We start from the raw sequence: 124,801 nt of genomic DNA, 5'->3' as shown, positions 1-124,801 counted from the left end.
AGCGCTCTGCACACAGTAAGTGGTCAAGCAACATTAATTGATTTAGGCCACTTCAGGCTCCACTCTCTCAGAAGGAGGTGATGCTGGGCTCAAGAATCCTGGCTCAGGCCAAGCTCTAAGCTACAATAACGCAGCCAATGGAAATGAAATGCTGTTGGAAATTAAGCAGTAGCATGGCCTAGTGGAAATAGCACAGGCCTGGGAGTCAGAGGGCCTGGGTTCTAATCCCGGCTCGGCCAACTGCTTCCCGTGTGACCTTGGACAAGTCGCTAAACTTCTCTGTGCCTCAGTTCTCTTGTTCTTCCTCCTACTTAAACTGTGAGACCATGAGGGATGGGTACTGTGTCCAATCTACCTAACTTCTATCCAACCCAGCACTTAGAACAGTGTTTGACAAAAAGTAAGCACTTAAATACCATTGAAAAATACAAATCAAATAAAATAATTCATTAATTACAGTTTAGTCCTATTTATCCATCAATGGCATTTATTGTGTGCCAACTATAAATAGAACAGAGCAATATATAAGTACTTGAAAGTACTTAAATAAGAGAGTACATAAAATAATGTGCACAAAAGTGCAGAAGGTGGATGTGAGTAGTGGACACAGAAATGCTGAGACAGTATTTGGACAGGAAGTGGGAAGTGGGGAGAAGATGGCCTAGTCCTCTAAGCATTTGTTTCAAGTGAAATTTTAAAAACTACAACTCTATCAAACTAAAACCTGTAGCACACAGAATTTTTCTCCTGGCTTCACATTTAGTGAAAATCTATTTCAGATCACAGTATTGTTTCAGGGACTCGAATCTAGGAAATTCACCCCACTCTTTGCCAAAGTCTGACCGTGAAGGTATTTGATTTAACTCTGCTTTGGGGAAAATCAGCTCTTCATTTCAGCTCTTCATAAATGAAAAGTTATTTCATTTATCTCTAAGCAACCTGCAACACTTGGCTATCCCAACAACTAATTTTTCAAATTTCAAAAACTTTTCAACAGTACGCTTCGGGTTTCAACCACCCTGGGGAAACAGAGAATATTAGTTAATGTCTTACTATTAGACTTGCAAGCTTTTTGTTTCACGGGATGGAAATTGGGGTCACTTAACTGTAAAACCCCAAAGTATGACCAAAGTTAACCATCCAGTATTTAGGAAAATTTGTAATTAAAAGCTCCTGCCAGGTCCCAGTTAAGATTTCTTTGAAAGCGCAGCAACCTTGGCTGAAACAAAATTCCCCAACAAGATACTGACCAATGTTGGAATTTAATCAATCCCATCAATTAGAAAGGGTAACAGAAAATGCCAGAGTCGAGGTTTAAACAATTAACGTTTAAATCCAAAGAGGTTCCAAACCACAAGGGCCAAGATCGGTGATCTGGTTGGTAGACATGCAACACCATATGTCTTGACATGAAGCTGCGTGAAGGCTTTACTTGGGGAAGTGGCCGGCTAAAGAGTCTAATTTAAAATCATTCCCAAGTTAAACTTGCCCTACCTTCTTCCCTTTGTATAATTTAAACAAAAATAATCCGGGGAAACTGAACCCAAAGGACCATGCCCAGAAAAACAGACTGACTTTTTCTAGCTTCTTCCTCAGGAGAACCCAAACTTGCCCCTGCGGGGAGGAGGTGAGGGGGTGGCTTTCTCACAAATTGGCAGAGGAGCCAACCTCTCCCTAGAAGGTTCCAGAGCTTCTGTTGGGAGAAGTGGAATTTGGCACCTGCCCCCTTCCCTGCAATTCTTGCACCAGGCCTTGCTGTCTCACACTTACCCCACTCATACACTCTACCAGCTCTCGTGTTCCAGCCGATGGTTCATAGAAAAGTAAATCCCTCCCCACCCCAAACAGGGCTGAAATTAAGCATTCCACAATAAATGGATCTCTGTCCATAATTAGCATCAGATTCCCAAAACACTGAGAAGATTCCCAAGCAGATAACGAAAATAACCATTGAACTGGCGATGCGGCTTAATTTAGAAATGGATGGTGCCGTCAATGAGTTAACTGCATCTCTTTCCGAGGACTTGTCCAACGAAGACCTCACCACCCGCTGGCAATCCAATGCATCATTACGAGACGCTGAAAGGGATCAAGAAATTATGATTCGTCTGCCAGATAAAATCTTGGGATTAAAATATCTTGGATCAATTTTCAAGCGGATGCATTTATAAAAATGGCTGAGGATAACCTGAACACAGAGAGGAGCTCAAAGGTGCCCAAAGCTGTTCCAAAGGAGTTTGCCTCCTACAAGGAGCTTTAAAAAGAAAAAGGAGGCCTTAAATTGGGCAAAATCTTCACTAAATTTGGAAAAAAAACAAAACCATTACCAGTCAGCAGCTCAAGCTTCTGCAGCCTCCTGCAAAGACTAATAATCACAGTATGCCTCATTTATTCAAATTTGGGATGCTATGCTTTGGAACACTTTCATAAAGATTAAACAATAGTTTGAGACATGTATCCTTAGAGGATATAGCATGTAAAGACATTTCATATTATCACTTATTTCTGAAGAGATCCTCATTTGGAACATGTAAACATATGGGAAAATGCACCCAAAGTAGCCACGCTTTCAGGTACATTTTATAACAGGGTAGGAATATACTATAATGTCCCTAATCGGATCCCCCCTCACGCCCTAAAATTAATCTTTCTAAGCCACCATCCAATACTCAGGCTGTCATTCACGAGAGGCAGCATGGCCTAGTGGATAGAGTATGGGCCTGGAAGTCAGAAGGACCTGGGTTCTGATCCCAGCTCCACCACTTGACTGCTCTGTGACCTTGGACAAGTCACTTCACTTCTCTGGGCCTCGGTTACCTCATCTGAAAAAAATGGGGATTGAGACTCTGAACCCTAAAATGGGACAAGGACTGTGTCCAACCTGATTAGTTTGTATCTACCCCCAGTGCTCAGTACGATGCCTGGCTCATATAAGAGCTTCAGACACCATGAAAAAAGACACATTCAAAAGTGTCCGATTACAACCAATTGCTTCATCAATTAATGATATTCATTGAGCGCTTATTGTACGCCGGAAACTCTACCAAGTGCTGGGAAGAGTACAATACAATGGAGTCGGTAAACAAAATCCCTGCCCACAAGGAGTCTACAGTCTAGAAGGGGAGACAAGACATTAAAATACAAATAACTGGCAAACAAGGGGTGGGCAGTTGACATTATTTCTGTGAGGCTGACCAGAAGCATCTGGGCAGCTGCACAAAAGCATAAACTCTCATGTGACTATTATTAACCGCATACTCTATCCTTCCCTGAATGCTGTTTAATCTTGAACGGAAGAAGTACATCTCCAGAGGCAGAAAAAGACAAGTGGTGTTCTTCTTAAAATGGTTCTTTATTCATAAACTTGATGCAAGTTTACAAATTTACTGTACATTGCCAAATAATTCTGTAATGAAAAAAAATGAAATCCAAAAAAAGCATGCCAAATGTGCAGCTGTCAACCTGCTAGCCCATCAGAATATTAAAGAATTCAATAATGTATTCAAGATTTTAGCCTCAGATTTTAAGGAACTTTAATGCTTAAAAGAGCTCGGCCTTTTCGCTTAAGGATGCTAGCTGAGCAACTGGCTACAAGGACCTTATACAAATACAACCAGATACGCAAGAAGGCTGGAAAGTCTATATAGTACTCCCATTAAAAAAAAAAAATTTAGACAAAAGACAAATATACAGTAAAACCTCTATTCAACAAGCCTGAAAGGAATAATTAATAGGGCCTTGGTTACTGGAAGCCCTTCCTACAGAGGTCTTGTAAAGGAATATCGACGTAAATTACAGAGTCGCTGGGATCAGTGTAACTTTTCATCGGGTGTAGTTTTCTGTAATAAGGAAGTTCCGTTAAGTAGAGGTTTTACTGTACCGAGAATCATGCCAAGACTCCTGAACGTGGTTTATAAAGCTAAACACTGGATCTAAAAAGCAAAAGTCTGATCAGAAAAAAACACACTCAGACTCTAACAAGTGTGGAAAAATGAAGGCATGCTCTTGGGCTTCTTTTAAAAAGTGCTTTAATCCCTGGTACACACCCTTAACTCAAACCTAGGGTACAAAAGATCTATTACTAACAAAATAGAATCGAGACACGTAAGGCAATGAAATGAAGCATTTACTGACCCAGATTCATTTTCTACGAATGAAAGAGTTCACGTCAGAATTTCCGTAAGTCTTTCAGTATCAAAACCACCGTCACAACTATGGCAACATTACTTTCAATAATCTCCGAAGTGATGTCCGTCTGCTTTATTGTACTGTAGCTTTTGCTCAAGGATTTTTGACTCTGTGTGTCAATCACTTTATAAGTTCATTAGTTTACCAATGATTGCAACAACCCGTTAATAAAATGGAACACCAAAAACGGCCTTTTTTTAGTATTTTAAATAAACTTCAAGCTTTATACTGTGGCTCCTCTTTGTAAGGTAAAATCGAACCGACAAGTAGCAGGTACAGCCCAGCAAGACTCTGATGCCCCAGTGGAAATGACTAGTTACAAGTTTTAATTGGCACAGCCTTGCTCTGCTGAAAAATGCAACATAATCGAATCAAAGTATCTTTCCAAGAAACAGTTCATACCCTCACGGAGCCATAAAAAAAGTTTAATGACAACATACATGTGGTTTTCCTATATCATTAATTTGGCAATACTACAAATGTTCTTTTTTTATTTTAAACCAGAAAAAAACTACTGCAATTTACAAGTCTTGAAATTTCCCCTAAAACAGTATTAAACAATGATTAAACTTTTACTGGCTTTAATGAAACCATATATTGAAAGTTTCCAGAGTCCTCATCCTAAAAAAGGTGATGGAGAGGTACACAAAAAAGTATTGTGATTTACTTTAGTAACTTGAAGCGGGATTACCTGCTTTAAACATTTCACACTTTTAACAAACAAAAGGGACACAGGAGGGAGTGGCCTAGGATGCTTATTTACCCGACGATAAGAGTCAAGGCCAAAACTGCTCAGTCCAAGATACCTATGAAGAGCGGAATGAAAAGGCTGTAACTTATATCAGATGTCAGTTGACAGATTATCCACTAACATATCTAATAGCTAAAGTCTTCAGTACTGCTGTTATAGGGGCACTCATAGCTTGTGTCTGTGTTGGAAATAATTGTGATCTAGCAACATCGGTCCAGGTATACAACTGTCCAGAATTTTAACCATCTTCTTTCGGAGGAGTGTACCAGCCTACAAAAAGAATGACACTTGTTTAAGAAAGACGATCTCAGAACACCCTCAGGTTTTTCCCCCGCCTTATTCCTGATCCGACATTCCAGTATTAAAATCGACTGCTAAGTTTAGGGAAACAAAACTATCCATCATTTAAGATAGTGTTCAAGCTCACGAAGGCCTACTGTTGACTGGGAACGGACTTCAAATTGTAACTGAAAAGAACAGCCCATGCAGCAGAAAAAATGGCAATGTGCAATACAAGAATACTCCATTTCAATTCCCTTTCACCAAAATTTATCTTATATAATCAAACACACCAACATTTCTATTCGGTATACGGCGGTATCCACTATTATCTCGCAGCAGGAGCCTCAGATATCCAACTGAAATCGGATAATTTGAAACATTTTAATTTCACTCAGTTTTCCCACAATGTGGAGACGAGTCTTGACAAAAACCACACTAAAGAAAACTCATGTTCTACCATATGCATCTTAACCGGTGCTGCTGCACGTGCCCAACTGTCTCTTCTGACGTAGCATCATGCTCTAGGCAGACAGGCGTGGGGTCCAGTAGAAGGCTCCCTAACTTTGCGACGACGTCCCACCCGAGACCGACTGTGAAAACACATGCTACTGAAGAACTGGGCATGCTACTTACTTTGGAATTTATAGTCCCTTCCATTCATTTTAATGGTTCTTAAACTTAATACCTTAAGACTTAAAGTGTGCTGTTGTTTAACACTATTTTGAGAGGTTGTAAATATTCCAAATGCAAGGTTCACTGAAATGACTGCGCTGCCCAGAAGCAAATGACTTTTAAAGGCCAGGGTTTAAGTACCGAGAAAAGGTCTCTTTTGTTTGTTTTTTGGGTTTTTTGGGTACAATGCCCATAAAATACTAGGAGCATCTGGCTACATTCTGGTCTTCTTAGACTTCCCCAGAGACTCAGGGTATTTTTTTTAAAACGGTCATTTCCAAAGAATGCCAACAAAACAACACACTGGCTGTGTCCCGTGCAAGTATGACAGCAGGTTGAAAAGTTATTCTTCTGTTTCGATGGCATTAATGCTCTCCTACTTGCTACCAAAGCTGGAGGGTCCTGAGAGCAAAGCTTTTTGCTGCAATTCAGTGTGGAAGGGGTGAAGGACATTAGGTTGTGACTGTGCCCTGACGACTGCTTCCTGTTTCATTTGATCAGCAAATGCCGCCTAGGAATCCCGGATACCCTCTGTGTCTGCCAGCCTGACTGAACTCCGAGGAGATCACTGAACCCCCCGCTCTTCCCAGGGCATCAGTGCTGCAGCCCAGCAGGACTGTGGAAATTCAGAGACGTCTGAAATGCAGCTTATCCATCAGGTGGACTGGCTAAATGTCATGGCTCCCAGGCAAGAATAATGGCATTTAGCTCCAAAAATACTGGTTCTTCCTCTACAGCTCCATTTTTTTTTTAAAAAAAATGGTATTTGTTAAGTGTTTACTATGTGCCAGGTACCATATTAAGCGCTGCAGGGAAGCAACATGGCCTATTAGCAAGAGCACGGGCTTGGGAGTCAGAAGTCGTGGATTCTAATCCTGGCTCTGCCAATCGTCTGCTGTGACCTTGGGCAAGTCACTTCTCTGTGTCTCAGTTACCTCATCTGTGAAATGGGGACTGAGACTGTGAGCCCCATGTGGGTCAAGGACTGTGTCCAACCTGATTGCCTTGTATCTATCCCAGTGCATAGAACAGTGCTTGGCACAAAGTAAGTAAGTATTACACAAGTTAATCAGATTGGACACAGTCCATGTCCCACCTGGGGCTCACACGCTTAATCCCCATTTTACAGATGAGGTAACTGAGGCACAAGGAAGTGACGTGACTTGCCCAAAGTCACACTGCAGATGAGTGGCGGAGCTGGAATTAGAACCAAAGTTCTCTGACTCCCAGGTCCATGCTCTATCCACTAGGTCAAGCTGCCTCACCCATGCTCCTTAAGATTAGGCTTCCACTTCACGTTGGCTTCATCCCATGCAGACGCAGGCCCAAACCCGAGTTTCTACAGAAAATAATTTAATTTCAAAAATACTCTCATGCAGCCACAGCTGTATAATTAATTCATTTTTAGTCAATTCCGGTGGGCCCACCTCTGGCAGCAGGTTAGGCTATAAAACCCTGGCTTCCGGCCTCAAAAACTGAAGACCCCCTCAATTTGTATTTTAAATTTTGTTACCACTTTAAACACTTGAAACTCCACTGATAACAATACAATGTTAGCTTTTCTAAAATCATTATAAATATTTTTAGTGTATTGTTAAATTATCCAGAGGAACATTGACTATCTGGCTCATTTATGGTGGCTACCTGAACAAAATGTATATTTTGTAATGCCAGGCAAGAAAATATAACAATTAAAATCGCTCACTTCCTGATTAAAGTCATTTTTAAATGTCCCTGTACAACTGTTTTATCTTTTATATTTGCAAACTTTAAAAACTGTACTTAAAAATAATGCAAGGATTGCTAGAGTGGTTATAATGTACATATAATAGAAAATCCAACATACCGTTTTTCTCATGTATCTGTACTAGAGATTTATAGGACTGCTGTGCTCTTGCTAGATTATATTGATTCTGAAAGTTTAAAAAAATGTAAAATATTAGCAATCAAAAACTGTTCTCTGAACATCAATGATTAAACTGACAAGAGACCGCTCTGCTCACAGCAGTACCTGAAATTGTGATAAAATGGATTTATTCCTCAGTGAGTTGAATTACAATCACCTTAATCCAAAGAAAAACACTGCTATTACCTGAGGCGGTTTTTACCCTCGCTAAAGTGGGACAGACGTCACCATGGTGGCCTCTGCTGCCATTTCTCAAATATCATCGACCGGCCACTACAGCTGCTAAAAGAAGGTGCAGCTAGTCGAGGTGTTCGTTCATTCAATCGTATGTGCAGAGCACTGTACTAAGCGCTTCTCAAGCAAGAAAGATATGGCAATTTTTTCCCCCACAGGTGAAATTGCCTCCACCCTAATTCTGCCCTGGTAAAGATAAATAAAAGTAGCTTAGTACTGCAAACTGTCCTCATTATCGTTGAGTGCCATATTTTGCAGGGTTGAAGCTTTCAAAAACGTATTCAAACGTCCAAGGAAGCAAAAAGGTACAAAAAGTTTCAATTGTCATAGGATGGAAAAATAAGTCTTGCTAGGGGGAGGCATGGCATATCTATCTAACGTTCTTCCTGGGTCCCTGCCGCTCACTTCCAGGTGGTTTTTTTCTGTTTTTTAAATGGCATTTGTTAAGCCCTTACTAGGTACTAAGCGCTGGGGCAGACACAGGATAATCACGTTGGACAGAGTCCATTCCCACATGGGGTTGACAGCTTTAATCTCCATTTTACAGATGTGGTAACAGGCACAGAGAAGTGAAGTTCTTGCCCAAGGTCACACAGCAGATAAGTGGAGGACCCGCAATAAGAACCCAAGTCCTCTGACTCCCAGGCTCGGGCTCTTTCCATTAAGCCCCGCTGCTGATTCCTAGGGTCCTGGTGCCACTGATTTGTGCCTCACTGCCTCTGAGGGCATCTGGGCATTGGCAGGCTTGCGAATGAGTCCCGAGAGGTGCAGCCACAATTCCCTTTGGGTGTCAGATGTGCCATTTTCTCCAGCCCCCACCTTGGCTGAATATCAGAAGTGCTCAACCTGCCCAACCCTGTCTCAAGGCAGTTTATTAAGGCAAACATTGGTAAAGAGGTGAAACAAAGTGCAAGGTGTGTGTTAAAACCATTATTCCCGCTACACCCCATCCTCCTGTTAAAAAAAATTTAAACAGAACAAGAACTTTGTTTTGAGTTTCCGGTACAAAATGACTCTTCAGCTCTAGGTTAAGCTCCACTGAAGTCTAGACACTGAAAAGAAGATAATGCTTAATGATTGGAGTGACCTCACCTTCTCCTAGTATTTTATTTAATCTTGTCTTTTGAGGAAGCATATAGGCAATGGCAGGCTGTGCTCTCTTTAATCCCCTTATATTTTAGCATGCGTTCACTATGTAAGTCCATTTTGAAAACTGGAAGTTAAAAACAGTCCTATTCTGTTTTTAACTTCAAAGCCCCCATCCCCCGAACACTAATGGCCCGCCCCCCTCTCTTCTGTCTCCTAGCAGGTCCACCGTGGAAGTGGGTGGTGGTGGAAAGAGTCCGGGCTTGGAAGTCAGAGATCATGGGTTCTAATCATGGGTCAGCTGTGTGACCTTGGGCAAGTTGCTTAACTTCTCTGTGCCTCAGTTCCCCCATCTGTAAAATGGGGCTGAAGACCGTGAGCCCCACATGGGACAACCTTTTTACCTTGTATCTACCCTAGCGCTTAGAGCAGTGCTTGGCACATAGCATGTAACAAATACCAACATTATTATTATTATTAGTTTTCCACTGCCTTCCAAAAATCTTACATATAAAGAGCATTATCATCAATTAATGGCAAACCACTCTATAAATATGAAATCCACAAAAGTAAATGCAGATATCAAACAGTGGAGGGGTCAGAGGGGTTGGGGTGGGTGGGGGGGAGAGTTAGCTTACCTTATTAGCGCCAAACTGCACTCTGGCTTTTCCTTTGACTAAAGTGGCATTGATTTGCATGATGACTGATTCTATTGAATAGGCACTACTCCAGCCCTAAAGGAAGAAGGAAACACTTCTACAGAACATGTGGTGGTATGCTGAAGTTCAACTGAAATCCAGTGTGACACAAATAAGACAATGCTCCTACTCTACGGCAAGATAACACCTGATTATTTGAAGCAATTTTTGGATTAGTTTAAGTCCCACAAACAAGTGTGTTAGCTTGACAGACAGCCCTTAATATGTTAGGAAGTTTGGAGGGAAAAGGAAAAAGCCAAGTTGGATACATTTCCAGAATCTGGCAAGACAAAAAACAAAAGACATTATAAGTAGCCAACATTTATAGTGTTACAATTAGAAAAACAAAACCATTGTCTTCAATGATTACCTCGGTCCTTAATAGGTGTTTCAACTCAATGTCTCATTTCTTGCTACCTTATAGATTATTTCAGTTCATATATTTGCTTAGTTTCAAAAAAAAACACACCACAAAAAACCACCAACAACAAAAAAGGCTGCCATGCCGCAGATATGCAACTTTTCTATTTGGAACACAAATTCAATTCTGAGAGGAAAAAGTTCATATAAAGAAAAAATATTCACCTGTTTTGTGAGAAGTTCCATGCACAATGCACCTCCACCCAGAACATACCTTGAAGACAAGAGAAAACGCCATGCCTCATTATGGATTTTTTTTTTAAACGGTACTTGCTAAGCACTTACTATGTGCCAAGAATTATACTAAATACCAGGGTAGATAAAAGACGATAATAATAATGGTGTTTGTCAAGCGCTTACTATGTGCCATAAGGACAAGGTAATCACGTTGTCCCACATGGGGCTCAGAGTCTTAATTCCCATTTCACAGAGGAGGTAACTGAGGCACAGAAAAGTTAAGTGGTCACACAGCAGACAAGTGGCGGAGCCAGGATTAGAACCCACGTCCTCTGACTCCCAAGCCCTTGCTCTTGCCACTAAGCCACGCTGCTTCTCTTCAGGCTAAAACACATTTTCTATCCCAAGTGGGGCTCCCAACTCAAGTAGGAAGGAGTAGGATTTAATCCCCACTTTACAGATGAGGTAACTGAGGCAAATAGAAGCTGTGTGGGTTGCCCAAGGTCATACAGAAGGCGTGTGGTGGAGCTGGGATTAACACCCAGGTCTTCTGCCTCCCAGGCCTGTGCTTATTCCATGAGGCCAAGCTGTTTCTCGAAATTATTCCAGTTGCTAGTAATTATTCGAGTTGTTGGTATTCCTCTACTAGTATTCCTGTCAGTCCCATCTTCACAGCTTGCTAAAATCTGCACTTTCCTCTCCTTCCAAACTGCTTCCACATTAATACGGTCATTCAAAATACCCCATCTGGATGACTGCATCAGCCTCCTTGCTGACCTCGCAACCTCCTGTTCCTCCCCACTCCAGTCGACACTTCACTCTGCTGCCCGGATCACTTTTCTACAAAAATGTCCAGGACACGTTACCCCACTTCTCAAAAACTCCAGCGGTTGCCCATCCGCGATCACATCAAATAAAAACTCCTCACCCTTGCCTTTAAAGCATTCCATCACCTTGCCCCCTCCCACCTCACCTCTCTCCTACTACAACCCAGCCGCATGCTTCACTCCTCTAATGCAAACCTTCTCACTGTGCCTCATTCTCACCTGCATCTTGCCGCCAACCCCTCACCCACATTCTTGCCTCTAGCCTGGAATGCCCTTCCTCCTCAAATCTCCCCCGTCTTCAAAGCCTTCTAGAAAGCACATCTTCTCCGGAGGCCTTTCCTGACTCAGACCACCCCCCTTTCTTCTTCTCCTACTCTCTTCTGTGTCGCCCTGACTTGCTCCCTTTGTTCTTCCCCCTTCCCAGACCCACAGCATTTAATTACCCATCTGTAATTTATATTAATGTTCGTCTCTCCCCGCCCTAGACTGTAAGCTTGTTGTGGGCATGGAATGTGTCTGTTCGTTGTATTGTACTCTCCCAAGCACTTAGTACAGTGTTCTGCACACAGTAAGTGCTCATTAAATACGACAATGAATGAATTAAAAAAAAAATTCAAAAAAATCACTTCATGAATGCTTCCAGCACTCCAGCCCTGGCTGCCACAAACTAAAACCTAAAATAAGACAAAAGAAAATCCAGGTGGCTGCAAAATGGTCTGCTGAAAAAATCCCCTTCATTATTTCCTCCAGCTTCTGCCCTTTAGGAGTTCGGACAGGAAGGGGAGCAAGAGCTGGAAGGTGTTACAGGATCTATCTTAGGCTCTTTTTTTTCTTTTAGCAGAGAAGAGACTTGAATGATTTTGAAAGCAGATGGGAAGGAGGCAGAGATTGACTGGCAAAAGACAAGAGTAAGGAGAGTAGGAGAGAGTGGGAGTGACATGGGATGGATTCTGAGGCACCGGGTGAGGAGGCATTTTTAGAGAGCAGGAAGGGGGCCTCCAGATATCGCTGAAGAAGGAAGAGATAGAGGAGGTAGTATGAGGAGGGGGTGGAAGGACTTGGAAAATTGTGCTCAAACATCTCCAGGCAACTGATATCTCACATTTATTTTCCTCTTGCCCCATCTGGTTTTTATTCCAGCTAGTTCCAACTATTTACACACTCTCAATTCCACGTGTTGACCAGATCCTGATCTTACCCCAACAGGTTTCATGACCCGTGGCAGATCTCCCTTTAGGAACAGTTGTTCAGGCCCAAGATGAGGACAAATCGATTTGCAATAGGGACAATATATACCTCGTGATGCTCAGAAATGTTTCACTGGTTAATAAGAATCTGGAATACGTCTCCGTGTTTCACGAGGAAAGGTGTAAATTAAATTCTAGGTATATGAGGGCATGTGATTCACTAGGCAGCACTATTCTCTTCTATCACTTCAAAAACAAGGCTTCTGTGTTCCAGTTAGAGACCCTGGCTTTGGAAGGAGATGCAAAACTCTCAACTGTGAGACAAATGGGACATGAGAAGCAAAGTTTTCCTTAATGCTCTTTTTAGGCAACATTTACTCAAGGAAAACTGCTCAGTGTTACAACCCATCATTCAATTAGTCAATCAACACTATTTACTGAGCAGTTGCTCTGCAGATTACTGTACTAGGCACTTGGGAAGAGTAATAGTAATAATGATAATTACAGTATTAGTTAAGCACTTACTATGTGCGAGGCACTATTCTAAGCCCTGGGGTGTATACAAGGTAATCAGGTTGTACCATGTGTGGCTCACAGTCTTAATCCCCATTTTACAGATGAGGAAACTGAGGCACAGAGAAGTTAAGTGACTTGCCCAAGGTCACCCAGCAGACAAGTGGCAGACACAGGATTAGAACCCATGTCCTCTGACTCCCAAGCCCGGGCTCTTTCCACAGCCGAGTTGGGAGACAAGTTCCCTACCCAAAAGGAGTTTACAATGCTTAATGCCCTAATTTACAAAAAGCCAAGACCACCACACACATGCCACCAAACCCATCCCAACCCACCCATGAGGATAGGACAGGCGTGTGTGCCCGCATGCACACGTGAGAGAGTGCACGCGACGATGCGCACGTGCACCCAGAAGGTTTGCATCTGCCCCTTCTATCCCATAAACCTATCAGGATTTAATAATGTTGTGCCGAGCACTGTTCTAAGCGCTGGGGTAGACACCAGGGAATCAGGTTGTCCCACGTGGGGCTCACAGTCTTAATCCCCATTTTACAGATGAGGTAACTGAGGCACCGAGAAGTGAAGTGACTTGCCCAAAGTCACACAGCTGACAAATGGCCGAGCCGGGATTTGAACCCATGACCTCTGACTCCAAAGCCCGTGCTCTTTCCACTGAGCCATGAGGATTTGGGGTTGGGATGGGGGGGGGGTGAGAAAAGGCAATGTCATGCCTCTTCCGATGTCTCGAAGACACGCAGGCTCCTCTCTAACGCCCACAGCCAGGCCCACTTAAAGGGCAGCATCCCCTTCAACAGCCGGCCACGCTGGACGCCAGGATTCAGCCAACTGAAGGTTCAGGGCAGCAGATTTCCAAGCATTTAGCTCCACAGTGAGCCCAACCCAGTTCCTCCATTAGCCACCTTCTTTTCACATCAGAGAAATCTAAGATAGCCACTGTACAGGCTATACACAGGGTGTGTGTACGTGTTTGTTTTTTGGCTGGGGAGGGGGGAGAGAGGAAGGCCTGCAATTAGGGGCTATTTGATTCTACATTTTGACTCTTCTGACCAAAGGAGTATCATTTAGAATACTGACTCATTAAATTTATGCTACTAATAGACAGCCAGTGCAGTTTCCAAAAATCCCTAACTTCTTCCACGGTTTATGAAGTGTGAGAATCAGAAACTCAGCACAGCTCAAACCAAGGGGAAAACTGAGTCACTATCTGGTTGATCTGCTTCATGCCGACAGCCAAAAAAATAATCTGTGTCCCCGAATCCGCTCTGAGCTGTCTGCACGGAGCAAATGAACTAGGTAAATGCTTCGTCCTCCACTTGGCTGTGCACACGATGAGGTTGGCTCTCTAGCAGGTACTGAAGGGGATGAATTGCAGAATGAAGGTCTTTCTGAAGACTTTTTGAATTACACTCAGTTTAGTTATGGTTTTTGTTTTCACTATACAGTTTCACTCGAAGATAATGGCAGAATTAGGTAGTTCTGCATCGGACGTGGTGTAGGAAGAAACATTTATCCTCAGGGGAATGGCACTAGACACAGAATGAGCCCTACGGTTTTCCTTAACTGGGGCTTCTCCATCGTCGTCAATGGTATTTATCGAGCACTTACTCTGTACTAAACTCTTGGAAGACGAGAATGCAACCTCTCGTTACAGGAGGAGCAGCGTGGCTCAGTGGAAAGAGCACGGGCTTGGGAGTCAGAGGTCATGAGTTCGAATCCCAGCTCTGCCACTTGTCAGCTGTGTGACTGTGGGCAAGTCACTTAACTTCTCGGTGCCTCAGTTACCTCATCTGTAAAATGGGGATTAAGACTGTGAGCCCCACGTGGGACAACCTGATTCCCCTGTGTCTACCCCAGCGCTTAGAACAGTGCTTGGCACATAGTAAGCGCTTAACAAATACCAACATAATAACATAATAAGGAGGAGAAAAGCTTTGAAGTGAGTTCTGTTGGACAGAAGTAATGTGGCTTGTTAGGTTGGGGAAAAGAGAGTTCCAGAGCTGGGAGATGACACGAGTGAAGAGTCAGAGAAGTGCAATGGAGAACATAATATGGGAGAGAGGTACCACAGGGAGATCTAATGAAAAATCTTGGAATTTTGATCAAGTGGAAGTTAAATATGGGCAACGATGGGGATCTTCTAGGGAATTTTGAGGACGATTAGGTTTCTTTGGATGTTTGAACATTCCATTTGGGGGTACAACAAATTCTAGAGAATTTAGTCAGTTGTCCTACTTAGAGATTCATGGTAATTTTGCAAAACTGGCTACATCTATTTCAACTATATTATAATATTTCTAGGAAGCCACAAGGGTGCTTTGCAAAGGAACTGGGATCCGTATCCTTTAAGCACTTGATGTTCACTCCACAACACTTATGTACCTGTCAACCACTGTTTCCATGCTGATCCAAGCACTTACACTAACTCGCCTTGACTACTGCATCTGCCTCTTCGCTGACCTCCCGCTCTCCTGTCTCTCCGCACTCCAACCCAAACTTCAATCTGCTGTGCAATTCATTTTAATCAACAAAAACCTTCGATTCATGTCTCCCCACTTCTCAAAAACCCCCCAAGGCTGCCCATCCACCTCCACATCAAAGAGAAACTCTTTGCCATTGGTTTTAAAGCACTCAATCAGCTTGCTCCATCCTGCCTCACTCATCTCCTTCTACAGCCCAGCCCACGGGTTCCGCTCCTCTTGCCAGCAAGCTTACTCGCTGTGCCCCATTCTCACCTAGAACAGTGCTTGGCACATGGTAAGCAATTAAATACCATCATTATTATCATCTATCTCACCACCAACCCCTTTCCTCCCCATGGCCTGGAACTCCATCCCCCTCCAAATACGCCAGACCACCACTCTCTTCACCTTCAAAGCATTACTACGGTCACATCTCCTCCAAGAGACCTTCCCTGATTAATGCCTCTTTTCCCCAGCTCGCTAACCCTTCTGCGTCGTCTGTGCACTTCAAATCCGTAACCTTTGGACACTTGATATTTGCCCCACTCCCCCCAACCCCACAGAACCTATGTACACATCTTTAAATTATAAATGACATTCATATTAACGTCAGTCTCCCCCTCTTGACTCTATGCTTGTTATGGGCAGGGGACATGTCTGCTAATTCTGTTGAATTGTACTCTCCCTGCGCTTGGTACAATGCTCTGCACATAAGGGCTCAATACGATTGATTATCTGAAATTTATTCATTTATTTATATTGACTGTCTCCTCCCCAGATGGTGAGCTCCTTGTGGTCAGAGAATGGCTACCAATTCTGATATAGCATAGTACAGTGCTCTGCATACAGTAAGCACCTCAGTAAATATCAGTGATTGAAATTTGAATTATTTGCTGAATGCTGCCTTATTTCCTTCATTCTACACAACCAGGATCAGAGGGAAATAAAAAAAACAAACCAACAACAATTTTGTGTTCTGAAATTTCCACCTCCAGATGGAATCACTTTGGTTTCTTGTGGTTTTCCAGGACATGCTATGGAAGGAGTAACTGCAAATCGTGGAATGTCACCAGAATAAGGAGCTCAGCTGCAGGTTTTTCACAAAATAATTTTGAATAATCTTTGCAAGAATGACACAGAAGGTACTCAAGAAGCCAACACAACCATGTGTTATTACACTGCAAAAGCTTCCCCAAGCAGATAATATGCTCGAGTACATCTTATACAATATTTCTAGCAGAGACAATGATAGATTGAGAGCCCAATGTGGGACAGGGACCGTGTCCAACCTAATTCACTTGTATCTACCCCAGCACTTCGAACAGTGTTTGACACATAGTCAGCATTTAACAAATACCATTAAAAAAGTTTGCAACAGGCCAAACGAGTGTTTTTTTTTAAATCACCAAATCTGCGTATTTAGAATAACCTCTCTTGAAGCTCTTTAACTTGTCCCTCCTCACACTACTGGGGACCGAGGAGCAAAAACGGCTCATTTTAAGACACTCTTGCCAACACCATAGTGGGTATTTATGGCCTCCAAGTCAGATTTTATGGTTGGATCTCAGTTTAACACTTCTGGCTGCAAATCAGAAAGGGAATCTTGGAAACTGTATTATTATGTATTTCACCCAACCTCCTTCAACAAAGAAGCAATAGTAGTTTCAATAATATCGTTTGACAATTGCCACTGGACCCTGTCATCCTTCAAGGACTACCACACCCCTTTTTAAAAAATGATTTTCGTTAAGCGCTTACTACGTGCCAGGCACTGTACGTAGCTCTGGGCTAGATATAAGATAATCGGGTTGGACACAGTCTGTGTCCCCCATAGTGCTCAGTTTTCAACACCATTTAACAGATGAGGTAACTGAGGCTCAGAAAAGTTAAATGACTTGCCCAAGGTCACACAGCAGACAAGTGGCAGAGCTGGCATAACAATCCAAGTCCTCTGACTCCCGGGCCCGTGCTCTTTCCACTAGGCCATGATACTTTTCTGAAGTAGGGAATTAATTCCTTATTCTCATTCGATTCCCTTAAGACAGCACTCAAAAGAATCGGCTATGTCAGATTCCACCGGCACTTTTACTCTCTCCTCCCCAACCCTTGCACAGCCAATAGACTGTTCTGAGCTTTCTCCTCTAATATTTCACAAGATAAATGAATGTCTGAATACATCCTTGCATTTCTGTATCAATAACCCCCAGTTTTAAAAGAATGTGAAGGACAAGTATTATTAAAATGAAGTGGTTTGGCCATTTCTGTAAATAACATTTTCTCAGAAAAAGATTTTCTTTGAAAACCTACCCTCCTGAGAGGACAGGAGACACCACCCTCACAAAAGGAGGGTCAAAGGGGAAGTTATCCTGAAATGAAAACAAATACAATTTTAGAGTGATATCATGCCATTCATTCTCTGGGAGAATATAGTACTTTAATTATGTAATATATTAATATTTATAAGACTAAGAAAAACGTATTTTCTTAGAAAATGGTCTAAAAATTCAGAGGGTGGACTAACAACAGAGCAAAAGGAAAAAAAAAAACCAAAAAAAGACACAACCAAAGAAGGCACAGGGAGAGAGATTTTCATGAACTAGGGGAAAGGATATACCACAGAGTCACATAACTGAAACTCCCTCCCTCCTCGAGAAATCTTCTCAAAGTCGGTAACATAAGATTTAACATTTAAAACATCCGGCTTTGAGAAACATCTCAGGGTGCCTCTCCTTACCTTAAAAGAGAAATTGAGCAAAATGTATTCTATGCCTTCTTTTTCTTTTAAAACCTGAAGATCGCTATGTAATGGACTGTCAGGATCAACCCTAGGAGAGAGAGAACATGGCATTCCACATTAAAAAAAGAGTTAAACATTCTTTGGTAGCAGCCTTGGAAATAACCATTTATTTACTCATCCTAGTCACCTAACCACAAGGCCAGAGGAGGAAGGAGGTCTGGCAGGTAGGCAGCTTCCCCAGGGCTTGGCTGAACAATCCTGGAATCTCAACTGTGACCTGAAACTCTAGAATCTGGGGGAAGCAGCACTGTTATTCATCAGCTTAACCACGTCTCAGCTGTGGAACAACAGGTCCAGGCTGAGTGAAGCAGTGTGGCCTGGGGGATAAAGCATAGGCCTTGGAGTCAAGGGACCTGGGTTCTAAAACCAGCTCTGCTATGTGACCTTGGGCAAGTCACATCACTTCTCTGTGCCTCAAGTCACCTCATCAGTGAAGAGCGGATTAAGGCCGGCAGCCCCATTTGGGACGTGGACTGTGTCCAACCTGATTAGTTTCTATCTACCCCAGCACTTAGCAATACTAATAATTACGGTACTTGATAAGTGCTTACTATGCGCAAGCTCTGTTCTAAACGCCGGGATACAAGGTAATTGGGTGGGACACAGTTCCAACCCCACAGAGGTTTCACAGTCTTCATCCCCATTTCACAGAGGAGGTAACTGAGGCCCAGAGAAGCGAAGTGACTTACCCGAGGCCACAGACAGACACGGAGCGGAGCTGGGGTTAGAACCCAGGTCCTTCTGACTCCCAGGGCTGTGCTCTATCCACTAAGCCACAGTACCTGGCACATAATAAATGCTTAACAAATATTAAGGGAAAAAAAAAAAAAGACAACTGTCGTCTCACGAGACCCCGCCTACGCCCCCAAGACTGAACACTTTTTGGTGGTAACAGCAGCAGATAGACCGTTGTTAGAGGGCAGTTTCTCCAATACGACCAACCTGTTATTGATGGGCTACACTCGCTGGTTCGGTTAAGTGCAGATGATTAAAATTCAATGACTAACCATTGCAGGTTTCACACACTGCAACTGAGAAAAGACCTCAGCTCCCTCATTTTCCCGCCCGTTATATCTGAAGGCTTAAGAGTGAAAAGTCTGAGACATTTTAATTGAAAGACAAGTAATTACATTCCTCTGCAGAGTATAATTTCATACTTCATTGGAAGTCCATAAAAATAATTTGAAGCTATTAGCATTTCACAACACTTGGGCCATTACTGTCTATTCAGACTAATAAAATGGCACAGATTAAGCCATGCAATGGGTTAGAGCAGTAGGTCTTATATGGGATGTTATGGCACCACTGACGCCACAAAGGGGTACTGGAATGCCACAATTCCAAGCCCCTGACCCTTGAAACACACTTCCTGCTGAAAGCCTATCCATGATGTACAGATTCAGAGGCGCCCTTGTTTTTTTTAAGGTATCTGTTAAGTGCTTATTATGTGCCAGGCACTGTACTAAACACTGGGGTGGATACCAGCAAACTGGGCTGGACACAGTCCCTGTCCCTCATGGGGCTCCCAATCTTAATCCCCACTTTACAGATGAGGAGACAGAAGTGAAGTGACTTGTCCAAGGTCATGCAGCAGACAAGTGGAGGAGTCAGCATTAGAACCCAGGTCCTTCTGATTCCCAGGCCCAGCCTCCATCCACTAGGCCAAGAGAGCTGTTCTCATGATAGCTGTTCTATCACGAGCTGCCTCTCTTGAACTCTAAGAGCAGGGATGAATTCAAGGGCCATCGCTTTGAGATCTCTCAGCATTTCCCCACCTGGGGCATTCCCATGGTTATCTCCTCCTCTCTGATTCAAAGGAGCAAGGGTGTTCCACATGCTGTCCCACAACAGCTACAAGACATGCCATCAATGACAAACGGGGCAGCAGGGTCGGATTTAAAAGATTCTTTGATGAAAAGCAGAGCGGCCCAGGGATATCACACGAACGAACTTTGGCCAAGTTGTTCAATCACAGACTCACGGACTCTATGTGGCTCACCAGGTTGCTTGTGAAGCCTGGGAACCTCAAAAGTGGCCTTCTCCCTCTAGGATATGCATTTCCTTCCTTCTCATTCATTCATTCAATCCTAAACTCTTCTGAGCTGGGCAATGAGGAGAGGACCAACACTGGAAATGGAACCCGTGCCCTGAGAACATGCTTTCCACTGCATTTGTAGCTCCACTGTGAGAATGGGGTTTAGGGATGTGTTTGTAGGCCCATTCTAAAAAATAATAATGATAATGTTGGTATTTGTTAAGTGCTTACTATGTGCAGAGCACTGTTCTAAGCGCTGGGGTAGATACAGGGTAATCAGGTTGTCCCACATGAGGCTCACAGTCTTAATCCCCATTTTACAGATGAGGGAATTGAGGCACAGAGAAGTAAAGTGACTTGTCCACGGTCACACAGCTGATAAGTGGCAGAGCTGGGATAAATGGAGCCAGGAGAACTAGAGAGTGTGTGTTCAGTTGACGGGGCTGGTGGCTACCATGAGCAGAAATAGAGGAAAGTTCATTCAATTTCATTCATTCAATAGTATTTATTGAGTGCTTATTATGTGCAAAGCACTGTACTAAGCGCCTGGAATGTACAAATCGGCAACAGAGACACTCCCTGCCCTTTGACTGGCTTACAGTCTAATCGGGGGAGACGGACGGACAAGAACAATGGCAATAAATACAGTCAAGGGGAAGAACATCTCATAAAATCAATGGCAAATAAGTAGAATCAGGGTGATGTACATCTCATTAAACAAAATAAACAGGGTGAAGATATATATACAGTTGAGCAGACGAGTACAGTGCTGAGGGGGTGGGATGGGAGGGGGGAGGAGCAGAGGGAAATGGGGGGAAAAGAGGGTTTAGCTGTGGAGGTGAAAGGGGGGGTAGAGGGAGCAGAGGGAAAAAGGGGGGAGCTCAGTCTGGAAGGCCTCTTGGAGGAGGTGAGCTTTAAGTAGGGATTTGAAGAGGGGAAGAGAATTAGATTGTCGGAGGTGAGGAGGGAGGGCATTCCAGGACCACGGGAGGACGTGGCCCAGGGGTCGACGGCGGGATAGTCAAGACCGAGGGACGGTGAGGAGGTAGGCGGCAGAGGAGCAGAGCGTGTGGGGTGGGCAGTAGAAAGAGAAAGTAGAAAGAGAAGTAGAAAGTTACCAAAACGGGGGGGGGGAACCTAGTACCCAACACTTCCTCACACCCTTCAGCTGACTCCTAAGATGGAAACAACAAGGATTATCCTTCCTCTTCCTCCTGGTTAGGCCTCCAGAGCCTTCAGGTTGAAAGTGTCTGGATATAGTCTAAACCAGCCTAATCTTATGCCTTCTCACACTATGAGAAACAGTGTGACCTAGTAGTAAGAGCATAGGCCTGTGAATCAGCAGACCTGGTTTCTAATCCTTGCCTCGCCATTTGCCTGTGTATCCATGGCCAAGTCACTTAACTTTTCTGGGTCTCATCCTCATCTATAAAACAGATTAAATATGTGAACTCCCTCCAACTTGGACTGTGAGCACCATGTGGGACAGGGACCGAGTCCAACTTGATCATCTTGTATCCACCCCAGTGCTTAGTACATTGGTTGGCATAAAGTAAATAAATACCACAGTTATTATTATCGCTGTGCACCCTGTGAGCAATCTGATATTTATTAGTGGACTACTGCATTCCTCACCCAGTGTGTTTGGTTTCAATGTATACACTAAATACCGTATTTTGTCTCCAGAGAGGCAGAACCAAATAACTGATTCTCAAGTGTTTTTGAACTCACACATAAAATATTCCCATATAAAAAAGCTCCCTCTTGTCCTTTGCACTTCCCTAGGCAAGTCTTTCAAATTTTTTTCAATACTCCAATAGTACAAATTTTATGTGCAGATTCTTGAGCTCTGAAGAAAGTCATTCTACAGATTAAAAAATTGAAAAATAATCTGATAATCTAGAGCAGCACACAGAAATGTTACAGAAAGGCAAATGGACGACAACTTACTTTAGGAGTTTAACGTGCCATTCGTACAGGCTGTCATTTACAAGTTCCACTGAATAAATCCCTGTAGAAATATGAAGCTAGTTAGTCATCATTTACTGAAAAACGATTACATTCAGAGATAAATTCATGTGTAAAACATTCATCAACATCTTAAAGAAGGCTTTTGTCTTTAATATACCAAAAATCTACCCAGGTTATATTTTTAACACTTTGACTTGACAGAACATCTAGGCAAAGACAGAACAAATGATTTAGCTACTTGATTAAAGCTGAATGAATTTGCTACTCATCTCTGGCTTGCATTTGTCTCCAGAAAGACCAATAGGGAAGTGTTTGTTTTCAAGACATTCATCAAAATTTGCATGTAGGTTAAAAAAAAAAAGTAGGATCACATTTATTCCTTCATTGGTTTTGTTTTTCAAAAGGGGCAAATCGACACAATAAGCCTTTTGGTGTTAAAAACAGTTCTTCTTTTTTGATAAGTACTTAATGCAATCTTAGTAGAACTGTTGCATTATATTTTAACCCGGAAACACAGTGTAGAAACAAAACACGGTCTCATCGGTTTTTGAGTAATTGGCCCGTCACCCAAAAATTCGCATTGACTGGGTTGTGCTGTTGCCCCCCTGCCAGTCTCCTTCCTCGGTGCCCACCATGCCCCAGGGGGACTTTGATCACGAAGGACCAGGGAGAGGATGCCGGGGCATGATCCACTACAGTCAGTTCCTTCGTGTGGGTTCTCCGATCTCAAGTATCAAGATCGGGGCCTGCTGCTGTTCGGCAGGAGGCTCCATCATCAATGCCCTGATGGGAGAAACAGGGGGATGGCAGCAGACACTTGTGTATCCTTGACACTGAGCCCAGCAGGAGTAGGAGCAGGTAGAGATCGAAATGGGCAAGGTGGAATATGGCAGCTTGATGGTGGCACTGTGGCTCTAATTCCTATTCTTACCCGTTTCCGCTGCTTCAAATTTTCTTGGGTTTTTGGAGGAGGTAAGAATTCCAGGGAACCAACGGCTGTGTCGCTAGCAGAAGCTATAATTTTTCTCCTTACCTACACCTGCCATTTTTATTATGCTTTTTTCTGGGTTCCCTGGAGTCTTCATCACGGCCAGCAACGGCAGTGAGAAAAAAAAAAAAGAGACAGCCACAGCCACGATCATCAACAAAGATGCCGCAGCTGGTGTCTTCTTCTGTGCCGACACATGCCCTCTTACACAGCAGGGCAGGACTGGGGATTCCATGACCTCATTTCATTTCTCCACACATAGTATTCCCAGCTCTCCATACTCAAGAGATTGTTCTTGGTAACCTTCTGGCAATCCATCCAGAAGCTTACAAAGATGCAACAGAAAAGGTCAAGACAATTAACTAGATTTACCCAAAAATATACTTAAGCTGCGAAAATTAAAGGGAGGAATGCAGGAGAGCCCAGTTCTTCCACAGAATCTCACTCCCTGGGATTGCTTTGTTGCTGCTGGAAATTTCTCCCTCCAGTTTAGACTGTGAGCCACATGGGGGACAAGGACTATGCCCGACCTAATTGTCTTGAATCTACCCCAGTGCTTAGCACACTGCTTGGAACATATTACGTGCCTAATAGCATTTTTATTACCGTTATTAATTGGCTTAGAGCCAGAAGTAGAAAAATTCCCAAATGGTGGAACTTTCTAGACAACTGACAAAGTATCAGGTTTTTTTTTAAGACTGTGAGCCCCCTGAGGGATGTGGACAACGTCTAATTCCCATTGTGTATTATCTCCCAGTGCTTCATACCGTGCTCTGCACACAGTAAGTGCTTAACACTATTACTAATAATTGGCCAAACAAAGCAAAACTGTACTACTCCCAGAAAAACATGAATAGATAGTAATCCAGGCTGCAAATGTCCTTCACTGGACTCTCCCCTATAGTTAGTAAGATGAGTAAAATTGCCTAGAAACCCACATTGCTCAGAGTACACCCTGTTCCCCTGTTAGGGCAGGGCTTTATTCTTTCCAAAACTCCACACTGAGGAAAACTTATGCTGTACAAGTCACCCGTTCCGATGTTCCACTAATGCACATTCACGGATACACACATTTTCTTTCAACACTACAATGTGCTACATCGAAACAGGCTCGTGTTGTTGGATGCACATACCCTTAATTCCTTAACAGTGGGCTAGTCGAAATGTGTAGTGAAAGCAAACATTTGGCAGAAGTGAGCATTCAGAGCACCAAGTGAAGACACCTAATGCTCAGCTGAGAAGCTTTTGTTATAGGTTGAGGCCGGGGAGAGGGGGGAAGCAGGTGAGGTTTCACTTTTTGATTCGAACATTTTTCAATTCTGTCTCTAGGCCCCCAAACGTCACAGTCACAATTATCATTTAAAGAGCGAGACGGTTCGAATCCTACAAACTCTTGATATGTACTAAAAGTTTACCTAGCATTGGAGACTTGAAGTTGACAAGAACAAATAACCATTTCTCAAGGTCATGGCTAGCATAGAAAGTACACTACTTTAAAAGTCTGCAATATGGAACTCAGAAAAGAGTGTGGCATGCACCTTGTAAGTAGGATTGATTCTGTGATTAAACCCTGACGGGTTGCAAAAAACTTCTAAAAGGGGGAAAAAGTAGGGGGAAAAATACTGGAAAAAATCAATCAAGAGTAAACATTCTCGTTTACTGAATAGTGGGGTGATCATTTCTTTCACTGATGTCATTTGCACTTTCCAGTCTGTCTAGTCCCCAAAATACAGAAGATCAATTAAACTAACGCACATAAAGAAGCACCTAGAAAGGTGAAATAATGTCAGAGAACTGGGGGAACCATCCATGAAAATATCAGATCAGCAAACACATACCAGAGTTATACTGCATTGTAAATGTGTTGAAAATAGCGAAATATTTAAATCTGATCTCATAACAGTTTAGTAGGAAAATTAGGTTTAGAGAACTTTGGGAAACAGTAAGATTTATGGACAATGAAATTTGATTTACTAAATTACTCTACAGGGGCTGGCCCATTAAAACAAATACCACTGAAGGCAAGATTCACTATTAAGAAAGAGCAACCATCACAGGTTCTTTAAAACATCCTGCTGCCGTTATAGAAAGTAGAATACAGGGCTGGTCAGACCACTAAGTCTGTCTCAGTAATTGCTCTTCCTAGGCTTCCATGAACATGCTTCTGCCTACCTGTGCAGAGTCAACCAACGTTTCAATTAAAATGCTCTGTACTACTGTGAAATCCAAAAATAATATTTAATTTGGTATTCACACGCAATTCTATTACTTTCAAAATCTATTGTAAAAAGGGTTTGACACCGAATTTCACAGAAATGAGAGAAAAACATTCTTTCACTAAATGGAGAAAACAGAATTGAGAACACAAATCTATTTGGGGCCAAGATATGTTGTAAGGAATTTTCAAGAAGAAAAACCCACTTGGCACCTGAATCTCTGTGAAGACTAAAACTAAGCACTACATTTTTGCGAGACTGCACCATGCATATGAATGTGACATTTCTGGTGCCATGAACAATTTGTTCACTCAAGGAAATATGACATCAGCACATGTGATTGGCGGAGAGTATTTCACGCTTTTCCACCTCCCTCCTTTCTTCTCACTCTGAGCCATCTCAGGGCAGACACCAGTCAGGGAGGGTGAAAAGGGGAAGCGCCTGGTACCTAACATCTCCATGCAGCAGGTGTTCATCAGGCACATTCCAAGGCCAATTAAACTCAAGAAAGGACAAATTCACACTATGGAATCCCAAAATATCTTTGCCTGCATGACTCCAGTTTTTTATTTCCATTCTATCATGATTACTTGAAGCCAACCATATCTTGAAACAGGCATCATGATGTCAAAGGAAGACATTTTTTCAGTCTGACACTGGATGACTCTGATGCAGGTTCACAGATTGAGAGGAAAAAGTAACAGCTCAGAGGTCCTTACCTGTCTTATAACTCTGTGATCTGTATATATCCCTGAGCTCTTTCATAAGTCTGTCGGAAGCCTGTACTGACCCAGATACGGCACCCTGAAAAATGAAAATCAAATCATCATTTAGAGGAAAAACACTAATGCAAATGACTAAGAAGATTTGATGAGTTAAGACCCCTCACACTGAGATTGCTCCTAGGATCTGTAAGGAGAATACATTACGGTGCACAACGTCCAAGGATTTTAAAATAGCTGCAAAAGATTAGGAATCAATTGGTGCAGTAATGAAGTTTCAACTGTACAGTTACTCGGGGACAGACTTGATAATTTGACAGCCCATCGAAAGAAATCCAACCCACATTCCCAGAGATTGGATTTCAAAAAATATGTTACAGCTGTTAGTCATTCAGATTTGTGCGCACTATTCATTCAATCACCTACAGCCAGGCAGTAATATATAAGGTCATGATGGGGTCTGGGAATTGAGACTTATATTTTAGTCAAGAGAACCATTGCCCCCCGAATCAGAGCACCTGTGGATCAAAGGACTCACATATTTGATAAAGTGCTTAGTACAGTGCTTTGCACAACAGTAAGTGCTCAATAAATATGACTGCAGTCAACACCACCAACACTTAGGACAATACAATTAGCCTATAAATAATAGTAGTAATATTCTAGTCATCATGCGTTAATCTGTGATGCCATTTTAGTTCTGCAGTAACATGCTTACTATCAGATGACTGATAATGCCTTACATACTATGGATTTAGAAAAAAAAACTGTCCTTGGCTCTGCTTTTAAGTTTCAAGTGGAATCCATGCCATTTTTGAATACTGCATGTCAAGGGGATTATCTACTGCTATATATCCATTCTTTCTAGTTTACTGATGTGCCACATTTTCCGAAGTTGTTTCACTATCTTCTGTATCTGAATACTTCAATGTATCTTTTGTCCTGGCTACCTGTTGTCCCACTCTGTATACAGAATCTGCTTTGTAATGGAATGGAAAAAAATTGCTGCTCTGATGGAGAATCTGGAACTTGACCTGATCTAGGATGGATCCTAGGACTCTGAGGTCCACAACCAGCCCAGAAACTTGGCTAGGCTGAACTTGACTTTTGTGTGGAACAGGGCACGCTGGTTACTGCACCAGCACTTCTGAATTTTTAACATAGATGCTTGTTTGTTTGCTTTGGTGTACCGAAACAAGCTACCATGACATAAAAATGCTTTTTTGCAATCTTCTGAATTATGCTTTTGGGATTTCCCTAGGGTTATTCCCTCCAACTAAGCAAATCCTACTTAATCACCACTGCCATCATTATTAGCATTTATTGAGCACCTATTACATGCAGAATACTAAACCAGGACATTTGGGAATAAACAACAGAATAGGACATCATCTCTTCTCTGACATGATTTCTATATAAAATCCAGATATACTAGCCACACTTCTTCTCAATTTGTAGCAACACTGAAAGCCACACACAATCTTATTTCCAAACGCTGTGTGGTTATCTAAGGCAACACTTCTTCTTCACTGGTAGAACTGGGTAGGAATTAAGACTGCTATAATAATTACACTGATCAATATGGAAACAGTTCAGAGGGATACGATTCAAATTTACATAATTGATTGCTGTGAGTGACTGCTCAGTGATTTCCACTATCGTCAATATTTCATTTCATTCAATTGTATTTATTGAGCACTTACTGTGTATAGAGCACTTTTACTAAACACTTAGGAGAGGACAATAACACAACAGACACATTCCCTGGCCATTACAAACTTACATTCAGAGGAGAGGAGAGAGACGTTAATGTAAAAAAAATTACAGCTATGCACATAAGTGCTGTGGGGCTGGAAGGGGAGGAAGAACAAAGGGAGCAAATCAGGGAAACGCAGAAGGGAGTGGGAGAAGAGGAAAGGGGGGTTTAGTCAGGGAAGGCCTCTTGGAGGAGATGTGCCTTCGATAAGACTTTGACGGAGAGGAAGATAATTGCCTGTCAGATTGTGGAGGGATGTGGGAGAGGGGTCAGCGACGAGACAGACGAGATCGAGGCACAGTGAGAAGGTTGGCATTAGAGGAGCCAAGTGTGAGGACTGGGTTGTAGTAGGAGAGTAGCAAGGTGAGGTAGGAGGGAGCAAGCTGATTGAGTGCTTGAGCCAATAGTGAGGAGTTTTTGTTTGATGCAGAAATGCATCGGCAACCAATGGAGTTTCTTGAGGAGCGGGGAAGCCTGTTCTGAGCATTTTTGTAGAAAAAATGACATGGGCAGCAGAATGAAGTATGGACTGGAATGGAGAGAGACAGGAGGCTGGGAGGCTAGCAAGGAGGTTCTGGCAGTAATCCAGACGGGATAGGATGAGTGACTGCATTCATGTGGTAGCAGATCGGACGGAGAGGGAAGGGCAGATTTTAGTGACGCTGTGAAGGTAGGACCGACAGGATTTATTGATGCACTGAATATGTGGGCTGAGTCTGCTAAAGAGAATGAGGAAAACCAGGAGAACTCTTACTGTGACACCTCTCATCTGCGAGCTGCACTTCAATATGGTTCTCTTTTCCTTTAGGCTGTGGAGTTTTCAGTCCTGATCATTTTAAATGCCACCCCAAAACAGATCTCTTTTTACCATTTAAAGAACCTCCGAAAGGTTAAAGGAGTAAGTATTATTCATTTCTTTTCAATTTATAAAATTGTACTCATTAAACAACAGTTCCAACGTCATCATCATTAGGCCTGAACTCTGGAAATCACTTAAACTTGACTACACTGAAAAGTACATTAGGATTCTGAGGCTAACTGCGCTTTTGCGCAGCTGGCTGGGTCAGAGCCAGGGGTGCCCTTTCTGATCCATTCTCAACTGCCAATGGTGTAGAGCACGGATGGATAATGGGACTGGTCCTACCCGGTTCATTCTACGCAGCCTGGACGCAGGGGGCTAGAATGAAGATAATCATCTCAAAATTAAAGTACACAGATGACTAACTTAAAGGTGTAAAGAGTTGTAACGCTCTCCAACCTTCTCTACGGATGAGAGAACCGGACTCGCTTCCTGAGCAGTTCCTTCAGTGACAAAGCCTACGCTCGACGTCCGACGCCGGGGCAGGATCGCCAACAACGAAGACCTACAACACTCAGTCTTTTAGCAATCAAGCTAGTCTCACTGCAACACAATCGGGCTGGCTCGGATACACGGGGAGAATGGATGACAGCCAGATAACCAATTCTGCTGCCGTCTGGCAAACTGAAATTGGGAATCCAAAAGCAAGGACGGAGGAGATGATTTAGGGAAACAATAAAACAACGCCTCAGACGATGCTGCAGCCCGGCTGAATGCTGGGAGTCAATTACTACAGGAAGGCCAACATGGCACACTGCAATGAGGAAAGGAGCGGCTCTCTTGAAGCAGAAGCTCTGTAGGGATCGTCAGACAAGTGAGCAAACTTGAAAACTGATCCAAGGAAAACAAACAAAACCAACAGCACAAGAGTCCATCTTATAGTGGCTTATGGGTTTCAGAAGTCTTCGGTCACAATCGCATCCCTAATGAATTTCACTCAGAGTTGGGGCGTCTTCTTTTATGAAGGAAAGCTATGTGTTTACTGTAACCTGAGTTCTTGGAAGAAACGAAGAGATGCCAAGTGAGCTCTCTGGTAGTTGCTTCTGGAAGTCTCCCTTCAGAGAAGGCAGTTCTGACTGTAAAGTGGTCAGTCACTGTCCTTAACATGCCCCTGTAAAAGTCGGCCATTTAATTGACAGATGGAACCAATCAAGGTACTTATTGAGCACCTAGTTGCAGATCATTGTACTACACACTTGGGAGAGTATGACGGAAACCACATGTTCCTATCCTCAAGGAGCTAAAAATCTAACAGGGAAATCCTTCAATGGAGAGACAAAGAGGAAAAAAAAAATCACTGCCCTCAAGAGAGAGGAGAAGGGCAGGTGTAAACAGAAGGAGGGCAGGTGTGAACATCTGGTGTCAACACCCTTCAAAACACTAAGGCTACTTGCTTCTCCAGAGATGGGTATGCGATATCTCAGATAATCACTTTGGTAGAATTTGCAGCTCGATTTAGGAAGACAGTGAGATGGAGGCTTCTGAGACAGGTGCTACAGGACGGAGCTGCCAAAACAGACTTCTCCCCAAGAGGCCATTTCCAAACAACAGTTACTAACAAACATAAGTGGTTCCCTTTATAGAGACATTACTCAGAGATGCTTTGGTAGCTGCCTGATCCCTGATGGAGTAAACCGGGACTGATCCTGGAAGTGTGTATCCCACCCTTCATTACAAAAATCAGGGCAGTTGATAGGCCATTTCTCTTTTGTCTCTTGTCTCGTGAGAGATGGTAGTGGACAGCCATCCCTAGGGATTTAGGATTTGGAAATAAGATGGGGAGCAAAATGATCTCCGAATTGATGAAAAGGCCGAAAAAGATTGTATCCATGAAGATCTAAAAGTTAGCAGAGATGATGGCACCCAGAACTCAGGGTGAGAAAAAGCTTGCCTTAGTGGAAAGAACTTGGGCCTGGGAGACAGACAACATGGGTTCTAATTCTGACTCTGCCACTTGCCTGCTGTGTGTGACCTTGGGCAATTCACTTAACACCTCCGTGCCTCAGTGACCTCATCTGTAAAAATGGGGATTAAGACTGTGAACCCCATGTGGGACAACTTGATCACCTTGTCTCCCCTCCAGCGCTTACAACAGTGCTTTGCACATTGTGAGTGCTTAACAAATACTATTATTATTATTAATAATAGTTTCTTCTCCATCCTGTCTTTTTAGTTTATTTGAGGGCTACTGGCCCAAAATCTCATCCAAGGCCACTATAAAACAGTGGTTGAGGTGAGGGGGATCATACTTCATCTAGGACAGGGGGCTTTGGGGTGGGAATCCCCCTCTTGGTTAGACCCTGGGTTAAAGCGTTGAATGAAAATGGCTAGCAATATCAAAAAGGAATACTGGGGTAGTTCAGGTTTTTAGGTAGGAGGAACCCTATTAGTTAAGCCAATGGATGACTGGAATGATGAAGGCAGGGAATGTGTCTGTGTGTCATGTTGGGGGGTTTAGTCCAATAACCTCAAGACCCTGGTTTCTAGCTAGGCTGCTATCCAGAAGACACCCTCTCAGGTTTTACAAGAAGAGTCCAGGGATATCTAAGAGCGGCTTACTAATCACCGGGCATGTCCCTTCCTTAAATTTGGAGACAACACAGGGCAAAAACATCAACTGTCACATTATTACTGAAATAACAAACCACCTTAAAATAAAACCCTATCTGGCTCTATTTAACTTAGAAAAGGGAAGACTTGCAAAGTGATCACACAATCTGAAGATACATAAAGCTTTGCTACATAGAAGAACCAACTGCTTCCTGTCTCCACTGAAATTGAAAAAATGGGCTTTAAAATTGCAGCAGGATGGTTTTTTTTGGGCTAAGAAGAAAACGATTTCTTGACGCTAACAGTAGATAAATTAAGCCCTAGAAAAACTGTGAAATCACCTCCCCTGAGGATCTTTATTCTATTTTTAAAAAGTAGGGAAGGGGAAAAAGTAGAAAACAGTTTGTTTATATATTTTAGATAATAACTGGCCTAAACTGAAGCCTTGAGAAAAAACAGTTGATCTTTGGAGGCCCCTTTCATTATATGGAATAGAGAAAAACTTTAAGTTAACTGGTTTGCACAAATGCTCTACACAGTCCCACAAGTAGAAGGGTCATTTAAGATAATTTCACGATCCTGTTCTTGGATCTATGAACATTAAAGTGACTTTTGGAGAAGAAATTAAACATATAACAGAAGAGTCTAGATGACCCAGAATTTGTATTCTAAAGTATTACATAGAGGAAGCAGCATGGACTAATGGTAAGAGGACCAGGGTTCTCAACTCAGCTCTGTTCCTGTCTGGCCTGTGACCTTGGGCAAGTCACTTCACTAGGCCTATGTTTCCTCACCTGCAAAATAAGGATTCAATACCTGTTCTCTCTCCTACTTAGTCTATGAGCCCCATGTGGGACAGGGACTGTGGCTGGCCTAATTTACTTGTACTTATCCCAGCACTTAGAACAGTGCTTGACACACAGTAAGCACTTAAATATCATAATAAAAATGCTAAAATAATATGTGGCAAATGCTCTGAGAAGGAAGAGGCAACTGAAATAGGTCCAGGTTTTACCTCCATTAAGAAGCTGAGACATTTTAACTGCCCTGCAGACCTTCAGTTTTATCTGAAACATTAAACCAATCTGGGACTACACTTTGATAACTTCCCAAGTGACATATCAGTCTTCTTATTTCACTCTGTTACCCCCCTTGTCTATCCTTATGATTGGACAGTAAGCTGCCTAGGTACAAGAAGTCAGTGTGACAATACACTGCTCTGTTTCACTGCCAGAGATCCTTCCTAGGTATAGGATTTGCTAGGAATAGGCCGGTGTAAACCAGTCTTCTTCAATCTAATTATCGGTCCACTGGGCTTTGTTAGTCCTGAGAAGCAGTTCATAATTATCTTCAAGTATTTTCATATAACTATTACATACCTGAGTTGACAGTAAACCCAAGAAATGTACAAGATAGACTTCTTCCTCGGGGATTAGAGCTTTAAAAAGCAGCAAGGTTTTTTTTAAGTACAGTAGATAGCTATTCAAAGAGATCAGCTATTGTTATTTCCACTAAAAGACAGAATCATGTTCATGCCCAAAGGCCAAATCAGTTCTTTATCAATACTTGTAAAAAAAATAATAAAATAAAATAAAAAAACACCTTTCTGGTATCTGACCCTGGTAATAAAGGATGCTCATCCAACTACTTTTGAAGTGAACTGATTTAATCATGATAAAAAAGCATAACGATGGTCTCTTGAAAAAGAAGCTCCTATTAATGAACTACAAACAGTTTTATAATACAAGGAAAAACCGAAACCCATCTAATTTCAGTGTAAAGGAAATGAGCCCAGAGAGAAATACGGGTGTATTAAAAGATAAAAACTTTAAAAAAACCCATTAAAGTGATATCTTAAGGAAATGTAGCTATATTTATGTGTATAGCTATAGATATATATTGAAAAATCATTCCTGCATACAGTTTGCTACAGTGGTGGGAAAGTTACAATGAATTATATTCAAGGTTCCTACCCTCCAGGAACTCATATTTCAATGGGGAAAATACACCTTAGAAAATTTAACTCCTACGATTCATGAAAACATTGAAAGCATCAACAAATTCAATTTGCCAGCGGAACTACAGGAGCCTCTTGCCACTGTGAAGCTCCCTTACATCATCAATGGTATGTACTGAGTGTCTGCTATAAGAAGAGCACTTGAGGATTAGAGCAAAGAAGTAAAATCTGCAGACCCTGCCTTTGAGGAATTTGCCCCTTCCCTTAATGAGCCCCTTGGACCTAGGATCTAATACATTTTCAAAGATCTTTAACCCAACATGCAGGTAAGCTTCTGTTTAGCTTCTGGAAGTCCCCAGCTCAGTCAGACAAGGATGAGCAAAAGCAGTGTAGTGGTTTGTTGTAGATTAATCTGGTTTGAATTTGGGCAGAAACAGAAGTTAGCACCAAATAGGGTGTATGTTTCAGTTCTGGGAGCCCCTGCTGGATATGTGCGGCTGCCCTTTTAAGCTCAAGAGCTGTAGCCCCAATAACGAAGGGCAAAAACAATTACACGTGTACTTCTCCAAGTCTGAAAGCTGAGGGTGGTGGAAGCAGGAACTCCTGAGGACAGCTAGAAGGGACACTTCACTCCAACCCAAATTTGGGAAGGTTTAGCTTTGGCCCCGCCTAGAGGTTAATAATAATAATAATGTTGGTATTTGTTCAGCGCTTACTATGTGCCGGGCACTGTTCTAAGCGCTGGGGTAGACACAGGGGAATCAGGTTGTCCCACGTGGGGCTCACAGTCTTAATCCCCATTTTACAGATGAGGTAACTGAGGCACCGAGAAGTTAAGTGACTTGCCCAAAGTCACCCAGCGGACAAGTGGCCGAGCCGGGATTCGAACCCATGACCTCTGACTCCAAAGCCCGTGCTCTTTCCACTGAGCCACGTTGGTTCCTTGTGTAGCTCCAGATTTTAATGGAAAAGACACCTCTACCCACTCGTGAGTGCAGTACTGGGCTTAACTCCTATGATTGGGGAGGAAGATGTCGGAAGATAAACAGTATAGCTCACCGTGCGCGGCTAATCTCTTCTATTTATTGGTGCTTTACAAACAGTAAATGCTTAATAAAAACTGAGCTGAATGCCAGCAGGCCAGATTTGGGCTTTGCCCCATCCAGGACCTTGAGAGACAGGGAGAGCTCCTCCTTTTACAAAGGAGGAAACAGACACCGGGGAGGTTAAGCGTCTCTCCCTGGATGAAGAAAGGAGGCTCGTGGCAGACCTGGGCTTAGAAACGGGGACGGAGCTTTTCAAGAAAGTAAAAAACATATTTAGGTCTTTCCACCCCTCAGGATCGCAGTGAGGGGAATGGTGCTACACCTAACACAGGGCTGAGGATGAGTGTGTTCAATCCAGCTGTACTTGAGACTGGTTTTCACTGGGGTCGGGGCCTGAGACTGGAGCAGCTAGGGGTCATTGTGGCTGCACCTGGAGTCCTTAGGTGTTGACTGTAGAGAAGCGGGAACCTGGGATGTGGGTGGGACCGAGCAGAGTCTCTCGGCTTCAACTGAAGGCAGAACAGAACTGTCGTGAGACAGAAAAGACAAGGCCTCGCCTTCTTGTCCACCCTGTCCTGACTCACACCTGCTATGACCCGTTGTCTGCCAGGAAATGGAGTCCAGCTCCTTCTGGTGTCTCTCCCCAAGCATCCGGGGAGAAAGCAGGTCAGGGCTTCAAGTCCTTGATCGGAAGGCGGCATGGCGCAGGCAGGGTGAGGGACTGGATTTCCTTGCAGGGACTGGATATGGTGTCAGGCGGGGTTTACGGATCCTGGGCTATGTCAGTCAACCAGAGCATGATGTATCTCTGGGTATTATGTAGTGTGGTCATTCAGAAACAGAGATATCCTCCAACTCAATGAATCACATATTGAAAGGAGAGTAACTGTTTTAACCCCAGAGATATAGACTTGATATAGACTTACGTTTAAATGGTCTTGCCTTTGATTCTTTCTAATTTTCTCTAATATTGCCAGGTTCTCTTTTTCGATGCCTTCATCCTCTGACTTCTTTCCATCAACGGGTTCCTCTTCCTTCATATCATAGTGATCCAGGTCTTCTATATCCTAATGGAAAATATAGTTTGTTCAGTCAAACTACGTTTTAAGCAAAAAAAGTGATTACTGTTCTCCACTTCGCGGGGCAGGAGGGAAAACGGAAAGGCCTCTATTCTCCCCACTATACAAAACCTCAATTGCAGGTCTTCTTCCATTTCAACCCTTATGAACATTCTTAACTTTCCTCTTAAGAGCCAACTCCCCGTTCTAATCCTTAAAAACACATGCATACCTACAATTCTTTGTTCCCCATTTCTAATTTTTAAAGATCTGGTTAATTGAATTTTTAGCTGGGAACTGAGAAAGGTGAAAAATAGTCCAAAACTGTTCAGGATGCAAAAATATACTACAAATGGTGCGAAGAAAAAATGACAGATTAAATTATGGTACATATTTTGAGCATGTCTATACTTTGAGGGGCTAAGAGTTCTTTGTCTAAAAGCAGATAACCAAATTTAGTCCAACTGACAAAAACGGAAAAGCATACATAACAAAATGTGCCTGCCACCTTTTATTCCATTAGTATTTTCTCAAAGAGCACTATTACAGTGCTTAAAAAGTATCAAATGATATCGCTTAAACTAGGCATCTGAAATCTTAAAGCACGCACCTCTGAGATCACATCTATATAATACGATCTTTTTCCAAGCCCAATTCAGGGCTCATTTCTTCATTTTCTTATGAAGATCCCAGCTCAACACACCCTTTGAGGACAGTCACTAAGCCCTGGACTATTAAATCGAGTATGCTCACCTAGTTTTCTCCAGATAACATTCAGAGAAGCCAGTTAGTGAGTGGCAAATCAAGCTCCATCTACTTGAAATGTTAAAGATTATTAGACCAGAACTCTAAAGAGATGGCTATCAAACTTATTATAGTACCTGTCTTTAAGCCAGAATGGTACATGCTTCCATGAAGAATCACTCCATTATTTTCTACTGCTTAAAAATTTATCTCCTTAATTCAGCAAACCCTCATTTTCCAAATTTACCAAGAACATTTACAATTCAGTTATTTTTCTTTTCCAATAAATTATTCAAAAAACTGTAACCCAGTTACTCTGGGGACCGATTGTTTTCGCTGTGTCACAGCAGGTTATTGATGCACATTTTAAATGCTCAAAAACTGTTGATAGCTTGAGGCTTAGAACACCACCAAGGATAGGGAGTGGAGTTGTTCCCACCCAAAATACATACTTCACCCATATCTTCCTCTTCCTCTTCTTCTGAAGTAACTTCTTCTGTTGTTCCATTCTGAAATAGGAACAGATCACTCTTCAGTAATTGCACAGATGAAATCATTACCTGAGCACCCAGAATGTACATTCAACATATACTATCACTGGACAGCTCGATAGCCAAATATACGATAGCAGATTGTTGATACCAAATCATCACCTGGCCCTGGAAGTCCCTCCTCCACTGGAGTTCTGAGGTCTGAGAAGAGACACTGCCTTTCCTCACCCCGCCCGTCACACTAGCCTGGGAGTCAGATCCTTTCCCCCTGAAATGAGGCAGGCAAGAGGCCCTGCACCAGCTGCAGTCACACAACCCTGACATTGTGTTTCCCAAAATTTTGAGCACTGGGAATTTTGTTATCACTGCTGAGCTATGGTCAACCGGGGCCAGGGTGGTGAGGAACCTGATCGCTGCTCCCTTAATCATGATATAATGATGCTCTTACTGTTATCCTTGTTTTATTTTTTTTGGTACATTGCTTTAATCCTTCCACTTGCGTCCCTCTCATCAGACACGTCCCAACCATTTTTCCTCTCCGACTGGAACAGTGCACACAGCACCTACTCAAATATGATTCAATGATTAGATTTCACTGAGATAATTTAAAAACACTGAAAAATTTAAAAATATATTTTTATAAAATATATGCAGGTATTTAAGTACTTAAGTACTATTTAAGTAACCAAAAAAAGAGTCAACCTCCAAATATAAGAGGAGAAAGATATCATTCAGTGACTCTGATTTTAAACCATTCAAGAAAAATTAAACACTGTTCTGACAGTGTAATTCTAATGGGTTAAGTTTGAAAATAAATCTCTGCCTGGTACCACAAACTTGAATCCCGGGCTCAAATATCTTTCCTTTGCCTTGAATTATACTAAGAAAAAAAGTATACTTTTTAAATGAAAATCTATTTGTGACAATTTGTTCCCTCCAAGGAAAGAAACTGTGGTAAAAGAAAAAAAACACCCAAAAAACCAAGAATTTCATAGGATAGAATCCTCTATCCAAACAGGAGTAGAATTAGGTCAGGGTTTTCTTCATGGATACTAAATAATCTCTGTTAGATAAATTAATTGAGTTGCATTTCCCACCACCCATTCCCACAGGCTATATGAAAGGACACAGTCAAAAGCAGAAGTTAAGATCTACCTACTCTAGTAAGAAAAGTATGTAAAATATTCACTGAAAACTGACAACATTAGTTATATTATATATTAGATTAGATACTTGCAGATCAGCCTGAAGGCAATGGATTAGGAGGCTAAACTAAAAGCTCTCTGAAGACATGGATGGAAGAGAAGATTTTTAAAAATTAGACAAGAATATAAGAGAAATAAGCCTTCGTTTGCCTTCGACAGAGTAAGCATCAGTTAACTGCCTCAGAGGTAAGGTGAGATTTCAAATCCCTAATTAAACAAAAATGCAAAATGTCGGATGTTATCAGTGCCCAGCTCCTAAGAATCATTTACACTTCTACGCCAAGGATAGGAGGAGGAGTCACTTTAGATTTTCGGAAAGAACACAGCTTTGGTTTTGGTGGATGAACCCTGGAGAATTTCAAATTTACCTGAACAGTTGGTAGTGGCTGATCTAACATCTCAACATCTGGATGCTGAGGGAGGTTGTACAATCTGCAGAGGTCACATATCAATCGTTTCAGCTGCTGAAGAAGCTATGGAAACAAATTTTATCTTAGTAAATTAAGCCCCATTTCAAAAGTTCCCAAAGACAGAAATTAAGTTCACTGCAGGCAGAGATCACTTCACTGACATTGAGGGAGGCAAGGAAAGAAAATGGGGGACCAGTGGGGATGACTTTTCATTCTAGTCAACAATCAATGTAATTATATGAAATACGTGTAACTTGATGCTGGTTCAAAAGGGGTGTACTCCGCTACCTCTCTGTTAGATTTTGAATTCCTTGAAGGCAGCATAGACTGATAACTAAATCATAGTTGGGAGTGATTGCTCTGCTGCTGGTCCAGCTCCACGAGATGGACAACTGCCGACAAACAGCTGCCTAATGTGGGCCACTTAATACTGGAAAGGCTACCAAGCTAAGTGCCTTCTTCTAGACTGCAAGCTCATTATCGGCAGGGAATTTCATTCAATAGTATTTATTGAGCGCTTACTATGTGCAGAGCACTGTACTAAGCGCTTGGAATGTACAAATAGGTAACAGATAGAGACGGTCCCTGCCCTTTGACGGGCTTACAGTCTAATCGGGGGAGACGGACAGACAAAAACGATAGCAATAAATAGAATCAAGGGGATGAACAACTCATTAAAACAATAGCAAATAAACAGAATCAAGGTGATGTACATCTCATTAACAAAATAATAGTATCAAGGTGATGTACAACTCATTAACAAAATAAGCAGGGTAATGAAAATATATACAGTTGAGCGGACGAGTACAGTGCTGAGGGGAGGGGAGGGGGGAGGAGCAGAGGGAAGGGGGGGGAAAAGAGGGCTTAGCTGAGGGGAGGTGAAGGGGGGAGTAGAGGGGGAGCAGAGGGAAAGGGGGGAGCTCAGTCTGGGAATGGCTCTGCTTCTTCTCTTTCCTCTAGTGTACTCTGCCAAGCGCTTAGAACAGTGTTCTGCACAGAGTAAGCGCTCAATAAATGCCACTGATTGACTAAGTCATAGAACCTCGGCACAACAGTGACACTATGGCCATATTAATAATGTTGGTATTTGTTAAGCGCTTACTATGTGCAGAGCACTGTTCTAAGCGCCGGGGTAGACATAGGGGAATCAGGTTGTCCCATGTGGGGCTCACAGTCTTAATCCCCATTTTACAGATGAGGTAACTGAGGCACAGAGAAGTTAAGTGACTTGCCCATAGTCACACAGCTGACAAGTGGCAGAGCCGGGATTCAAACCCATGACCTCTGACTCTGTGCTCTTTCCACTGAGCCACGCTGCTTCTCCATATTAGGCTCTGCAAGTAAAAAATTGGAATATCTGCAGGCACGATACAATATGCTACCCTCTGCCTAGCTAGCTTCCTCACCCAGGAACATGAATGGCGGGGGAGTGTGCAGGTGGGCCCTGTGCAAAGCCAACGGCGATACCAACCAGTACTCCACACCATCCTGACAGGAGTCTGCTGCCTGGGTCAAGTGAGGGGAAAAAAAGGGACTGGTGAATGAAGAGACGGATAAATACAAGCTGAAGTTGCCGATGGAAAGAGAAGCAGCGTGGCGCAGTGGAAAGAGCATGGGCTTTGGAGTCAGGGCTCATGAGTTCGAATCCCAGCTCTGCCACTTGTCAGCTGCGTGACTGTGGGCAAGTCTCTTAACTTCTCTGTGCCTCAGTTCCCTCATCTGTAAAATGGGGATTAAGACTGTGAGCCCCACGTGGGACAACCTGATTCCCCTATGTTTACCCCAGCGCTTAGAACAGTGCTCTGCACATAGTAAGCGCTCAACAAATACCAACATTATTATTATTATTACATGTGGAAAGGTGGGATGATGGGAGTAATCAGAAAATGCCTCCTGGAGAAAGAACCTTTTTAGGAGAGCTTTGAAAGGGGTTAAAATGAAAGGCAGAAAGGCCTTTTGATAGAAGTAAAGGCATGAGCCAAGAATCAGAGGTGGGAGTCAAAAGCAAGGGACAGAAAAGACGTCTGCTTGGGAGGAGCTGTGGTGCTGTTGGAAGAGAATAGTGAGAGGGGGACAAACGATGGAAAGCCCAGAAACCCAACTGTCGGGGGTGTCTGGTTTTTATTATAAAGCAATGAGATGCCACTGAAAGGAGAAACTTGAGGTGGGGAATGATGTGCTTGGGAATGGCATCTTAAAATGATATATACGTAGCTGTTGCTTATCCACAGTTTGGTAGTACAGGGTGGTGGTACACTAAAGACAGTCGCTGAATGGTTGGAGAGGCTGGCAACGGTGCGGGGAAGCAGGAGAGTGGTAGGTAAACAGCACGGTAGCAATTACCTAAACAAACAACTCACGGAAAGATCTTTCGACTTTCCAGTCGCTGCCCGGTTGGCTTTTACCAAGGTCCTACATTTCCTCATGAAAACACCTTTTTAATTGTTTACCAGAAGAGGGAGTCTAAGACCCGAGGAAAGTCATTTTGGGGGCTTGATTGACTTAGTACATCTTAAAAATGGCTAGTGAATTGTAAAGGAAATTAAAAGCCTAACTAATTGCATGTCTTCTGGAAAAAATGCAGCCCCTGATAAAACCTCATTTTTAAGGAATGTAAATTGGTTGTATCTTGGTGTATGACTGTTCATCTGGTAAATTCTGTTGCATTAGGAAAATTTTGTAAGCAGCCAGGGCTTTCAACAGGAAGCTAAGCAGCTGTGCTGAGGCAAGATTCTCAAAGCATATATAAAAGGGCACAGAGTCTTCAAAATGCATAGGAAGGCTCAAGGACTGTAGCTTTCTCAATTTCAAATACACCTTTCCTTCACCATCACAGCCCTACCCCAGGTTTGGGGGCAAGTGTGTGAGTGATGGGGATGCCAAATTAATAATAATAATTGTGGCATTTAAGCGCTTATTATGTGCCAAGCACTGTTCTAAGCGCTGGGGTAGATACATGGTAATCAAATCAGACACAGTCCAGGTCCCACATGGGATTCACAGTCTTAATCACCACTTTACAGGTAAGGTAACTGAGGCACAGAGAAGTTACCAGACTTGCCCAAGGTCACCCAGCGGACACGTGGCGGAGCTGGGATTCGAGCCCACATCCTCTGACTTCCAGATCCGTGCTCTTTCCACAGACAGAGTCATCCCTGCTATCCACTCCAACAGCAAGGACAATCAAAAGTTAACAATAATTCTGCCTTAACATAATGTTTAACTTATCCCCTCCAGCTGCACTTCCAACCCCATCTCTTCATTCCTTATTAAACTCTTGTGCCCAACCTTTTCCCCTCCCTTGATGGCATATTTTCCACTGGCTCTTTTCCTCTATGCTTACCAACATACCCATATATCTGCAATGCTTAAAAAAATCCCCTCAACCCCAGTGCAAAACCTAGGGATCATCCCATCTCCTTCCCATCATTCTTGTTCAATCTCCTCGAATGGGTTGTTCAAATGCTGCCTCCACTCTCTTCTTTGACCTTCTACAATCTGGCTTCTGGTCCCTTCAAGGTCACTAATGACCCCCTCCTTAACAAATCTAATAGACTCTTCTCAATCCTAATATTCCATGACCTCTAGGCAGCCTCTGACATGCGGTCCACCCACTTCTCCTGAAAAGACTAACATTGATTTCTCTGACACTATCCTATCTGGTTCTCCTTTCTACTTCTTTGGCTACATCTACTCGGTTGTCTTATGCTGGCTCTTCTTCTGCCTCTCCCTCCCCTGCTGTGGAGATGCCTCCAGGTCAGTTCTGTTTTTGGGGTTTTGTTTAAATGGTATTTGTTAAACGCTTACAATCCATCAGGCATATACTAAATCCCCCTGGGGCGCACAGTCATAATCTCCAGTTTACAGATGAGGGAACTGCGGCACAGGCAAGTGACTTGCCCAAGGTCACACAATAAGTGAAAAAGCAAGTGGTTCCAGGGAATAGGTGGTTCCCTAGAGAACAAGGGAACAAGTCGTTACCTTCTCTTGTCAATCAGCACTTGCTCTTTTAAACTCATCTACTCCAAATATTTTGACTACCAATTCTAAGCTAATGACTCCCAAATCCAACTCAGTTGCCCTGACATCTCTCCTTCTTTACAATCTCACATTTCATTCTGCTTTGAGAAGATGTCCTTAAGTATCTCCTTCCAGGACCACAGCTCAGCATGTCCAAAACTGAACTCTCCATCTTTCCTTCCCTCCTCACAAGCCTGCAAAACATAGCATTATCTGTGATTCTTCTCTCTTTTTCAACCAGTCATCAAATGCTACTGATTTTATTCTCATCAATGGTATTTACTGAGCACTTACTGTATGCAGAGCACTGTACTAAGCACTAGGGAGAGTGCAATACACAGTTGGTAGACATGTTCCCTGCCCACGCAGAGTTTAGGGTCTAGACATCTACATCTTCAAAACATCTCCAGAATCCACCTCCGACCATCTCCCTATCCTATTCCTCCCCTACTTTTTTCCATTCTATTGGAATGGGAAAAGAGAAGAGGAAGTAAAAGTAGGAAGTAAAGGATGAATCTAAAAATTATCAGTGTGAATTAGTGTTGAGCAATCAAATTACTAGATTTTCAAAGCCCAATCCATTCAACATGAAGGAGAAATCTATCAAATTATCAGGAAGAGGAAAGACATTCTGTTGAACTACAAAAGAAACGGGTAGAAAAGCTAAAGTTAATACCTACAGAAAAGTCCATCTTTACTTCCACTGTAACTTGATAACTTGAAAGAAAGCTCTCCAATCATCCCTTGCAGCTTTTATCAATTCAATTTCAAGTGGGTAAAACTGATTGGGACTGAGGAAATTAAGTATATCGATTTCTCTGAAGGAATGCAAACAAGTCCCCAAACCTAAATTCAACTTCTTTGCCCTAATTTGGATTTCCAACGTTTTTATTCGGCAATTTTCTCAACTGTCCAGCCTCCTGGGAGCAACGACTGCTTTCCATATTAATGAAGTCAATATAGTTCTCCATACTAAATTATTCCACTCAAAGGGAAAGTTAGTTTAGATTTAAAATTCTGAGTGGCAGCCAGTCAAGTTCTGAAAAATTTTTCAACGTGCATCCAACCTACAGATTGGGAACAAATCTAAACTGGCTCCTGTGGTTGCACTGCACATAGTGAATATGGCTTTGGTTACCTTCCTTAGTACAGTGCTCTGCACACAGTAAGCACTTAATAAATACTATCGATTGATTCCCGTCAGTATGACCCTAAGAAGTATACGTAATATGAATAGAAGTAAGTCTTCCAGATGAACTATGCAGTTTAATGGAGAGCAGCATGGCTTAGTGAAAAGAGCATGCACCTGAAAGTTAAAGGACCTGGGTTCTAATTCCAGTTCTGCCAATTGTTTGCAGTGTGACCTTGGGCAAGTTCACTTAGCTTCTCTGTGCCTCAATTTCCTCATCTGTAAAATGAGGATTCTATCTTCCCTCCAACTTGGAGTTTGAGCCCAACACAGGACAGGGACTATGTCCAATCTGATAAACCCAAGTTTATCCCAGTGCTCAGAATAGTGTTTGACTCATAGTAAGCACTTTAAATACCACAAAAAACAAACACAAATGAATAAAAAGCTGCAGGACTATTTCTGAATTTGCTCTTTTTGTAATAATACTCTAGGGTTTTGTGTGTGTGTGTGTGGTGTATTTAAGTGCTTACTATGTGTCAGACACTTTTCTGAAAGGATGTGAGCTATGTTTCTTATTAATAATCAAGAAAAGTATGCAATTCTCTTTATTGGCTAAAACTCAAAATTACTCTGAAGTGGCTTAATTTTACTATCCCATGCTATAAATGAAGCAAGGGATCTTGTAGAAAATTATACAGTGAGTCATACTCCTAAACCATTTTACCTAAACTTGAAAAAAAATGTTGTAATGTGATTCTTAGTATAGAGTTATATACCCTAATTAACCCTTCTGATCATGATTTTTAAAAAATCTAAGAACTAGCAATTGGGGGGGGAGGGCGGTCTTTACAGGAGGGGTTAAAAAGTGATTATTTTAGTTTTACTTTCTCCTCAAATGCCTTAGTAAAGGGATTTGATTATTAAAAGAAAAATTAGATATGAAAGGGGGGAGGGGAAAGGTAGGCATGTTAGATAATTCATCCCTAAATATTACTAACAATATTCTAGTTTCTTCAAGCATTCTGTTGCCACTGTGCTGGCCTAGATGAACTATTAGGCTAAATGGATTGTTTGTCCAATTAATGGCATTACTTATAATGAAACATTATAAAAACACAGATCAGTTTTTAATAAACCATGGAATTAGAGGACAAGAATAGCAGGCATCACTGAAACCCTCATAGTCCAAAACCTTCATTTTATTAATTGGATTCAACTTCCTTCCCTGCTAAATCTCACAACAGAGACACAAACGAGAAGCAAAACTGACCAATTTTGAGTTTTTCTTCCCCTCTCTGCTCTTTCCCACCCACTGGTGGTGGTGGTGTAACGTGCAGTGAAACGGCCAAGCAAAGGTAGTAGGCAAAATAACAAAATGCTTGGGTGGGGCCACTGGTTAATCAAGAATTGGGTATATTTGGTCTGGAAAAGCTAACCTCAAAATTCCATTCGATAGCTTTGCTGACAAAAAACTTTAGAATGCCCCAGAATCAAAGTGGAGCTATTTTTCATTTTTGCAGAAAATCCACAAAATGCCCTCTATTAAAAAAAAAAAGTTCACTGCTCATTTTGGGAATTTTTACTTACACAATGGAGTTTGGCACCTCAATGTGCAACCACCCAGAAGGGCATAAAATATTACAAAGCAACTTTAGGGAAAGAAATTAATGCCAGACAAATGTAATGTTTAAGAAGCATGTCACTTTCATAAAACAAGCCAAAACAAAGAAGAGATGTTATTTAATCTAGATTTCTGAAAAGCTTTTGATTTCATTCCAGGACATCCTATTTGATAAGCATGCTACCATCTCCAGTTTACTCTTCTTGGGTGAAAAAAGTCTCAGCCTCTTAGATTGAGGTTATGCTAATCACAACACAACTGCCCAGTATGGGACCTGACTGAAGAGTGGACAACAGTGGGATACCCAAGCAGCTACTGAATGGTGAGTTGAAATTCGGAAGCAAGACAGAGGTTCTAACATCTTAAGGATACACTAAAATAAAGCCTCAGACAACGTGGAACCTCAGCTGAAAACTGGGGGGGGGGGGGGAGGGCATCAATTACCACGGATGGATCAGCATGATGAACTGCAATGCAAAAACAGTGTAACCCAACAACATATATGACAGCACAACAGGACAACTGGGGACAACCTCTGGCTTTCAGAAATAGGAATGATGCAGTAAGAACTGTGTGTTCTGCACTGGACTTTTCACTCACACTCGCTCTCACATGTGAATATCACAATCAGTAGAGTCATCTTCAAATACAAAGACTACCATATAGTTAAGTGTATGCCCATTTGACTCTAGGATCACTCTTAGTATGGCCTAGTACCAGCCGAGAGAGATGTACGAAGCGGTGTTCCACAAGGTTTTTACTGCCACCTGGGTGAAGGGGTTTCAGGTGATCCCAAAGTGAGCAGAGTTCCTGACTGTTTGGAACAGACGAATGTAATTTCAAATGACAACTATAAAAAGGCTTCTGTAATACAAGAAAGAAATTCAATAGTGATAAATGTAAGGCATTGTACCTTTGGACAAAAAAACCAAACCACAAACAGGGAGAGACGCTGGTTAGGATCAAATGCAACAGAAGGTCGTTGTGGGCAGGAAATGTGTCCATCAATTCTGTTGTATTGTACTCTCCCAAGTGCTTAGTAGAGAGTTCTAAGTGTCCAATAAATGCCACTGATATTAGAGAGTGTCCTAGAAGGCTTAATTAACCAAAAGCTGAGTAAATCAGCCCTGAGACTGACCCTATTAAAAGTTAGTGTGGGGATCAGTTGAATCAATACCAGGGCCCTTCAACTATATTCCACAATGGTCAGGTTATGAGTTTACTGTCTCCAGTTAGGCTCCCACATGCATTATTTTGACTGTTCTTTCCCCCTGAAACTTCACTAGCTTATCCACATCTTTTTTAAGGCGCTGGAAAACAGGTACTAGGAAGGGGTTGTTTAGTCTAGAGAAGAGATGGCTATGTGGGGTGGTGGGCAGTAATACACAGAAATGGAAACCCACAGTTGAAACTCTAAAAGGGGGAAAAACCCTTCATTTCAGGTCTTACCAATGTGTTGCTCTTCTTAATATCTTCTAGGCGTTCCAGAACCGACGTCAGATTCGGGTCATCTGATTCCACAAACCATATTGGCGATGAAGAAGGGTAAGACTCCTGGAGAGAAAAATCCAAGTCAAATTTTCAGATGCACGGAACCAACACATTATTCAGTTTACGGAATAGAAAGTTAAATAACAAAGGGTCTGATTACTAGATAACAATTAAGATCTATTCATTAAGAACTTGCTGCTGTAACCTTGAGTAATTCACTTTACTTCTCTGAGCCTCAGCTACCTCATCTGTAAAATGGGGGTTGAGCCTGGGGCTGCGTCCCACGTGATTTGCTGTATATTCCCCAGCATTTAGTACAGTGCTTGGCACACAGTAAGAGCTTAACACTATTATTATTATGTTGTTGGCCATTTGTTTTATATATTTTCTGCATCGGTATGTGCCTATTTCACTCACTAAGTCCTTGCTTTCAGAAAAGGAAGAAGGGAACGACCACAGGAGGGGCTATTTAAAAGTGCACCTCACTATCTTCTGCAGCTCCCAGGCCCAAGCCCTTCCTCAGCCACAGCCTGGCTACCTCCAGCTTGCAGGTGTACTGTTCTCCCCCGTGGCTCCGTGGACTCAGGCAGGCAGGGAGGTTCAGGGCAGAGGAGCTGATTTTTCTATGATCCCCTTTTTTCAGATCCTAAGTCTCCCTTCTTGGGCCCCTTTTACTTTGAGTTTTATTTTTAGGGCAAATGTGCACTTTGGCTTCTTCCCCTCCTACCTCTTCCCATGCCCTTCGCAGAGGGGCATGTTCTTATTGCAACTATTCTGAAGATATTTTTCATTCATTCATTCATTCCATAGTATTTATTGAGTGCTTACTATATGCAGAGCACTGTACTAAGCGCTTGGAATGTACAATTTGGCAAAAGATAAAGACAACCCCTGCACAATAATGGGCTCACAGTCTAAACAGGGGAGACAGACAGCAAAGCAAAACAGAACAAAACAAAAACAAGACTGCACCATCAAGGTAAATGGAAGCAAGGAGATATACACCTCATTAACAAAATAAATAGGGTAATTAATATTGGACACGGACCCCAACCCACATGGGGTTCCCAGTCTTGGTAGGAAGGAGGATGGGTACCGAATCCCCATTTTACAGAAGAGGAAGCTGAGACACAGAGAATTAAAGGGACGATGTCACACAACAGACATGTGGCAGAGCTGCGAGTATAACACAGGTTCTCTGACTCTCAGGTCCACGCTTTTGTAGTGTCCAGATCATCCCCGAGGGGCCCGGAAGACAGGATTGGAGAAAAAACATGGGGAAAAGGAGACAGTGGAGTAGGCAGGGGCAAGGCTGGGGAGGTAAGGGAAGGAGCTCAGGGTAAACAGGAGATTAAGTGGCAGCACAGTAACCCAGCGGTCCTCCGAATCCCAGCTCCTGTCTGTTCCCTGGACGCTTGCCCGTCTGTCCTGATTAATCTCCTCAGGCCAGAGAGAGGAATCTGGGAAGCTCAGGGGGCCTGAAAGGATGCCGAGAAAAATGTCGTGTGGGGAGGGCCGCTGAGAAAATGTGTCCCCACTCTCCTTTCTCGTTCCAATTTTGCTCCTGTCCCTGCCTCCGAGCGGGAAGCAGCAGGGCTGAGGGGGAGGCAGTTCCCCCTTTCAATTATGGCATGCTCTGGTTCACTTAGTTCTAGGGATCCCAATTTCCCAGTCCCTGGCTTCTTCTGTACTGCCTTTCTATTTCACCAGTTGAGCTCCTTGGAGAAAAGGCACTAGAGACACACAAGAACAATAACACTAGATTGCAAATTCTTGTCATCAGAGGAAGTCAATGGTTCCATATTTAGCATATCATTTATCTGCATTTCAGGCATGTTACAGTAGAACGTCATTTCCATCTCTCTTTAGGGAGATCGTTAAAATTTAGCATTCCGTTTCTGAGTGCATGCCATAAAATTAGGATCTTACAAAAACCTAGCATCTCTCTAAGAAATTAAATAAAATCAGGCTTCATGCTCTGGTAATCGCTTACCACATTTTAAACCACCATTCCTCCCCCCCACCCAAAAAAAACAAACACAAAGCTGGGTCTTCTTTTCCACTAACTATGCCAAGTTTAATGATGGTGAGAGCGAGCTTACGTACTGCTGCTGCAAGATTGTTGGTTTTCCTAAATTAGCTACAGGCTGCTGAACGGAACAGGCAAGTGCATGCTGAGGCGAGTAGAAGTCACAGACTCAGAATCTGGATCTTCCAATCTTTTATTTTTGATTACTCAGACAGCTACACTTCCCCTGTTCTCAGAAGTATGAAGAAAAAAAGAGGTGGGAAAGGAAGTTTATGGGAGGGTACTATTTAACACTCTAAAGAGCCTCTACCTTGCAATACCACATACCTTTGTATCAAAGAGGAGCAACATCTGCAAGGCCTTGCAGGCGCTTACTAAATACTAATTTTCTTACTAGGCAGTCCTTTTACCTAAAACAGCTGATCCTTTCAAAAGGCATGATCAATACATGTTGGGGGAGGGTAATAAGGCTGTCTGATCCTGACCCCCATGGTAGTTTGAAGAGGAAATAACTCTCTGGTATTTTTAATGTCTGAAGTACTACTGCAAACATTAATTCTTAAAATTCTAAGGAAGGCAACTGTCATCCCAATTTTCAAGATGAAGAAGCGTCAATCTGTGCTGATGATTACAGCCTAAAGATGCAATTACAGCATTATCACCAGGTTGTCCCTTCCATGAGACACTGCTGTTTCCATGCACCCTCTCTCTTATTAACAATGATTTATTTAGTAGACGACTTTATGCACTGTACTGCATCCAGCACTAAGAAATCAGAAGATGCAGAGAAAAGCACAGTATGGCAAAACAAATTTTAAAAAAACCCTTAAAATTATTTTTAAAAAGGTCAAATTAAACCTCCAGGGCCCAAAGGACAAAGAGAGGTAACCGCCAGTTTTAGGCTCCTTCTAGAAGAAAGGCAGCATGATCTAGTGGGGAGAGCAGGGGCCTGGGAGTCAGAGGATATGGGTTCTAATCCCGGCTCTGCCACGTCTGCTCTGTGACCTTGGGCAAGTCGCTTCACTTCTCTGTGCCTCAGTTCCCTCATCTGTAAAATGGGGATTAAGGCTGTGAGCCTCACGTGGGACAGGGACTGTGTCCAACCTGATTACCTTTTATCTACCCCAGCGTTTAAAACTGTGCTTGCCACAAAGGAAGCACTTAAATACCACATTATTATTATTATTATTATCTGGGTTCACCGATTTCATCCTTCTCAGAGCGGGGGAAAAGGCTTTGGGGCAGGCAGCCTTGGACTCCCACAGGAGTCGATAGGAGCAGGGAGGGATCTCCCAAAAACACAGACGCATGCATATGCTCATACTTCCTAGTGCACCGCCTATTTCTCCTTCCCAAATACTCCTTCCTTTCAGCTCATTTGCCAGACCACTTTTTATTTGCAGCTACTGAGGTTCGCGGGCTGGCTATTAAATACTCCCAAAAAGTATGGAAGCCCAGCAGGAAGAAACACCACCCATTAGCACCACTCAAGTGCATCCAAACATAACCTAACCAGTAACAATTCCCAACTTCCCGAAGCTAAAAATATCTGGCTTTTGTCTGCCCATCCCAGGTGGCCAGAAAAGGTCCTGGGGGGGTAGGGACGATGTTTAAACTTTCCTGGGATGTTCCCAGGCACCTAATGGTAGATGCACTGGAGGTGTTCAACAAATGTTTTGGGAGATGAAGATGATGATGGAAGGGTGAGCCTTAAGAAGCTTGGCTTGGAGAGTAGGGGAAATGAAAGACTTGGAAACAGAGGAACAGACCTGATGGCCAATGCTTGCCTCTGGCTTTAGGCTTCAGTAGTCATAGGCTGAAAGCCAGAGATCAAGTCTGGAATTGTGGTGAAGCCCTGGATGTGCTCAAGAGTGGTTTTAGGCATCACCACAATTCTAGGCCTGAACATGTTTCGGAAAGTAGTTACGTATCCCTGGGAAACACTAGATTCTAACTAGGGAAATTTTTACGTTAAATTCCTCCCCACACTGTCCCTCATGACTAGATGAAAAGTTAAAGAAATTACTCCAAACAACAACAAAACACTGTGTTTAGAACCACAAATGAGTTTGTATGTTTCAGTGCATCTGTCTTCATGAAAAATCAGAGATTAGTCCTCTTATGTGTCATATAAAAAGTGCCCCCAACATAATGGACACTTCATGCTATGTAACAATCTCATGTAATGAACACAGAAATTCCCCAAATCAATTTCACCCGTATCTTGGATGGTTTTAATCTATTGCCAATCATTTCATCATTGCTCTGCCATGCTGAAGGTGGGCTAGCAAACTAAGTGTGTGCTGGTGCCCCCTGAAGCCATGGGCACAGGGAAAAGTGGCAGTGAAAGCAACAAGCAGTGGTAAATTCTGATGATATTAAGTTCTCAAGCAGCCATAAGGATAACTCCCCTATAGTGATGGATTTTCCTTTCTACTCTCCTTCAGCAGAATTCACCAATAATGAATTGTACTCAGTTTTATTGATTCTAATACACCTTAATTCATCTAATTCTTCCATTAAAAAAAAAACAATCGCTGCATTTTTGCAAAAACTCACAATAAGGAGAATTCCCACTGAGGTATTCACCCATTTCAAAGTCACGAGCACAAGGAGCTTCTTCTGCTAACTTGCTGATGAGCCCAAGGAGACTTGCGTTATCGGAACATTCCCTTATTCCATAACATTTTAGGCAAAACACAGAGAAAACATGTTGCAGCAGAACTCCATGTACTTCAGGTTACCCCACCTGTTACTTTTCTGCCTTTTTATAGGCCATCAATCTTACTTTTTAATAAGATGGTTATTCTTGAACAGAATGAAATACTCGGTAGAAGTGATGCTACAGTGATTCGGTCTTTGATAACCACATTTTCAAAGATTTAGCCTCTTATGACTCAACCTTTAATAAATGCACAAAAAACCCCAGCCCAAACACAAATGCCCAGCCACCTCCTTAAGCTTGGTCAAACTACATTCCCTCCACTCCTTCAGAGTCCTTCTGAAAGGCCACTTTCTCCCTGAAGCATTCCCCAAATCTCTCCATCATCCTATCATGCCTTCTCTTCAGCCCCCTAAACATCAACATTTATTGACCATCTACTGAACTATGCACTTGGGAACAGACGCTTAAAGAAAGAGATTAGTTTCTGCCTTCTAGGGCTTTGCAAATTACTTTTTGTATTAAGGATATTAAGCAGCAGTTTACTACTGCTGCTATTTCTTTCCTGTAATAAGCTGTTTGACTATTAGGAAAGTAAGTGAATTAGAAATACTCATCTTTGTCATTCGACTGCAAGCTCATCAAAAGCAAGGACCGTGACCTTCCTTTCTCTAGTACAGTGCTCATCACATCAATCAAGGGTATTTACTGATCACTTACTGTGTGCAGAACGCTGCACTAACTCCTTGGGAGTGTACAACAGAGTTGGTAGACACATTACCTGCCCACAAGGAGTGTACAGTCTGGAGGGAGACATTTAATTATGGAGACGTACATATGTGACATTCTGCGATCACTTCATGTCCTTCAACAATGAGCCTGTCTAGCCTCTCGTTCGAGGCCCTTTACTGAGAAGTAGCGTGGCTTACCGAGTAGAGCAAGGGCCTGGAAGTCAGAAGGACCTGGATTCTAATGCCGGCTCCGCCACTTGTCTGCTGTGTGACCCCGGACAAGTCACTTCACTTCTCTGTGCCTCAGTTACCTCATCTATAAAATGGGCATTAAGACTGGGAGCCCTTTGTGGGGCAGGGACTGTGTCCAACCTGATTAGACTGTATCTACCCCAGCACTTAGCATAGTGTGTAACAAACATCATAATCACCACTGTGTCCAGCACAAACACAGAAGCTTTGTAATGAATGGGATAAAGAGACCAGAGAGCTCCTTTCTGCCCTGGGAGTAAATTTACAGGTAGTTGTGTCAAACCCTCACTGGCTCCAGGTAACACAGACAAATCGACAAAATATGGTTTCACCTTGGCTTTAGTAATAAAGGTGTAATTCTCACACACTTCTTCAGAAACAATGAATAGATCTTATCTGACATACTGTAATAAGTGAACTCTCATTAATAATTTCTTAAAATATGCAAACCTCTCTTCAGTAACCACTCGATACGTTCAATTAAACTGTTTAATAGCCATTTTTCTTAATTTAGCAAACTTCACAAATTTAATTCTGAAATAATTGTCAGTACTTTTTTTTAAGGGTGGAGTGGCAGCACACAGAACATTAATCAATGGTATTTGAGTGCTTACTATGTGCAGAGCATTGTACTAAGCACTTGGGGGAGTACAACAGAATTAAACGCTCAATAAATACAACTGAATGAATGACTGAATTAGCAGATACTTTCCCTGCCAGTAAGGGAAATGACAGTCTAGAGGGAATGACAGACAGAACATTACTAATACTATTTCAGTTTTTAGAAAAACAAAACAAAAAAACCCTTTTCCTCCTAGTTGTAAATAGGCTTGTGTCTGTCTCCTGAATAAGAATATAAGGGAAGCAGCATGGCATAGTGGATATAGCACCAGCCTGGGAGTAAGAAGATCACGGGTGCTGATCCCAGCTCTGCCAGTGGATTGTTGTGTGGCTGTGGGCAAGTCACTTTGCTTCTCTGTGCCTCAGTTACCTCATCTGTAAAATGGGATGAAGACTGTGAGCCCCAAAAGGGATGGGGATTGCATCCAACCCCATTTGCTTGTATCCACCCCACAGCTATCTGGCACACAGTAAGTACCTGACGAATACCACAAATATTATTATAAGTTCTTTGAGGGCAGGGGACCAGGATATTTGCTTCTGTAATGTTCTCTCAAGCACTCAGTATAGTTCCCTCGGCACACGGTAGGTGCTCAATAAAAACTACTGATTGACCGAAACATACCACCCCTGCCTGGCACTGCAAGGATCAAGTCTCATACCACAAGAGCAGGATGGGCAAAATTTGGGGTTGCAATTGGGCCCCCTCCAATATCAGGATCCCAAAGTTCAGAACAGTCCCGAGCTTCCTCACCTACCACTGTGTGGATGCCGGTTGCTGAAGAGTTAAAGCGAGAGGAGATTTAGAATGTATTTTGGAGGGGCACTGGGTACCTTCAAAGACTGGTCATAAAAGGTCCCATTTCCTGAGAATGTCCTGCATGGACTTACAGACGACAAAGGGTGCATTTGGAGTGCACCAGAACGCTCTCCCTATACCAATATCTGGCATTCCCCCCTTAATCGATATCTATGTAAGGGTCCTATCCGCTAGTATGCTGGCTGAATCCTACCTTCACATTCCAACTCCACCCCTGTCGTGCTGTAATGGACCACACTATTGTAACAACTCCTATTTCACCAGGTCCCTAGCCTTGGTCCGTTGAGACGCCGCCCCGACTGATACGGACGTGGGTCCGCTGTGCTCCCCGCGGTCCTCCCGGGCGGGCATGCCGGCGTCTCCCTGCACAGATCGGGATGTGAGTACGCGCCTCTCAAATCTACCTCAACGTAACCTTTTCGTGCCTTGTGTCGTCGGTACCTTCACACACCGTGTCTCGTGCACTTATACATGGTCAGAGTAAAATTCCATCCCGTGGGAGTGGGGCGGACAGAAATCTTACCTTTCCAACCAGGGCAGTATTGGGAAGGCGGGGAACAGGTCTACCAACTCTGCTGTATTGTACTCCCCCGGGCGCTTAGGACAGTGCTCTGCACAGTAATCCCTCGATAAATACCATGATTGATTGGTAGTGCCATAAATACGACTGACTGATTCTTTGATGCCACAGCGGTGAGACACTAGAACTGTTCCTTTACCAATACAGCATCTCCATTAGAGTAATCTTTTAGCACTTTTCTGCAGTAAGTGCTACTGAAATTTAATGCTGACCTCCCTTACCGAGCTCTAGCACTTCACGATAGCTCTTTGGTTCGGTTTCTCTTGCCCTGTGGGCACTGTACCTGCATCCTCTTGGGTTCGACATACGTGACCCAACTAACGTAACACGATACAATGAATAAACGTTTGTAAGAAGTTCAGTGTTCTGCCTTGACGTTAACTGCCCCTCAGATAGAGTACATCATGAACCGAAAGCAGATCTCAAATAATGGCATCACCTGTTGAAAACAATGAGCAAGCTTTGGTTCTGTCAAATAAGGTGCATTTTGGGGTGCACATGGAGGTTTGAGGCCAAACCGACTACAGCCCATGAAAGGTCGGTGCTGATCACACTACGGCTCTTGAAACTGCCTTTCACACAGCACATTTCTCCTCTCTGAGGCAACACATTTGTCTTCAAAGGGCTGAAGAGCCCAATGGCAGACCTGACCCAGAGTTTGCAAGCGGTGGTATCAGTGGAGCACATTTTGAGGTTGGCTTTCAGTGAGTCCCTGAACCTAAAAGAGATTTCTCCAGTGCTGACCTCTCCCTAACAGATTGTCTTGAGAATCCTTTTACGCTTCATTTCTAACAAACACAGGATCGCAGAGGGGCTCTGGTTGGCATCATCATCATCATCTCTGTGGCCCAGTGACCCCACAGAATTTGAGAACCTTGGCTGGTGGGCATGATGGGCTCTTGCTATTTTACTCCAGGAACTGCTTCAGAAAGCAAACAAGGAACCTTGCAGCTGTACGACATCGTGGTAATGACGACAGCACCGATGACAATTTTGGTTTTTAGGTTAACTCCACTTTCTTTCCAGCGAGCAATAATCTCGCTTTTCAAATGCTGCACTGGCCATACCAACACATCTCCGGGCGTTGTCGGTAATGGTATTTTGTGATCTCATGCTGCCCAAGGAGCAGTTTTTTGATCATTTTACACTGCATTCCATTGACGGATACTAGTAGAACAGAAACTCTAGTATATTGTTTGGGTTAAAATCTGACTTTTTCAGGCTGATTGTAAGGTCCTTGAGGGCAGGAATCATGTATACTATTCTCCACTGTACACTCTCTAGTGCTTATGACAGTGCCCTGCACAGAGTTAGCACTTAAATCCTGTTGGTTGTTTGCCAGTTTAAAGCACTGAGCAGCTGGGCAACACATTCAGTGAGCAACTATATTTCTTTTTTTAAAATGGTATTTGTTAAGCGCTACGTGACAGGCATTGTACTAAGCGCTGGGGTAGACACAAAATAATCAGGGACAGAGTCCGTGCTCCACATGGGGCTCACAGTCTTAATATCCCAACTGGATTATTGCATCAGCCTCCTGTCTGATCTCCCATCCTCCTGTCTCTCCCCGCTCCAGTCTATTCTTCATTCCGCTGCCCGGCTCATCTTCCTGCAGACACGCTCTGGGCATGTCACTCCCCTCCTCAAAAACCTCCAGTGGTTGCCTATCAAACTTCACATGAAACAAAAACTCCTCACTCTTGGCTTCAAAGCTCTCCATCACCTTGCCTCCTCTTATCTCACCTCCCTTGTCTCTTTCTAGTGCCTACCCCGTACGCTCTGCTCCTCTGCCACTCACCTCCTCACCGTCCCCCGTTCGCGCTTATCCCACCGTCGACCCCTGGCCCACATCCTACCACTGACCTGGAATGCCCTCCCTCCTCACATCTGCCAAACTAGCTCTCTTCCCCTCTTCAAAGCCTTAAGAGCTCACCTCCTCCATGAGGCCTTCCCAGACTAAGCCTCCCTTTCCCTCTGCCCCTCCTCCCCCTCCCCATTTCTACTCCCCCTTCCTCCCCCACAACACTTGTGCATATTTGTATATTTTATTACTCTATTTTAATAATGATGTGCCTATATCTATGATTCTATTTATCTTGATGGTACTGACGTCTGACTACTTGTTTTGTTTTGCTGTCTGTCTCCCCCGTTTAGACTGTGAGCCCACTGTTGAGCAGGGATTGTTTCTATTGTTGCCCAATTGTACATTCCAAGTGCTTAGTACAGTGCTCTGCACATAGTAGGCACTCAATAAATATGATTGAATTGAATGGAAGCCCCATTTTACCGATGAGGTGACAGGCACAGAGGAGTGATGTGACTTGCCCAAAGTCACACAACAGACAAGGGGCGGAGTCAGGACTAGACCCCAGCTCCTTCTGACTGCCAGGCCCGTGCAATGGCCACTAGACCAAGCTGCTTCTCTGCCTAGACAACTATTAATCCTCAAGTGTTTCTGTGAAAAGCCCCGTGGCAATGGGGGACAGGGGCGGGGAGAGGACGCTACTGGAGACCCTTAATCGCAAATGTGCAGACAGGTGGGCAAGAGTTACAGTTGTCTATCACCCATCAGAAGCTCTCTCCGATCTGGAGAGGGATAGAAAATGGTTCCTAAGATTGCTTTCTTCAGCCAGCCACAAAGAACTGGCCCTTGTCCTCAGCAACAGGAAACCAAGGATCAATTAATCAATCGTATTTATTGAGCACTTACTGTGTGCAGAGCACTGTACTAAGCCCTTGGGAGAGTGCAACACAACCCTGTAAGAGACACATTCCCTGCCCCAGAAGTCTCCGGTCCTTGCTTCTTGGAATGTTAGTACACAGGCACACATGGACAGCTCTCTAGAGGGGAACAGAGGTCATGGCCAGAGAGCTAGCCAGGCAGGATACCAACATAGGGGACCTGAGTGAATCATGGCCGCCCAGTGAGTCCTGTTTGGAGAGAGGTGGTGTCTGATATTTTTACTGACTGGCAAACCAAATTATCAAGAGTGGAAGCTGACTAGCGTTGGCTTTGCAATCCAAACTTTCAGTTTGATCCAAGGAGTAATCAGCGATTGTGAGGCCTGGGCCGACGTGATGACATCAAATCCCAAATACTGCAGCTTCACAGCTAGCACTCTGCTGGGAAGTAACAGGGCCTCCTACTCCACCACTTCACATGCTCGCACCCACTCTTCTTCCCTACCTGACTGCCATTTCAGTCATAGTCATACCTCCCTAACCAATTCGGCCTCCCACCACCTAACTGCAACGTCCCTTAAGGTCCCCTTCTATTTTCAATCTACAGTCACTCCCTTGGGCATCTCACCTGCTTCTCAGGTTCACCCAATCACTGCCATGCAGATGGCTCCTAAATCTGTCCCCTAAGCCCTGACCTGTCTCCTCCTCTGCCGCCTTTTTCCTTCCTACCTCCAGGATATCTCTATGTGAATGTCCTGCTGGGAACTTGAACTGAATGTGTCTAAAGCTCATCTATCCTCCACCTAACTTTCCCACCATAACTAACCATATCACCATCCTCTCTGTCTCCAGAGCCCAAGACCTTGGCATTATCTTTGACTCCTCCCACTCTTTCAAACCCCATATTCAATATGTGACAGAATCCTTTTGGTTCTTCCTCTACCAAACATCTCCAGAATCTACCCCTTCCACTCCACTGGAACTGCCTGGCCCAAGCAAGCGCCCGTCATATCGCAACTTGATTAGTGCATCGGCTTCTTTGTTGTTTTACCTGCCTCCAAAATATACCCTTTCCAGGCTATATTTCACTCTGCTGCCCACGACATTTTTCTACAGCTTCATTCTGCACACGCACATCTCCCCACAGATTCCTCTCTGCAGGCAGAAACTCCTGATCACTGGCTTTAATTAAGGTGCTCAATCAGCTCTCTCCTACTCATCCTTTCTCCTCTCCCACTACACCATGGCCAGTATGCTTTGCTCCTCTGAAACCACGCTACCCCTTGGGTCTTATTCTCATCTCTCCCCTCAATATCCTTTTGACATTCTCTCCCCTCCCAGCATATCCGCATGTAATTTAATGTCTGTCCTCCCCTGATCTGTAAGCTCCTCGTGGGCAGGGATCGTCTACCCCTAGTCTTCTGTATTTTACTCTCCCAAGCGCTTAGTACGGTGCTCTGCACACTGTAAGCACTGGATAAAAACCATTAATTGATTGTTTGATTGCCCGAGTAGGTGGCTCAATACTAGTGATTGATATCCTGCCCAGGAAACAGCAGTCAAGAGACTTGAAGCAGAGTCAGGGGCTGCAAGTAGCAGACACAGAAAAATCTTAAAGTCTGGGAGATGAATTAGACATATCTAAATGCCAGGGCTCAAATGAACACCACCACATGCAAAGATACTGGTGAAAGCAATCATTTTTTCTTTATGAAAACATGTTAACATTTAATTGATTTATCCTGCATTATTGGTACATTTTGTACTTACAGTATTGACTTTCTGCTGATAGTATGTATTGTGCATCTACTGTGTTTAGAGGTCTGGACTAAGCACTAGGGAAAGGTACAAAGAGGATAATTCAAACGTATTACCAGGCTCACAGTAGAAGAAAAAGGGGAGAGGGAGGCTGTTGACAGAGAGATAAGGAAATATTAAACTGATGACAGCAAAACATATGAAAAAGGACCACGATAAATATAAGAGCTGCAGAACACTGCAGTCATGGGGCAGTTTTCCGGCTTTTCATCAGTCTGGCAAGTCAATCCCAAATCCAGTTACAACCTTCTCGATGGTCTAAATGTTTGCAAGGTGTGGCCGTCTCTGCTATTGCCATCTATCCCACTCAAACAGAACAGAAGAAAGAGCAGCCGAAGCCTAATCTCTAGACTGTAAGCTCACTGTGGATAACGACTCTGTTTATTGTTATACCGTACACTCCCAAGCTCTTAATACAGTGTTTTGCCCACAGTAAGCGCTCAATAAGTACAAGTGAATGACCTTGGGTGCTCCATTATATCTATATATTTTATTGCCTCCTCCTATCTGTAATTTATTTTAGTGTCTGCCATCCCCGTGAGGTGGTGAGCTCCTTGAGGACAGGGATGATGTCTACTAATTCTCCCCAACACTTAGTACAGTGTCTACACCTAAAAGACGCTCAACAAATACTTTTGATTTGATCCACTTGCAAAGCAAACAGAAGCTCGTTGCCATCGGCTTTAAACACACACTCACCTTGCCCCTTCCTACCTCACCTCACTGCCCTCGCATTACCACCCAACTCGCACCCTTTGCTCCTCTGGTGCCAACTTACTCTCTGTACCTTGATCTCGTCTAGTCATCGTTGCCCTCTCAGGCATCTCCTGCCTCAGGCCTGGAACACCCTCCCTCTTCATATCTGACAGCTGATTACTCTCCCCACCCTCAAAGCCTTACTGAAGGCACATCTCCTCCAAGAGGCCTTCCCTGACAGTCCTCAGTTCCTTTTCTCCCACTCGCTTCTGTCGCCCTGATTAGATCCCTTCACTGACCCTCCCTCTAACCCCTCAACCTGCCGCCCAGCACTTAGGTACATATCGGAAATTTATTTATATTAACGCCTGTCTCCCCCTCTAAACTGTAAGCTCGTTGTGGGCAGGAAATGTGTCCAACTCTGTTATACTGTACTCTCCCAAGTGCCTAGTACAGTGCTCTGCACCAAGTAAGCGCTCAATAAATACAACTAATTTGACTGATTGAGTTTCTGCTGTTTCTACCATGGGCTTGGGAGTCGGAGGATCTGGGTTCTAATCCCAGCTCTGCCATTTGCCTGCTGTTACCTTGGGCAAGTCACTTCACTTCTCTGTTTCTCAGTTTCCTCCTCTGTGAAATGGGGATTAAATCCTCCTCCCTCCTAGTTAGACTGTGAGCATCAAGTGGGTCAGTGACTGTATCCAAGCTAATTAACTTTTATCTACCCTAAGCACTTAGAACAGTGCTTGACAAAGAGTAAGGGACGAACAAATACCATAATCATTCATTATTCTAATAACTTCAGTGGGGCCAGAAGTGGTCAGATAACGTTCTTTGGGAAAAATGTATCTTAAGGGCCAAAAGGCAGGATGGATAATGCCCCTTCCAGTGTACCAAATATAGCATTTCAGGCTTTCCACTTTCCTCCAGTTCTGTCCCCTCTTCCACACATGGGACACTTGAGGGCAGTCCCTAGAGAGAAGGCACTAGGCTGCCTGGCAAGAGCTGCCAGCTATCAATCAGGAGGCACTTGTGAGGATACAAATTATCATCCTCACCACTTGGCCAATCTCACCCTCTTCTTCTGAACCCCTTGCTGCTAAATCACGGCACAGAATTCGATCAAATAATACAGCCCTAAAATTGGCGGTACGGTGAATCAGGGTGCTAATGTTAGGATGGATGAGGAACCCATGGAATTTTTTAAGCCCGTCAGTAGATTGGCAGACTCAGCTAAAGTCATTATTTTGTTTACTCATTTAGATTCCCAGTTCCTAACACTACTAGCTAAAACTACAAGCTGTTCTCTGAGGAAGAGTGAGCAGCATTTCCCAGTCTGTTGTCTGTGCTCACTTTCTCCTTCCAAAAATTCACCCAGCCTGCCGGTTTGAAGGGTTGAATGGTTTGATACGTACTGAATTGATTCTTCTCACACTGAGTATTAAAATTCAGGTAATTTGGACATCTTTAAATTTTTTAGGGAATGTTAAGCACTTACTATGTTTCAGGCACTGTTCTAAGCACCTGGGGAAATACAAGCTAATCAGATTGGATGCAGACCATGTTCCATGTGGGGCTCACAGTCTTAATCCCCATTTAAAAGATGAAGCAACTGAGGCACAGAGAAGTGAAGTGACTTGCCCAAGGTCATGCAAGCAGACAGGTGGCAGAGTTGGGATTAGACCCAGGTCCTTCTGACTCCCAAGCCCATGCTCTATCCACTAGGCCATGCTGCTTTCAATGCAGGAATACCTTTAGTGAAAGCACCATAAAAGGTTGTTATTGGAATCCCCTAATAAGTACTGCCTATATGGTGCTTCTAGACAATATCCACACAGGGTTTTGTTTTGGTTTTTTTGCTATTACTCAGTTTATTTCTCCAGGCAAGAAGGGAGGGAGTATCAGGTCATTTTGTTAATCATTAGCCAGTTGAAGTTATTGGCTAAAACCAAGTTTTTGGATCATGGGCATATTTAATTAATCCAGATTTTCCACGGCTTCAACTGTATTGATAATTCAGAGATGGGTATAATGATTTACTTTTATTCAAAGTAGGTAAAGAGTGGGAAATGGCTTTTAAAATTTTAATTTCAGAAAAAGTCACAGATCAAAAGGAGTTTCAAAAATTTTCAAATTAGCTTAATCCAAGAGTTTGACCTACTTTTCTCTTAGTGTCCCTTTGAACAAACACAAATGAACTCATTACTTATGGTAACATATGCAGTTCAAATATAATTGTTTTATTCCAAAGTTCAAATAATTTCAGATTCTGAAATTAATGATTTTAGCTACTTCTACCAAAAAAAATAAATAAATTACCTTTTCTCTTTGAAATAGCGACGCCGAAATGACAACTGGATTGCCTTTGCTTATTTTACAACTACTGAAAAATACACAATTACAATGCTCTTTTCAAGTCCATTGGAGCTTTTGTTTAAGTTTGAAGCCCTTTTTAATTACATGGTCACTAGTAACTATTTCCCCCAGAAAAACTGAGAAGCAGGAATGTATAAGTAATGTATATGTATAAGTGTTTCAGAGAAAATAGAGTGTAGGCAGCACCTTGAATATGAGGGACATAGCTAAACTGGAGCCATGGATTTAGCCCCCCAATCTCCTGTCTCTTTATGGGACTGTGAACCCCCACCCCCCCAAAACACACACCCAGAACTGTGTATTAATTCTCTCCTGGGTATTCTTTCCCAGCACTTAATAGTGTTCCACGCACAGTGTTTAATAAATACTATTACTACTGTTTCTTAGTTCTGCAGGAGCTAATGCATTTGGCTAATCTAGAGGTAAAGAAGCAGAGTTTACTTGGCCTGGCTCCTTTTAACCCCTAGATAATCCTATTTTTATTTCTCCAAAGAGGGGTTCTGGAACTGTCAACTTTTGAATCTGATCATGAGGGGTGGGTGGCAAGCCACGATATTCTTCAATAATGCTAGTCCTAGAGTTTGGAGAGCTTTTTTCCCTATTTTTGGTAGTGACCTGCTGCTCACAGCTCCCCACAAAGAAATCTTCTTTCAATCACCTTTGCTTCCTATCTTTGGCTAGTTACTCTCAGTGTTGACTAATAACTTTTATCAAGCATCTTCTCCATTAATTGGGTCTTCCTAATGAAGGGAAGAAAATTCCTGCATAGAACCCATAAAGCAAATAGCTAATTTAACTCTCACAAAAACTAAATAAGTACATACCTGGAGATGAGTAAGAATCAATTTCCTTTAACAAGACATCAATATCAGCAATGTTAAATTTAAATTTCTAACCTGTAAGTTGTTATAAACAAGAAAACCACCATACTATTCTCATATGAACTTTCTTGGGAATAATTAAGGAGTTTCTGGCAATATCTTTCTATGTTTAGTCAAGAAGTTCAGTAATTAACTCGAATTATAAGGTCCCAAAGTGGTTTCAGTATTGGGTTCTCTCAAATACTTATGAAACCACCTGAACACGGCCCCCCACCCCCAATTTCTTATCCTCAAGTAAAAAAAAAAAAAAATTCTAGCAAACATCTAAAGCCATAACCAAAATGAAGTGGGATAAGTTAAAGGGCTATTACTGTTCAGCATTTAAGAATGTCAGCTTCCAAAAAAGCCACAACTACAAATCTTTGGTTTATAGGAGAGAATTTCACTTGCTCCCAAAAATCCAGTCATTTCAGTGTCAGCATCCCTAGACTTCTCCATCTCAAACCCAGCAATTTAGAACAATGTGCTTCTCTTTCTAAAGTGACAGGCAGCAAAACAGCGAGTCACAATGCTCAATTTCTGGCGCCTTTTCAAACTTGTCTGTGATATCCCCAGTTGATGCTTTGTAACATTAATATTACAGTGTAAGCTCCACCTCTAGACTGTCAGCTCGTTGTGGGCAGGGAATGTGACTGACATATTGTACTCTCCCAAGCATTTACTACAGTGATCTCCACACATTAAACACTCAATACATACAGCTGATATTAACAGCTAAATTGTCAGGTATATGGTGGGAATTGGGTGATGGTAATAGGTTTGTGTTTTTGTTTTAATAGTCCACTTGGTGGCCCAAAAGTTGAGTGAATATGAATTCATTATTTTCCCTCACTGCTGTAAACTCCATCCTTTCAGAATGCACAATTTTCACTATGCATTTAGACACTGTCAGGGAATTTAGGGAATCTTCTGCCAATACGCCTTTACCTGGAGAGAAGGTGAAGCAACATGAAATGTGAGCAGGTCCACTGTTTCATGCAAGCTTTGTCAATAATATAACACCGCCCCCCCCCCCCCCATTAGAGGGCTGAGTGCAGTAATGATTAGGAAAAATAAAGGTATTCATGAAATAATGCCTTTTCTAAGTAATCAGATAAATGACCACCTTGCTCATAAAACCATATACAATAAGCTCCCCTCTACTAGACTGTAGGCTCCTGGCGGATAGGAAATGTGTCTATCGACCCTGTTACGTTGTACTTACCCAAGTGCTCTGTTCTCCCCGAAAGGTACAATGCTCTACACACAGTAAGTGCTCAAAAAAGACAACTGTTTGATGACAATCTCACGATTAAGAACCAACACTGTCAATACCACAACATGAACATGGCATTCCTGTTCATATTGTGAGAAAAAGTAAAAAAAAAATAAAATCAAATTTTGAAAGGGAGAGTTTTCCACCTGAAATGTTTTTATACCAATACCATTCCATGTGGGCTATGGGGGAGAGAAATAAAGAGAGTCCAGGCTGGAGTGCCAGCCCATGGAGAACTTGGGGATGGGAGAGGTTGGGATCAAAAAGCTACCAGCTGCCCTTCAGTTTTTAATTGCCCAGAACAATCAGAATGGCTCTAGTGCTTTACCAATAAGCCAATTTTGCACTCCAAAACATAGCAAATCTTCTAAGTTTACAAGATGCCCATACACTTTTTAAAACAAAATACTTATCCATGCTTCAACATGCTTTTGCCTTAAATTATGATTCAGAGATTCTAGGAAGTGCTTCTTAAGTGAGAGAGAGCAATAGCCAGTAATGTCCTTCAAGGGCACAAGCAGCCCCCATGCCATTTGCCACATGCATTGATAGCAGCGATGCATGGGCACGATGCCAAGCAGGGAAGCATCAGGGGAGGTAGTGAGTACAGCTCAAGCCAGCCCCTGTGGGCGCTGAACTTGGGTACTCATCTCCCCTGTGTCCCAGGTCTGGAGAACGAAGTCAACAGCGGTGCCAGTACAGAAGAGGACGAACACAACCAGGAATGAATTCTCTCTCTCCTCCCCCATTTTTCTTTCCTCCTCTCCCTCTTTACTCTCTAGGTCCCATTAGAATATAGCAAAGTACATGAACTTTAAAATATTCTGATTTCGTAATTCCACCCCCACAATAAGGTAAGCTGCATTTATGTGTGTTTAGATGGTATAATTGGCTCTTTGTACACCAACTGTTCAAAGGCTTCATTTCGTTTGGCTCTTCTGTACGAAAAAGTTTGCCAGCCGACCCCTGTTCTAAATCATCTCCTCAAATGCTCTCAGTTCTGCAAGAATGTGTGTTTTCAATATGCGTTTCAGCTAGAACATCATTAGGGAAATCAGAAAACTTTTGTCCCACAACGTGAGTCTGTTTGGATACGGTGTGCCAGGGTTGAAATAAACGGTTTGTGAGAATGCATAAGGCATCAGATCAGGTACTATAGTCCGTAATGTGGCCCTTCCGAGAACACAATCCTGTGTTATAGGAGAACTGGATGTATGCCTGTGCACAGAGATTAGTATTAAGAGTAGACCAGAAGCAAAGAGAATGCTGTTACTGTTTCTCTCTTGGGGTTAAAAATAGTTTTTATATTTGTTAAAGTGGATGTTTACCCCCTTTTATATTTATAATGGCACTTGTGAAGTGCTTACTAGATGTCAAGCACTGTTCTAGGCACTGGGATAGATATAAATGCTAATCAGGTCGGACACAGTCCCCGTCCCACACTGGGCTCACAGTCTACGTAGGAGGGAGAACAGATATTGAATCCCCATTTTACAGATGAGGAAATGAGACACAGAGAAGCAAAGTGACTTGCCCAAGATCACATAGCAGGAAAGTAGCAGAGCTGGGATTAGAACCTAGGTCCTCTGACTCCCAGGCCCATGCTTTTTCCACTAGGCTGCACTGGTTCTCTATTCTCGGTTTCATTTTTCATTTGGGGTGGACGGGGGGAGTCTTATCCGTGAAGAAAAATTTCAAGGGCCTCCAAAACCTCTGAGAGGAGAAGGGAAATAGACAAGTTTTTGTTGTTTTTTAAATCTTTCCCAAATCACTATAAAACTTTCATGGCAATACTCTACTGACCTTTAAAATATCTGTTCCAACCTAAAGGAGCTTTGGAACCTCAATTTCAAAGCCTGGAAAAAAAAAAAAATCAAACCTACTACACACAGCCATCCTGGACTCCCAAGGAACTACATGGCAGCTTGCGGATAATGAGAAGCAGGGTGGCCTAGTGGGACAGGGCACGGCCTTGGAGTCAAAAGGGCCTGGGTTCTAATCCCGGTTCCGCCACTTGTCTGCTCTGTGACCTCGGATGAGTCATTTCACGTCTCTGTGTCTCGGTCAGCTCATCTGTTAAATGGGGATTAATGTTGTCAGCCCCATGTGGGACATGGACTGTGCCCAAACCGATCAGCTTGTATCTACCCCAGCACTTAGAACAGTGTTTGACATAGTAAGCACTTAACAAGTACCACCATTATTATTATAATTCAGGCATAGAATCATCATGCTCTCATCTGATTATCTGTTATCTACCCCAGCACTTAGTACAGCATTTGGCCCACAATACTTAAATGCTACAAATATTATTACTGGGGAGGCAGTGTCACTCAAAGGAACAGCATTTGGCCTACAATAAGTACTTAAATACTACAAATATTATTACTGGGGAGGCAGTGTCACTCAAAGGAACAGCATGTGGCCTACAATAAGTACTTAAATACTAAAAATATTATTACTGGGGAGGCAGTGTCACCCAAAAGGAAAGAGTAGGACTGAGAATCTGGAGACCTGCATTCTCTCTCAGCTCTGCCACTTGCCTACTTAATGATTTAGGGCATGTCATTAACTTCTCTCCATCTGAAAAATGGGGATAAGAAAGACTGTATCTGATTTTGTAACGTATCTTCCACAGAGCTTAAATGCCATTACAACCACCAAGTGCTCGTCTGTAAGTTTTTGAACATCCTTTTCTGAAAGCTCCATTAAAAAAAAAAGCTGAGCAGCAGATCAACATAAGCCACTAGGTCACTCCCACTCACTGAGCACTTGCGTGCAGAGCACGTGTTAAGCGCTTGGGAGAGTAGGCTATAAGAGTTGGTAGACCCCTTCCCTTCCCAAAGGGAGCCTAGAGTTTAGAGGGGGAAGAGAGGCATTAATAGAAACAAATAAATTGCAGATGTGTACATAAGCGCTGTGTGGCGGAGAGAAGGGTGAATAAAGGGTGCAAATCTAAGTGCGCTAGTCTTTTGAAACAAGCTACTGGCATCATTAAAAAGGGTCAGTTGGCACCATCCGCAGACAGCTCCTCGGCCACTTCAGACCTAACCTCTGAAGCAAAAACACGGTCCTGGTCCTTTTCCCGAAGGGGAAGCCCAGCTTTTTTTATTCTGAAGTTGTTCAGTGGATCAAGGTTATTTCCCTCTGGATTATAAATGACTTTTGGCGGAAGAGATCCCCAAGTAAACTAAAATGCTCCTCCTCTCTTTCCAGATCAAGATAACCGGAGTAGTGTTACATGGGCATAACACGCTCTCTCTTCAATCGATCCATCGTAGTTTTGCAGTGCTTACTGTGTGTGCAGAGCACTACACTAAGCACTTGGGAGAGTGCGATAGAATAGGTAGACATAGGATACAAAGTCAAGGAGACAGCCTAATTCACTTACCTAATTAAGGCTTCCTACCCCCATCCCCCAGAAACTCAATTTGGAAAGGGAAGAATTAGATCCGCCGTGACCAACCTTGAAAACAAAGATGGAAAGTAGCAGGCTCGGCCCCAGAAAGTTTCTATGCATCATGATTCCTCTCATGTTGCTCAGAGAGTAATCCAGCAATATGGATTAGCATAGAACGATGCAAAAATGAACTTGAATTTTCCTTTCAAGGTAATGGAGTTCCATTTCTGAGAAAACCGGTTTCCAAAAATCTCTGCACCGATGGATGTGCCTTTTGTTTTTTTAAGGTCGTTTAATTCTCCACCGAGTCCTAGACAGAAGAGTTACGGGCTACAGTTCACTCTTCGCAAATAAGGTGACCTTCCAAGTAATTTCTGCTAGGTGGCAAGTTGTTCATCGCCTAATCAAGGGTCAGCAACTTATCTGAGACTTTAAAATATCTGTTGAGGTGTGAAAGGTAATTCTTCAAAAGCAAAACCACTCACAGACAATTCCCCATCATGTAAATGAGACGTTTTACTCCCAAGCCCTCGACGCACATTATCTCCTGCCTCATTCTTTTAACAAGTGGTAGCCCTTTAGTTTCGGTGAAATTTCTGCTTCCTCCTACGGGTGGGCCGAGATGATCTTTTCCTTTACTGAAGCCAGAGAATATCCTTCCCGTCGAATGGGAAGACTTCCACCCCTGTCCTATGATCAGGGATCATTTTGGAGGCCTTAAAAACGAGGTGCCATCGAAAATAAGATAGCCACAGCCCCGCCCAGTCACAGCGAAGGTACAATGGCAGGTTCTGAAAGAAGTCTGGAGGATCAGGGAAGGAAGTCAAAGCATCAACAGGATTTATTATTTTTTTTCAAAAGAGGGCACATTCACCAAGAAGTTGCCGCAACTCGAAAACTTTCCCCCCGCCACCCCCATTAATGAGGTGGGAGAAGATCGAGAGAAGCTTTCCAACTTCCTTAAATGAGTCAGTCGCTTGGAGGAGGCTGAACTCCGCGCTGGCAGATGAACTTTTATTTGATTTTTAAGGGCAGTCTCCAGGGTGGTCATGTGCCAGTCCGGGGGGGGGGGGATCCCCCGTTTTCCCCACGACGCCCAGGACACCCGATTAACCGGGTCGTGGCCCCCTCGCCTTGGTGGCCCCCGGGGAGGGCGAACTGCTCGCCACGGGGGCCTCGGCCGTATGGCGCATTCGCTAAAATGCACAGAACTCCACCTTCTTCCTGGGCTTTATTTTTTCTTTCCACCTTTGGGGTTTGAGGGAGGGGAAGAACCACCACCACCCAAAAAACACCACCCCCCCCCGGCCCCCAATTCCAGCCACGGGGGTGGGGGAGATTCCTCCCCTCGCGTCCCCTCCTCCAACCGGGACCACCTTTCCGAGGATTCCAGGCGTTTGGGAGGGTGGAAACCTCCCAACCTCCGGGGCCTGCCTTCCCTTTGTCTGGGGGCTCAGGGGGGACTAGCCACCCCTCTCCCACCGCCCCCAAAATAAAAACTCTAGAAAGGAGCAAGGATGGGGGCGGGGGGAAGGACCTGCCCCTGGTTGAGACCGTTGGGGGGCTAAACCGGTGGGACCCCCCCCACTCCTCCAGGGGGTGTCTGAGGGGGGTGGGGTTTTTTTGGGGGGGGGTCTTACCGTGATGTTGCAGTGGATGGTGAGGGGAGGCGGGTGGGGGCTGCCCCCCGGCAGCAGCAGGAACTGGCAGTGCAGCTCGTCCAGCTTCCAGCTGACGATCCGGAACCGCTCGTGGTTCTTGTCGAAGATGGACTCCAGGAACTTCAGCTCGGCCTTGAGCCCTGACACGGACATCTTCCCCTCATCTCCGGCGTTTGGGGGGCGGGGAGGCCGAGCCGGGCCCGGGCGGGGGGGGGAGGGAAGCAGGAGGGAGGGAGGGAGACAACGACACCGACACCACGACGGCGGCCACCCCGAGGGCCCTGCCCGCCGCGGCCCCGCCTCACCGCCCACCGGAAGATGGCGGGGAGGGGGTGGAGAAGGACCGAACGACGGCCGGGGACAGCGGGGACCCGCCTTTGTATCCGCCGACACCCACAGCAGCGGCGGCGGCACCGGCTTAAAAGGGGGCGACGGCGTCTCGTCAGCTCCCGGGGAGGGCTCCCCCCCCTTCCCCTCCCTCTCACCCCCGCGCGCATGCGCGCCCGCCCCCCCCCCGGCGTCACGCCGACAGCGGCCCTCCGCGCGGACGCGCACGTCCGCGGCCCCGCTGACAGGAATGCGCGGCCCCGCCGACGAGCCTGCCGACGCGCGCGCGCCTCCGCCCCTCCACCTCAGCAGGCCTCAGGGACCTTCCTCAGCCCAGTGGCAAGAGCCCGGGCTTGGGAGGCAGAGGGCGTGGGTTCCAATCCCGCCTCTGCCACTTTCATTCCTTCAGTTGTATTTATTGAGCGCTTACTCTGTGCAGAGCACTGGACTAAGCGCTTGGAAGGGACAAATCGGCAACAGAGACAGTCCCTGCCCTTTGACGGGCTCACGGTCTAAGAGGGGGAGACGGGCAGACGAGAACTATGGCAATAAATAGAGTCAAGGGGAAGAACAGCTCATTAAAACAATGGCACATAAATAGAATCAGGGTGATGGACATCTCATTAAACAAAATAAAATAAGGTGACCGTGGGCAAGTCACTTCACTTCTCTGGGCCTCAGTGACCTCATCTGGAAAATGGGGATTAAGTGGGAGCCTCACGGGGGACAACCTGATGACCCTGTATCTACCCCAGCGCTTAGAACAGTACTCTGCACATAGTAAGCACTCAACAAATACCAACATTATTATTCTCTGGGCCTCGGTGACCTCATCTGGAAAATGGGGATTAAGTGGGAGCCTCACGGGGGACAAGCTGATGACCCTGTATCTACCCCAGCGCTTAGAACAGTGCTCTGCACATAGTAAGCGCTTAACAAATACCGAAATTATTATTCTGTGGGCCTCGGTGACCTCATCTGGAAAATGGGGATGATTACCTGTACCCTGAGAAGCAGCGTGGCTCAGTGGAAAGAGCACGGGCTTTGGAGTCAGGGCTCATGAGTTCAAATCCCAGCTCTGCCACTTGTCGGCTGTGTGACTGTGGGCAAGTCACTTAACTTCTCTGTGCCTCAGTTCCCTCATCTGTAAAATGGGGATTAAGACTGTGAGCCCCACGTGGGATAGCCTGATTCCCCTATGTCCACCCCAGCGCTTAGAACAGTGCTCGGCACATAGTAAGCGCTTAACAAATACCAACATTATTATTATTATCTACCCCAGCGCTTAGAACAGTGCTCTGCACATAGTAAGCGCTTAAATACCAGCATTATTATTCTCTGGTCCTCAGTGACCTCATCTGGAAAATGGGGATTAAGCGGGAGCCTCATGTGGGACAACCTGATGACCCTGTATCTCCCCCGGCGCTTAGAACAGAGCTCTGCACATAGTAAGCGTTTAACAAATACCGACATTATTATTCTCTGGGCCTCAGTGACCTCATCTGGAAAATGGGGATTAACTGGGAGCCTCATGTGGGACAACCTGATGACCCTGTATCTACCCCAGCGCTTAGAACAGTGCTCTGCCAACATTATCATACCAACAAGTACCAACATTATTATAATCATCAGCGTTGGCCTTCAATATTTGTTAAGCGCTTACTATGTGCCGAGCACCGTTCTAAGAGCTTGGGGAGATACAGGGTAATCAGGTTGTCCCACGTGAGGCTCGCAGTTAATCCCCATTTTACAGATGAGGTAACTGAGGCCCAGAGAAGTGAAGTGACTTGCCCACAGTCACCCAGCTGACAAGTGGCAGATCCGGGATTCGAACCCATGACCTCTGACTCCCAAGCCCGGACTCTTTCCACTGGGCCACGCTGCTTCAGGACCGTCCTAAGCGCTGGGGTGGACCCGGGCCCTGCCCCCACGTGGGGCTCAGGGTCTTAATCTTTCATTCAGTTGTATTTATTGAGCGCTTACTATGTGCAGAGCACTGGACTAAGCCCTTGGAGTGGACAATTCGGCAACAGACAGAGACCATCCCTGCCCAGTGACGGCTTACAGTCGAATCGGGGCAGACAGGCGGACAAAAACAAGACAACAGTCAGGATAAATAGGATCAAGGGGATGGACACCTCATTAACAAAATAAATAGGGTAATAAAAATATATACAAATGAGCACAATGCTGAGGGGAAGGGAGAGGGGGAGGAGCAGAGGGAAAGGGGGCTTAGCTGAGGGGAGGTGAAGGGGGGAAGGGGAGGGAGCAGAGGGAAAAGAGGGAGCTCAGTCTGGGAAGGCCTCTTGGAGGAGGTGAGCATTGTACCCATGAGGGAACGGAGGCACAGGTGACTTGCCCAAGGTATCACAGCAGGCAGGAGGAGGCGGCCGGATCAGAACCCAGGTCTTCTGACTCCCACGCCTGCGCTCCCTCCACTAGACCTCGCCGCTCGGTCCAGGTGGCAGCTGCAGAGAAGGCCAATTGGCCCTTCTCGTCGAATTGTACATCCCAAGCGCTTAGTACAGTGCTCTGCACATAGTAAAAGCTCAATAAATACTGTTGAATGAATGACGGAATAATAACAGAGCTGTGGGACCCAGGAAACCCCCCTAAATGATGGGGGGGAATCAGGAGGGGGCTTGGCGATGTGACAATAATAAATGCGGTATTTGTTAAACGCCTACTATGTGCCAGGCACTGTACTAAAGCACTGGGGTGGATACAAGCCAACCGGGTTGGACACAGTCCCTGTCCCACATGGGACTCACAGACTCAATCCCCCTTTTACAGATGAGGTCACGGAGGCACGGACAAGTGAAGTGACTTGCCCAAGGTCTCACAGCAGACATGTGGCGGAGCCAGGATTCGAACCCACGCCCTTCTGACTCCCAGGCCGGTGCTCTATCCACTAGGCCTTGCTGCGTGGCTCGGTGGAAAGAGCCCGGGGCTTGGCAGTCGAAGGTCATGGGTTCGAATTCAGACTCTGCCACTTGGCAGCTGGGTGACTGTGGGCCAGTCACCTCACTTCTCTGTGCCTCAGTTCCCTCATCTGTAAAATGGGGATTACCTGGGAGCCTCACGTGGGACGACCTGATGACCCTGTATCTCCCCCAGCGCTCAGAACAGTGCTCTGCACATAGTAAGCGCTTGACAAATACCAACATTATTATTATTACTGCGGTGGGGGTACCCTGCCCGCCAACACAGCTAAGGGAATAGAATCCTGCAGGTGCACACGCATGCAGAGCAATTTTTCGAAATGATTCATTTCTTTCCCATCACCCTCCCACCACCTCTCCCACTTCTCCAGATGATCTTCCCTCAATCTCGATTAAAGGATTTCTCAAGGTCTGCGGTTTTATACTCTCACCTGGAGAGCGTGGCTAAAGTAGGTGACCCCCTCGAACGACGTTCAGAAAGCTTGCGGTGGGCGGGGAATGTCTTATTATTGTACCGCTTTACTCTTCCAAGCGCTCTGCACGGTGCCCTGTGCGCAACGAGAGCTCGATAAATACGACTGAAAGAATGAAGTGCCATCGACTGTCTGGTCGATGAAGGGAGGGAGGCCCAGGAGGCGGCTCCCGCTGAAGAGGAGGACCAGCCTGTACCGCTTCCTCCCGCCAACTGCCTCACGATGCCGGTCGTCGGCTACTTGGAGCCTCGGTGCGACAGGAGGTGTGGCTCGGGGCATTCGCCCTTAATGGGCAAATAAATCCAAGGAATGACCCGCCCATGGCAGGCTCCCTCGGCGAGGGAGAAGGAAGCTCCACGGTGGCCTCTGGGTTCCTGAAAAAGCAGCAGCAAACCTTTGGCAGCAACCTCCCCGCGTGATCACTCCTATTTATGAGCGGTTAAATCGTTCAACCTCACTTAGTAGCATCTCCCTAGTTTCACTGGGTTTCTTCGTTCTCATTTTAACTCGGCATACGCTCAGGTGCCGGTGGAAATGGTTGGCATCCCCGGGTTTGCAAATATTTCCACTCGGGTCTGTCCGCGGAGCAGCCGGGCCACAGAGACGGTGCTGGGGAAACCTCTCCCTACGCCGCCGAAAGGCGTCCGTGTTCTTTGACACGGTTCCGGAGGTGACCGCTTGAAGAGGGCGATTGGAGGCTGGTAAAGAGTCTCCGCTCTAAACGTGAAGAGTGGGGAAGCTTTCAGTCGAGCATCAGAGGTAATGCCCCTTAATAACAATGTTGGTATTTGTTAAGCGCCTACCATGTGCAAAGCACTGTTCTAAGTGCTGGGGAGGATACAAGGCGATCAGGTTGTCCCTCGTGGGGCTCACAGTCTTCATCCCCATTTTACAGATGAGAGAACTGAGGCTCAGAGAATAGTATTAATAACGTTGGTATCTGTTAAGCGCTTACTATGTGCAGAGCACTGTTCTAAGCGCTGGGGCAGATACAGGGTAATCAGGTTGTCCCACGTGAGGCTCACAGTCTTCATCCCCATTTGACAGTTGAGGTAACCGAGGCGCAGCGAAGTGAAGTGACTTGCCCACAGTCACACGGCTGACAAGTGACGGAGTCGGGATTCGAACCCATGACCTCTGACTCCCAAGCCCGGGCTCTTTCCACTGAGCCACGCTGCCCGAAATCACACAGCTGACAAGTGGTGGAGCCGGCATTTGAACCCATGATCTCTGACTTCCCAGCCCGTGTTCTTTCCACTGGGCCTCGCTGCTTCTCTAGGTGAGAGTGTCTGGGTACGTTGGGTGTAGGGGGCTCCTGACCCTTTGCAGACGTGGTCTGGTACCGCTATGGCCTCTGCCCCTGGCCTTGTCCGCTGTGTGACCTTAACCAAGCCACTTGACTAGCGTGGCTCAGTGGAAAGAGCCCGGGCTTTGGAGTCAGAGGTCATGAGTTCGAATCCCGGCTCCGCCACTTGTCAGCCGTGCGACTGTGGGCAAGTCACTTAACTTCTCTGGGCCTCATCTGTAAAATGGGGATTAAGACTGCGAGCCCCATGTGGGACAACCTGATTCCCCTGTGTCTCCCCCAGCGCTTAGAACAGTGCTCTACACTTAGTAAGCGCTTAACAAATACCAACATTATTATTATTATCATCTGTAAAATGGGGATTGAAACTGTGAGTCCCACTTGGGACAGCGACTGTGTCCAACCCGATTTGCTTGTAACCACCCCCCAGCGCTTAGTACAGTGCCTGGAACATAGTAAGCGCTTAAAAAATACCACAATTACTTTATAGGGTGAAAATAACAGACCCCAGAAACAGTAAAGGGTGCTGGGTGGGGAGAAAAGCATGGATGGAGATTTCAGAGAATCAGAGGCAAAGACGGAGGACCTACCTAAAGCCTTCCTATGTCTCTGGCAGACAAAATATTACCAAATAATGCCTGACACGCCCTGACCAATAATCTGTAACCACTCTTCTGCTCTCTTTTGAGGACCGGCTCCTCATTCATTCATCCAATAGTATTTATCGAGCGCTTACTCTGTGCAGAGCACTGTACTAAGCGCTTGGAATGGACAGTTCGGCAACAGAGACTATCCCTGCCCGATGACGGGCTCACAGTCTAATCGGGGGAGACAGACGGACAAAAACAAGACGACCGAATCGCGATAAGTAGAATCGAGGGGATGGACGCCTCATTAACGAAATCAATATCACCTGTCTTAAGTGAGCGCGTCAACCGTATTCACATCCACTTGGAGGGGCAGAGATAGAGCCTCCATTCAAAGCACAGAAAATATCTCCCGTCTCTGTGGGAGAGGGCAGCCCACTGAGTCAGCTGGAACTGAAACCTCAGCAGAAAGTGAATCATAGCAAGATTTTTTCATACACCTGAGTCCACACCTGATCTAGCGTGACCTAGTTTTAAGTATAGTCACCCCAGTACGTCATTTCTCTGATTCTTAAAGCAATGGGCACTGAATATTTACCGGTATAAATCTCCTCTTTGTATTGCTAACTCCTCCCCACTTTAGAATGTAAGCTCCTTGTAGACAGGGAATGTGTCCTTCTGTCATTCTATAATACTGTTGGTATTTGTTAAGCGCTTACTATGTGCAGAGCACTGTTCTAAGCGCTGGGGTAGATGCAGGGTCATCAGATTGTCCCACATGAGGCTCACGGTCTTAATCCCCATTTTACAGATGAGGTAAATGAGGCACAGAGAAGTGAAGTGACTTGCCCGCAGTCACACGGCTGATAAGTGGCAGAGCCAGGATTCGAACCCATGACCTCTGACTCCCAAGCCCGTGCTCTTTCCACTGAGCCACTCTGCTTCTATACTTCCCAAGCACCAACTTCAGTGCACTACACCAGCGCGGTGTTCAAATGCTATTAATATTAATATTGCTACTATTACTAACATAGGTAAATTCAAGGGAGAATAAGTGTCCCGAAAAAAAGAAAAGGGACTTTGGAAAGCCACACCACCGACTCAGATACCTCCCTGGACTTTCCCCTCCCTGGGCCCCTTCTGTATACCGAGAGGGGATTCATCGTTCCCTAGAATTTCTGCGGATTCACCCACCAGAACGTGCGCGGATGGAGGTGGGTCATCCCGAGAGCGACGCGTCCCTAGCGTCGCCGCGGGTCAGAGACGACACTCGACAGCCTAAGGCCAAGGGTTTCTGCAGTTTCCACAAGTGATCCAGAAATACCGTTGGGAGAGCACTGCGGTTCCCCTTCTCCGGGGAGGTTCCGCTAGGGTGTCCGATACATCCGTAAGGTGAATCCGCGTAGTACTGGACATTAGTTGAGCTTCAGCCGTCGTAACGGGCCTCAGAATGTCACCTCGCCGCCGGAGTCTGGCACCTGGAGTTCAGGTTTGCTGCAAAGGGCTGATCAAACCCCAGCGAACAACCGAACGGAAGATCGGACTTGACCAGAATGCCGATCTATTAATCTCTAGGGAGGCCCGTAACTGTCTAGAATGGGACGTCAGCAGTATAATAATAATAATAACGATGACGGTATTTGTTGAGCGATTACCACGCGCCAAGCACTCTTCTAAGCACTGGGGTAGATACAAGGCAATCAGGTCGTCCCACGTGGGGCTCGCAGTCTTAATCCCCATTTTCCAGATGAGGCACAGAGAAGTTAAATGGTTTGCCCAAAGTCACACAGCCGCCAAGCGGCGGAGCCGGGATCGGAACTCGCGACCTCTGACTCCCAAGCTCCTGCTCCTTCCACCCGGCCACGTATCGAGCGCCTGTACGCAGAGCACTGCACCGGGCCCTCGGAGAATGTTTAAAAGGTGTCATTCCCTGACTTTAAAAGATTTACAGTTAAATAGGACATCCTGTCCACAGCACATATGTGGCCGGAAGACCAAATATCAGTCAATGCATACTGGCTCGCCGTGGGCAGGGAACAAGTCCAGCACTTAGTACGGTGCCTGGCACGTGGTAAGCACTTCACAGCGTGGCTCAGTGGCAAGAGCCCGGGCTTGGGAGTCAGAGGTCATGGGTTCGAATCCCAGCTCTCCCACTTGTCAGCTGGGCGACTGTGGGCAAGTCACTTAACTTCTCTGTGCCTCGGTTACCTCATCTGTAAAATGGGGATTAACTGTGAGCCTCACGTGGGACAACCTGATTCCCCTGTGTCTACCCCAGCGCTTAGAACAGTGCTCTGCACGTAGTAAGTGCTTAACAAATACCAACATTATTACTTAATAAACACCATAATAATAATTATTATGTCTACCATCCCTGTTAATAAGGGATTTATAGATAACACTCGGGTTTGTCCTCAGAGCGGCCGGGGCCACAGGGACGGTGCTGGGGAAACCTCTCTCTACGCTGCCGAAAGGCGTCCGTATTCAATAGTATTTATCGAGCGCTTACTATGTGCAGAGCACTGTACTAAGCGCTTGGAATGAACAAGTCGGCAACAGATAGAGACGGTCCCTGCCGTTTGTCCGTATTCTTTGACACGGTTCCGGAGGTGCCCTCTTTGCTTTAAGAGGGCGATTGGAGGCCGGTAAAGAGTCTCCGCTCTGAACGTGAAGAGTGCGGAACCTTTCAATCGAGCATTCGATCATTCGATCAAGCACTCAATAATAACGTTGGTATTTGTTAAGCGCTTACTATGTGCAGAGCACTGTGCTAAGCGCTGGGATAGATACAGGGTCATCAGGTCATCCCACGTGAGGCTCACAGTTAATCCCCATTTTACAGATGAGGTCACTGAGGCCCAGAGAAGTGAAGTGACTTGCCCACAGTCACACAGCTGACAAATGGCAGAGCCGGGATTCGAACCCACGACCTCTGACTCCCAAGCCCGGGCTCTTTCCACTGAGCCACGCTGTGTTGTACTCCCCCAAGCATTTAGTACAGTACCCTTCACAGAGGAAGTGCTCAATAAATACCATCGATAATGATGATGGAGGATGCCCTCTACCAAAAAGGTGGTCTGGTGCAGAGCACAGACCTGATAGTCAGGAGGACCTGGGTTCTAATCCCAGCTCCGCCACTTGTCTGCTGTGTGATCTTGGGCAAGTCACTTCTCTGTGCCTCAGTTACCTCATCTTAAAATGGAGATTAGGATTATGAGCTCCATGCGGGAGATAGACTGGGTCCAACCTAACGCTCAGTACAGTGCCCTGCACAAAGTAAGCGCTCAATCGATACCACTGAATGAATGAAACCGATTGGCTTCTATCTATCCCCAAACTTAGATCCCAGCTCCACCACTTGTCTGCTGTGTGATCTTGGGCGAGTGACTTCTCTGTGCCTCGGTTACCTCATCTGTAAAATGGGGTTTATGACTGTGAGCCCCATGTGGGAGATGGACTGAGTCCCACCTGATTAGCTTGTATCTCTCCCAACACTTAGTGAAGCAGCGTGGCTCAGTGGAAAGAGCCTGGGCTTCGGCGTCAGAGGTCATGGGTTCGACTCCCGGCTCTGCCACTTGTCTGCTGTGTGACTGTGGGCAAGTTCCTTCACTTCTCTGCGCCTCAGTTATCTCATCTGTAAAATGGGGATTAAAACTGTGAGCCCCAAGTGGGACAACCTGATCACCCTGTATCTACCTCAGCGCTTAGAACAGTGCTCTGCACATAGGAAGTGCTTGACAAATACCAACTTTATTATTCAGCGCTTAGAACAGTGCTCTGCACATAGTAAGTGCTTAACAAATACCATCATTATTATTACAGTCCTTAGTACTTTGTAAGTGCTGAACAAATACCAGAAAAAAGGACATCCTGACCACAGTCCATATCTGGCTGAGAGACCAAATATCTGTCAATGGATTCTGGCTTGTTGAGGGCAGGGAACATGACTACCAACTCTGTTTTACCCTGCTCTCCCAAGCGCCTAGTACAGCGCTCCGCATAAAGTAAGCACTCAATAAATAACACTGATGACAATGATGGATGCCCTCTACTAGAAGTATGGGCTCACAGCTAGGCGGTCTAACACCTATGGCTTTTAGAGAAGCTGCACGGCGTAGTGGCTAGAGCACGGGCCTGGGAGTCAGAACGTCACGGGTTCTAATCCCGTCTCCGCCGCTTGCCTGCTGTGTGACCTTGGGCAAGTCACTTCACTTCTCTGGGCTGCAGTTGCCTCATCTGTAAAACAGAGATTGAGTCTGTGAGCCCCACGTGGGACAGGGACTCTACCCATTTCCTTGTAGCCACCCCAGCGCTTAATACAGTGCCTGGCCCGTGGTAAGCGCTTAATAAATACCATAATTATTATTTCCGTGAGTGTTTATCCTTGGGGCAGAGGGCAGTACAACGGGGCAGCAGGTCTCTGCCGGTAGGACCACCTCCCCTTACCATCATCACTACGGCGATGATGATCCTCCATCATCATTATCGATGGTATTTATTGAGCACTTACTCTGTGAAGAGTACTGTACTAAATGCTCGGGAGAGGCAAGATGTCAGCACACTGGGGACGAGGGCCAAAAGAAGCTACCCCCAGCCGCAATCTTCCCTTGGATGACCACAGTTTCTACTCGAATTGTGACAGGATGAGGAAGGGGGAAAGAGGGCACTTTCCTGGCATAGTATATTTGGGGGTGATGTTACAGAACAGGTATACTTCCTGCCCCCGGGGAATTTATGCTCAAACGGAGTGGATGGAACCCATCTAACCCCACCTCCATCTCTCCATCACCTTGCCCCCTCCTACCTTTCCTCCCTTCTCTCTTTCCACCGCCCACCCCGCACGCTCCGCTCCCCCGCCGCCCACCTCCTCACCGTCCCTCGGTCTCGCCCATCCAGCCGTCGACCCCCGGGCCACGTCGTCCTGCGGTCCCGGAACCCCCTCCCTCCTCACCTCCGCCAAACTGATTCTCTTCCCCTCTTCGAAACCCTACTTAAAACTCACCTCCTCCAAGAGGCCTTCCCAGACCGAGCTCCTCTTCTCCCTCTACTCCCTCTACCACACCCCCTTCACCTCTCAGCAGTTGAACCCTCTTTTCCCCCCATTTCCCTCTGCTCCTCCCCCTCTCCCTTCCCCTCCCCTCAGCACCGTACTCGTCCGCTCGACTGTATATATTTTCATTACCCTATTTATTTTGTTAATGAGAGGTACATCGCCTCGATTCTATTTATCTGCTATTGTTTGAATGAGATACTCATCCCCTCGATTCTAATTATTGCTATCGTTCTTGTCCGTCCGTCTCCCCCGATTAGACCGTGAGCCCGTCGAAGGGCAGGAACCGTCTCTATCTGTTACCCATTTGTACATTCCAAGCGCTTAGTACAGTGCTCTGCACATAGTTAGCGCTCAATAAATACTATTGAATCTAACCACACTACCAGCATACCAAACAGGACATCTCCATCCTAGCGGAATATTGTCAGGAAAACCTAATTAGGCACAGAAGGAGGGGCAGTAATGGCTTCAAGAGATGACATCCCGTCAGAGTTGCGGTGAAGAGTCTCCTACCGCAAAGACTGCATTTGTCCATGTCACGGTGAAAAAATGACCAGGGAGGGCATGCTTACCCCTTGTGGAGATCACTCCTTCTTTTCATTCATTCAGTAGTATTTATTGAGCGCTTACTATGTGCAGAGCACCGTACTAAGCGCTTGGCATGTACAAATCGGTAACAGATAGAGACAGTCCCTGCCCGTTTTTTCCATTTCTTAAACCTCCAAAGCACATATTTTATGTTCCACTGTCCCACATTTTCCTCAATTACATTATTTCCTACATTCTTTAGGTGATAATTATATCGCTATGCTTCTCTTGCTTCTTCGATATGTCCCTGTTAAGGAAATGGCTAATTTACATTGGCTGGCTCTGCAAAGCTCAAGTGAAGAAATTATCTGGTTGATTTGCTCCATGTAATCACCCAAGCAGATAATTGGAACCCAAAAATCCATTTGGGGGCCTTAATTTCTACTGTCCACAGAAGCTCTCGTGGCCTGTGTCCAGTCACTACAGCCCTATTTATCATTATTGTTATTAATTTTTTAAGCTTCCAAATCACTTGCATTCTGGCACTGGGGAGTTTTCCAAACAAGTTGCTAAAATAACTATGCTTGGGGACGCCGAGGTGCATGATTCCAACGAAGACTCCGAGTGAGAAGCAGCTTGGCTCAATGGAAAGAGCACGGACTTAGGAGTCAGAGGTCATGGGTTCTAATCCCGCCTCTGCTACTTGTCAGCTGTGTGACTGTGGGCAAGTCATTTAACTTCTCAGTGCCTCAGGGACCTCATCTGTAAAATGGGGATTAAGACTGTGAGCCCCACGTGGGACAACCTGATTAACCTGTAACTACCCCAGAGTTTAGAACAGTGCTCGGCACATAGTAAGTGCTTAACAAATACCAAAATTATTATTATTATTATTATTAGAAAATTGTGAGGCATCTTGAACCAACCTGTCTTCCTGAACTGCTGTGGGGAACCCTGGCCTGGATGCTTAGATGAAATGGAAGCTCACCACTACTGGACGCTGTTCCTAAGAGAGCAGCATGGAAGAGTGGTTAGATCACGGGCCTGGGAGTCAGAAGGTCACGGGTTCTAATCCCAGCTCTGCCACGTAGCTGCTGTGTGACCTTGGGCAAGTCACTTCACTTCTCTGGGCCTCAGTTACTTCATCTGTAAAATGGGGATTCATTCATTCAGTCAGTCATATTTACTGAGCGCTTACTGTGTGCAGAGCACTGTACTCAGCACCTGGGAAGTACAATTCGGCAATAGATAGAGACAATCCCTACCCAACAACGGGCTCACAATCTAGAGCCCCATGTGGGACAGGGTCTGTTTCCAACACGATTAGCTTGTATCTACTCCAGTTCTTAGTACAGTGCCTGGCGTGTAGTAAGTGCTTAACAAATACCGTTATTATTATTATAATTATTCATTCATTCATTCAATAGTATTTATTGAGCGCTTACTATGTGCAGAGCACTGTACTAAGCGCTTGGGATGAACAGGTGGGCAACAGATAGAGACGGTCCCTGCCGTTTGACGGGCTCACAGTCTAATCGGGGGAGACGGACAGACGAGAACGATGGCAATAAATAGAGTCGAGGGGAAGAACGTCTCGTAAAAACAATGGCAACTAAATAGAATCGAGGCGATGTACAATTCATTAACAAAATAAATAGGGTAATGGAAATATATACAGTTGAGCGGACGAGTACAGTGCTGTGGGGATGGGAAGGGAGGGGGGAGGAGCAGAGAGAGATGGGGAAAAGAGGGTTTAGCTGCGGAGAGGTGAAGGGGGGGGCGATAGAGGGAGTAGAGGGAGAAGGGAGCTCAGTCTGGGAAGGCCTCTTGGAGGAGGTGAGTTTTAAGTAGGGTTTCGAAGAGGGGAAGAGAATCAGTTTGGCGGAGGTGAGGAGGGAGGGCGTTCCGGGACCGCGGGAGGACGTGGCCCGGGGGTCGACGGTGGGATGGGCGAGACCGAGGGACGGTGAGGAGGTGGGCGGCGGAGGAGCGGAGCGTGCGGGGTGGGCGGTGGAAAGAGAGAAGGGAGGAGAGGTAGGAAGGGGCAAGGTGACGGAGAGCCTCGAAGCCTAGAGTGAGGAGTTTTTGTTTGGAGCGGAGGTCGATAGGCAACCACTGGAGTTGTTTAAGAAGGGGAGTGACGTGCCCAGATCGTTTCTGCGGGAAGATGAGCCGGGCAGCGGAGTGAAGAATAGACCGGAGCAGGGCGAGAGAGGAGGAAGGGAGGTCAGAGAGAAGGCCGACACAGTAGTCTAGCCGGGATATAACGAGAGCCCGTAACGGTAAGGTAGCCGTCTGGGTGGAGAGGAAAGGGCGGATCTTGGCGATATCGTATAGGTGAAACCAGCAGGTCTCAGTAACGGATAGGATGTGTGGGGTGAACAAGAGAGACGAGTCGAGGATGACACCGAGATCGCGGACCCGAGAGACGGGAAGGACGGTCGTGCCATCTACGGTGATAGAGAAGTCTGGGAGAGGACCGGGTTCGGGAGGGAAGATGAGGAGCTCAGTCTCGCTCATGTCGAGTTTTAGGTGGCGGGCCGACATCCAGGTGGAGACATCCCGGAGGCGGGAGGAGATGCAAGCCCAAAGGGAGGGGGAGAGGACGGGGCGGAGATGTAGATCTGCGTGTCATCTGCGTAGAGATGGTAGTCGAAGCCGTGAGAGCGAATGAGTTCACCGAGGGAGTGAGTGTAAATGGAGAACAGAAGAGGGCCGAGAACTGACCCTTGAGGAACTCCAACAGTTAAAGGATGGGAGGGGGAAGAGGCTCCGGCGAAGGAGACCGAGAATGACCGGCCAGAGAGGTGAGAGGAGAACCGGGAGAGGACGGAGTCCGTGAAGCCGAGGTGAGATAAGGTATGGAGGAGGAGGGCATGGTCGACGGTGTCAAAGGCAGCAGAGAGGTCAAGGAGGATCAGAATGGAGTAGGAGCCATTGGATTTGGCAAGAAGGAGGTCACGGGTGACCTTAGAGAGAGCGGTCTCGGTAGAGTGGAGGGGACGGAAGCCAGATTGGAGGGGGTCTAGGAGAGAATGGGGTGTGAAGTCTTCTCTTCCAAAGTAGGAGAACCATCCCACTCCCTCAGCACCGTACTCGTCCGCTCAACTGTATATATCTTCATCACCCTATTTATTTTGTTTAATGAGATGTACATCGCCTTGATTCTATTTATTTGCTATTGTTTTAATGAGATGTTCTTCCCCTCAATTCTATTTATTGCTATCGTTCTCGTCCGTCCGTCTCCCCCGATTAGACCGTGAGCCCGTCAGAGGGCAGGGACCGTCTCTATCTGTTACCGATGTGTCCATTCCAAGCGTGTAGTACAGTGCTCTGCACATAGTAAGTGCTCAATAAATACTATTGAATGAATGAATGAATGAATTTATCTGGTTTCACACCAACAGTCTGATTTTTCAGCCAGTCTGCTTGGTAACCAGTTGTCTTTTTATTTTAAGTGTCCAATCTCCCTCTGCCCTGGCTCCTGCTGCTGAGTCTTGCTGCTCAAAGGCAAAGCCCGCGTTCACAGGGACCTGGAAGGAGCATGCAATGGCTCTGGAACACACGCGGGGAGTGGGGTCACGGGTTCCCACGGAGAAACGCTCAAGGTACTGCAGATATCCATAAACGGTTCCATATGGTGTCTTTAGGCTATGTAGCGTAGCCTGCCCAGAGTGTGTAACGTAACATGCTACTTTTACATCTGGGTCTGGAAAAGGCCATCCAGAATTTGCTATTTGCGGTCACCAGTAGCTGCCCTAGTCCTAACTTTCCCATCACTGTCGACCACAGCGCCATCCTCTCTTTCCCACAGGCTTTTGTCCTCTGTTCTCTTTGAATCTTCCCTAAATTCCTCCCATATTCAAGCTGCCAATAAGCAATAAAGTTTATTGAGAAAGAGAGAGAAGAGAGAGAAGCAGGGTGGGCTAGTGGGAAGTGCACAGGCCCAGGAGTCAGAGGACCTGCCATTTGCCTGCTGTGTGAGCTTGGGCAACTCACTTACCTTCTCTGTGCCTCAGTTCCCTCACCTGCAAAATGGGGATTCAATACGAAGCAGCATGGCTCAGTGGAAAGAGCTTGGGCTTCGGAGTCAGAAGTCACGGGTTCGACTCCCGGCTCTGCCACTTGGCTGTGTGACTGTGGGCGAGTCACTTCACTTCTCTGTGCCTCAGTGACCTCATCTGTAAAATGGGGATGAAGACTGTGAGCCTCACGTGGGACAACCTGATTACCCTGTATCTACCCCAGCGCTTAGAACAGTGCTCTGCACATAGTAAGCGCTTAACAAATACCAACATTTTATTTTATTTACTTGTTCCCCTACCTTCTTATGCGAGCTCCATGTGAGACTGGATTATCTCATATTTGCCCCAGCTCTGAGGAAACGCTTAATAAATACCACAATTATTATTTATTAAGTGCTTACTCTGTGCAGAGGACTGTAGTTGGGAGAGTACAGTAATAATAATTATAATTGCGTTACTTGATAAATGCTTACTATGTGCCAAGCACTGTACTAAGCGCTGGGATAGATGTAAGAAGATCAGGATGGGCGCAGTCCAGTCCCAAATGGGGGTCATAGTAATAATTGTAATAATAACTGTGGTATCTGTTAAGCGCTTACTACGTACCAGGCACTGTACTAAATGCTGGGGTAGATACAGGCAAATCGGGTTGGGCACAGTCCCTGTTCCACATAGGGCTCACTGTCTCAATTCCCATTTTACAGATGAGCGAACTGAGGCCCAGAGAAGTGAAGTGACTCGCCCAGAGTCACACAGCAGACAAATGGCGGAGCCGAGACTAGAACCCATGACCTTCTAAATAGACGTAAGCCCGTCGTGGGTGGGGATTGTCTCCGTTGCCGATTTGTACATTCCAAGCTCTTAGTACAGTGCTCTGCACATAGTAAGCGCTCAATAAATACGATCGAATGAATGAAAGGAGGGAGAACAGTTATTTAATCCCTTCTATCCGCTTGTCTCTTTCCATTAGACCGGAAACACCTTTAGGGAAGAGACAGGGCGTTACAGTACTTTTTTTAACATCTAATGCAGTGTTCTGTAAACACTCAATAAAGCAGCTAAAGGCAGTAGTATTTCTGGATGTCGTAACAACATTTATTAAGAGTCCATTTGGGGCAGGGCACTGTACTAGGAACTGGGGAATAAAGTGACACATTCCCTATCTACATGGAGCTCACACTCTAACGGGAGACAAATGTTAAAAATATTTATAATGAGTGGCCAAAATAAGGACGTTAAGCCTACATAGAGACTGGCTCAGTGGAAAGAGTCCGGGCTTGGGAGTCAGCGGTCATGAGTTCGAATCCCGGCTCTGCCACTTGTCAGCTGGGCGACTGGGGGCTAGTCACTCTACTTCTCTGGGCCTCAGTTCCCTCAACTGTAAAATGGGGATTAACTGTGAGCCTCACGTGGGACAACCTGATGACCCTGTATCTACCTCAGCGCTTAGAACAGTGCTCTGCACATAGTAAGCGCTTAACAAATACCAACATTAATTAATTAATTAATTGCACAGCATAGAAGGGAGTTCATTAGTGCTCGAGTTGACTGGAAGGATGATCTGACTCGGTGCTGAGAAATTAATTAACACCCCTCTAGACTGTAAATCTGTTGAGGTCAGGGACTATGCCTGCCAACTCTGTTGTGCTGTCCTCTCCCAAGGACGGAGTACATTGTTTTTCACATAGTGAGTGCTCAGTAAATACCACTGTTGATGATGATACTGGTTAGAATGAACTGATTATGTTTTCCACCAAAGGAAAGCTTTTGAGATATATTTTACCCTAAAGTTCCTTGCTATTTCACCTAGAGCTTTTTACGGTTGTCAATCAATCAATCATATTTATTGAGTCCTTCCGGTCTGCAGAGCATTCTGCTAAGTATTTGGGAAAGTACAGTATAACAGAGTTGGTAGACGTATCCCCTGATGTCTAAGGGGATAAGGGCTTACTATATGCCGGGCCCCGTGCTAAGCGCTGGGGTAGATAAAAACTGATCAGATTGGACACAGTCCATGTCCCCTATGGAGTTCACAATCTTAATCCCCATTTTACAGATGAGAGAACTGAGGCACAGAGAAGTGAAGTGACTTGCCTAAGGTCAGGCAGCAGACAAGTGGATGAGCTTGGTTAAGAACCCAGGTCCACTGCCTCCCGGGCCCATACTAAATTTATGGTATCACCCTAAAACCCCATTTTACAAATGAGGGAACTGAGGCACAGAGAAATGAAGTGACTTATCCAAGGTCACACAGCAAACGATGGCGGAGCCGGGTTTAGAACCCAGGTCATTCATTCTATCATTCAACCGTATTTATTGAGGGCTTACTGTGTGCAGAGCACTGTACTAATTTCCTTCTAACTGAAAGGCCTGTGCTCTATCCACTAGGCCATACTGCTCTGGTTGGAGGCAGGAAAGTGAAGTGAGAGAGAAGGTGCAAAGGAATGAAGTTGGAGTGGTAGAAGAAGTGAGGAGAGAGTAGAAATGTCCCCTTAGAGTCTAAACTCGTTGTGGGCAGGGAATATGTCTGCCCACTGTGGTATACTGAACTCTCCCAAGCACTTAGTACAATATTCTGCACCCAATAAACTCTCCATAAATACGATCGACTGCTGGGCTTCCCTGAGTAAAAGGCCATTCCCAAAAGGGACAGGAAAATTGAATTCTAAAAGATTGAAGAGCTCAAATTTAGGGAAGAACCATTCCCTTTGTTGAATTGCTATTGTTGGGAGGGTTGTCTGAAAAGTCCCTAGTCAAATACACAGCTAATCCTTTAAAAAGGACTATTGTTGTGCATTCTCTCCAGAGAACAGATTTCCAAATATTTTACATATTATGACCTCAAAGGCAATGACCGATTTGCTTTGTTCTGTTGAAGAAATGATATACTTCTTCGATGTGTTAACCTTTTGTCCATCCTCGTCTTAAAAAGTTGAAGCTTCCTAGCAGTAGTCATGGTATTTATTGAGCACCCATCGTGTGTAGGCTACACTACCAAGTGCTTAGAAAACTACCACAGAAGTATGAAACACATTCCCTGCCCAAAGGAAGCTTATACCCCGACAAAGGAGACAGAAATAAAAACACTTACGATAAGTAGAATTAATTATTGAATATCCACAAATATACACAAAGGGCTAGGGATAGAGTTTCTTTCCCTTTTTTGGGAGTTGGGAATTGAATCACAGAAGGGTGTTTTCTTTACAGTGACTTGTTTCTAGTTTTGACTCAGTTCATTAATGTTGAGGCTGGTTTTGTGCAGAACAAACGAGGTGTGAATAAAAGTCTCAAGCAGCCACACTGTGGATTTCAAGGCAGACTGTGTCGGTGGAATTTGTTGAAATAGGAAAGTGGTTCAATTTCTGGAGTTTGTCTTATTCAATGAATCCACTTAAGTGCTTCGGATATCCGAAGTTACTGGGCCTTAAGGTAGTCAATTTGATTGCAATTAAGTCTCCTCTTGCAGGATATGAAAAAGGAGCCAGAACTGGGCACGGTTATAACAAGCATAATGCTCTAAGATGGATAATTTGACGGTTTTGATACAAACTTATTTTTAAGGTTCGTTTTAAAAAACACTGCCTTGCAAAAGGAAAAAGGAAAAAAAGAAATGGGCATCTTTAAGGTGAAGCTCAACTAGTATCCAACATAATTCCCGATGTTACTTTGGGCAAGACCCTTAACTCCTCTGGGCCTCAGTTTCTGTCTCTGGAAATTGGGGATTTAAGATCTGTTCTCCCTCCTACTTAGGCTGGGAGTCCCACGTGGGGCAGGAACTGTCTCCAACTTGATTATCTTGTGTCTTCCCAAAACTTAATATGCTGCTTGGCACATAGTAAGCCCATAACAAATTATTATTATGTTAATATTATTATTATTACTATTTCTCCTTTCATCCCAGGAAGAAGGAAATAGGGGGCCAGCACAGTGACCATGGCAGGCTACAGTGACCACTCCACGCTGGCCATGGAGACCCTGAAGATTGCTCAGGCCAGGACTTGTTTCTTACCAGGAAACAGAGCTGTCCTGTTTGTCAGGTGTAGTGACAAACCCACATCCTGCTGGAGTCATTTCTAGAGCAGCAGAGAGGAGACTAGTCATTGGCTTCAGCCAGCTCTGATATCAATCCGGAGAGGTGTTTTCACCCCATGGGAAATGTTTTTCCGTGAGTCTTTGTAAGATCAAGAGAAAGCTGACCCTAAAAACATAACGAATCATTAAAGAACTAAAATGCACTTAAGTATCCAGTTAAATTAAACCTATTCAAAACCGATCAGTCATGCCCTTGGACCAAAAATGTGATTGAATTCATCTGAGCTAGACATACTGATTTCTTTCCTCCAGTGAGTGTCTTTAGATCTAATACAGGAATTATTTTTAATAGGAAAATCTATTTGCAGAGGACAAGAGGCATGTTTATGCTGGGGTACCAAATGGGGATTATGTGTATAAAAAAATTTCGAGAAAGTTGGCATAGTCTTTGTCATGGACACGAATTCCTGGAGGGCAGGATTAAAAGTGGTTAAAAGTGCCAGTGTGGCCAAAATGGGAAGAAATACGGTCTCATCTTGTCCTCTTCAAATGCATTTACACTGAGTTTCATAAAAGTGATTTTGGGGCAGCTCAGAAAGAGAAATAATCTAGTACATTGCTGCCTATACCCCAATGAGAGCTAATAAAAATACTTGTAAAACATTTTGCAGTGGAACACTGAAGAATAGTATTCATTTACACAGAAATTGGGTCGTTAGTCTAGTAAGGAAGAAGGTTTGCAGATGCTGTCCTACTCCAGTAGCCCTGAGTGTGTGAGTATGAGCTAGGCATTTAGAGTTCGAAATTCGCCAGTAGTTTCTTGCTTAACTCAATGAACCTCTACATCACCTGTGTAAATTAGGATCGGGACTACTTAATTACAGGGGTGATGAGTGTTATTGGAAAGGGAAGATGGGCAATGCCACCTTATCTGCATCATCTATATTCAGTAGTGAATTTTAAATTAATTAGGCCGTGGTCTATCATCAATCATCAGTTGTTTTCATTATTAATAATAATAATAGTGGTATTTGTTAAGCACTTACGATGTGCCGAGCACCGTTCTAAGGTCTGAGGTAGGTTGTCCCACGTGGGGCTCACAGTCTTAATCTCCATTTTCCAGATGAGGTAACTGAGGCACAGATAAGTTAAGTGGCTTGCCCAAGGTCGCATAACTTTTAATGAGTGCTTAATATGTGCAGAGCATTATACTAAGCACTTCTAACTAAAGTACAATAATAATAATGGTGTTTGGTAAGCCCTTACTATATGTCAAACACTGTTCTAAGCGCTGGGGCGGATACAAGCTAATCAGATTGGACACAGTCCCTCTACCACAAGGGATGCACAGTCTTAATCCCCATTTTACAGAAGAGGTAACTGATGAGGCCCAGAGAAATTAAGTGACTTGCTCAAGGTCACACAGCGGACAAGTGGAAGAGGCAGGATTAGAACACAGGTCCTTCTGACGCCCAGACTCGTGCTCTATCCACTAGGCCAACAGAGTTGGTAGATATGTTTTCCTTCCACGGTGAGTTTACAGCCTGGAGGGGACTATAGGTCTACGGTGGCATTCTAGGGGATAAAAAGTTTTGCTCACCCTACCCTGAGTGTTATCAATTCATAGTATTTATTGAATGCCTTCTATATACAGTGCCCTGAACTGAACACTTGGGAGAGGACAACAGAAGACAGAAGACACAATCCCTATCCATGAAGATTTTATAATCCAGCCAAGGAGACAAGGATAAAATAATTTAAAAATAGGAGGAAGAACTGATCAAATAGTATGGTGCGTAAAAGAATATGTGCAAAAGTAAGGAGAATATCAGTCAGTCAGTTGTATTTACTGATTGCTTACTCTACACACAGCACTTGGGAAAGTTCAGTATAAACAGATAGACACATTCCCTGCCCACAGTGAGTTTACAGTCTAGAATGAGAGCTGGGGAGAAAAAAGAAATAATCAGGGGAAAGCCTCCTGGAAGAGGAGAAAGGCTTTGAAAATGGAGAGAGCTGTGGGCTGGTGGATTTGAAAGAGGAGGGAGTCCCAGGCATGAAGAAGGACACAGGTGGGAGAGTCGAAAGCAAGCACATTTCAGTGAACTTGGGATGAATGGGGAGTGTGAGCTGGAGGGTAGTGGGAGGATAAAATAGGTAGGTAAGATTTAAGAGGGAGAGAGTAGATGGCGTGCCTTAAAGTCAACGATTGGGAGTTTCTGTTTGATTTAAAAATAAATGGATAACAATTTGGGGGTTTTGAGGCACGGAAAAAGATATGCAAACATTTGAGAAAGATGATCTGAGCAACAGAGTCAAGTGCAGACTGGAATGAGGGAAAGGCTGGCGAAAGGGGAAACCTGTGAGGTTACTGACACAATAGTCCACTCAATCAGTGGAATTTATTGAGTGCTTACTATGTGCAGAGCACTCTACTAAATGCTTAGGAGAATACAACAGAATTAGCAGGCATGTTCTCTGCTCATATCGACCTTTTAGTCCAGACTGGGCCAAGGTGGTAGCCATTGGGATGAAGAGAAAAGAATGAAACTGGAAAATACTGAGGAGGAAAATCCACCAGGCTGCAACAGACTGAAGGCCAATGTTGAAAGAGAATTAGGAATCAAGGATGGTGCTAAGGTTGGGAGCTTAGGAAACGGAGGGAGGTGGTGGTATCGACTAGGATAGGAAAGTTAGGTCGAGGAGAGGATTCAGAAGGGAGGATAAGGAGTTCAATTTTCAAAGTATTGAACTTAACTTGGCAGCAGGAAAATCCAATTGTAGGCCAAAGAAAGTGTGAGACGGTTAGATTGTGTTGTACCTTTTTATGGTATTTGCTAAGCATTTACTTTGTGCAGACACTGTACTAAGTGCTGGGATTAAAGATAAAATAATCAGGTTGAACACAGTCCATGTCCCCCACAGGGCTCGCAGTGCTAATCCCCATTTTACAGATGAGGTAACTGAGGCCCAGAAAAGTTAAGTGACTTCCCCAAGATCTCACAGCAAACAAGCGGTGGAGTTGAGAATAGAACCCGGGTCCTTTTGACTCCCAGGCCATAGACAGACCACACAGAACCAAGTCTTCTTCATCCTATTTATTTCCATAATCCTTGTGAAGCTTAATGAAGTCTTGTCTGAGATGTTAAAAACTGTCTCTTTCTCTTACAGAATTACTATTTTATCAAAGGATTAAGCTCTATATTAGCCCCTTGATTTGCGCCAGTATAAACCATACATTTAAAATTTGATCTTAAGATTGAAAAATGTTTTTTTAAAATGGTCCACTTATAGACAATCTCTCAAAGTTATGATACACCTGGTTCCCAAAAACTGCTTCTTAAGATGAAACATGGTAACTTGGAATCGATTTTCTTATAGAAACAATGTTATAAATGAGGTGTACCTTGTTTTTATGAAATTGGGTCCTCGGCCTATTAACGATGAGTAATATGGCTACATTAATGTGTCTATATTGAGTCAGAAAGGTTCCACAATAGGTAGCTGAATTTTTGCTTCTTCATAAGTAAAACAGACATGTCATACCGTCCTGGTGAGTCTTCTTGCAAGTCAGGTACTCCCCTACCGGCCCACTCCAACCTCCTTGCCCTCGTTAAACTTTCCCTCCCTCGTCCCCTGAATCACAGCTTTAACAATAACAAAAAAAAGCGGTTTCCCCAAAATGGCGTGCTTGATGTCATCACATTATGCCGCAAAACTGGCCTTCCGCATGACATCATATGCATCTCTGTGTCCGGTATTCTCGAGCCTACTCGTCCCTTTGCACCATCTCATATAATAATAATAATAATAATGTTGGTATTTGTTAAGCGCTTACTATGTGCCGAGCACTGTTCTAAGCGCTGGGGTAGACATAGGGGAATCAGGTTGTCCCACGTGGGGCTCACAGTCTTAATCCCCATTTTACAGATGAGGGAACTGAGGCACGGAGAAGTTAAGTGACTCGCCCACAGTCACACAGCCGACAAGTGGCAGAGCTGGGATTCGAACTCATGAGCCCTGACTCCAAAGCCCGTGCTCTTTCCACTGAGCCACGCTGCTTCTCCAGCCACGCTGCTTCGCTTCCCCCCGCCCAACTCTCTTTTGCCCTGAACTCAAAATGAAAAGCAGACACCTGTGGAGGCAGGGAGAAAATATTCTTTCTCAGGGAATTCAATTTCTCCCTTCAGGCTTAGTTTCCTGTTTGGGTCTTCTCCAGATCCACCTCTACCCACTGCTTCCTGTTCTATTACAGGGTAGAGTAACTAATACTGTCTCATCACCAAATCAGGGAATGAGGTACTGCACTTGTGGGGATAAAAAAACAAACAGCAGAATGCAAGCATACCAAGCTGTCAGAAGAGACAGGGAGTTTATCCCCCAGAAGCAATTTCACCCATGTTTTGGGAAGGTGCCTCACTTTTTCCTCTTTGGTTTGGAAATATACTGTTAAACTGTGATGTTTTTTGGCCTGGACTGAAATATCCCAAATTGGGTGGAACACCTATTATTTGAACTAAGTTGAATCTCCAGATTCGCCCCAAAGAGAAGATCTTATATAACATAAGAGGAAAAGAAAAGTCACATCCCCAAGAACAATGGCTAAGATTGATTTTGCCTACCAATGTATTTCCAGCGAGTTGTTTACACTCCCTATCTCACTTCCTCTCTCCGATTCTCTCTTTGACCCTCTCCAATAACCTCTCGGCTGCCTTCAACACTGTCAGCCACCCCCTTATCCTGGAAACATTACCCAACCTCAGCTTTGCTGACAGTGTCCTCTCCTGATTGTCCTCCTATCTCTCCAGCAGCTCCTCCTCAGTCTCTTCTGTGGGCTTCTCCTCTGCCTCCCCCCAACCCCCAAACTGTGGGAGCCCCTCAAGGCTCATTTCTGGGTCCCTTTCTAATCTCCATCTATACCCAATCCTTTGGAGAACACATTAGCTCCCATGGCTTCAACCACAATCCCTATGCAGATGATTCCCAAATTTCTATTTCCAGCTCTCATCTCTCTTTCTCTGCAGTCTTTTATTTCCCCCAGCCTTCCTGACACCTTTACTTGGATGTCCCGCCAACACCACAAGCTTAACAGGTCCAAAACAAAAACTGCTCACATTCTCAACTAAATACTGTCCTCCCCCTAACCTTCCCATCACCGTAGACAGGACCACCATCCTCTATGTCTCGCAATCTCGCAACATTGGTGTTATCCTTGACTCACCTCTCTGATTCAACTCACGTACTCAGTTTGTCTCTAAATCTTGTCTTAATCTTCACAGCATTGCTAAGATCTTCCTTTTCCTCTCCATTCAAACCACTACTGTGTTAATCCAATCATTTCTCCTCTCCTGCCTGAATTACTGCCTCAGTCTCCTCGCTGACCTCCCTGCCCCCTGCCGCTCCTCACTCCAGTCCATACTGCACTCTGCTACCTGGGTCATTTTTCTACAAAACTGTTCAGCCCATGATTCCCCACTCCTCAAGAACTTCCAGTGGTTGCCCATTTACCTCTGCATCAAACAGAAGTTCCTTGACCATTGGTTTTAAAGCACCCAATCCCCTTGCCCCTCCTACCTTCCCTCATTGCCTTCCTACTAAAACCCAGACTGCTCACTTCTCTCCTCTTATGCCAACCTACTCGCTGTACCTCAATCTCATCTGTCTCGCTGCCAACCTTTCATCCACGTGCTGCTTCTGACCTAGAACACCCTCCCTCTTCATATCGGACAGATGACGCATTCCCCACCTTCAAAACCTGACTAAAGCACATCTTCAAAAGCCTTCCTTGACTAAGCCCTCATTTCCTCTTCTTCCACTCCCTTTTGTGCCACCCTTGCTGTTGGTTTTGTACTCTTTATTTGTCCCTCTCTCAGCCCTATAGCACTTATGTGCACAACCATAATTTATTTATTTATATTAATGTCTGTCTTCCCCTCTAGACTAAGCACACTGTGGCAGGAAACGGGTCTACCAACTCTATTATACTACCCTCTCCCAAGCACTTAGTACAATGCTCCACACACATAGTAAGAGTTCAATAAATACAATTGATTGATTCAAAGTCCACTTCAAATCCTCAATTCTTAGCCTTTTTACCAAGGCTTTCCAGTTAATCATTTGTTAGCTCGATTCTATAGAGCGACTTGCCACTTCTCCTCTCGATTCTTGCCGCACCAGCCATAAATAGGGTGGGCAGTGAATGCTCTTGAGGATACTGGACACTGAGACTCAAAAGATGTTGTGTGGTGTCTGCTGGGCTGTAATGTAATGTAACTGTAATGTAGTGACATCATAAGGAATATTTCGTAGAAGTTTGCCCAAGCCAAGCCAAGGTGGATCCTGGCCCCTCCCCGCCGAACCATCGGGTTCTCCTTTCCGGTCCTTCTGAACAAAGCGCCATTTTCAAGTCCTGGGGCTCGGTGAGAGGTGCCAAGGAAAAGGATGCTTACAACAAAAATTCCAGACATAAAGGCGCCCGATAGAATATCTCTCTTGGCTTCCTCCCTCGTGTTCCACCTGAGGGGGTTTGGATGTAACTCCTTCCATGACTCCTCCCCACTGAGCCATTCATCAGCCAGAGAGCAACTCCCCTTCTCCTCTTCACGTCCCTCTGATCACAGAGAAGGGCCGGGTACCCTCACTTCTGCAGCATAGCCAGCCCCCGCTGGCGAGAGGAGATGCATCTGGACCCAAATCCCCTGCAATGCAGCACGCTACGATGTCCCTTTGCTTCTGGGTTACACGCTGTCTTTCACTTTGGGGCTGACTACCTTGTTTCAGTCTGCTCTAGTGGTTGATAAAATAAGCAAGATGAGCTTCTGGCTGGTTTACAGCTTATTGTCAGTAATGAAAATGATACGGATGGCTGGAAATGGCTATTTTGGAACAAGGGACATCGTTTGAGAGATCGCTCTGCTCTCCCACCGCCGTTTCGACTGCTGACCTCCCCAGACCTTCCCCTTCAGTCAGGGTCCTTCAGCCTCCTTGTCTTTCATAAACCCTTCTGACATTTCTGCAAGCAAAGCTCTTTGAAAAGTACAAGTTAATGTTGGTGGATGGGAGGGAAATTTAACTCCATCTTGTGGTCACTGAGTTGTAATGTCCCAAGCCCCAGGTTGTTTCGGCTGTTTCGCGCTATCTCCAGTTAAATTTTACGGGTACCTGGCGAGGGGACAGTTTGCTGCTAATCTCTGACCTCCATAAAGCCCGATGAGCTTCATGGGACTAATTTTACCTCTTGAGAGGATGCTGATTTTTCCCCCAGAGCTCCAGACCATCGTAAGAAAATTCCAGACTCAGATTTCCTTCGCTGTTTCTTCTGGATTGGAGATTAAACTACAGGAACCGGAAAGTTCCTGGGAACATCCCGTTTCCTTTCATAAACCACCTGGCAGCCACTGGGAAAGGAACGTTTGATACCTCTGACGGGAGAAGCACCAAATGATCAAACTGCATCCAGACACATGATGTTGCCTCTAAAAAGAGGACTGAGAGTGGGGTACCCTCTTCCTCTGTGGCCTGCACATTTCATGATTTCTGCCCAACTATTCTGAATAGAAGTGGACTCAGAGTTTCACATAGTTTGCCCTCCATTATGCAGAGGAAGAGAGGCGAACAGCTGAACATGTGAGAGTAAACACATTCCTCCTGCACTTCGGGTCTTTGATAAGTATTATTAAGCAATCAATAAATCAGTCATATTTATTGAGCGCCAGCTGTGTGCAGGGCACTGTGTTAAGAGCTTGGAAGAGTAGACTATGACAGTTGGTAGACAAGTTCCCTGCTTACTATGAGCTTACAGTCTAGCGGGGCAGTCAGGCATTAATATAAATAAATTACAGCTATGTACAAAAATGCTATGGGGCTGTGGGAGGGGTGAATAAAGGGTGAAAATACAAGTGAAGGGATGATGCAGAAGGGAGTGGAAGAAAAGGAAATGAGCACTTAGATGGGAAAGACCTCTTGGAGATGTGGGGAGAATGATCGTCTGTCGGCTATGAAGCAGGAGGGCATTCCAGGCCAGGATGTTCCAGGCGTTCCAGGATGTGGGCAAAGGGCCGGTGGTGAGATAGATGAGATCAAAGTGCAACGAATAGGTTGGCGTTAGAGGAGCAAAGTGTGCAGGCTGGGTTCTAATAGAAATCAGGGAGGTAAATTAGGAGCAGGCAAGCTTATTGAGAGCTTTAAAGCCAATGGTAAGGAGCTTTTGTTTGATGTGGAGGTGGATGGGCAACCACTGGAGGTTCTTGAGGAGAAGGGAAACATGCATGGAATGGTTGTGTAGAAAAAATTATTCAGGCAGCAGAGTGAAATATGGACTGGATTGGGGAGGGACAGGAAGCAGAGAGGTCTGCAAGGAGGCTGATGCAGTAATCAAGGAAATATAGGATAATCGATCAAATCATATTTATTGTGCATTTACTAAGTGCTTGGGAGAGTACAATATAACAGAGTTGGTAGACATGTTCCCTGCCCACAAAGAGCTTAAATGCTTCGATTAAGATGGTAGCAGTCTGGATGGAAAGGAAAGGACAGATTTTAGTGATGTTGTGGAAGTTGAACCAGCAAGATTTAGTGACAGATTTATTATGTGGGTTGAATCAGAGAGATGAGTCAATGATAATGTCAAGGTTATAGGCTTATGAGACAGCACGGTGCTATCTACAGTGATAGAAAAATCAGGGGGAGGGCAGGGTTTAGGTGAGAATGCAAGGAGTTCTGTTTTGGACCTCTTCAGTTTATGGGCGTACAAGTACAGATGTCATGAAGGCTGGAGAAAATACAAGACTGCAGAGAAGGAGAGAGATCCGGGCAGAAATAGAGATTTGAGAATCAACCGCATAGAGATGATAGTCGAAGCCATGGGAGCTAATGAGCTCTCCAAGGGATTGGGTGTAGATGGAGAATAGAAAGGGACCCAGGATTGAGCCTTGAGACACGTCCGCAGTCAGTGGGTAGGAACAGAAGAGAGCCTGCAAAAGAGACCGAGAATGAGTGGCCAGAGGGATAGGAGGGGAGACGGGAAGGCAATGTCAGTGAAGCCACAGTTGCATCATGTTTCCAGAAAAAGGGGGTGGTCATCAAGTGTCAAAGGCAGCTGAGAGGTTGAGGAGGATCAGCATGAAGTAGAGGCCATTTGCTTTTGGCAAGAAGGAGAACATTGGTAACCTCTGAGAGGACAGTTTCAGTGAAGTGAAGAGGGTGGAAGCCAGATTGGAAGGGTCAGGGAGAGAACTGAGGAGGGAAATTTGAGACAGTGGGTGTAGACAACTCACTCAAGGAGTTTGGAAAGGAATTGTAGGAGAAAGATGGGAAAATAACTGGAGGGAGCCTTGGGGTCAAGAGTTAGGTTTTTGGGGGATAGAGAAGACCTGAGCATGTTTGAAAGCAGTGCGGAAGAAGCCATTGGAGAGGGAATAGTTGAAGGTGTTACTACAGCTTTGGGGAACATTTATCCACTAAGGTCACTGAGCAAGTAAGTAATGAAAAGGTAAGTTTGAGAAACAGAGTTCACTAGTGGAAAGAGCAAGGGACTAGGGGTCAGAGAACTTGGGTTCTTCATCCCGGCTCCACCACTTTTCTGCTGTGGGACCTTGTGCAAGTCATTTATGCTCTGGACCTCGGTTACCTCATCTGTAAAATGGGGATTAAAACTAAGTGGGACAAGGACTGGGTCCAACCTGATCAGCTTGTATCTACCCCAGCGCTTTAGTACAGTGCCAGGCAAGTAATAAGCACTTAACAGATACCATTAAAAAGGCTCTGGAGCACACTACACTGTGACTTCCCTTAATTGGGAGGGCAGAGTGGTGTAGTGGAAAGACCAATCATCCGAAAGTTGGAGGACTCAAGTTTCAGTCCCACCTCTGCCAGTGGCCTGCTGTGTAGCAATTAACAATGGTAATTGTGGTATTGGTTAAGCCCTTGCTATGTGCCAAGCACTGGGGTATTTGTAAGATAATCAGGTCAGGCAGATCCTCCGTTCCATATGGGGCTCACAACCTAAGTAGGAGGGAAAGAAAATTATCTTATCCCCATTTTACAGATGAGAAAACTGAGGCACAGAGAAGTCAGATTCGTTGCCCAAAGGTATACAGCAGGGAAGTGGTCAAACTGGGATTAGAACCTGGCTCTTATGATGCCAGGCCTGTACTCTTTCTAGTAGGCCGCTCTACCGGGTGACCATATGCAAGTCATTTAACCTTTCTCTGTATGCCCCAGTTTTAATTTAGAAAGTGGGAATCAAACTTGCCTTTCTCTACTTCACAGGGATGTTGTGAGGACAAATAAAAGATAACTAATGTGAGGGTATATTGGGAATGAAAGCCCCATGTAAAATCAAGGAATTTACGGTTCCACTGGAGGATTATGCAAGGAAAAGAGGGGAAACTCTTGATTCCCTTGGCCGGAACCTGGCATTAAATGTACTATTATATGTTGTAGTATAACTATTATGTGTTAAAGTAGTGGAGTTGGATGCAGAAGAAAAGGTTCATCTACTATTGGCATCCAAATTATTTGAACAACTTGGAAATGGAAAAAAAAACAAATTAAAAGAATGTCACAGCAGATGTACTTTCTTGCTTATCTAGGCTTTGTTTCCTTTAGAATAATAAAATGCCACATTTATAACAAACTTTGTTTTCTTGCCTGCATTTGTTTCAGTGTGATTACTGCTCAAACTGTGGAATGCGTTTTAGGCATCCCAAATCGGGCCAGCTTTTGGTTTGAGACTCCTCATGACAATAATGGCCAGAAGAAGGATGAAGAAGAGCAGAGAGTCATCTTCAACAGCTGTTTTAGCATCGTCTATCTTGTTCTAGTAATCGGCTACCTGTCACGGCAGTGAATTTCACTGCCCTGGAAAGCGGAAATCTGAGCAGCTATCACATGGAGAGGAAGTGATTTCCGCCAAACTGAAGTGAAACCCAGAAATGTAGCCAATTTCACACAACCGACCCAATTCACAGCTAAGTGACAGTTCTAAATAACATAATTTCAAAGCCCAGGTCCCCTTCCAGGTCTAATTTCAATTAAGCCATTAGGCTTGGTCCGGGAAGTTTACAGAAAGATATCCTCGGAGTTAGCATTTAGTAACTCCAAATTTTTTTTAAAACACATGAACAGTCAATTGTTGGAAGCTGAGCTACTGGAGTTGAGTGAAATGAGTCCAAGTTTATCACCAGAGTAACAGGGCTCAGAGAAGGAACATTAGCTGGGGAAACGAATGCCAGGAAGAGAGCTCCCGAACACCTCTCCCTTTGGAATTCTGACCCTCAATTTAAGCTCTTTCCAATAATAATATTAATAAAAATGGTATTCGTTTAGCACTTATTCCGTGCCAGGTACTGTACTAAGCACTGGGGTGGATACAAACAAATTGGGTCGGACACAGTCTCAATCCCCGTTTTACAGATGAGGTAATGGAGGGCCAGAGAAGTGAAGTGACTTGCTCAAGGTCACACAGCAGGCATTTAGCAGATCCAGGATTAGAACCCATGACCTTCTGACTTCCAGGCCCGTGATCTATCCACTGCCCCATGCTGGGGCAGCACGCAGTATTAACTCAAGTAGCACAAGTCAAATAGCACACTGGAATTCACTGGAAGTTTTGGAAATGTAGGTCTCCACCACCCTCATCAAAGGCAAATATCTAGAAAAGTAGATAGTCAAGTGGAAAGGCAAGGTGTTGAATAGAAAGTCTATTCATCTGCACATTAGATCAGGGATGTTATGGGGAATATATGAAAGAATATCAATCCATCAATGGTATTTATTGAGCGCTTACTGTGTGCCAAGCACTGTACGAAGTGCCTGGGAGAGGACAATACAATAGAATAGGTAGGCAATTCCCTGCCAACAAGGAATCTCCAGTCTAAAGTAGAGTCAGGTATTAGCATGGAGTTGGGAAACAGAGGAGAGTGTTGCTTTAAACAATGACGGGGAAGAGGAGAAAGTTTTGGGAAAAGTGATACTTAGCTCATTTTTAGACATATTAAGAGATAGGGGAATGGGCCAAAAAGGGATCCAGGAGCTTCCCACAGACAATGGTTTTCTTAAAAAAGAAAAAAGCAAAAAAAAAGAGCAAAAGTAATGTGGGGTGATTTTTTTTTTAGGGTGCTACTGCCCTACCTCAAAAGCCTCCAGTGAAAGCCATTAAAGCCTCCATTTTTAGCAGAAAAGGACCCGGCACAGCAGGAGGGAAGAAAGACTTCCAGGAGAAACCTCCAAAATAATAATAATTATTAATACCAATTAATAATTATGGCATTTGTTTAGCACTTACTATGTGCCAGGCACTGTACTAAGCGCTGAATCACAACACAATGCAGTGGGCTTACCTCCCTGACCCCAGCAGCAATGCGTCGGGGTGGACTCTTGCACAGGGATCTGTAGAGAAGCAACGTGGCTCAGTGGAAAGAGCCCGGCCTTGGGAGTCAGAGGTCATGGGTTCTCATCCCGGCTCCACCGTTTGTCAGCTGTGTGACTTTGGGCAAGTCACTTCACTTCTCTGTGCCTCAGTTGCCTCATCTGTAAAATGGGGATAAGAGTGTGAACCTCACGTGGGACAACCTGATCACCTTGTATCCCCCCAAGTGCTTAGAACAGTGTGTTGCACATAGTAAGTGCTTTAAAAATACCATTATTATTATTATTATTATTATTACCCTTTAAGCATGTGATACTCACTCCACCCTCAGTCCCACAGTGCTTATGTACTTATCTCTAAATTATTTTAATATCCATCTTCCCCTCTAGACTGTAAACTCCAGGTGAACAGACTACCCACTCTGTTGTACTGTACTCTCCCAAATACTTAGTACAAGGCTCTACTCAGAGTAAGTGCTCAAATTCCTTTGATTGATTGGGTGAGGACTGGAGGCTCTTTGTGTCCGTGTCGCCAAGAGGTCCTACACCCCAGCTCCCTGAGACCCTCTGAAATAAAATCCCTTTATTCCAAAGTCTCTTCCAGCAAATAATAATATTCTGGGCTCTTCCATATAAAACTGTTCAGGGAGAAGCGGCTTGGCTTGGTGACTAGAGCACGGGCCTGGGAATCAGAAAGTCATGGGATATAATCCTGGCTCTGCCACATTCCCAGCTCTGTCACTTATCAGCTGTGTGACTGAGGGCAAGTCTCTTAACTCTTCTGTGCCTCAGTTCCCTCATCTGTAAAATGGAGATAATAATGTTGGTATTTGTTAAGCGCTTACTATGTGCAGAGCACTGTTCTAAGCGCTGGGGTAGATACAGGTTGTCCCACGTGAGGCTCACAGTCAATCCCCATTTTACAGATGAGGTAACTGGGGCACAGAGAAGTGAATAATAATGTTGGTATTTGTTAAGCGCTTACTATGTGCAGAGCACTGTTCTAAGCGCTGGGGTAAACACAGGGGAATCAGGTTGTCCCACGTGGGGCTCACAGTCTTAATCCCCATTTTACAGATGAGGGAACTGAGGCACAGAGAAGTGAAGTGACTCGCCCACAGTCACACAGCTGACAAGTGGCAGATCCGGGAATCAAACCCATGCCCTCTGACTCCGGAGCCCAGGCTTTTTCCACTGAGCCACGCTGCTTCCCCTATGGAGACTGTGAGCCTCAAGTGGGACAACCTGATTACCCTGTATCTCCCCCAGCGCTTAGAACAGTGCTCTGCATATAGTAAGCGCTTAACAAATACCAACAATATTATTATGTCTGCTGTGTGACCTTGGGCCAGTCAGTTCACCTCTCTGGGCTCGGTTTCCTCATCTGAAAATGGGGATTGAGAGCGTGAGCCCTGTGTGGGACAGGGACTGCGTCTGACCTAACTTGTATCTATCCCAGCGCTTAGAACAGTGTTTGACACATAATATGTGCTTAACAAGTGCCATGAGTATTATTATTATTAGAGCATCATTCTTGGTTGCTCAGACCCTTTCAACCAAGTCAAATCTGAACAGCATTAGCCCCATAAATTTTCTGTTTCTAGTGGGAGAACAACTGCTTCTCTGAAAGACATGTTCCCAATTTTAGTGTCCCTTCACTGCCACGGGGCTCTTGCTAAGAGGTTTTTAAGCTAGTTATCCCCTTATCTCCCAGGCAGAAGCTGAGTTCAGTACTTCTTTATACCCAGAACAGCACATCATCACTTTGGGTTCTATATATGTCTTTTCACTCGGCGTCCTGACATAGCACATTTCTGTGAGGTGCTTTTCTGGTCAGCATTATCAATCAATCAATCAATGGAGCATTAGCTAGAAGGGCCTCCTTTTCGGTGCCTGCAGTCTTTCGCCGGCCCAAAACGTGCGTGCAAATAACTCGGCTCATCGCTTGTTCAGTCAGCCGCTGGCTGGTGCAATTAGTTACTTGCCTCTCATTTGGAGGGCACAAGCGGCTTGAGAGGACTTGCAATTAGCCGACTGCACCGGCAGCCGTTGCATTTAGAGTATGATGTCGGTGGAAGATTGCCAACATCATGCCGTGTGCCTGCAAAGGGAGACCTGATACGCAAGCCCTTTTTGAAATGTGCCTCAACGTCCAAGAGTATCTTTTAGTTGAAAAATGGCCCTGTCCCCACAAAGCATGCAGTACACCTTCATTAACCCGGAATGGTACAGGAAACTCTCTGCTCTCTTTTCTGGTTTGCACAGTTCACCTTTGAAAGATGACGATTACCTGCTTGGGGTGGTTCTCGAGGTGGCTCCTGACGGCCACCGCAGACACCGGGCAGTGAGAAACACGTGACGTAGGTCGGGAAGTATAACGCAATGACGTCATAGGCGACATTCTGCAGAAATTCATCTAAATCTAGTAACTCTTGGGGGTGTCCCCTGAACCTCCCCACTTGCTCCTGAGCCACTGCTTTCCCTTCCTAGTTCCCTCTGACCTTATCTGAGCCACAGAACTTGGTAGCAAGAGCTGAGGGGGAGGGAAGCTGGGTGCTTAAAATAAAGATACCAGGAATAAAGGTGTCAGATGACAGATTCATACTGGATGGGGGCAAGCTAACTGAAAACAGACAACAACGACAACAATAATAATAATAATAGTAATAGAGTTATTCATTGAGCTCTTACTATGTCCAAGACTGTATTGAGTGCTGAATTCAAAACAAGATAATCAGGACAGACTCGGTCCCTGGCCCCAGTGGAGCTTAAAGTGTAAGTAGGAGGAAGAAGAACTACTGAATCTCCACTTTACAGATGAGGAAACTGTGGTATAGAGATATTAAGTGACTTGAGTAAGGTCACACAACAAGCCAATGGCAGAGCTGGGGTTAGAACCCTGGTTCTCTGCCTCCCAGGCCCATGCTCTTTCCACTAGACCACACTGCTTCTGGTTCAAAATAATAACAATAATAATAATAATAAGCTCATCTCTAGACTTATGGGAAGCAGCATGGCTCAGTGGAAAGAGCCTGGGCTTCGGAGTCAGAGGCCATGGGTTCGACTCCCGGCTCTGCCACTTGTCAACTGTGTGACTGTGGGCAAGTCACTTAACTTCTCTGTGCCTCAGTTACCTCTTCTGTAAAATGGGAATTAACTGTGAGCCTCACGTGGGACAACCTGATGACCCTGGATCTACCCCAGCGCTTAGAACAGTGCTCTGTACATAGTAAGCGCTTAACAAATACCAACGTTATTATTAGACTGTAAGTTCGTCTCTAGACTGTAAGCTCATTGTGGGCAAGGAATATATCTGTTTATCGATATATTGTACTCTCCCAAGCACTTAGTACAATGCTTTGCACACAGTAAGCACTCCATAATTACGAGTAGAATGATCGAATTGAATGAATGAAAAATAATTATGATTCTTAAGCACTTACTATGTGTCACACGCTGTTATAAATACTGCAGTTGATATAATTTTATTACATCAAAGGCAGTCCCTGTTCCATGGGGGCCTCACAGTCTAAGTAAACTGGACAAATGACCACCATAATGGTTCATGTTGTCCCCATCATTCTCTTTGACCAGCCCAATACTATGGACTCACAAGCTAGAGTCTGAAGAAACAGGGTGATCCTAAAATAATTGAGGAAATGGACATGTGCAACTTTTAATAATAATAAAAAGCCACCCCTGCACCTTCCAGGAGACTTTGTTTTCTGGAATATGAAAGTTTCTGGCAGCATCACGTGGCATCAATTGGTGGGGAGAGGTCCGGCGGACATTTTTGGGCCCGTGAAAACTTGGGCTGTTGGAGTCGATCTGCAAGACTGCTTTGATTCATACCGCAGCTCCGTCGCCTTTCCAGCAACACTCGCTATTTGAAGGAAATCCCTTAGCTGCACCATCTGGAAATGGATTCAGGGTAGGGGTAAAAGCAAGTGAAGCAGTGTGGCCTAACGTCTAATGCACGGGCCTGGAAGTCAGAAGGACCTGGGTTCTAGTTCCGGTTCCATAACTTGTCTGCTGTGTGACCTTGGGTAAGTCACTTTACTTCTATGGGCCTCAGAGACCTCATCTGTAAAATGGGGATTAAGACTGTGAGCCCTAAGTGGGACAGGGACTCTGTCTAACCCAATTATCTTTTATCCATTCCAGCGCTTAGAACGGTGCTTAGCAAGTGCTGAACAAATACCATAATAATAATAATAATAAAGTGGTCAGAACTGTGGCAGCGGGAGGCTCGGGAACATTCGGGACCGTATTAGAACTGGAAAGGTGACAGGTTATAAAACTGAACTGCCAGGTACAATACTGGGCCTCTGGCCACTCTAAGTCAGGGTCTGGGGGTGTCCCCTTATCGCTGACCCATGAAAAATGGAAGAATTCATCAGCACATAAAAATATCTCAAAGAAGTTGCTGCAACTGCTTTGGAAAAGGGGTGTTAGCTTTGCTCCAGTAGGTGGTGGGATGGTCCCACTGTCTACAGAAGAGTTTACGTGGGAACGGACTTTTTAAAACCTCCCTATGCCCTCAGGACAGAGGGAAGGGGAATCAGCTCTTTTCACAAGTCAGGGCGCTCATTTCACTGTTTCTCGCTAGACGCGGTGGGGACACGCTGGCCTGCAAACAGCCTGGGAGTGGCAGGGATGGGCCCTGATGCCTCAAGAATGTCGCTGACTCTGGCCATTCTAGGAAGTGGGAATCTTCTATCCCGTCCTTCTCTCGCATTGCAAGGCAGAACTCCTGCCCCTCCCCAGTTTGGCGAGGCCAGCTGGAACCTTCTCTGGCATTAAAGCCGCTGTCCCCACCTTCAAAGCCTTACTAAGGTCACATCTTCGTGGAGTCAGAGGAGCTGGGTTCTAATCCTGCCTCTTCCACTTAGCTGCTGTGTGAGCCTGGGCAAATCATTTCATTTCTCTGTGCCTCAGTTTTCTCAACTGTAAAATGGCAATACCTGTGCACCCTCCTACTTAGACAGTGAGCCTCATGCGGGACAGATTGAGTCTGGTCTATTTAACTTGTACCTACCCTAGTGCTTAGAACAGTGTCTGACACATGATAAGCACTTAAATACTATTAGAAAAGAGGCCTTCCCCAATTCAGCCCTCTTATCCCTAGCTCCCTCTCCCTTCGATGTTGTCCGTGCTCTTGGATCTGTGACCTTTGCGCATTTGATATTTACCTCACCCTCAACCCCACAGCACTTAGGTACCTTTCTAGAAATTATATAATAATAATTATGGTATCTGTTAAACGCTTACTATGCGTCAAGCACTGTTCTAAGCACTAGGGTAGATTCAAGTTTATCGGGTCAGACACCGACACAAGCGCTATCTCGTCAATTGCCCATCCACCTCCACATCAAACAGAAACTCCTTACCATCGACTTCAAAGCACTCAGTCAGCTCCCCTCCTATCTTACCTCACCGATTTCCCACCACAACCCAATCTGCTCACTTTGCGCTTCTAAAACCAACCTACTCAATGCACCTCCAGTTCATCTGTCTCCCCACCTGCCTCTTGGCTACGTCCTCCCTATGGCCTGGAACTCCCTCCATATTCACGTCTGACAGTCCACCATTTTCCCCACTTTCAAAACGCTCCTAAAATCACATCTTCAAGAGGACTTCCCTGGCTAAGCCCTCATCTCCCCTATCCACCCACCCCTTTCTACACTCTTTAAACCCCATCCCCACAGCACTTCATATACATAACCTTAAAGGCTACTATTTCCCCATCTGTAATTTACTTTTTGATGCCTGTCTCCGGCCTACCAATTCTATTGTATTGTCCTTTCCCAAGCACCTAGTGGTGCTCTGTACACAGTAAGTGCTCAATAAATACCATCGATTGATGATTTCTCAGGTGCCTATAACTAAATCAATCGACGGTCAATCAATCGATGGTATTTATTGAGCACTTAGTACGTGCAGGGCACTGTACTGAGCAGCTGGGAGAGTACAGCACAACAGGGTTAGCAAACCCGTTCCCTGCTCACAACAAGCCCGCGGTCTAGAGGACTAAAGCAAAGACCTTATAGCCGTTTCTTCTTTCGTTTAAAATGACCGGGATATAATACATCCTGGCTAGAGACAAACCCAGAGTAGGAAAAATGACCGAATCGTACTTGGGAAGGGGAGGGGTGGTCTGTTGCAGATACAATGTCAGTGCTTTTTTTTTTTAATAGTTTCTACCACCTGTGTATGGTAAAAAGCAAGGAAAAAAACCCAAGAAGCGATTCAGCTGTTAATTTTAACATCTTAATTTGCTTCTTTTGGCATCGACTATTTTTGTCCATCAGTGTGGAGGGTGGAAAGAACAGTTCAGCGGGGACTGGGTAGCCTGCAGATGGCACCAAAGCAGTGGTTATAGAAAGAAAAAGCACCAGCTGTGGCCTTGGAACCGAAATGAAGTTTCCAAATCTGAGCGGTGGATCATCCGAGCAGCCGCACGGAGAAACACAACGGGGAAATTGAGGTCTCAATTGAGTGGGTATTACATCGGGCATGAAATGGCCACCGAAAGGTGAAGGTCCAATGAATGGAACCATTGCTTGGCAATCCAAGGGGTTGGGTAGGGTTACCCCGCCTTCCTGACGGTCCCACTCAGTGCTGAGGCCCAGGGAAACCGGAGTCCTGAGAGCGGCTCTTTCTCCCTCCATCTTGGAGACCACAGTGCTCCGCGCTGGAACTCAAGGGTGCAGAGGCAGGGTTGCCTGTCAGTCAAGGTAATCCTTCGGAAAACCACTCTGTCTAATGAGGGCCCAATTATAGGATCAAAGATATCCCAGTATTTCCCCAGACTCCACCAAGTCCCTGCTCCTCGGAGGAGGAGGCTGAGAATGGAAAGATTTGTTTTTTCTTTCCTGAGCTCCATCTCCACTTTTCATCTGGGACTCACGGAATGCCACAGCCCAGGCCTGGAAGTCAGAAAGTCATGGGTTCTACTCCCCGCTCTGCCACTTGTCTTCAGTGTGAGCTTGGGCAAGTCACTTAACTTCTCTGTGACTCAGTTGCCTCATCTGTAAAATGGGGACTGATACGGTGAGCCCCACGTGGGACAGGAACCGTGCCCAACCGGCTTTGCTTGTATCAACCTAACACTTAATACAGTGCCTGGCACATAGTAAATGCTTAACAAATACCACTATTATTATTATTTTGTAGCCTTACGTGAGACCGATTCGATCTTGGCCTCCGTACTTCATTCCGATTGTTTCTGTTTCACCGTTGGATTCTCCACTGCGGCTTTGTATTGACGTCACAGATCAAACTTTCTAAAATGGATGTTCTATATTTGTTCAAGTCGCTCTTAACTCATTCAGGCCCAGTCGACCCATACCTGCCTCAGTGCATTTGAAGATGTCAGGGTGCGGTTCGCTTACAGAGCAGTTGTGTGAAGAGTTGCCGGGGCCTCAGCTCGAGGTAAACATTCAAAACTCTCAAGGAAAGCATTTCGCCTTACCGCCTGACAGAAGGGACCGGGATCAGCTGACTGTGCTGACAGGGGCTGGAACAGCAAGGGTGAAAACAAAATCCAATCATTTGAACTGAAGCCTGGGAGAGGCGGGGGTTTTTTAATGGCATTTATTAAGCACTTACTATGTGCCAGGCACTGCACTAAGCACTGGAATTTGGGGCAGGGAATGTGTCTACCGACTCAGTTATATTGTACTCTCCCAAGCATTTAGTAGAGGGCTCTGCACACAGTAAGCGCTCGACGACTACGACCGAGTGAAGTAGATTAAAGCTAAATCCACAGTCCACCTCCCACATGGGAGTCACAGTCTTAATCCCCATTTTACAGATGAGATAATTGAAGCAGAGAGAAGTTAAGTCAATTGCCCAAGGTCACCCTGCAGATAAGTGGTGGAGCTGAGATTAGAATCCAGATCCTTCTGACACCCGGGCCCCTATTCTATCCATTAGGCCACGCTGCTTCTAAACCAAGGAAAATTTAGGGGCAATCTTCCCTGGAGGCAGAGGGATGGCCTAGATGACTTTTTGAGAGTCCTTCCAGGTCTCTGATTCAAACCCAAATGGTTTTAATCTGAAGTTTTTGGTGGAAAACTCCTGGCGGAGCAGTTACATAATTCAAAGCTTGAAATTACAAGAAGTTCATGCAAATGTATTCCAGAGCCAATGCATTTGATTTGATTAAGCTGCCACATTCATTACAGATTTCAGGGAATATATGAAACCTATTAATATCTCATGGGTCATTCCCTCCCTAATGCTCCACTGATTCTCCCCCGCACCCCACCGCCATCCGTCGTGAGAAGAGCTTCACCATTTACTTGAGCAATTTGAAAGTTTTAGCCTCCAGTTCCTTACCAATAAAGTCTGTTATAAATATTCAGAACCAGATTTAGCGGCGGGTATATATGTCCTCGCACCAAAATAGCTGGATTTATATTTTTGTTTCATTTTTCCCGATGAAGTCATTTGCATCCTCGGAGGTGCAGACACAATGCAGGAACAATCAGTCAATCAGGGGAATTTATTGAGTGCAGAACGCTGTACTAAGCGCTTGGGAGAGTACAATACAGCGGAATCGGCAGACACGTTCCCTGCCCATAACGAGCTCATGCCCATAATGAGACACCCTGGCCCAATGTCTCCTTACTCTTGGAAGACATTTCGGGATGGAGGTGGGATGGAGGTTCAGGTATGGACTGAGATGGGCCGGGTGGTCCATTCTGACATGGAATGGCCTGTTTCCCAGTGGAATTCTGGACAGTCAGTGTGGCTTAGTGGATAGACCATGAGCCTGGGAGTCAGAAGGACCTGCGTTCTGATCCCGCCTCCGCCATATGTCTGCTGTGTGACCTCGGACAATAATAATGTTGGTATTTGTTAAGCGCTTACTAGCTGCCGAGCACTGTTCTAAGCGCTGGGGTAGACACAGAGGAATCAGGATGTCCCACGTGGGGCTCACAGTCTTAATCCCCATTTTTACAGATGAGGTAACTGAGGCACAGAGATGTTAAGTGACTTGCCCACAGTCACACAGCTGACAAGTGGCAGAGCTGGGATTCTAACTCATGACCTCTGACTCCAAAGCCCGTGCTCTTTCCACTGAGCCGGACAAGTCACTTCACTTCACAGCACCTCATTTACCTCACCTGTAAAATGGGGATAAGAGTGTGAGCCCCATGTGGGACAGGGACTAGGTCCAACCTGATAAACTTGTCTCTATCCAAGTGCCTAGAACAGCACTTGGAACATGCTAAGCGGTTAACAAGTACTATTATTATTATTGTTATTATTGTTAATGTCTGGGAATTCAAGCAGCCAGGTCAGGCCTAGCCATTCATTCATTCAGTAGTATTTATTGAGCGCTTACTATGTGCAGAGCGCTGTACTAAGCACTTGGAATGGACAATTCGGCAACAGATAGAGACCATCCCGGCCCAGTGACGGGCTCACAGTCTAATCGGGGGAGACAGACGGCAGAGCAAAACAGAACGAAACAAAAACAAGACAACATTATCATGATAAATAGAATGAAGGGGATGTACACCTCATTAACAAAATAAATAGGGTAATAAATAATATATACAAATGAGCACAGTGCTGAGGGGAGGGGAAGAGGGGAGGGGGAAGAGCAGAAGTTGGGGTGGGGAGGGAACCCTAGAGTCTCTGGTCTGAGCCCATACCCCAGGGCTAGTTTGGACTCAAATCAACCTGTTGAAGTAATAGTACTTAGTAATAGCCACAGTTGTAGTCGTAATGGTTTGTATCAAATGTCAGCTGACTGCCAGTGCACTGAATTAAACACTTGGGAGATACAAGAGTAGCATAAAACATGAGCCCTGCCCACAAAGAGCTTATATTTTATCTCGGAAGATGAAGAAATACCTCAATTACCTCACCTGTAAAATGGGGATTGAAACTGTGAGCCCCACGTGGGACAGGGCCTGTCTCCAATCCAATTTGCTTGTAACCATCCCAGAGCTTAGTACAGCGCCCGGCACAAAGTAAGCACTTAACAAATACCACAACTATTATTGTTGTTAATAATGGCAATAACTATAAAGTATGCATATTTATACGGGTGCTGAAGATGGGTAGGAATAACTAGATGAATATATACGAGGGTGCTGCAGGGTTGATCTGTATAAATCTGTACTTTTATATATTTGTATTGGTGTCTGTTAACTTGTCTGGATGTCTGTGTGCCCCCCTCCAGAGTGTGAGCTCGTTGTGAGCAGGCATTGTCTCTCCTTATTGCTGTATTGTACTTTCCCAAGCGCTTAGTACAGTGGTCTGCACACAGTGAGCGCTCAGTAAATACGATGGAATGAATGAATAAGAACCAAGGTCCTGGGAAATCTGGAGTACTTTTAGGTACTTCCCCGGGTGATCGGGGAAGAGTAAGGGAAGGAGAGTTTCAGGCAAATTGTTATTTAATTTGTAGAATTTGATTCTCTGCCAGTCAGTGGGGAAATCGCTGGATAAGGATACTGGTTTAGCTGCATCCCACTAATATTTCAGGTATAAGACAATTTCTTAATATGGATCCACACTCCAAAAATGAAGCAACTCCTCTGAAAGTTGGATCCACAGGAGAGAAAAAGGGACTATATTATAAGGCTGGTTCTCCTTTAATGATCATTTTACCATATGTCTTCTCATCTGCCAGACAAAGACAATAGGAATCCAAGCGAAATAGTCTTTCTTAGCCTTTTATCCCAAGCCATAAAAGTTACATCTGTGTCTGGGGTTTCCCCCCAAACCCCACCCCTCCAATCTTCCTTCCCACCTCCCTATTTTTCACCCAGACTCATAACTCTTTCCATCAAGTGTCCATTTCTTTGTCTCTGCAAAAGATCGCTGCCTACGCTCTAATCTATAGGATTAAAAAAGTTATTTATAGCTGAATCTGCAGGAGGGAGACGACTCTTTGGGAAGCAATTTTATAGTAGAAAAATCTGTTTTAGACTTGAATCTGCCTGGGGCAAACCTTACCTTCTGTGCTAGCCTAACTGCAGGGCCAAATGGAAATGCAAATCCCGCTGAGTCTAAATTTGCAAGTCGAAATTGTGACTCTTTAAAGAGAAAGAATCAGCAAGCACAGGGACTCTCTCTTGCCTAACTGACCAAAAAGTTTAAAAAGGGCTAATACAAATAGTATTTGTGTGGGGGTCTTTTTCTTGGTTGAGAAATGGACACAGCTGTGTTAGAGTGGCCAAAGTTCCCAATGTAAGAAGCTAACTGAAGCTAAATTGTTCTATATGCCCTTGGGAAGGTAAACCAGAAGCAAGACAAGCAGTTTGACCTAGTGGATAGAACACGGGCCTGGGAGTCAGAAGGACCTGTTTTCGAATCCCACCTCTGCCACTTGTCCGCTGTGTGACCTCGGAAAGTCACTTCGCTTTTCTGTGCCTCAGTGACCTCTTCTCAAAAATGGGGATTAAGACTGTGATCCCCAAGTGGGACACGAACTGGGTTCAATCTGATCAACTTGTATCTACCCCAGAACTCAGACGGTCCCCGGTGCATAGTAAGCACTTAACAAGTGCCATATAAAAAAGACACGTTTCCAGCCCTCAAAGACCATACCAACTAGTGGCATTTACTGAATACCTACTGAACATGAAACTCGGTATAGCAAGTGTGTGAGACCAGCCTGAATTTCTCCACAGTCGCCCGACCAGAGCGAGCCAAAGTGACTCCATTTTAGAAAAGCCCGACATCTCCTCCCTTCTCCGGGAATTGTTTGTTACACGCTCCTAGTTGTTTATTTATGGGTAACGAAGGACTTGTAATTAGAGACCGAGGCTTGCAGACATCGCCCAAGGTTGCACTTAACAGGAACTAAACATCTCGCCCAAATTCCCTGAAACCTTTCCCTCCTGCCATTTCCACGAAATGTTTATATGTAGATTAGGCTTCCTAAGGAAGAAGCTTCATGTTACGTGTTACAGTCGTTTCCAAAATATGGCAGTGATATGGTATGCTTGCCCCGTTGGCATGGCTTAGTGGAAAGAGCACAGTCCTGGAAGCCAGAGGTTATGGGTTCTTATCCGGGCTCTGCCACATGCTGCTGTGTGACCTTGGGCAAATCACTTAATTTCTCTGTGCCTCAGTTACCTCATCTGTAAAATGGGGAGCGAGACTGTGAGCCCCTTGAAGGACATGGACTGTGTCCAACCTGATTACCTTGTATCTATCCCAGGGTTTAGGACAGTGCTTTACCAAATACCACAATTATTATTAGGAATACAGACACCCAGTTTCGACATCCACACCCCCTCCATAAAAGCCATGTTCACCTAGGTATGCTGCTGCTCTTTGCTACCTGAAGCAAGTCACTTCACTTCTCTGGGCCTCAGTTACCTCATCTGTAAAATGGGGATGAAGACTGTGAGCCTCACGTGGGACAATCTGATTCCCTTGTATCTACCCGAGCGCTTAGAACAGTGCTCCGCACATAGTAAGCGCTTAACAAATACCAACATTATTATTATTATTACCTGGAAGGTAGGCTAGAACAGCCCGGAGTGCGTTTGGCTCACCCGGGACGCCCGGTCCAAGACTCCTTAAGGGACCTGCTGAGTACTAGAGAGGAAAAAGCGTTCGAAGACCCGTCCGTCTGGGATAGAGGTTGGTGCATGCAAAAACCATTCTGTGGTGGGGTGAGACACCGGAACTCTAAGAGATGCAATAATTTTGCTTGTGGGATCCTAGAGGATGTAATACTTTGTGTTTACGGTTCGGGTATGTTTTTTGCATTGGATCCATAGCTTTTTTTGTAAGTTTAGATATATTCTAGAGCCATAGCTTTCCATAGGTTTACACGTTAAAGCCACAGTTTTCATAGCAAAACTCAGCGAGTCCATTTGTTTCATTCTTCCGTGCCCGGATCTAAATGCCCACGGATGAACCCCCTCCTTCAGGGTGTGTCAAAGTGCCCCTAGACTGTAAGCTCATATGGGCAGGGAATGGGACTGCTAATTCTGTTGTCTTGTACTCTCCCAAGTGCTTAGTAATAATAATAATGTTGGTATTTGTTAAGCGCTTACTATGTGCAGAGCACTGTTCTAAGCACTGGGGTAGACACAGGGGAATCGGGTTGTCCCACGTGGGGCTCACACTCTTAATCCCCATTTTACAGATGAGGTAACTGAGGCCCAGAGAAGTGAAGTGACTTGCCCACAGTCACACGGCTGACAAGTGGCAGAGCTGGGATTTGAACTCATGACCTCTGACTCCAAAGCCCATGCTCTTTCCACTGAGCCACGCTGCTTAGTATAGTACTAGAGAGACAGTGTGGCTCAGTGGAAAGAGCCCAGGCTTGGGAGGCAGAGGTCGTGGGTTCTAATCCCTGGCTCCGCCGATTGCCAGCTGTGTGACCTTGGGCAAGTCACTTTACTTCTCTGTGCCTCAGATACCCCATCTGTAAAATGGGAATTAAAACTGTGAGCCCCCACGTGGGACAACCTGATCACCTTGCATGCCCCCAGCGCTTAGAACAGTGCTTTGCACATAGTGAGCGCTTAACAAATATCACCATTATTATTATTACTTTGCACCTAGTAAGCGCTCAGTAAATGCAATTGAATGAATGAATGAACAATAGACACATTCCCTGCCCACAGTGATCTTACAGTCTAGAGGTTCAGGGAAGGGCCCCCAAAAGGAACACTCTAGGATCCTGGTTAGTCCAGCTCTTCTAGATCATCTGCTGTGTGACCTTGGGCAAGCCACTTGACATCTCTGTGCCTCAGTTACCTCATCTGTAAAATGGGGATTAAGACTGTGAGCCCCACATGGGACAACCAGATTACCTTGTATCTACCCCAGTGCTTAGAACAGAGCTTGGCACATAGTAAGCGCTTAACAAATACCATAATGATAATTATTAGTAGTAGTAGTAATAAATAGTGCCCATGACATCATCATCCTATGCTGAGTTACGGCAAATCGAGTAACGTCCCATCACGTTGTCACTGCATTCCTGGCGTGATGTGTGACATCACACGCATCGCCTTGTCTGGTACTGACAAGGGCCATCGGAGGCCACCTTACTCAGGCCTCAGGCAACCTACAGCCGGAACTATGCTGATGTATGTGGGGAGGGAAGGATGGAAGAACTGAAGAAAGCCCCAGTTTGAACCCATGAAGTGCAATATTGTCCAGCACCGACTCTGAGGCCGGCTCCAGCGAAACCGTCCTCCTGCAAGGGCGGGGCGTTCCTGAACAATTCTGATCTCCTTTAGTGAAGGGTAGAAGCAAGCGGTTTTGATGGATCATATTTATTGAGCTCTTACTGAGTGGGCAGAGCACGTATTAAGAGCTCCGGGAAGTAGAGCATAGAGTCGTAAACACGTTCCCTGCCCACAGCACGCTTACAGTCTAGAGGGGGAAACAGACATTAATATAAATAGATTTCAGACATGTACATAAGCAGCGTGGCTCAGTGGAAAGAGCATGGGCTTTGGAGTCAGGGGTCATGAGTTCGAATCCCAGCTCTGCCACTTAGCTGTGTGACTGTGGGCAAGTCACTTAACTTCTCTGGGCCTCAGTTACCTCATCTGTAAAATGGGGATTAAGACTGTGAGCCCCACGTGGGATAACCTGATCCCCCTGTGTCTACCCCAGGGCTTAGAACAGTGCTCTGCACTTAGTAAGCGCTTAACAAATACCAACATTATTATTATTATTATGGGGCTGAGGGAGGGGTGAATGAGAAGCACAAACCCAAATACAAGAGTGACGCAGAAGGTAGTGGGAGAAGAGGAGATGGACTTAGCTTGTCTCTAGATTGTAAGCCCCTTTGGGGCAGGGAATGTATCTGTTTATTGTTTTATCGTTCTCTCTCGTGCGCTCAGTACAGTGCTCTATACACAGTAAGCGCTCAATAAATAGCATTAGATGAATGAATGAATGAATGAATGAATGAATGAACTCCTCTTGGAGAAGTTGTGCCTTCAATAAGGCTTTGAAGGTAGGGAGAATGATCGCCGGTCAGAAATGAAGAGGGAGGGCTTTCCAGGCCAGAGGGGGGACGTGGGAGAGGGGTCGGCGGCGAGATAGACCGGATTGATGTACACTGAGTAGGTTGTCAGTAGAGGAGCGAAGTGGCAGGCTGGACTGTAGTAAAATATCAGGGAGGTGAGGTAGGAGGGGGCAAAGTGACTGAGTTTTTGAAAGCCAATGGAGAGGAGTCCGTGCGTGTTTCTCCCCTGCAGGGCACTGTGAAACCACAAGAGTGCATCCTCGTAGCTCCAACTCAACACGCTCCCCTGGACTGAATCGGAAAAACTGACCAGTATAGCTGTGAGGCAGTGACTTTGGATCCCCAGTGGACAACGAGTCTTCTTCCCTATTTAGTTACTGGTTGGCCTTTGATCACCTCTGCCTCTGGCCGAGAACACACTCCCACTTCTCATTCGACAATTACTCTCTCCACCTTCCACGCCTTGTTGAAGGCACAGCTTTTCCAAGAGGCCTTCCCTGACTAGGCCCTCATTTCCTCTTCTACTCCCTTCTGCATCATCCTCAAACTTGGATTGGCACCCTTTTTTCACCCTTCCCTCGTCCCACAGCACTTATGTACATATCCATAATTTATTTATTTATATTAATGTCTGTCTCTCCCTCTAGGCTGTAAGCTCCTTTGTTTTAATCGTAACTGTTAAGTGCTTATTGTGTGCCAGGCTGGGGTAGATACAAGGCGATCAGATTGGAAACAGTCCCTGTCCATAGGAGGCTCTTAGTCTTCATCTTCATTTTACAGCTGAGGTAACTGAGGCACAGAGAAGTTAAGTGGCTTGCCCAAGGTCACACAGCGACAATGACCTAGTGGATGGAGCATGGGCCTGGGAGTCAGAAGGACCTGAGTTCTGATCCTAGCTTCACCGCTCAATAATAATAATAGTTATAATCATGGTATTCGTGAAGCAAATCAGGTTGGACATAGTCCCCGTCCCACATGAGTCTCACAGTCTTAACCCTCATTTTACAGATGAGGTAACTGAGGCACAGAGAAGTTAACAGACTTGTCCTGTTCTTAAACTGTCCTAAGCACTGTTTTAAGGGCTGGGGCAGGTACACGTGTATCAGCTTGGACGCAGTCCCTGTCCCCCACCTGGGCCTCACGCTTTCAGTAGGAGGGAGAAGAGTCTCTGAATCCCCATTTTATAGATGAGAAAACGGAAGCTCAGAGAAATTAAGTGACTTCCCCAAGGTTACACAGGAAGCTATTGGCACAGTCAGGATCCGAACCCAAGTCCTCTGACTCCCAGGCCCGTGCTCTTGTGGAAAGAAGGCCATCCTGGGTTATATTATTCGGCTGAGCCTCGGGTAGGTTTCATGTTGGTTCATCATGTCAGGGCTTTATATGGGCCGGCCAACAAGTATATTTCCACAGACACCTTCTGCAGTCGCCTTTTCCTCTCAAGGCCACAACCCAACATCAGTGTACCAAAACAAATATCAGCCCCGTTTGCATCAAGACAAGAGAGAAGGCCATAATAATAATCGTGGGATTTGTTAAGCACTTACATGTGCCAAGCCCTGTATGATACATGATAATAAGGACCCACATGCAGTCTAAGTAGGAGGGAGAACAGGTGGTGAATCCCCATTTTGCAGATGAGGGAAGTGAGACACAGAGAAGTGTCTGTCTCCCCCAATTAGACTGTAAGCCCATCATTGGGCAGGGATTGTCTCTATCTTGCCAAATTGTACATTCCAAGCACTTAGCACAGTGCTCTGCACATAGTAAGCGCTCAATAAATGCTATTGAATGAACTTACCCGAAGTTACATAGCATGTACATGGGGGAGCCGGGATTAGAACCGCTGACTCTCAGGTCAGTGCTCTTTCCACTAGGCCATCACAAAAGGATTCTGATATTTACTTTTGCTTTTGTTTTATCCCCTTCGAGAGATCCAGGGCCCCTGACAGAGCTCCATCTGGTCTGCCAGAACAATGCAACCTCAGGACCTATTGTTTTCTCCATCTGCCATAGCACCGGAGTGACCCCTTTAAATGGATTTTCCCATTCCCACTCCAGGTTCCTTACTCATTACTGGGGTTTCTTAAATATTAAAGGAGGAGGCAGGGTCATCTTGGAACTACACTGGACAGGACTTCGATGCATCTCAGGAACTTCTGTTTAAGGTGAGGGTCATAAACACGCAAGGAGCCTCACCTAGTCCTGGGCTCAGTTTGGGTACTGGGAGGAAGAGGCACAGAAGTGTTTGCGGCTCCACTGGTAGTTGGTTGGTTTGAGTTTTCCACTGCAGATAAAAATAATGATGATGACATTTGTTAAGCGCTTACTCTCAAGCGTCGTTCTAATCGCTGGGGTAGATACAAATTAGGTTGGACGAAGTCCCTGTCCCACCCGAGGCTCACAGTCTTAATCCCCATTTTACAGATGAGGTAAGTGAGGCCCAGAGAAGTGAAGTGACTTGCCCAAGGTCACACAGCAGACAAGTGACGGAGCAGGGCTTAGAACCCAGGTCCTCTGACTCCCAAGCCCTTGCTCTACCCAACAGGCCACGCTGCTTCTCTAGCACTATTTTCCCTCTTCTCACCAACCCAACCCTTTTTCCCTGAACTCGTGGCTCTGAGCTTCTAGAGCTCTCAGGAGCCTATTCCGAGTGTGACACAGACGGGGCTGCTGGGACGACTGGAAAACTCCCCGGAGGCCATTTCCTTTCTGCCATCGGCCATTGGGGAATGGGTCCGTTCCTCTCCATTTCCCCCAGCCCCTCATTCACTTTGGCTACTAATTACTAGGCTCAGGAGGAGAATTGCTTTTATTCATTATTCACCAAGCTCGAGAGCCTGGGGCCTCTCAGGGTTTGATGGCTTTCCCTATAAATTATGAACAGGCTGCAGTTAGGCACGTCTCACCCAGCTGAGCACACGCCGCTGTAATCTAGGAGGAAATGTCCCCTTAGTTCTGGCTCCTTCAGAGGGCACAGCCTGGCCTGAGCCCTGACTCCCTTCCATCATCCTTCGAAGGCCCAGCTGCTCCAAGCTGAACCTCAGGACTTTTCTCCCTTCCATTTCTCAGAGGAATCTGGGGCAGGAGGTGAAGTGGGGGCCAGAGACAGGCTGAGAAACCAGCTTCCTGTTTTCATCGACCAAACAGGAAAAACATAAACAGTTACAGATGAGTTGGCCCTGCCCTGCCTGCAGGCCTAAGTCCTATTTTGGAAGATGGCCATCGAGGAGTTATGGTGCTATTGATATTTATTGAGTGCAGTGCCCTCCCTCCTCATATCTGACTGACAGTTACTCTCCCCCTCTTCGAAGCCTTATTGACGGCACATCTCCTCCAAGAGGGCTTCCCCCCGACTAAACCCTCCTTTTCTCCTCTCCCACTCCCTTCTGCCTCACCAACACTTGCTCCCTTTATTCATTCACCCCCCATCCCAGTCCCACAGCACTTATGTACATATCGGTAATCTATTTATTTATATTAATGTCTGTCTCCCCCACTAGACTGTAAGGTCTTTGTGGGCAGGGAATGTGTCTGTTTATTGTTATAGTGTACTCTCCCAAACAGTACAGTGCTTCGCACACAGTAAATGTCAATAAGTATGATTGAAGGAGTGAATAAGTATGCTAAATCCTTATACAATATTAGTAGCCTCTCTAGGGGAACCGGGAGACAAGGGATGATGAACTCTCTGGGGTGTGGAGTACATCAGTGATGAATTTGGGTCACTCATTTGGCTATTTTGCACCTCATACCGGCACCCAGGTGGACGGGGCCAGGTCACGGACTCGGTGCTTGGTAGCCCTTCACAAAACCTAGAAAAGACACTGCCGGTTCCAAAGGGCTTAATTTTCAGTCTGAGTCCAAAAGTGTAGTGGGGAAAATAGCTCTGAGGTGGTTGGAATCCTTTGGCAAGCCTCCAAGAGGCCTTCCCCAATTAAACCCTCTTTTCCCCAACTCCCTCTCCCTTCTGTGACATCTCTGCATTTGGATCTGTACCCTTTGGGCGTTTGGCATTCACCTCACCCTCAGTCCTACAGCACATGTACACATGCATAAATCTTCCTGAAGAAACATTCTGGGCAAGTCACTCCCCTTCTTAAACTCCTCCAGTGGTTGCCTATCAACCTCTGCTCAAAACAAAAACTCCTCACTCTAGGCTTCAAGGCTCTCCATCACGTTGCCCCTTCCTACCTCTCCTCCCTTCTCTCTTTCCACTGCCCACCCTGCACGCTCCACTCCTCTGCCGCCCACCTCCTCACCGACCCTCGGTCTCGCTTATCCCCCCGTCGACCCCTGGGCCACGTCTCCCCGCGGTCCTGGAATGCCCTCCCTCCTCACCTCCAACAATCTAATTCTCTTCCCCTCTTCAAATCCCTACTTAAAGCTCACCTCCTCCAAGAGGCCTTCCCAGACTGAGCTCCCCTTTTCCATCTGCTCCCCCTACCCCCCTTTCACCTCTCCGCAGCTAAACCATCTTCTCCCCCCTTTCCCTCTCCTCCCCCCCCACCCCCGTCCCACCCCTTCAGCACTGTACTTGTCCGCTCAACTGTATATATCTTCATCACCCTATTTATTTTGTTTAATGAGATGTATATCACCCTGATTCTATTTATTTGCCATTGTTTTTATGAGATGTTCTTCCCTTTGACTCTATTTATTGCCACTGTTCTTGTCTGCCTGTCTCCCCCGATTAGACTGTAAGCCCATCAAAGGGCAGGGACTGTCTCTATCTGTTGCCGATTTGTACATTCCAAGCACCTAGTACAGTGCTCTGCACATAGTAAGTGCTCAATAAATACTATTGAATGAATAAATTAATTACTTATACTGGTAACTGTCTCCCTCCCTAGACTGTAAGCTCGGTGTGGTCAGGGAACTTGTCTACCATCTCTGCTGTACTGTACTCTCCCGAGGGCTTAGTACTAGTGCTCTGCACACAGTAAGTGCTCAATAAACATCATTGATTGATTGGTTGACTGGGCCAGCCACTCCAGAGCCCAAGAGTGGGGAAAAGAGGTGCCCCCCATCTCAGCTCAGTCTCAGAGTAGGGTCAGGGAGAGAAAGCCCCTGGCCTGATCCCAGAGCCGCCATCTTGAAAGTTACTACCCAGATGGTCCCCATTTGTCCCCAGGATATGGGGCAGGAGAGCTACCATTTCTCACCTTATCCATAAAACCCTGGGGGTGAGGCTAATTGTGTCATCTTCCCAGTGCCAGGTCTGGGCTGGTGATCAGGGCTGGCTTCCAGTGGTGAGCAAGAGAGAAGCCCACCTCAGGGCACACTGTGAGGAAGGGAGGTAGTGGGGGTGGCCTTGGGGCAGGAGCAGATTGGCCGTGAGGACCACATCAATTAAATCAGGAATGTGTCCAACCTCCCTCCATTTGTGTCAGAAGTGGCACGAATTGCCCTTGTATGGCAATTCCGAATTTCCCAGGCTCTGGATTTCCGAATTTCTTCCCCCCATCTCCCTAGGATCATGGCTTAGATGTTTCCAAGATGAAATATTCATTCCTCAGAGCCATTGGTTTGAGGCACTTCCTGACCCGTCCTGCCTCTTTTTGATAAGTTGGGTGGAAGTTGTCCACTCAGACCCTCTGTCTTCCCGATGATTACACAGCAATGGTCCATTGAACACGGCAGATGAGGCAGTTAGCCAGGGCAAGTGACTCTGTTGCTAATGAGACTTGACTTCTTTACACCAAATGAGTTTACTCTCCAGCCTGATTCCCTGAGAGGAGCTGAGTTTGAATTTTGTTTTGCGAACATAAGGGGAAAAGGATTAAACTGAGTTCACCTGGAAACTAAATGAGCCACCATATTGGTTTAATTGATGTGACCGATTTAAACAGTAAGTCTCAGAAGGGCACAGGAAACTGTTTTCTGTATTTCTGAGATAAGGTTAATAGCAGATGATGAAACAGTACATTAAAAATCATAACCAAAATTAAATCCAAACATGAGAATAAAATCCTTCAGCGTTAATAGAAACCGGGTTGCCAGCTCTTCCCATCAATCCCTTACTAGGCAGTCTTGGACCTGGATTAGGGGGCAGCTACTAAAGTCTTCATTTTTCAGGAGAGGAAAGTGAAGAACAGAGAGATTGAGTGACTTAACCCAGGGTCACACAGAGTTAGTGGAAGATCCAGGAATGGAACTCAAAGTTCTCCACCCAGGACTCTTTTCTCTAAAAGGGTCTTCCAGAAATCTTTTGAGGAGTCCCAAGAAATATGGTGATGTTCTCACCATGGCCCTGGTCTCCATTGCCCATGGAGGAGGTTAGCAGGCAATGAATTGAACAATCTGGAGATTCTTGCCTGTGGTGAAAGTCCCTATTTTTTATGGTGTTTGTTAAATGCTTACTATTTGTCCAACTTTGATTTGTCAAGCACTGGAGTAAGTGCAAGTTAATTAGGTCAGACTCGGTCCCTGTCCCACATAGCGCTCACAGTCCAAGTAGGAGCTATTTAATCCCCATTTTACAGTTGAGGAAACTAAGGCACCTTGCCTGAGGTCACACAGCTGACAAGTGGCAGAGCTGGGATTAGAACCCAGATCCTCTGACTCCCAGGCCCAGGCTCTTTCCACTGGGCCATGCTGTTTCTCTCAGTTTTCTCCCAGTAATGTCCCTGAACTCTCTCCCACATCATCAAGCATCCTTGCTTCCACTCTACTCCTTTTGGCCAATGGTGGTCATTTTCCATTTGAAGGAAATTCTATTTCCTAAACCTAGCATTAAAAAAGGAAGTTGTCCTCAGCATTGAGATGCTTCTCCCCGTGCGTTGCTACACAACTGTGGTCTCTCTAATTAGAAAGAATCAACCTTTTGCCACAGGCTGCTCAAGTTGGAAGATGCAGGGTAAGGATGATTAGGCCACGGACTGCCTAGATTCAGAGATTTCAGGACTAACATTTAGAGGACACTAAGGTGCTTTCCAAATGTGGAGTTGGAAAAAAACTGAGATCCAGAGATCTACATGACTTATTTGCTCCCAGTTACTTAGAAGATGAATGGGAGAGGTGGAAACCGAACCCAAATTTTCTGCATCCCATTCCTTACTGACCAGAAACTAGATCGAAGTGCAGAAAATCTGGATTTTATTTCCAGTTCTTCAATTTAGCGTCTGGGAAAGAGCAATACAAGGAGCCAACAGAAATACGTAATTGTAGGAAATAAAGGCAAAGAAATGGTTGAGAAGCAGTGCAGCATAGTGGATACAGTATGGGTCTGGAGAACAAAGGAACTGGGTTCTAATCCTGACTCCTCCACTTGTCTCCTCTGTGACCTTGGGCATGTCACTTCACTTCTCTGTGCCTCAGTTACCTCATCTGTAAAATGAGGATTAAGATGGTGAGCCCCATGTGGGACATGGATTGTGCCCTGTCTGCTTAGCTTGTATCTACCCCAGTCTGGCACGGAGTAAGCATTTTTAAAATGTTAGAGTTGTTATATGAAAGCAGTTAGAGCTGTCAGTGGGGAGAGAAGATGAGATGGAAATTTTCCTGGACAGAGGGCAATCTCTTGTGCAGAACTATGGAAAATGGATAAACTAGGCATGAAGAACAGGCACTGATCTCCTGCCAACTCAATTTAAATGGTAAAAATAAGGGCTTGGGATGAGGACAACTAAAGATAGGAGGAGTCAGGATAATCATGTCAAGGTATTTAACCATTTCCTGGAATGCCCCAAGTCAAGACCAGGAATACTAGTATCTATGTCAGTGAGCTCTCAAAGAATACGTGCTGGGAAACAAAGCAACTCGGCAATCGAAAGAAATGCGGTTGTTTCTGATGAACCGGAAAAGTAGAATAGAAAATGAGTGAATGCATATCTGTGTGGATGTAGCTTAGGGAAAGTAATCGCTGAAGATTTTGGGGATTTCCAAATTTTGCTCTGGGGTGAGGAGTCAGTGGGACTTGTTTAGATAGCAGTGGGAGAAGCTATGGAAAGGATTTTTTAGTTATATTCTCAAGTCACCTGCATCCAGTCAGTTAATCAATCATTCAACCAATCATAATTACTGGGACTCTTATTGTGCGGTAAGCTCTGTACTGAACAGTTGGGAAAGTACAACAGAAACAAGAAGCATGCTCTATGCTCTCAAGGAACTCACAGTCTAACAGGGGAGACAGAGACAAAATATACTTACAAATAGGGTGAAGCAGGAAGAAGTACAAGCATTCAACAGGAACAGAACAAACGTGTCAGGATAAAGTAGCTGAGTAATTGAAGATACAAAAAATACACATAGGTTTATAAGAACCGAGCCCCGGAAATTAATTGTTTAAGTGCTAAATGTGAGGTAGAGATGGCGTGATTGAAATGTTGTGACATAATTAGGGAAGGTTTGCAGAAGGATGTAGAATTTCAGGAGGGCTTGGTTGATGGGAAGAGCTGTGGTCTGACAGATTTCCTAAATTTCTCTAAATACCTCAAAATGTTAATTTCCCCACAGAGATGCCAGACAGGGAAAGGATTTGGGGTAGAAAATACAGACCTTTGTCTTCATCATATTTGATTTTAGACGAGTGTTATACATCCAAGCGGAGAAGAGGGGAGAAGGGTCGCGTCTGGGAATACAAAATCTGATAATCACCTGCATTCAAGTAGGTCAGAGTGGATGAGATGAGGCTAGAATAGGAGAGTAGGGAGCAGTAGGAATTTCTAGCTCAGTGAATACTAAAAGCCCAAGCACTGCCAGGTTATGTAAAAAAACCAGATGAAGCTTGCAATTAGCTTCCAGGAGCCAGTGAGAGACAAAAAGTCTCATCATTCAGGGACCTGGGAAACCACTGAGGCAGAGACATTTTGCTCTATTTGTACTTTGTGTAAAGAGTAAAGTGTGGTCAGGAAGAAGCGCTTATAAATGCATGTGAGCTACGTGTTGTAGTAGTTCCTGGGTGGGCGAGCACTTTCTACCAACCTTGAGGGTTCCCTACTTATGCCATATACAGTTCAGTGCTTAGTTTAACTTGTCCATTCTGTTAGGCAAAACTCTGAACAGTTCTCATCCCTCAGACCGGTTTATCTCTTTAGGAGAAAACTGGCCATGTCTTTCCTAATCCAGGATGGGATAAGCAAGTGTTTGTTTCTACGGTTCATTTAAGGGAGATGGCAGGTTTGTGGGGCTTTGCCATTAGCTCTGAAGCACTCCATCACCTCACCCCACCACCCCCTCACCTCACTATTCTCTTACTACAATCCAGTCCACACACTTCGCTCCCCTAAT

The 124,801-nt window shown here is 45.0% G+C and overlaps 1 protein-coding gene across 1 annotated transcript; it reads right to left on the bottom strand.

Annotated features, from left to right (window-relative positions):
- Positions 1-3,333: 3,333 nt before the first annotated feature.
- Positions 3,334-69,417, bottom strand: UBE2Q2 (ubiquitin conjugating enzyme E2 Q2). Its single transcript, XM_001506953.5, has 13 exons — positions 68,934-69,417; positions 46,449-46,553; positions 38,185-38,289; positions 36,573-36,629; positions 35,245-35,385; positions 26,148-26,232; positions 22,204-22,264; positions 18,156-18,246; positions 17,729-17,787; positions 10,403-10,451; positions 9,758-9,853; positions 7,740-7,806; positions 3,334-5,209 (listed from the first exon to the last, which is right to left on the bottom strand). The coding sequence occupies exons 1-13, from the start codon at positions 69,105-69,107 to the stop codon at positions 5,178-5,180; spliced, it is 1,122 nt and encodes a 373-aa protein (XP_001507003.2). The 5' UTR covers positions 69,108-69,417; the 3' UTR covers positions 3,334-5,177.
- Between the last annotated feature and the right edge of the window lie 55,384 nt (positions 69,418-124,801).

This window comes from Ornithorhynchus anatinus, chromosome 5, assembly GCF_004115215.2.
Source record: "Ornithorhynchus anatinus isolate Pmale09 chromosome 5, mOrnAna1.pri.v4, whole genome shotgun sequence".
Lineage (NCBI taxonomy): Eukaryota > Metazoa > Chordata > Mammalia > Monotremata > Ornithorhynchidae > Ornithorhynchus > Ornithorhynchus anatinus.
Note: the sequence above shows the minus strand (reverse complement) of the source record. Positions and strands in the feature narration are given on the sequence as shown.

Excerpts from the sequence above, each read along its gene's own strand:
- UBE2Q2 (XM_001506953.5), bottom strand. The coding sequence starts at position 69,107 with ATGTCCGTGTCAGGGCTCAAGGCCGAGCTGAAGTTCCTGGAGTCCATC. Across the intron at positions 46,554-68,933 it reads CCATCCACTGCAACATCACG|GAGTCTTACCCTTCTTCATC; the intron begins GTAAGACCCCCC and ends TTTTCTCTCCAG. Across the intron at positions 10,452-17,728 it reads TCTCCTGTCCTCTCAGGAGG|GTATGTTCTGGGTGGAGGTG; the intron begins GTAGGTTTTCAA and ends CTTGTCTTCAAG.